Source organism: Monodelphis domestica, chromosome 3 (genome assembly GCF_027887165.1).
Source record: "Monodelphis domestica isolate mMonDom1 chromosome 3, mMonDom1.pri, whole genome shotgun sequence".
Taxonomy (NCBI): domain Eukaryota; kingdom Metazoa; phylum Chordata; class Mammalia; order Didelphimorphia; family Didelphidae; genus Monodelphis; species Monodelphis domestica.
This window is the reverse complement of record NC_077229.1, coordinates 7,687,637-7,817,317: the sequence shown is the minus strand read 5'-3', so window position 1 is coordinate 7,817,317 and position 129,681 is coordinate 7,687,637. Positions and strand designations below refer to the sequence as shown.

The 129,681-nt window shown below is 42.7% G+C and overlaps 3 protein-coding genes, 1 long non-coding RNA gene and 2 pseudogenes across 22 annotated transcripts in view; 3 read left to right on the top strand and 3 right to left on the bottom strand.

Annotated features, from left to right (window-relative positions):
- Nucleotides 1-15,486: 15,486 nt before the first annotated feature.
- Nucleotides 15,487-60,073, bottom strand: VN2R526P (vomeronasal 2 receptor 526 pseudogene; annotated as a pseudogene).
- Nucleotides 66,212-69,805, bottom strand: VN2R525P (vomeronasal 2 receptor 525 pseudogene; annotated as a pseudogene).
- Nucleotides 75,353-81,943, top strand: LOC103105589 (uncharacterized). The gene is made up of 3 exons (XR_001629633.2): nt 75,353-75,948; nt 76,284-76,386; nt 80,678-81,943. It is a non-coding gene; the product is annotated as an uncharacterized LOC103105589 (long non-coding RNA).
- LOC103105758 (zinc finger protein 501-like) lies at nt 77,288-91,648 on the bottom strand. 3 transcript variants are annotated; one of them, XM_056820490.1, is made up of 5 exons: nt 91,524-91,648; nt 90,914-91,004; nt 83,002-83,128; nt 80,983-81,081; nt 77,288-79,591 (listed from the first exon to the last, which is right to left on the bottom strand). In XM_056820490.1, the coding sequence occupies exons 2-5, from the start codon at nt 90,962-90,964 to the stop codon at nt 78,378-78,380; spliced, it is 1,491 nt and encodes a 496-aa protein (XP_056676468.1). In that variant the 5' UTR covers nt 90,965-91,004; nt 91,524-91,648; the 3' UTR covers nt 77,288-78,377. The 3 variants fall into 3 exon arrangements, with proteins under 3 accessions (XP_056676468.1, XP_056676469.1, XP_056676470.1); XM_056820491.1 differs by lacking the exon at nt 91,524-91,648 and having other exon boundaries at nt 90,914-91,200; XM_056820492.1 differs by lacking the exons at nt 80,983-81,081; nt 83,002-83,128; nt 90,914-91,004; nt 91,524-91,648 and adding an exon at nt 80,555-80,680.
- Nucleotides 91,649-101,892: 10,244 nt separating this feature from the next.
- On the top strand, nt 101,893-102,257 carry LOC100618581 (small integral membrane protein 1-like). The gene has a single exon (XM_016433054.2). The coding sequence runs from the start codon at nt 101,981-101,983 to the stop codon at nt 102,206-102,208; it is 228 nt and encodes a 75-aa protein (XP_016288540.1). The 5' UTR covers nt 101,893-101,980; the 3' UTR covers nt 102,209-102,257.
- A 13,684-nt stretch (nt 102,258-115,941) lies between these two features.
- Nucleotides 115,942-129,681, top strand: part of LOC103105268 (zinc finger protein OZF-like) — a 16,185-nt gene continuing 2,445 nt past the window's right edge. Inside the window, exons 1-6 of one of the 17 annotated variants that reach the window (XR_008917138.1) lie at nt 115,942-116,093; nt 117,442-117,547; nt 118,792-118,959; nt 119,815-119,902; nt 120,664-120,709; nt 125,743-125,869. Coding sequence is in view for 15 of the 17 variants with exons in the window: in XM_056820489.1 (XP_056676467.1) it covers nt 117,000-117,137; nt 117,442-117,547; nt 125,743-125,869 (371 nt within the window). In the remaining 2 variants the exon portion in view is untranslated. Of the gene's footprint in view, nt 116,094-116,563; nt 116,744-116,928; nt 117,138-117,441; nt 117,548-117,607; nt 125,870-129,681 lie in introns of those variants that run through there. The other 16 variants (XR_008917139.1, XM_056820483.1, XM_056820479.1 and 13 more) reach the window with 16 other exon arrangements.

The window sequence follows — 129,681 nt, the reverse complement described above, 5'->3', positions numbered from 1 at the left end:
TTTGGGGTACAAACCCAGCAGTACTATGGCTGGATCAAAGGGCAGAAAGTCTTTTATCGCCCTTTGGGCATAGTTCCAAATTGTCCTCCAGAACGGTTGGATCAATTCACAACTCCACCAGCAGAGGTCTTCCTTTCTTGAAGATTTACATGAGAAACTCAGGAATTTCTTTGGAGAGCCATCATTGCCCTGACCATTTAGTTCAGGTCCAGAGGGGAAGAGAGAAGAGAGAAAGGAGAGCCAGGAATTGGGACAAAGTACAATGCCTGCAGTTCCTGCTCTGATGGGAGGTTTTGCTTGTCTAAATCTTAGAAACTTAACATTTCTCCAACACAACTGAACCCCACCTAACTCAACCCACTCAGCATTTATTAAGCATTTGCTATGTGTAAAGCACTGACTGTACTAGAAACTGAAACCCCCAAATGAAAAAAACAAAAAGCATTCCTTCTCTAGAAGAGATCATGTTTGGCAAAAATGTTACAGCCAACAAACCAAACTTTGGGACAATTTGGGGAGAGGGGGGATACCTGAAGTGACCAGGAAAGGGTGACTGGAGGACTCAAGAACTAAGCTTTGAGCAAACTTTTTTTGTGAAAGGCAGAGGTGAATAGGGGGTGAATTCTAGGGTTTTGAAGACAGAATAGGAAAGGCATGGTGGTAGCTAGATAGTTCAGGGAATAGAGCCTGACCTAGGTCCCCAGGACTCAGTTTTGAATCTGGCCTCAGGCACATCCTCTCAGTGTGACCCTGGGCAAGTCACTTAACCTCAATTTCCTGGCCTTTGCTGCTCTTTTGTCTTAGAATTGATACTCATGGGGGCAGCTGGGTAGCTCAGTGGATTGAGAACCAGGCCTAGAAATGGGGGAAGGGGGGCCTAGGTTCAAATTCGGCCTCAGCCACTTCCTAGCTGTGTGACCCTGGGCAAGTCACTTGACCCCCCTTGCCTAGCCCTTACCACTCTTCTACCTTGGAGCCAATACACAGTATTGACTCCAAGATGGAAGGTAAGGGTTAAAAAAAAAAAAAGAATTGATACTCAGATCTAGCCTCAGACACTTCCTAGCTGTGTGATCTTGGTCAAGCCACTTGACCCCCATTGCCTAGACCATACCACTTTTCTTCCTTAGAACCAATACACAGTAGGTAAGGGTTAAAATAAAAAAGAATTGCTACTAAGATTAAACAGGGTTTAAAAGGGGGGGGAGGAGCATGGAGGTGTGAAATGGAGCCTCGTGTGTGGGGAGGGGGGGGCATAAAGGAAGAAAAATTTAGCTGGAAGCAGCAGAATCTTATTGGAAAAGGGGACGGGGGAGTCAGGCAAAAAGAGGGGATGACCATATTGTACTCGGTGCTATTGCTGGAGACTGTCCCTCCTCTGAAGAAACTGCCAAGGGAATGAGGGAGCCAAGGAGCTCTCCAAATCCGAAGGTGCTGAAGAGAATGTGAATTCACATAGATACAAAGCAGCCACATACAATGGAGTTGAAGGCCAGAGATGTAAAGGTCTTCCCTGGGAGGGGATAGGAAGGCAGTGATAGCTTGTACTTAGGCAAGGGGATTTGTCAGAATCACAAAAAAGACCTGGCAGGAATCTCTGAGGAAAATGATTGAATGCCAGTGTCTTATTTCCAGGAAAGGAGAACAGCCTGTGCTGGAGCAGAAAGCATTTTAGGTCTTCTGCAGGACACAGTGCCTGGCACACAGTAGGTGTCTAATAAATGATTGTTGACCCTCTGGTTACTGACTCTCTGTCCCCAGTTTAAAAAATAGGTGGCTCTTTGTGTTTGTGACACAAATTCAAGAGGAACAAAAGGGCATTCAATTCAATCTTATTTTGTTGTAGAATTTGGGAAGCAGCAAAGGGTCCCAGTGCAGATATCTTTTGAGTTGTTGTGCCCAAAGAATATTTTCTAAGAACTTGTTTTCTCTGGAGACTGGCTCCAGAGAAGGGAACACAGGGGTCCGTATGGATGGAAATGACAAGATCAAGGAGGAATGTGGGTGATACCACAAATCCAATTTATTGAGGATTGAGTTTAGTTTATTTAGGAAAATTTGCTCTAGTAACTAAAGAAACATTACAACATCACGAACCAATCTTGAACTAGGAGCATTTCAACAATTAACCAATCAGCAACTAGGGTAATTATTGGAAGGGAGGAATGTAACTGTGCAATTCAGTCATCAAATTACAAAAGGTTCTTTGGTCTTTGCATACATGTATCCATGAAGATACAGTTCCAAGGTTTCTTGCCTCAAAGGAGTAGTACTTAAACTTTATAGATATGGTTCAAGGCTTACTACCTGAGGAGCTGAGCCAGACAACTTCAGCCCACCTAAGGAATGTTTAGCTCCTTACCTAGAGCTTAGAGTTGGCTTCTAACAAAGGCCTGTAGTTCTCGCTTAGAAATCAGCTTTGCCAAAGATCTCAGAGCAGAAGCACAGACCTGCCTTTTATTGCTGCTTTCCTCAGTGGGCCTAAAGTGTCTTATGGCTCCATCAAAAGTCAAATGCTCTTCCTTGACTCCAAGAGTCTGGCCACCAATCTACACATCTGGCACATATCCCCATCGTTCTTTTATCCAAAGGTTTTAATCTTTGATCTCACCTTGAATGCTCTCCATTAGGATAATTGTCAAGCTAGCACTTAACTAGATACCAATCACTGTGCACTGAACTCAAAGGCAAAAGGGTAATAGTTCCTGCCCTCAAGGAGCTTATATTCGAGTAGTGGAGACTATAGATATGCTTCTAGATGTACACAAAATAGATAGAAAACCACCATCTCGTGATAGTCGTGGCAGGGAGGTCTAGGAATGGCTTCATGGAGAAGGCACTATTTGAGCCGAGTCTTGAAGGAAACTAGAGATTACAAGAGATGGAAATAAGGAGAGAGAACATTCTATGGGGAGGGGCCAGATAGCACAAATGTATGGGAGGAGGTCAGTGTGGCTAGACCATGATCTTTGTGGATGGAAAAAAATGGAAGAAACCTGGAATGGAAAATTGGGCATGACCTATGAGCACATGATGATGAGATCTCTCCAGAAGACCTTGTTGTACAGTAAGTCATCATGCTGTGCACTATCTTAAACATGTGTTCCCAGCTACGAAGTCACTCCTTCAACTCCTCTCTGATTGTCCTCTACCCCTGAAAGCATGACCCTCAAATGGTCCTTTTAAAAAGCATTTCAAAAGTTATTCAGAACATTCAAAATGCAACAAAAACCCAGCCTTCACTTTCACTAATGGATGACAATAGGAGGAGAAGAAATCCTGGAATCAACTGTTCTCAACTAGGCACAGCTTAATGAAGATCACCCTTATCACCACCTTGAACCCTCTCACTCACTCACCCAAATACCCACTTTCATTCCCACAGGCTGCTTGCACTGAATGATAATTTGGTTTATACTTTAGACTCATGCCCTAGTGGAGTCATAGGGGTTGACCCTCATCTACCTAAATCACCTCCAGGATCTGTAATTCCTAAGGACCCAGAAATAGGGTCACTTGAGGTCTGAGACCAAGTCCATCCTTACAGTTTGGGCACGTTTGGAGTGGCTGCTTGTCTGGTAGGGTCTCTCCTGTTGGGTAATAACCATAGCTGACTAGAATAAAAAGAATGTCCTCTGCAATGTATCTGGCAGCCTTTGCTTGAGGATCTCAAGTTAGGTAGCACCTATTTCCTCTATCCCTCTTTCCTTTGAGAGGAAGTCCATTCCACTTTGGACATCAAGCCTAAACCTGCTTCTTTCCACATGCTCCCATCATTACTTTGGGGCATTACTCAAAGTAGAAGAGCACATTTAATCCCTTCAAATACCTGAAGATAGTGTGTGCCCCAGAGTCTTCTCCAAGATAAACATCCCTAGTTCCTTCAAACTGATCCTCATATGACATGAACTTTAGGCCCTTCACAATCTTCCATATGCCCTCTAAAATGTGCTAATAGCAGCAATCACTGACCCCTGGGGCCTAACAGTTGTTTGAGTCCAATAAAACTTGTTTTGAAGAAGCTTGCCTTTCTTGTGATAGACTTGTTTTTGCCTTGTACCTGTCCTTTCCTCCTTCCTTTTTCTGGAACCTTCCATGCTAGAAATTTTCATACCTGATTGCAGTCTTGCTAAGTGAATCTGTTGGCTATGACACCAGAAACAAGAAACTAATAATCAACCAAATTGAGACTCTACTTCTCCCTCTATACTGGTTCTGGCCTATTGCATGGCTGACCCAGGAGGGAACTTAGCTAAAACACACACAGAGCTCCTGGATGCCTTGGTAGAGGAGATAGGACCTTGGCCAATTGATTCTTTGATTGATGAAAAGGAATTGCCCCAGGAATGCAAACTGAGAATGCTAGCCTCCAGGATATCCTTTCATCTTTTGCTGAACCTTCATCTTACCATATTACAATGAATGCTGTACCCTGGTATCCCTACCTTCCACTTGGTGCTCCCATTCCCAGTTGTCACCATGAACCTCACCCCTTTGTTCTCATGAGTTAGGATGTTTGCTTTCAGCATGGGCTAGCCTACTTTGGCGCCTAGAATAAGAATAGACTAAGACAAGGAGTGAAAGAGAACCAAAGAGAAAGAGACAGGGTTTTCATTTTTTCCCTCCAATTAAGCCTACAAGATAAGTAGCATGGGGATCACTGTCTACTCCATTGAACAGATGAGGAAGCATTCAGTGATCTTTAGAACAGCTCACCAAACCTGTGTAAAAATTAAAATTAGTCTACAATACTTAAAAATTACATTTTAAGAGATAAATAATCATTAGAATTAAAGGAATGAAAAGGTAACAAAAAAACTACGTGCCCATGGAACACCATCACCACCACCACCCCATTCCGTCTTACCAGCACAGTCACCACCCAGGAAGACAAGAGGGCAAGACCAGCAACCCCACTCAATATATCCCCTGTCTACAGGAAGTACGTAACAACAGGAAGTCAGTGAACTCCCAGGAAATGTAGTTTTTAGGGTAACAAATTTTCAATTGTACACCAGGGAATAGGAAAGTGATATTGTATCTCAGGGATTTGGCATCTCCATCTAGAGCTCAGGCAGTCACCCTACTCTGTCCCCAAAGTTGACTGAAGCCATGCAGGTGAGTTTGGGAATGGAACCAGAAAAGAGTTATGCGTGGAAGCCCAGAAGGTACAAGGCTTGTTCTAGCTCCCTCTGCCTGTCATACTTCTATCAACCACTGCAGAAGCAGGAAAGAGGACCATGGACCCAGAAAGGGAGTTTCCAAATCTCTTAGGACATGCTCAGTTGGTCTGGGCTGGGAAGACAGGGGGACCTCCTCATTTGAAAACTTAGGCTGGAGTGTGCTCATTTCATGAGGAGCCACAGCTAAATGTTGATAGATGTATGTATATATTTCTATTCATGTATTATACAGCCACCTCTCAGTCCTCCTGAACTCGTTCTTCATGTGAGAGGTTCCTCTTCTCCCATTGTCCTTGAAGTGTCATCAGTAAGGTTAGTGCTTCGTGAATCACCCTGAATCACGCCAACAAAGACCACCTGAGCTTATGGATGGATGGCTGCCTGTTAACAACTGTATGTTCACTGCTCTATGGTCCAGATGTGCCCTGTGGGGATGGTCTTGACCACCTATGTTAACCACAGACCAGTTTCCTAGAAGCTTCTCCAGTGGAAGTACAGTAGTACCTTGATACACGAGCACCTTAAGTCATGACCAATTTGAAATATGTGCAATCACGATTGGGATTTTTTGCTTGTCAGGAGTGGATATTTGAATCATGAGCTTCCAACACCCTCCAGTAGATAGCCTGCCGAACGTTTGGTTTCACATAGTTCAGTGTTTATCTGGCCATGAGCATCTGTATTGAATTGCTTTTGCTTTCTTCTTCATTTTTGTCTTTATTATCAGTTTTGGGGGCAGATTTCTTAATTTTAACCATGGGTTCTATAAGAAGGGAAGAAGAGAAATGGGCTGTAAACAGGTGAAAGAGAGATTCTGCAAAGAGAGGTTTGCTGGATCCGGCTGCATGCTTTGGGACTGATGATATTGAATTCTGGAACATGGGGAAAAGATAAAGTTGGACACCAGCAGTTACTGGGCTCTTAGACTTCCTGTTGCTGGGACTGTCTGGAGCTGGAACTTCCTCCCTATATCTGTAGATGTGGTATTTTGGTTTTCTATCCCCTGAAGCTGAAGATACCAAATCTGGTGTTTCTGTCTGGAGAAACCCTTCATTGCTTGAGATTCATCAGTGTTTCCTGCTTACTGAAAGTGTTCTCAACTGCTCTCAAGATCTGTGACCCGCTAGCCTGTACAAGCTATCTGTGATGGGAAGGTCAGGAGCCAACTTAGGCCTAACCCTACTAGGGTTGAACCCTGACATAAAGGGTTCACCCTGAAGCTACTCAGAAGACCTGTTTATCCTACAAAAGTAATCTGGGAGGATTAAGTAGAGTCAGATTAGCCAGATAGCCCTGGGAATTTAGACAGACAGGTCAGGGCCTAGGGAGTGTGGAAGCAAAAGAAGAAATCACCACGTGGAGATCTTAGAAGGCGGTTGATTAGCTAGAGCCCTTGGAGTTAGGGAATCCTAATTCCTTAATTCCCCCCCTTCATATTATCTTGTTTCCAACAATAAATCCCTGTCCTATTTTTTTTTTAATCTGCCTGGGAGTCTGAGCAGTGACACTGGTCACTGTGAAGCAAGCTTATAGTCCTCCTCACTGTGGGGCACCAAGGAACCAGCTTAACCTTGATTTGTAACCATTATCTTCATCATCCCATCAAGGATCTACATATTTCAGTCCTGACCAGAATTGAAGGAGTTACAGCAGCAGCAGAATACAAAGGTTTTGCAGTAAATTAGTGGGAAGAAGCCCAAGGTAAATGAGGTAATCAGTTCAAGTGAGATTAAGGAAATGTTGAGGATTTGGGGAAAAAATTAAAGAGTTTATTGAAAAGACACAGCCAGGAAAAGTTGCAACAGGTCATGTGTTAGAAGTGTGTAACGACACTTGTTTCACACATTATCAAAACATTCTGAAAGTGAAATATGTGGGTTGTATAGATGGAAAGGTTTGTAGACTTGTTGTATCAAGGTTTGGTCTATCTTTCAGAGATTAGGCCCATTAGGCCCGTGTAGGACAAAATGCTGACTCTTTGACCACAGTTATAAAATACAAGATAGGTTTATTATTATCCAAAGAAGGTGTACTGGAGGATTTGAAACCAAGGTATCCCTATCTCTAAAAATACTGGGTAATCCTCCCTCCAAAATCTATGGATCTCACAAGAGACCATCTTCAAAGATCTTCCAACTCACCTATTTCTACTCTCTCTGTCTAGGATCCCATCTATCTCTCTCTCTGATTGAGCAAATGCTCACAAATAGTGTTTTAGATAAGTTATAGTTCATCAGAGTAGAAAGGGTTTGAATTCTTGATGAATTCACCCTCTTAGGCCAAAGGCCAAGTTGGCTGGGCCTTTTCTCACAGACAGGCTTCACTGGGTTCTGGCAGGTCTCTCTCAGCAGTCAGGAAAACTCAGGACACAGGATCTTACAGGAGCATAGTTAGATGGAAATGTGGAGACAGAGATTAGACAGGATCTCAGGATCTCTGGATATCTGGAAAGCTGGAAGCTTCAGCTCTCAGGGAACAGGTAAGTCAACTCCCCTTAGGCTCAGACAGCCAGTCAACAGGAAGTTACCTCTCCGATCTCCCTGAAGGGCAGGAACATCCGAATCTCAACTGTCTCAGTGTGCCCGGTTTTAACTCTTCCCCATGCTCTAGAATAGAGTAATAAAATTCTGTGACTTGTAGCAAGGCCCTTTTGCAAAGTCTTGCATTGAGTCTCTTTTCCAAAATCTTTCCTTCTGATAAACTATGGGAGTGGAAACACCGAGGAAAAGCAACTGCCTGAATACAGCGGTTGAGGGGACATGACAGAGGATAGACTCTAAATGAACACTCTAATGCAAATATTATCAACAAAGCAATGGGTTCAAATCAAGAAAACATCTAATGCCCAGTGGACTTACGCGTCGGCTATGGGGGGGTGGGGGGGAGGAAAAGAAAATGATCTATGTCTTTAACGAATAATGCTTGGAAATGATCAAATAAAATATATTTTTAAAAAAAAAGAACCATCCAAAATCTTTCCTTCTATCATTCTCTCTCACAGTTCCCCCCCCCCCTTTGCACAGACCAAAACCTATTTTAATAAAAATCATTTTGTTGTCTATACACCACAAACTTAATTCCCCTCATTGTATCCCTAATCTAAATTCTTATCCCAAAATAACAAACCATCCTACACTTACTTACCTACTTCTATCTTAACCACCCTTCTCTAGGGATTTGAACAAGGGAAAGGGACAACAAGTTGTTACAAAGATCAAACAAAAATGCAAATATTTCCATAAAGAAACAAGCAAGAAAATTTCTGAATAGAAATACAAACTGCAAAGTATAAAAGCATGCAAGAAAATTCAAAAATCAAAATTCAACTACAAAACTTTTGCAAAAGCATTTATAACAAAAAACTATGATGTTAATCTAATATAAAACCAATCTTATCTTTAAAATACTATAGTGTAATATTTATAGGGAAAGATGGGTGGATATGAAGAACAGGGGATATGGAAGGTTTGTAGCAGGGAATGGAGGAGTTGAAGGGAGAGAGGGAATATGGCTGCCAGTGAGGCAAAGGAGAGAGATGCCCCCTGCCAAGAGGCTATTTTATTTTTGAACAAAATGGGGTGTCTGAGAAATGAGCCACTTATGATAGCCTGCAGGGATGTCTTCTCTATGGATTGGTGCCGAAGATGCCCCAGAGCAGGTAAACACTGACCCTCCTGTTGTAGCAGTCCACAGCTGTGTTTACTCAAGACAAATAATTAAGTCATAAAGTTAGACCTGAGAAGAGCACATTCTCTGCCCTGCGCATGGCCAGTGAGGCAATGAACTTTGATCCCAACTAGTTTGGGCACGAAAGTAGGTTTCTTTGTTCTCCCCAGGCTGAAGAAGGATCCACCCTTATCTTATGACAATTTACCTTTCTACCAATGATAATCCCCTATGTCATTAATTACTATGCATTATGTATCTTTGCATATGATAATCAATAAATACACAAGCCCACAGTCCCAGCCGAGGCTTTTGCCACTCATCTTTCTTCCTGACTACTATCTCTCTCTCTCATGGAGCAGGCCTCTGGCCATGCTCCGTCTTTCTCCTCTGTTTCTTTAATCCCTATCATTAAGCCATAACAGTCAATGTTAATAGCATGGGTTTAAGGACTGTGGCTTGTCTCTATAGATCGCTAAGCTCATTTCTGATGCCCATGATGTTATGTTGGGGTCTTCTCACTGTTTCATGTATCCATGAAGTGGAAGGCCGAAGCTTAAGTCTGTGGAGCTCGATTTATACATGATTTGATGTCTGGTCTCTTTCTTGCCATCCCTCCGGCTTCAGATCCTTGGTTCCCCCAGAGACAAACCTCTATCTATCTTTCCTCTTGGGGGCGAGGGTTGCTGGCCAATCTCTCGCCTCACCTGTGGGACTAGCCTTTCCCCAGACTTTGGATGCCCATGAGGGGTCCTATAAGGACTGTTTATAGTTGAATGACTGAACTGAAGTTCAGCTCCCTCTATGCCCCCTGAAAAGATAGTCCACTTATCTGACTGCGATTTTCAAATAAAATACATTTTAATAACCAGTTCGAATTGGAGAGGTATCAGGGAAGAGGGAAGAAGGATTTCTCTAGATAAGGTTGGAATCTTTCTCAGCTTTGGAGATGAGTCCAGACCTTACAGCTGGTGGAGGGTTTCTCTTATTCCTGTACACGCTATATCTGTGCTATTTTTCTTAATTTCAAAATCTTAGCAGTAGACAACAAGCAACAAGAAAAGTTCTGACCTCAAGAGCTGGTTGGGCCTGTATCTTCAGACTGAAGAAAATAGAGGCACTTCCATCCAGAGACTGAGAAGAAAAAGTCAAGCCCCTCCCACTTCCCACACCAGGAAGGAAGTGCTCATCACAAGACCAACTGCCACTCCCAGTTGCCCCTTCCCCCACCAACTGTCGGCCTTGTCAATTTCTTCTATCTCTAATATTCCCACTGTTGCTTGTTCCAACATAGTGGCAGAAAGTCCAGAACTTGTTTTATTTCCTTTCCACAATAGCAATATCTAAAAATAGAAAAATTACAATAAACACAATTTAGCATAAGCTTTTACAAAAAACACTATCTGACTAAAAAATAAACTTATGCAAAATGCATTTTTAAAAATCTAAGCTGAACAATTGAAAACAAGCTCTTTCTATGCTAAATGCTATTGCTATTACATAAAATCAAAACTGTCTACAGAGAACTTTGAACTAAGTATTCTATGTTATGAATCTAAGGTTTTCTAATCAATTTAACTATGTACATACCTATTTTACATGGCATGCACATATATTTACACACATGTACATAGCTCATGTTACACATGTATATGTCTACACATATGTACAAATTCATAAAACTTCTGCATCATAGCAACTATGGACTTTAATTTACATTTATATATACACATATCCACACATGTACAATTATTTACATATATGTGCATTTCCTATATTACCCTTATGTTATTTTATAATCATGTACATGTATTACAGAGCTATGTATGTGTGTGTGTTTAATATGTACTGTATATTACTACTCTAATCTCTACCTTGATCCCTGTATGTTTTCTGTTTTTACCTAAGTAGAATATCTCAATCAGATTTTCTATTTAGGTAAGATCTTATTAATTCTAATATGTATAACTACTGTACTGTGTATTAAAAAAGATAAAAGAAAGAGAGTATGGAGAGGGGGAAAGAGAGGAGAACCCCCTTCTCAAAGTGGGGTTCAGGGGAGACAGAAAATGTAAAGGGTTGACTCAGAGAGAGGAGAGGGGGTCTAAAGATTTTCCCCCTTCTGCCTTCCCTCCTTAGCTAAAGCTGCTCTCCCAGATTCACTCTTGTCCCTCTTGTTCCCCCTCCACTACTCGAGACCAAAGGGTCTCCCCTTGATCCGTTCACTCACACTCAGCTTGGGGAACAGATAACTTTTAATGTTAACTCAATCAGGTAATACAAAAGGAATAATGGGCAGGGAAGAATGGGAAAAGGAAAGTAGGAAAAGGGGGTCCCTGTCTATCTAAACCCTTTCCTTTCCCTCCTCAAGTTGGGGCAGGGGGACTCAGGCCTTGGCAGCCTGAGCCCCCTGAGAGAAAGTCAGGTTGACTCACCCCTGGACAACAGGAGCTGAGGTAAAGTCTGCTCAGGTTTCTCTTCAGAAGTTCCTTCAATTGGGAAGTGTTGGGGGAAAGTTTTCCAGTCACCAGCAGGAAAAATGGATAACCCTCAGGAGAAAATCTTTTTCTCAACTTCTCTCTTTGGCTTCTCAAGACCAGGAGACTCTCACTGCTCTCTCTTCCAGCCAGAGTCTTCTCCTCCTCCCGAATCCACTCCTGGGGCCCCTCCCCCATCAAGGTGATCAATTTCACATACTCTTTAGCTTAGCACTTTTTCTCTAGTACCAGCCTCTGTCACAACTGGTATATTAACCACTTCATAAATATCCATTTATTTACATGAATATAGTATCAAATAAAGATCTTATAACATTTATTGAAGCATGTATCCTTTATGTGCTCGTTGCATTCAAATATACTTGCCAAATCTTCAGATACTCCTCTTCTCATGTTGCCTGATGGTTTTCTTCTGTCCAGTTCTTGTGTAACTAGGTAATGTTGCATGGAACTAATTTGGAAATGTACTGTATTTAGTGATGCATTTATCTAGCAATCTTTTGTCCATTCCTCATCTGATCCTCTTCTTTGCAGATTCCTGTATAGTCTTTGCTTCTCTGTCAGCATCTGGTCATCTGCTTTTGTCTGCTTCTCCTTTCTACTGCTAAGATCTGCTCCTATGCTGTCCTCCTCCAGTCTTCTTGTAATTCCTCTTCCCTTGGATTTGTCCCCTCATGAATTTTTTGCCTGCAGACTCAAGTTACCTGATGCATTTCTCAGCTCTCCTCTATGTAACTATGTTTTCTATGTCTTCTTATCCTTCTCCTATCTCTATTTCTATGTCTTCATCTCTGTTTTCTCTGTGTGCCAATTTTACATGTGAACAATGAATCCACGAGTCTTTTTCTAAGGGTTTTACTGATGAAGGTGAAATCAATATAGCTCTAAATTGTCTGACCCAACTTTTTTGTGTGGTAGATATTTTTGAAAAGTTCTTTATATAGATTAAATCTCCTGGTTTTATACTATGCAAAGAGTAATCCAATGGCCCAGATTTAACTAACAGTCCCAAATCATGTAACTCTATTATCCTGTCTTGTAAAGCTGTAATATGTGATGCTATCTGCATGTCTCCTCCTAAGCATCAAGACATAAGTGGTTTGCAAGTTTTTGCCTGTAGAGGTGAATGTCCATTATTAAAATTAAATTGTGGTTGGACTCTGAAATATATTAATTATGTGGTTGCCAGGAATTTAATTTCTAAATCCCAAAATGAATTACTAAGGTAAATGGAATTTATGGTAGTTTATTTACAATAGAAGGAAGATATTAAGGAATGAGAGAGAGAAAACTCTGGTTTCTTCTGATACCAATTAGAATGTCTAAGTCCCAGCCAGGGGAAGAGAATCTCAAGAAAATGGACCTTACCTGGAGGCTTCACACCTCCAGAAAGGCAGGGTCACTATATCAGTTAGAATTTCTAAGCCCCAGCCCGGGGAAGAGAAAAGCAAGTCCACTGAGTCAGCCTTTCACTCACCAACGGTGACAGACTAAAAAAGAAGTCTGAGTGACTGACTGTCCTCTCCTGAGTCTTTTTTTTCTCTATTTAAAGACCTTTTTTCTCTTGTGTCACCTCCTCTAAATTTTCATGTCTACCAATCACAGCAGATGCTTTTCTCCAGGACTACCCATTCTTTAGTTCTCACCTTCTTTGGTTAGATTTTCTGCAGGACTGTCCATTCTTTAGTTCTCACCTTTTTTGGTTAGATTTTCTCCATGACTTCCCACTCTTTAGTTCTCACCTTCTCTGGTTAGATTATATCTTTTGGGGTTATTTAACACCTTTTATGATTAATTCACCTTTTGTAGTTACTTAACACCTTTTTGTAGTTAAAATCTAAAAATAGATTGTAGCTTACAATTCTAGCTTCATTTTAAAGGAAGAGCTAAGTACCTTCATTGTTACAATCAGGAGATAGCTAAATTCAATCTTCACACCATACAGCATTTCATAATGTGAAATATGTAAATTAGCATGAGGCCTTGAATGTAAATAAAATAATGATAAAGGAAGAATTTCTGGCCACTTTAGATGGGTCTCTGTATAAAATTTTCCTACCATACTTTTTTATCTCTCTGTTCAATCTTTCAACTTGTCCAGAGCTCTTTGGATGGTATGGTACATGAAATCTTGAATTTATTCCTAGATTCTCATACACCTTCTGTATTATTTCCTACATAAAATGAATCCCCCAGTGTTAGAAGGCAATTTGGAGCAGTGAAAAGGTTAGTTGAGTCTTATTACTGTTTAGCTACTCCTTCCTGGGCTGAGGGCAAAATGGATTCCCTCTGGCCTGAAGTAAAACAAGATCTGAATTTCTTGTAAACAAAAGTAGATTTATTCAAAATGGTATGCAAAATGTTAGGAAGGATGGTGGGCTAGGAAGGTCCTTAGTCTTTTTCCAAATCTATCTATCCCAGTTCCCTTCTGATCCTCATGGATCTAGTCTGTGTCCAACAATGTTGGATCTACATTGCCTACATTTTCTGTCTAGTTCCCACCATCCTGTCTAAATAAATAAGGCTAATCTCATTGAATCAGTCTTTGAATTAAGGTCAGAGCTAGTTGATCAGTCAGGAGGATGGTGACAGAAATGACCTAGTCACCACAGTCTACAGCTGAGCCTACTTGAGGTAACTCAAACGTTCAAGTTAATTTCTCTTCTGAGATATTTTATTGGGAGTCTATAAATGTTAATGAGATGTCTGGGATCACTCAGGAACAACCATAAGTTCAGTAGCAATTTGGGTAGAGAGTAGTCTAAAGGTCTTCCTCCTAACCCTGTCTTTCTAAATGCCTCCTGATTGAATCTTTGACAAAGCAACTATTACAGACCCTGTTTGCAACTGTAATTATTCCTAGTGCTATTCATGTTCTTTTAATGGAATCCACTAAGGTTTGGGTACCAAAATGTCCTTTACTATGGATGGAATTACATATATGGTAATAAAGAGTTCTATTATAATAGAACTCTTTTAGTAAGACTGGCTTTCCTCCACTAGGCTCAGTGCACACAAACTGTCTTGGAGAGTGTTTTCTCTTTAAAATATATCTATTTTTATTTTAAAAGATATGAATATAAGGATTATAAACAAGGAAACCTTAACACTACAGGGAAACTAAATATCCACCCAGTCTTCTACGTTTCCCATAAGGCAGTCTTCTGGTCTTGATGCTACACTAAACTCCTTAACATTACCTAAAAAAACCATAAATGCTATCTGACTAAATCTAACTAAATCCTTATATAAGAGAATAAATTGTTTATAGTAAAAAGTGTCTCCAAGTATACAGTCAGTTAGCCCAATGTCTCAGAGACTATCTGACCAGAGTGTAGCACTGAGATGGTTCTCAGGCTCAGGCAAGTAGAAACGTCTTTCTCCTTTCACAAACAGCTCTCAAACAGCAGATTTGCCAAGTTCTTCTCCTCAATGTAATTTCACAGTAAGGAAAGTGCAAATTCTTCAAGATGATCTTGGAATTTTCTCTTTTCTATTAGCAGCAAAGCTAGATCCAGAGAGCCAGATCTCAGTTGGTCTGTCTCCTCCAAAGCCAAAGACCAACTACTCAGAACTCTGCCTGCTCTCTCCTTCAAAGTTCTTAGCTCATGCATGGAGCTCTCTTGCCTCATCTACTCTGCAATTTCAAAGATACCTTTCCAAAATTCCTTATCAATATATTACTAATTTACTAATTTCCTTACTATAATCCCCCCCTTTTGATCACTGCTGATCAACTTTCAATATTAAATTCCCCAACTTATTCTATACTATTTTCCTATTCTATCAAAACATAACAAGCAGTGTTAAGGAATTCAGCGTAGCATAAAGAACAGAACACTTTGCCTTGTGGCAAATGTAGAAGAATGGGCAGATATTTAGTTTCCCTATAGTGTTAAGGTTTCCTTGTTTATAATCCTTACATTCATATCTTTTAAAATACAAATAAATATATATTTTATAGAGAAAACACCCTCCAAGATATGTGCACTGAGCCCAGGAGGAGGTTCACAAATTGAACATCCTTTTAAGGTGAACATCTGAGGTACTCTGTAGCCATCAAGCAAAGTATCCCACAGTATATCATCTTAACACTTCATTTATACACCTTATTATTTCAGTGTACAAAGTGGATACGATTCAAGTATTACCATGTTCATGAAACATAGATATCCCAGAATGACACAAGTCATTTCTTGCGTACTTCTGCCTTGTGAAGAAATTCTGATTCAGTGTTCTAGAACTTTTTTTTTTTCTCATAGGAAAGAATTTGGACTTGACTCATAATTGAAGAGCAATGGGAATGAACAAGTTCCAAACTGTCAGCAGATGGAGTCAGGGTGGTTCTCTGGATTTCCACAATTAACTACTTGCTCTCCTAATCCCCTCAATTTCTCATACTGAGTGTTTCCCCCTCTTGCCCTCAGACTTATTTCTTATGCATTTCTGGGTGTTCTCATTTGACCTCAGCAAGATCACCCAACACTTGGGAATAAAGATACAGCTTAGTAAGCCAGCACCAGAGGCCAGGATGGAGAAGATCTCCACTACCACCACGGCTTTGCCCTTGGTGCTCTGGTATGTGGACAGGAAGGAGACCCACACACTGCAGAACACCAGCATGCTGAAGGTGATGAACCTGGCTTCATTAAAGGTGTCAGGAAGGCTCCTGGCCAGGAAAGCCACTGTGAAGCTCCCCAGAGCTAAGAGGCCAATGTAGCCCAAGACACAGTAGAAACCAAGGACAGCGCCTTCATTACATTCAATGATGATTTGATCAGGTTGGGAATGTGTGTCTATGTCAGGAAAGGGGGGAGAGATTCCCAGCCAGATGCCACATAGAGTCGCCTGTATCCCAGAAGAAAGGAATACAAAACAGTTGGACACTCTGGGTTGCAGCCAGATCTTTCCTCTGCTCCCTGGTATTGTAACCCTAAAGGCCAGAACAACCAGAATGGTTTTTGCTAAAATGGAAGAAATAGCCACAGTGAAGACAAGCCCAAAAGTTGTTTGTCTGAAGAGGCAGGTTGCTGCAGTGGGACGGCCAATGAAGAGCAAAGAGCAGAGGAAACACAAGGTGAGGGAGATGAGGAGAGTGTAGCTGAGGGTCCGGTTATTGGCTTTCACTATGGGAGTATCTCGGAACTTCACAAACACCCCAAGAATCAGAGCTGTGAGCACAGAGAAAAAAAGAGCCACACAGGCCAGAGTCATTCCCAGAGGTTCTTTGATATCCAGGAAGGTAATGGCTTTGGGGAGGCAGCGATCCCTCTCCTTATTGGGATGCTCATGTTCAGGACACTTCATACAGTGCTTCATATCTGCAGGGGACAAGAAACATCTCATTGTTTCAAAATGTTTCAAAAATTCTCCCTATTCTCAAACCTGGGAAACAGACACAACATCTGTGGTCAGTCCTTTTTGCCCTAGAGGGAGAGATATTGATAGAGCTCCTAAGTTATTGGACCCCTAAGTAAAGGAATCATAGTACATTAAATAAGTACCTTGAATAAGCCTATGAATGAACCTAGGACAGTCTTGTGTACTATATCCCTGGAAATTCTAGCAGAAGAGACTTCATCTTGAGTATGTTTTCATGCATCTTAGGGTTACCCCTGAATCTTCCAATCACCATTCAGATTGTATCCCATAGAGCAATACCTCAACAGGATGTATTGTTTTCCTCAAGACTCTCTGTGATTGGCTATCTGTTACTATGAAAATATTGCCTGTAACCATGTTGATGGATATGTTTGGGTAGCAATCCAGATTCCTATAACTATCATCACCTCCCTCAATAAAGCTGCCATTGGTGCCATTGAATACCATCTGTATTTTTGGTCCTTTTGATTCATTCATCTTTCTCAGGATCCTCACTGTCTCCTTACCCCAATGAGGACTTCGCAGGACCCTTGTAGGACCCCTAGAGACCAGCAGGTACCACTGGCTGAATCCTGCTCTTATCACGATATGGCCCTTATGATGTAATTAATGCAACCTTGGTGTAGCCACCAAGGGAATCAAAGTCATCCCATTGTGCTCATCACTTTTATAATTTAGAAGACTTAGATCAGGCTATCTCTCAACATTTATCTTTTCCAGTGGAAGGCAATTGTTCCTCCTTCTAGTGACACCCATATTGCATGTATGTTTGCAAGGACTTCCCAAACATTAATCTTAATAAAAATGATGATAGTAAGTCAGCCTTTATATAGCACATGTTACTTACCAGATATCATGTCAAGTGCTTTCCAAAGATTATCTAATTTGATCCTCACAAGAACAACATGAGGCAGGTTCTATAAGAATTCCCATTTTACAGAAGAAATATGGAGTGTGTTTGCTCTTCTGTAAAATGGGATAACACCACCTACCTCAAAATGTAGTGAAACTCCAAAGTTTGTAGCAGGATCTCTCCCCCAAAATTGTAGGTTCAAAATTCAATTCTATCCAGGGTATGAAAGTATTTATTTCAAGAAGAGGTTCAGGGTAGTGGAAAGGCCTAAGATGGGGGAATGCTCTAAGCCAGGGATTAAGGTTTGGGAGACTTGTCACTTCCCATTCCAGGGGACTCTCTAAATGTTCCTAGAATAGTGCTCCCCTGGGTGGTTCAGGATGTTCCAGCCAGAAATCCTTGGAAAATTGTATACAGGAGAAGGGTACAAATTCAGACAGAGATGAGGTCTGACACATCAAGACAAACATGTGGATATGAAAAAGGGAAATGGTAGAGGGGGCTTCTTTCTGTGAAGATAGAATTAACTTTCCCTTTGTCTACTTTTGAATTAATCAACAAAAGCAATTACACCCATACTTAACCGTAAAGTAAGGGAAATCCACAACCTACTTACTACAGGAGTTTACACCTGCAGAAGGTATACACCTTACTTAACTCCTAAGTTGGGGGAGGTCTGCAACCCACATGCTAAAATGGGTGACAACTCAGAAACAACTGACTACCCCCTGGGTAGTCCTAAGCAAAGTTATAGACTGCAATTGGTTCCCATAAAGTAGAGGAAGGCACAGAAAGTGATGAAAAGAAGGGTCTTTAAAAGTGGCTGCAAGTTCCTGTGAGTAAGTTTTTTGAAGCTCTGGAGGCTGGTGGAGGACCTTCCTCAGAAAGGACCTGGCACTCTAGCATTTGGTAAGACTTCTCTGGGATCGTCTCCCCTTGGAATTTGGATTGGTGAATGGAAAAAAGCTGACCTTCCTTTCTTGACTTCTGGAGAGACTAGTTTCCAGAGAGGCCTCCCTCTCTTGGGGAGGCCACATGGTTATTCACCACTAAATGGCCCTCCAACTGAGGGCCCTCAGGTGGAGTACTAATTAGCCCAGCCTGAGTTGAGGCAGGCACCAGAGAAATATTTAGGGTAATAAACTAGACTGCTTACTCTGTCCTCTTTCACATTTCTCTACTTTACTCTTTCCCTCTATTTTATAAATAAAACTGATAAAAAGTCATTTTGACTTGAGATATATTAATTTTGGTAACCAAATTCTCTTATATCTAGTCCAACCTTGATTTTTTAACTCTTATATTCCACAAGTCCAAAGGAAGGGTCCAGACACTTCATTAACATCTATAGACTCCCAATAAAACATCACAGAAGAGAAATTAACTTGAACGTTTGAGTTACCTCAAGTAGGCTCAGCCATAGACTGTGGTGACTAGGTCATTTCTGTCACCATCCTCCTGACTGATCAACTAGCTCTGACCTTAATTCAAAGACTGATTCAATGAGATTAGCCTTATTTATTTAGACAGGATGGTGGGAACTAGACAGAAAATGTAGGCAGTGTAGATCCAACATTGTTGGACACAAACTAGATCCATGAGGATCAGAAGGGAACTGGGATAGATAGATTTGGAAAAAGACTAAGGACCTTCCTAGCCCACCATCCTTCCTAACATTTTACATACCATTTTGAATAAATCTACTTTTGTTTACAAGAAATTCAGATCTTGTTTTACTCCAGGCCAGAGAATCCATCTTGCCCTCAGCTCAGGAAGGAGCAGCTAAACAGTAATAAGACTCAACTAACCTTTTCACTGCTCCAAATTGCCTTCTAACACTGGGGGATTCATTTTATGTAGGAAATAATACAGAAGGTGTATGAGAAATGTAAAAAATCGACTCGAATACAGGACTACAATCCCCACAAGCCATTGCTCCACTTCCCCAAAAAGCTTTGTAATCTCACGGGAATTCTGAAGTGGGCCGAGATCGAGGAAGGATTTAAGCTGGTGGCAAAGGTTCTTGTGGTCTCTTTTGAACTTCTGTTTTGGAGCAGAGGCGTCTCTTCCGTGATGTTAGGTTATTTTGTCTAGGCCTCTGGCCTAGGCACATGTTTCTTACTTGTATATTCTTTCATCTTTAACCTTTAATAAACCTCTAAAAAATATAATACTCCTTGCAGAAACTAATTTCTACCTGCCTCAGTCTCCCCTAAATTTTAACTGTTACAGTTTTGGCGACCACTAGATTGGATGAGAACTTCTCAAATTTTTTAGCCTAGATAATGATTTTTTTAAAGCCACGGTTCTCCAAGATGCTCTTTAGAAAACCATCTTGATCAGCTCCTGCCTGTGGCCCTCTCCGGCTCCTGCTTCTGCTCCTGGCCTCTCACCTGGTACCCGAGCTGCACTCCGGCTCCCGGCCCAACCCACCTCGGTGGTCTGTCTCTCACCCATCTGGCCTCTGACCCAGATGGCTCATCACCCAGATCCTTGGAGCAGATTGCTGAGGACTCATTGTGACCAGCTGGTAAGAGTATTGGCCACGTGGGCGGAGGGGAGAGGAGAGGGAAAGGAGAAAGGGTAATTTTCCCTTAGGCTAAGTGAAGCTCTCTCAGAGGGGAGAGAAGCCTCAAGGTAGGAAGATAGAGACAGGATAGAAATTTTAGATACCACGAGGGGGATGATGGAGTAAAATTAGAGATATGAGGTGGCCAGAATGAGTCTTTATTAATTTTCCATGAGCCACAGCTAAGCTCTGATCAAAGGACCCTTCCGAAGGCTTTTACCAGTCCAGAGATCCATATTTAATACCACACAGGTCAGAGAGGTGAATAGAGAAAGATTAAAGGACTGCAAGGACAGCCATCAGCTAGTCTGAAAGAGAGAGAGAGAGAGAGAGGTGGAGCTTGCTGGGCTACTTATACCCTTTGATACACAGTACATAGGGATGATCCTCATTGGTTAATGACAAGGCATAGGTGTGGTTTCTCTTAACCAGGCGAGAACAAAGAAACCTGTTTTCTGGCCTAACCTGGGGGAAGCTGGGGTCAAAGGTCAAGACTGAGCATGCTTTCTTTTAAGGCAATCTGCACATACCAACTGTTCCCCTTGCCCATAGCTAGGGGTGGACTGCTACACTAAGCCTCCACGTGGATGGGGGTATTGGCCACAGGGGGATCATATCAGGGGAGAGAGAAAAGGGAGAGGAGAAGAAACAGATTTTTCAAACAGAAACTTAATAGCAATGGGCTGTTTAAAAGGATACCTTTTGACTGTTCTGGTAATTTCATTGATTTCACCTGCGTGCCAGAAGAAAGATTCAGCCCAAAGATTCAACTTTGAATTTGCAAATGGGTGGCTCAGGGCACTGAGAGCATGGTTCTGGGTTAAAATCTGGCCTCAGATACTTCCCAGCTATGGGGCCCTGGATGGGTCCCTTGAAACCCATTGCCTAGCTCTTACTACTCTGCCTTCGGACAATAGATATTTAAATGGATAAACACACCTAAGGAACTTTAAAAACTAAAGGCTATATTCTAAGGCATTTCAGACTCCAGTGGTTTATAAAAATCTCTGTATTCTTTTGCATTTTTTGTTTAAGGTTTAACTTTGTGATTTTAAGTTCATATATTACTGGATTCAATATTATTCTGCTTGAACTGAAGGTTGATTGAATTTATTTTGAATGTACTGAGTTTTAAAAATTCTGTTGTTTTTCCCCTATAACTGTGTTGAACAAATATTATTGTGAATAAGCCCATATATGAAAAAACAGCTTTTTTTCTATTTTGCTGAGGATAGATGGACTTCAGAACTGGTTATAATTGTATTAACAACCTTTGGAAATTTAATGTGCTAAATACCTCAAATGATTTGATTTTAAGGGTTTTTTAAATATGATTTTTGGAATTTTTTTTAACAATCTGGTTATTTTTGCCCACCCCTACCATGAGGTAAGGCCAATTGTAGCTGAAGTGAAATGTATTTTATAACCCCCAACCTTCCCAAATGTGAATGGAAGTTGGGCAGTTATTCTCAGGGCATTTGTATCCCTAAAAGCCTCCAAAAAGGAGCACCCCTTTATTTATACTCTTCAGCTCACTATTTTACTTCTACCAGAATGATATATAGATTTCTTGATTATGTTCTTAACCCAAGATGAGTTTTAATTTGTTTAAAAATATGTTTATTACCTGTCCCTGAACAATCTGCAGGGATCTAGGAGAAAAAACACTATCCATAAGCAAAGGACAAACTGTGGGAGTAGAAACACCAAGGAAAAGCAACTGCCTGACTACAGCGGTTGAGGGGACATGACAGAGGAGAAACTCTAAACGAACACTCTAATGCAAATATTAACAACATGGCAATGGGTTTGAATCAAGAACACATGTGATACCCAGTGGAATCACGCGTTGGCTGTGGGGGGTGGAGGGGAGGAAAAGAAAATTATCTTTGTCTTTAATGAATAATGCATGGAAATGATCAAATAAAATACTATAAAATTAAAAATATATATATATGTTTATTACCAAGGTTGAAAGATTGCTATGTTTGTAAAAATCGTGACAAATGTCCATCAATTCATAGGTTTTTAAAATGTCATACATCAACTTATGTGAAATATGAAAGTGTGTTTGTTTGCTATTGCAATTAATTGGGCTATTGAGAATTTTGGGGATTTTGATAACTACATATTTGTACTACTGTATTTTTAAAAATGAAAAAATTGTTAACCTTGTTCAATTCATTTGCCTTCTACTCACAGTGGTCATGGCTAGATATTAAGAGGAAATGGATCTCATTTTTGATGAGAAAGCCTTGCATTTTATATTTTCTTAGCTGACAGAGTGTCAATGATTATAAGCTACATTTTTGAATTTTAAAGCTCTTTTATTATTATATTTTTCTTGCATGTGCAATATACTTTTTCAGTTTTTTTATTATTTTTTCTCTCCTTTTTATATTTGAAGCACATGTCACCAGCATTAAGATTTTCTTTAACCTTTTGACGTTTCAGTGCTACAAGTTTGAAATACATTTGCTAATGCATGCCCTAAAAAGCTTGTGACTATAAAAATGATGCCACTAATTATTTCCATAATGTGGTACCTTTCTGTAGTCCTGGCTACTGACTGGGTAAATGCATCAGTGCTTAGATCATTTTAATTGGGCCCTGATTCAAGGACCTATTATAGATTTATTTTTCTTTTACTTGGAATTTTTACACATAAGACTTTGATAGTCTATATTTTCATCCAGAAATCTTTTTTATTTTGGATTTTTCTGATATCCTTTTAATATCTCTTGCCAATTGATTCATATACCTCAGCCATGCATCCCTAAGTGATCCTTTTTTTTAATCACCCTCTTAACAGGGGGAATGTAAAAAATATCATTATTTAAATTGCAAAGTTTAAATTCCTTTTTGAGAAGAATTTTAGATAAAGAAGATGCTACTTCCCTGAATCCAGAAACTAAACTGTTGGAGAAGCCATCATGAAGAAGCTTCCAGACCACAAGCTGCACAAAAATGAACTTTGGGTGTGGTTGATTGAACATTTATTTGTATGTATACTTTCATGCCAAAGGGGACTGCCCCCTAACTGGCTTTTTGTCAATGCGTTCAGCAATTATTGGTTTTATTCTTTTTTTTCTCTTATCCTCAAATTATTGTAATCTTTAAATTGATTATGTTTTCATGATCCTTTGGGCAAAAAAATTAATTTTTTTGCGAACGATCAAAAGTAAACAGTCATATGTAAAAAATAGACTCAAATACAGGACTACAATCCCCACAAGCCTTTGCTCCACTTCCCCAAAAAGCTTTGTAATCTCATGGGAATTCTGAGGTGGGCCGAGATCAAGGAAGGATTTAAGCTGGTGGCAAAGGTTCTTGGGGTCTCTTTTGGACTTCCATTTTGGAGCAGAGGCGTCTCTTCCGTGATGTTAGGTTATTTTGTCTAGGTCTCTGGCCTAGGAACATGTTTCTTACTTGTATATTCTTTAATCTTTAACCTTTAATAAACCTCTAAAAAATATAATACTCCTTGTAGAAACTAATTTCTACCTGCCTCAGTCTCCCCTAAATTTTAACTGTTACAGAATCTAGGAATAAATTCAAGATTTCATGTACCATACCATCCACAGAGCTCTGGACAAGTTGAAAGATTGAACAGAGAGATAAAAACTATGGTAGGAAAATTTTATACAGAGACCCATTTAAAGTGGCCAGAAATTCTTCCTTTATCATTATTTTATTTACATTCAAGGCCTCATGCTGATTTACATATTTCATATTATGAAATGCTGTATGGTGTGAAGATTGAATTTAGCTATCTCCTGATTGTAACAATGAAGGTACTTAGCTCTTCCTATATAATGAAGCTAGAATTGTAAGCTACAATCTATTTTTAGATTTTAACTACAAAAAGGTGTTAAGTAACTACAAAAGGTGAATTAATCATAAAAGGTGTTAAATAACCCCAAAAGATATAATCTAACCAGAGAAGGTGAGAACTAAAGAGTGGGAAGTTATGGAGAAAATTTAACCAAAAAAGGTGAGAACTAAAGAATGGACAGTCCTGCAGAAAATCTAACCAAAGAAGGTGAGAACTAAAGAATGGGTAGTCCTGGAGAAAAGCATCTGCTGTGGTTGGTAGACATGAAAATTTAGAGGAGGTGACACAAGAGAAAAAAGGTCTTTAAATAGAGAAAAAAAAGCCCATCCACCTTTGGTATTCACCTATCCATCCACTCTTACTTCTGACTCCAAGAAGCAGTGACATGCACAGTGGGCACACCTGGTGAACCATATAAGCAGATGAGCTAATTCACATAGAGGTAACTGATGGGCCACAAAAGGGGCAGTTAGTTATTTAATTAGTTAGTGTTTTCTTCAAATGTGTAAAGAATTTCTCTGCTGGGTCTGGTAGATGATGGTCATATGTTCCAATAACCATGGAAGTGTCAGAAGCAGGATCTATGGAGTTATTGGAGCCTGCTCAGACATTGGAGATGCCAAGGTCCTCCACTATGTCCTTTTACTTTTGCCTCACCACTGGACTTCTGTGACTCTGAGGAGAGAATGAGGCTGATGACTTGGTTCAACTCAGCCTCACCTAAATCTAATTCATGCCTAAGTCTAGATATCATTGTGTAATGTCATCAATCCTCTTCAAAAACAAGAAGCAGAAACAAGAGTCCAGAGGTAAAAGTGGTCCAGAGGACCTGGGTTGGTATTCTAACTGGTTTTTAAAAGATAGTCTTGAACAGTTTAACTTCACCAAATCTTTATACTCACACCCCATTCTTCCATTGTTCTGTGATTAATTAAACAAGGGAGTGGAATGAGATAGATACTAATGTTCCTTCCACCTCTAGATCTATGACCCCATCTGCTAATCCAGCTGATGATCATCTTCATGCCATGCCATGTAAGAGGTGAAAGAGACCATTTGGACTTCATCTCTTGCTACTCCATCATCAATGTAGCATTCCAATGTATGATTCCTGAGCTGGATCCTAAGGCTCCATGCAGCTTTTGTTCTAAGTAGGCTCATTTGCAAAGCGCAGGCTGGATTCACTCTACCATGTACATCATTAGCATTTAAACCAATGTCAACCCACTATGCATTGTTACATATGCATTATGTACCTCCCAATCATCACCATAATAAAAGACAGGAATGGCACCACTCCTCCCTCTCTCAGGCTCTGGCTTTTTGCTCTCTGGATCTCTCCTTCTCTGGAGCCCTACTCTGGTCTCTAAAGATCTTCTTCCTTTGTTCTTTTGTTTCCCACTCACTTATTTTCTTGCCACTGGTCTTGGCACCAGGAGCTAAGGCACCCCACCTTTCCTAGTGGCACTCTGTCGCCACCTGTTCTCTATCTCGGAATACTCAATTCCACGTGTTCTTTCTATCATCAGGTTTTTCCTTAAATTTACTTTCAAAGGAAAACCTTATCAGGAACTAAGCGCCATTCCTTATAAATAAAACTTAACTTGTGTCTATCTCTCGATTGATCACCCATAATCCTCAGATTCCTTACTCCTTCTCAGGCTACAACCCACCAAGGAATTCCTTATGTAGCATTCGCAGGACAACTGTTATAATCAATGTTCCCTTGAATTCTCTGTGACCTCAAGAGCCCAATACCAGTCTTTTATGTTTTCAGTGGGTTTGGTAATGTCAACTAGAAAAAACACAGAACTATTAAATAGTCAAAATTACTCTTTAATCAAGGGAAAAGGGGTTAGTGCTACTAATACGACAACAGAGCTGCTTCCCAAGACTGCACAGAGTCAAGACACCCTGGTCACTAACCCCTGGGAGTGCCCCCGACTGAGGATGAACTCTGGGGAACAAAAGAACTTGGGGAACCTATATACCCTATGGTAAATTCAGGGGCAAGGAAAGATGATTGACATCACTATGGCTACAAGGAAAATGGGAGTGTTCAAACTACCCGGACAAGATATAATCAAGCTAGAAGCTAGGGTGCAAGAGAAGGGGGCTGCTTACAATGGTTACTAAAGGATGGTTCATGCCCAGGTCTGACCTTCCTGAGAAAGGTTTTAATACAATAAGGGAAGCTACCCAAAACAAAGAAAGTCCTTAGCATATGCTTATCTCACCCAACCAGAATTATCATTTCCCTTCAGGGTAGATTCCATGGGAACAGGGAACAACGACAAGCTTTTGGGGTCTCCAATCTACGAGCTAAATCTAAAATTGGGGTTCATCAGATCTCACTAGGTAACAAGTTTGGGATTCCTAAATTCCATGTTGACAGTAAGAAAGGTCATTGTAATACTTACTCATTTGGTTGGAAATCTCCCCCTCTGGGCATGGAGAACAGTCAAAGCAGCAGATGAGCTCTCCCTCTCTTGGGGTTTTCCTGAATCCTGGGCCACAGCTTTCACTGCATACAGCATGGGGAGCCTGAACCATGATAAGAGAAGAAAGTGCTTGAAGGATCTGGGCCCTACCAATACTTGGTAAAATATATTATTTTGTAAGAATTTATTATATCATTTTGAGTGCAGATAAAGAAAATCTATTTTGTTGAGGCATTATAGGACTTCCCCCAGGCTCATAAACCAATGAGCACATGAAATAGAATGCCTACTATACCTATATTCAAGAGATCCAATTTTAATCTCTATTCGTTAGTAGACTTTGGCTGAGCATCTCCTCTGATCTGGGTTTCAGATTATTCATCTGAAAAGGGAGATTCTTGGACCTCAAAGGTCCTTTTCAGGTATAACATTCTATAATTCTGAGTGTAATCCTGACCATTAAAACAACCCTGATGGTTAAAAGAAAGACAGACTACTGACCTAAAGTATCTACATTTAATTTTTGTTTTGTATGAGGTAAGGCACATCTAAGGATCTGATACAGTTGATTTTTCAATGGAAAATAAAAAGTAAATCCAACTGTAATTTTGTAAGTCTAATCTGGCAAACCAAATTGTTTTTTAATATTTGCAAATATTTTATTAAATAAATCAGCCAAATAATTAGGATAATATTTATTAAATAAATAAGCCAAATAATTAGGTAAAGCTTCAGTTAAACTAAATGACTTTATTTTAGCTGAAGTCAAGTGAATTGGTGGTTTGGTATTATGCAGATTAGGAAATATTGCACAATGTTGGAACATCAGGTGTACTAACTACTCAATATTTATTTCTTAGTCTTGCTAGAAGAAAGAGAGAGAGGGAACAGAGGAATAATTTGTCTATAAAGATATGGCTACATATGAATTAATGAAAATAGCTAATATGTAGGACTTTAACATTTAAAACACTCCTCAGTGGGTGTCCTAATAAATGAGGTGTGTTTCCATGATTTAAAACTCCAAATTAACTTAGAAATTGTTTCTGACCTTTGATTCAAACCAGCCCCACACTATGGCCTCCTTACAAATGGTGAAATCTGGACCATATGGAGCATTTGGAATAAACTGTCCCACTTTCACCAGAATCTCAGTCTCATTGATAAAGAACAAGTACTCCAAAATGTTATAATGAGCCTCAGAACTTCGTGTATCATCCAAAAACACTTGGTCACCAGCACTGTTATTAAAGTGGATTTTCTTCAGAAAAGAGTGAAGCTGAAAGGGAAGAGAAATATGAGTCAATGCCTGGGGTCCAAGGACAGAGCCCTTAACAAAGCAAGACCCATGGCCCACATAGGAAATCCTAGGACTCTTGGCCTAAAGTTAGTGCTCTTGTTTGGTGAGGGTAATAAATATCATTTCTGCTGAAAGCCATCAAAGACCACACAGTTTGACATAGTCATACGTGGGAACCAGGGACTGCAAAGCAGCCCCCAGGAAGGATGGAAACATCCACCGAAACCCCACTAAGCGACTTTCCTTATTAACATCCCCTTATTATTGGAATTGCTATGATTATTCCCCAGGAAAAATAGATGAGAGCAACATGCTTGAAAGGTTAATATAGATGTCCCACTCTGTCCTCCCAGAATATTACCAGAAGATCCCACTTACAAAATTAAACCTGAGGATTCTTATATACCCACTTAAATAGAACCCTCTTTTCTAGCCATAAAAACTTCTGGCAAATCTGTGCTCTGAATTCTTCAACTTATATCTGGGTCATTTTGGTTCTACCCTCTGAACCACTTAGCAACACTGTTTATGTTGATCATCTCCTTAGGTTTTGCATCTGTTGTGTAATAATTAAAAATAATAATATTTCTTTCTACCCAGAGATATATATTTTATAGTTTATTAGGAAGGGTAGGCAATTATTCCTAAGTAACCTGGCTGCATGGTGCCTAGCCTGCATGTATCTTCCTCATTCCCCTTCACTTGCCTGCTCTGTCCCTTCTCCTCATGGTTCTCTCTTGGTCTTCTCATCGGTCTCCCCTGGTTCTGCCCCAAATCTTAACTTTTATTGACCTACAGAACAGTGGTATGTCAGGAATGTTTGATAGACAGGTAAAGTTACTCAGGAGGGGGAGGGGATAAACGTCCTTGACACAATCCCTGCTGTGATCCTTTGGGAGACCCATGTCCCCAATGGATCATTTAAATATAACTATCTTATAACTCTAACTACCTTCTAGCTAAAAGTACATACAATATTGCATTTTTCTAAGAGGGAGTTACAATAGTTAGAGATGGGAGTAAAATACAAAAACTGATTGATAGACGCATTGACAAAATGCCAACTAGGAGGCAGTCCCCTTTGGCATAAGAGTTTACATTCAGAATAAAGTATGTTCAACTCCCTTCAATTCAGTTTATTATATCCCAAAGTTCATTCTGGATATTTTGATTCAATATGTAGCTTCTTCAGGCATATTTACAGCACCTTCTCCAAAAGGATCCACTTTCTTGATTTTGGGTGTTGGCAAGTTTCTTTTCCTGAAATTTCTCCAAAAAACTTTAAACCTTGTTTTTTAGGATAATTATACAATCCCCCCCTGAGGAGGGTGTTGACCAACACCAGAATCACACTGGGATACATGACTGAGTTGAGGTATATGAAACAATTGTCAAAACAAAAACAAAAACAAAAACAAACCACCCAAAAATCTCCAAATAAAAGAGTAAAAATTAAATTTAGTATAAAAATAAGAAATACAGAAATGATAAAAAGAAAATAAAAATCTTATGTGTAAAAAATTCTGAGTAAAAAAATAATAATAAACCTGTAACAGGTTCTTGAATCAGTAACAAGGACCAATTAAAATGACTTATGTCCCACAAGCCTGTAGGACAATAGCAGCAATATAGCAATTTACCCATTTGCAGCCAGGACTATAGAAAATTGCCAAACTATAAGATAGAAAGGAATAAATTTCAGCAGAAAATGGGAAAATCACTCCCTGGTCTGATTGTACTGTCACTGTCAGGGATAGGGGGAGCCAGGATGATAGCCAACCTGAGGCACTTGACTCAGAGTATTGTACATGTAGTGTGTTCAAGGAATTCCTGCATCTTAACATATATCAAGCGTTACAACCTCAATTCTCACACTAGGTTCAAGTCCTTTTGTATTGGTGTAGTTCAACAATCCTCCCTGAATTGGATTTGGTCTTTTTTGACCAACTCTACTTGGCACTGTATATTGGCTCTTTTGTTCCCTTCTCCTGGAATCAGACATAATCACTAGACAAAGTCCAATAATATTTATCAATAAATGGCAGGTTTCCATAGTCGAAAGCCTTTTGAGGTATGCATATTACTAGAGCTAATAGATACTACAAACTTATACTGTAAACTTTATCCTTCAAGTAAAAAAAAACATTAATAATGATCTCATGTACTTCAAACATCACCAACATTAGGAGAAAAGAAAGAAAAAATCAAATATCCTATTGCAAACATAAAGAGAAAAAAATAATTTAAAAAACAATTTCACAGTTCACATTCCATGTGACAATCTGTTAGCTGAGTAGTGACAAACTCCTAAAAACCACCCCCCTGAGTCTTCAGACCCCCCTCTCTTTAAGGAAACCATCCAAGTTGCCTCCCCTCAGTTCTCACATCTACCAATCACTGTCCATCAATTTCCCTGTGCCAATGGAGGCTCTAGCTTAACCCAGGACCTCCCAGAGGTCTCTGGCTTTGCACATGTCTGTTGAAGGTCATATTTTCAAATAATTAAATCTTTGATCCTTTGCTACAGCCCTTTCTAAATCCTGTTAACCTGAGTAGGGTAGAGATTGGAATAATTAAATTTTGATCTATGCTGTAGCCCTTCCTCAATCCTGTTAGGACTGAGTAGGGTAGAGATTGATTCCAAGTATCTCCATTGTATCAATTCCAAAATCAATCATGACTGAAAGAAATTCCTGTTCTATGCTTAAGCATAGGTCAAAGTCCTTTCCATTGTTCAGCAAAAGGTTTCTGTCCTAAAGTAATCTTAAGAAGGGAGGAGAAGGAACCTCCCATGCCAATGGGGTTCACATTCCAATAGTCAAGACCCACTATCAATAGGAAATTTTTCAAGTATGAAATTTCCCAATGATGAAATTTCCAACATTTATAAGCCTAAGAAATTTTGAGGTTTACAGTAGAGGCACAACACAAAAGGTGCTCACTCAAAAATGAAATTTATAGCACTCTTAACTTGCCCAGGATCCACAGTGTGATGTACATAATTTTTTCACCAGGTAAAAGGCTTTTAAAAAGAGTAGTACAACTAATACATATTCCAAAAAATCCCCAAATCCCCAAAATTATAATAACCCATTTATGACAGTAGCAAACAAACCCACTGTCATTAGGATTTACATGACTTGCTGTGTGACATTTAAAAACCTTTGAAATCATGAATACGTGTCACAAGTTCCACATATTTACCCAGTCTTTCAACTTTGGCAAAGATATTTTTAAACAAAGACTATTATTAGCATCATTCCCAAATTTGGTGGGAGAGAAAACCAGGAAAAACTCTGTATGGTTGATGAAGAATTACAAAATATAATAAATCCATTTTGAAGCTACAGGGCTTCACAGGAAAAAAATCATTCCCACCTACTGGATGACATTATACTACATTACACGTTAATTAAGTCACTTGGGCACCTCCCCTTCTCTTGGTATGAGACTATAACAGTGTAACAGAACTGTCTCCAATATGTCCCAATCATTTTTACATGGAGCCGAGGACTAAGAAGCAAAATTCACTTCAGGTGTATCATCCATTACATTTACAATAAATGCAGAGATAGAATACAACCATACCATTGCACTTTGCTTCAACTACAAACAGATCCTTACTTCTTGATACAAACAACTCAAGAGGCAAGCAAATAAATGATCAGTCAGAGGTAGGGATGCTCCAAGATATTTAAAACTCATGTCTGAATACTCATTAAAAGCAATTTAAATTATTAAACAATTAAATTCTCCAAAAGAGTTATAGAGGTTGAACCCAATGTGATGGAGTCCATCCATCAGCTCTGAGTGACAATTAACAAAAGGAAGAAAGGAACAAAATGCTGTGTATGGGCTTTTACAATGATATTCTTTGGTATAATCATAGTCATAGGGGAGGTACAAATTAAGACAATTTAATAGAATATTTCAATTTTGATAACTCATGTAGTTAGCAGTAAATTACATACAACTTGTATTTAGAATTGACTTACAGAGACTTCCTCATTCTGGGGAGGGGAACAAACTAAAACAGTTAATATCACTAAGTCAATTAGGTCTGAAAAGGCTTAAAAATTCACTTCCAGACTCTTTGAGATTCCTTCCCCTCCCAAGTACCATCATTCATCACAATCCCTTTGTCCACACCTCTGGAATCTCCCATGCTGAGGAGAGGTCCCACACTAAGTACAGGTGTTTGGGTGTGAGTTTTGATTAGCTTCATTTGAATAACTATTCCTCCTATCAATATTACTATTCCTGAAACTTCCATTCCTATTTACCTGATTCCTCTTCTTACAATTCATAATCAAATGACCAATTTTTCCACAAAAATAAAATGTTAGTGGTTGCTTTGTGGATTCTTGTAAAGGAGCTATGATCTCTCCTTGCTTTACAACTGTTTCAGTTCATTCTTTTATTTCCTTCCTCAATGTCTCTACTAAAGTAGCATCTCCTTATCCTTCTCACCCTGTTTAGAAGTTAATTCCTTTGTTTCCTTCCTTAATGCTTCCACTAAATTAGTGTTCTCCTCCTTTTCCTTATGTCTCTCAAAAACATAAACTGCCACTTTCTTTAATTCTTCAGGGTCCACAGTAGGCCAATTTGGACAGCTAGTCATAAAATAATTCCCAAGTAACTTACAACTGTTTTTCACAAATTGCATTCTGATTTGTCTAAGGTCCTGTTCCCTATCCAGATCAAGTTCAATATATCTTCCTCCCAGCTCGATAAGTCTATCCATAAACTGGGCAGGATTTTTGCTATCTTCTTGCTTAAGATTTTCAAATTTAGTCCATGTATCAGGCCAATCAGAACAGGCTCTCATAGCTTTTATCAATGCATTTCTAGCCTGGCATAGTTGTAAGTAATCTTGCTCTGAATTTGGGTCCCATTTGGGATCTTCAGTTGGCCAATGAGCTGTTCCCTCTCCTTGGGCCTGATTAACAAGAGAAAGAATCCTATTCCTTTCCCTTTCTGTTAGCAAGGCCTGGAGAAAATCTTCTACATCAAGCCATGTGGAATTATATATACAAAATATGCTTTCAAACTTATTTATCACCACCACAGTCTCAGCTTCATATGAAGATGTTTTTTCCTTGAATCTCTCAATGTCCTATGGAGAAAAAGGTGTATGATGTCTACTGTTTACTAAATTTCCACATCTGTTATATGTAGGGACAACTCTTAGAGGAAAAAGACCTTTATTTGAATCATCTGTTGCAACTGCTGTTTGGCCTGTATTCTGGAGTTCAGTGTAGTAGGTTGTAGTGAGGCTGGTAGGGGAAGGGGGTGGGGTGATGGGATGGAGTTGGTAAGCAGGTGGGGAGGTAGAATGAAAGGATAGGTGGCAGGGCTGGGGTGGAGAGGAACAGGGGAGGGGCTGAAGGCGGGGTGGAGAAGAGAAGAAGGGAGTGGGACAGGGGACAGGGTGGAGAGGAGTAGGATGGGTGAGGTCTAGAGGGGTCACAGTAAGGTGGGTAGGAAGGAGGATATGGAAAAGGATGGAAGTAGGGATGGTATGGGTGGGGATAGGGAAGATGGGTGGGCAAAGGAGGGCAGAGAGGTAGATTGGGAGGAAAGGGAATGGGAGGAGTGGGGGATGAGTGAGGTCTGACAGGAAAAGGAGCTGAGGGGTTCATGTCCTTGTTTGGGTCAGTATGAGGAGAAACCTCCTCACAGGCCAGGTGGGATGACAGAGCATGTTTCTTGCTAGATTTCACTGAAGGAGTTGAGCTAGAATGGTTTGGTTCCAAAAAAAGGGAAGATTTCCTTACTGGAGGGAATGATTTATACATCCACATGATATGCCCATAATTACCAGTATTTATAATCTTTGGACTCTGTTTTTAATGGCTAACTTCAAATCTTTTAAGATCTTGAAGTCAAAAGAGCCATATTTTGGCCAGGTAAAAGGTATGTCCATCCATGCCTTATAAAGCTTTCTAGCTTCTTTCTTTGTCATCCAATTCTCCTTAGGCAAATTTGAATCACTCCAGGAATTTAAAATTTTATACAGGGCTGAATCAGGAGGAATATTTCCTGATTTCCTTTGATGTGTTACAGTATTTCCCATATGTCCAGTCTGTGTGTCCTATTTAAGCTAATATGAGTATGGTTAAATGATCAGCTTAAACAATGAAAAGTTCCTAAAACATAAAATAAAATGTAGACAATAAGTCCTTCAATGTTATTGTGGAAGGCAATAAAAGAAGGTTTAAAAGAAAAAGTTAATGTAAGGAAACAGTTATTGTTGCACAGCAATAGTATCAATAATGGATGTATATTTAGTTTAATAAAATTCATGTATCGACCTCCCAAACTCAATTATTCTGTCCATAAATCTGGAGAATGTCTCTTCCTGATTTTGCTTAATTCTTTCAAATTCTTTTCAAATTCAAATGTCCACTTATCTGTACTATCTGCACACTTTCTCATGGCTGTTAAGATGGCCTCCCTACAACAATATAGTTGTAAATAATCCTCAGAGTTGTTATAGTCCATTTGGGATCCTGAGATGGCCAGTGTGCTGCATTGTGCCCCCGGGGTTTATTGACATAAGAAATTATTTTATTTTTCTCATGTTCAGTTAAAAAAGCCTGTAGTGGGGGCAACTGGGTAGCTCAGTGGATTGAGAGCCAGGCCTAGAGATGGGAAGTCCTTGGTTCAAATCTGGCCTCAGACACTTCCCAGCTGTGTGACCCTGGGCAAGTCACTTGACCCTCATTGCCTAGCCCTTACCACTCTTCTGCCTGGGAGCCAATACACAGTATTGACTCCAAGCCGGAAGGTAAGGGTTTAAAAAAAAAAAAAGCCTGTAGCAAGTTTTCAACATCTTCGAAAGACAGATTATACTGAAAAAAATGTCTGTCATCTTTTTCATTACCAGAAAGGGATCTTGTTCATATGTGGGAACATTTTATGTGAATTTATTTATTTCTTGGGGAGTAATGGTATATTGTGCTTTAGAGTCACCACATCCCCATTGCTAAGAAAAGGTACTTTTCTTAGAGGAAAAATGCCTATAGTTGAGTTTGGTACCCATGAGTCAGTTTGACTAGAAAGTGTTTCCTTAGAAGGACAAGATTTCCTTTGGGCTGGAGTTGGTTTTTGGGTAGAAAGAACAAGAAAAACTGGGATTTCAGAAGGGTCTTGGGAAGTAAGTTCAGCCAAGATTTTCAGACCATGAGAGAAACAGTCTGTTAGCTAAGCTATAGGAGAGGTGTTTTCCATTTCCATTGGGGGGAGGCGGGGATTCCTCATTTAGAGGTTCAAAAGCAGGTTTGCCAGGGTCAGACATGTTTTTGGTAAGGTCAGTAATTGCCAATTGATCCTGTAAGAAGCATTTTAAATTATCCAATTGCTTTTGCATATTTTCCTGCATTTTAGCTTCAAAATTTTTCAAGGTAGCATTTTTCATCATAGTATTTAAGAGTATAAAAAATAAATCACCTAATAACATAAGACATTGGAGGTATTCTGGAATCTTTAATGTCCCTGATTCTCCAAACACCATATAAATGTTTAGAATATAGTATTCATTTTTATATTTTTTAATTATTTAAAATTTTGGTTTTAGTCAGTAGATGTCTCTACTGTCTAGGGATTAAAATCAGGCAGTGAAAACAAAAGATTTGGGTGTAGTGGCCTTTTTAAAGAGCCTTTTAATACAATCCAGCCCTCTAGGCAAAAGGAGACAGAAAACAAAGCCTTTTACCTGAGGCTAAGACTGAGTTTTTGTTTGATTTGGGAGGGGTCACAAGCCTCCTCTAATTTACCTTCAAGGTAAAACAGTTTCTCTCTTTGAGTAAAGCCTCTGCTTTTTGTTTTTTTACTCCTCACTTTATTTTAAAATTAGAGACATGTGGGGAGCAGAACAAGGCCAAAATTTCCTCAAGGTTTTTCTCACGGCTAGTTAAGAGTAATCTAGGCAGTATTGTCAGTGAGGGTTGGCTAATTGTATTGTTAAACAGCTTCCCCAGCTAAGGCCTCTTAAAGTCTTGCCGCTTTTAGGTTTTAAAAAGAATGGCTGTGTTCAATTCAAATTAAGGAGAAAATAGAAATAAAATGTTTTATACTCACCTGATCTCGCAGCTGTGTTTCAAACTGCTGAGTTAGATGCTTAAAAGACTGACTTGAGGCAGTAATAAAAGAGAAAGGAAAGAAGTTTCACAGAAATTTGAGGGTCCTGATCACAACCTTCATGGATTAGCCAGACTGTAAGGGGTAAGTTTAGGGGTTTTGACTAATATATTATCCTTATAGTCACCAGGGATTAATTCAAATCCCAATAAAAATACTCAAGTCAGTTTGGAAATTTTATGGTAGTTTAATTAACATAGAGGGAAGGAATTAATAATAAGAAGAAAGAGGGAAAAGGGTATAAGATTTCTCCAGCCTAGCCTGAGCCAAGGGTAGTTCAGAGACCTTCCAGCCACAAGGCCTCCTCTGAGATGAGGGGTCTCCAAGGAGGATGGCATTTTTAGGAAAGATAAAGGAAAAAAAGGAATCATCCTAAACTCTGAGAGAACTCAGGAAAGACACCTCACCTGACCCACAACATTAAGCTTCTCCCAGTTACTGTATCAAGGATGCTCACTGCCAAACCCAGACAATAGTTGCAGTCACACCAAGATACCAAGATGCCCAACATGCTGCCACCAGCCATCTCTTCACCAAAAGAGCCAGAGCCACCTCTCCACAAAAAAAGGCCGAGAGAGAAAGTGATGCGAAATATATAGACCATTTTTTACAACACTTCCTGCTTCTCACATGTACCAATGGTAGCTTAAGCTTGACTTAGGACAGCCCAGGGGGCCTGTCAGCTGTTTCTGATTTGTCATTTGGTAGTACGTGTCTGTCATAGGCCATCCTTCTCAACATTTAATCATTAAGTAGGGGTGTAGACATTCCTGTTTTGTTAGACTAAGCAGGGTGGAGTAAATCTAAAATTCACACCTCATCTTAACAATTTGGGTTGTATGTCATGATGAAATGTCATTAAAGAAAGAATATCCATTATATTTAATCTTATTTCCTTTACACAACATATTGCAACGAGTCTGTCTTCTTTGTTTTGGCCTGAGTTCTACATTATATCTCCTGCCTCCCTATTTTTGCATAGGGTGTTTTGACATGAAATGCTCTCCTTTAAAGTTTTACATAAGAAAATTTAGACTAGATGGTACCTCATTTTTTTGTATTTATTCTGAATATATTTATATATGTACATATTTTATTTCCAAATAGATGATTAGCACCTTGAGGACAAGGACTCTTTAGTTTTTAGTTTTTTAAAATCTCCATTGCTTATTACATAGTAACATTTCATAAATTCTTTTAGAATCCCTGGTGTGGAATCACATTTAAAATTTTCTTGTAGTTCAACTTTTTAATAATTAAAATTAAATTATGAGACTGTTAGTAACTTTATTACATAAAAGTAGTGATAGTAAAGAGAGGGAAATGTAGGAAAGATGTAAAGAGTCACCTAGCCTTCCACCCTATGTTCTGTTCTGATGGAATGAAGCTCACCACCAACAGGGATTCTCCCTCAGGTTCCCATCTCCAGCCAGACAATTGTAAGAGTCTGGGTCTAAAGCCTTGGTCTTGCCTTTATAAGCAGTTTTCTACACCTACTAGCTCTCCCACGTCTCAGGAACCAATCATAGTTCCTTAATTTGCCTGGCACCACCTGGGGCCGGGGGGGGGGGGGGTGCTTGTGGGTCTCCTTGGTTTCAACTTCTTTTCTTCGAGGATGTGTCTGTACTTGCACATCTCAATTGTAAAGGACATCCAGGGTTTTGATTACATGAAAACAAAAGGAATAGAATTCCAGGTCCCAGATTGATTACATCAAAACAAAAGGAGGGGAATTTCCTTCTCACAAATGAAAATATTAAGAAATAAAATTTCTCTGGTCTAATATTTCTTTACAGCCTTTTTCCTTTTTGAACATTTATACAAGGTAGGAGGAAAGTCCAAAGTCCCAGTAAATGGATCACAAGGTGATAACCAAACTTAAAGTTTCCCTATATAATATCATTGTCTTAGAAATGTAAAGGTTAAATTTAGTGGTTGGACTTAAGCTATAATGTGGTCGCCAAAGTTATGATATCTAAAGGCAGAAGTTTATTTACCAAATTAGAGGGGAAACAATAAAGTAGAGAAACGTGAGAGAGGTTAGAGAACATACCTATATTAGTCCTCATCCAAGAGGGCCAATAGTGAGTAATGAGAACTTGTTCAAGATGGAAGCTAGTCTCTTAGGAAACTAGGAAAGGAGACAGTCTTTTTCACTCACCCAATCTAGTGAGGTACTAAGTAGAGGTACAGTTATTGTTAACTAGTTTTATTCCAACTAGGCAAAGAGAATAAAGTATAAATTCAAAATAGACAAAGAGAACCAAGAATTTCCTTTCACACAACTAATCTGAAGTGACTGGTGGCAAGACCCACCTAAGGGCAATATCCTTTATTCAGTCAAGGACTAAGATACTGAACACAAGATGTACATTTTTTTCAGTCCTTAGGGATTCCAGTAATGAAGGGATGAATAGGGTGTTGTCTAAACACAGTTCTATTCTGATTAGTGTGAATGAGTTCCATAAAATGCAAATGCAAAATTTCAGGTCTTTCCATGTTTAATATGTCTAAAATACAATTACTATGTCTATCCCAATGCAAATCCAGATTTAAATATTGCCTTTGCCTCAAGAGATTTTTCATTCAATTATCAGAATGTTCTATTGCTTAGCAATGTTTACCCAAAACTGTATTTTAACAGGTTATAACATTTTTCTGGTTAAGGATTCCTAAAAAAAAAATAACTTCAAAATGTCTTTGGAGACAAAGAACTCTGACAGCATAGGCTGACTATGCCAATTTTGATATTTCTCTCTTTAAATTACAATGCTTGGACTGCACCATTTCTAGTAGTCTTGTGCCTGAAAATCAGAATACAGTGGCAACATATTTTCTTCTACTGTAGCTTCCTTTAAGTCTCTGTTAAGGTCCCACATCTTCAATGAAACCTTTCCTGTCATTCACCTAACCCCCACATATTAGTGATTTCTCCTCCTTTAAGTGACCCTCTATTTATTAATCTTCCTACAATTATGTCCTTTTATCCTAGTTATCTCACAAAGTCAGGAACAGTTAATTTTTTATTAATGTTATCTGCAGTAACTACAGAATGATGAAATGCTGAACATGAAGAAAGGAAGAGTCAGGTTCCAAACTTTTCTCACATTTCCATAAGTGCAGAACATTAAGAGGTATATAAAATAGAAACTATGATCCTTTCCACAGATCAGAGCACTTTTACTAAATACAGGTACTCAGATTCGTGTCATCAGAATCATTCTTGCCTGGTTGACTCTCCTCCACATCCATAGCCCATCAGTTGACAAGTTTGCAATTTCTTCATGCACAAACCCCTTATATCCACCCTCTTTTATAATGGCTCCTCCCTAACTCTACAATAAAATATGAACTATTTTTCACTTCTAAAGAACTTCACAATATGACCCCAGTGGACATCACCCCTCTTCTTGCACTCTGCTTTCACAACCTGACCCCTCCTCTTTACCTCACACAAGACACTGTCTCCCATACCTGGACCTTTGCATTACTTGCCTTACTCTCCCCACACATGAAATGTAATCCCTGATCACCTTCTCCACACAGAGTCTCTTGGTTTATGTTAGAATTCCAGCACCACCTTCTCCAGACGACCTTGAATGATCCCTTCCCCTCTAAACTATTAGTTCTTTCTCTCCATCCATTACCTTGTTTGGATTATTTCATTCTTGTTATTTGTATATACCTACCATAGTGTTTGGCACATATTAAGCCTTTAATAAATACTTGTTGATTCATGTATATTGGGAAACCATAAGATTATATGTGATAGAAAAGTTGCAAATTGAACTGGGGAAGATACTCCCACATGGAAGAACTGACAAATCCTTGATGCATTGATCCAATAACAAGAACAGTAGTTGGTTCATAGTAGGAACCTAATGTTACCTGCCATGGCTGAGGAGCCCAGCTTTCTCCATATCTTACAGAATTTCTCTCTGATGCCACCAGGAACATTTCATGGAGCACCCAAGCCACAGCATGCACAGCATTGTAAATGGTATAACTGAACCCAGACATGGTCATGTCAAAGAATCGCAGAGAGAGCATCTCCAAGGAGGCATTTGGTAAGCACTCATTTTGCTCCTGATTTCCAAGTTTCTCTTTTCCTTTGAATGCTGAGCACCAGAACTCTTTAAGTAAAATGTCCTCTGGGTATTTAGCAGGGTTCACTGTCCTGAGAAAGGGCTTAAAACCAGGAATCTCTTTGGTCATATGGGAGAATGAAAGTGCTCCATGGAAACTGTAGCCATCATGCCATGGGTCTCATGGTAATGTCCCAATAAGATGTGGTGATCCAGACCTTCCATAGGAAGAAATAAAGAGGCTGTGAAAATCTAAGGATCATAAGTGAATCTGTGTCACCATAAATGATGATGACTCTGACTGAGGATTGCACAATACGTGTCATGAACATATCTTGAGATTCTGTGTATCTTCTCTCACTGACTGGGATCTTCTCAGTGTAGGCCAGGCAAATGTCATGCTTAATCATGTCCCCTCTTAAATTCCAGAGAAATTCTTCACCTCTCATATCATCTGTGGTCACCAGACCTACCCATACCCATTCAAATTGGACTATTAATTGGACCATACCACGGTGCAAGGAAGAGTCCCTTTGTGCCAGCTGGTAGAGAGAAGGAAACTGAGCCTTGTCACTCAGGTTGGAATCAAAAAGTCCATAGCTTATCTGGATGGGAAGGAAACATGGGTCATGTTGTTTTCTGCACCTTTCATATGGTTGAACAAATTTCAGTAAAGTATAAAAGTAAATTATATTGTGTTCAAAGAAAGGTGGTGGATTTAAGAATTCCCTACTTTCACTTACAAGGACATCTAAAATAATTTACTTATTCAGTATCACACTGGCAAAGAATTCCTTCATAGATGTAGAAAAAATAATTAAGTTGATTTGGAAGAAAAAAACATATTATCAAGAGAAATGAGGAAACTTAGGAAGCACCTAGAAGTACCAGTTCTCAGACTTTATTATAAATTAGTAATCATTGAAAATTTGAAATTGTCTAAGAAATACAGGTTGGTGAGTGGAACAGAAAAGCAACATAACACTCAACCACACAATGACTGTAGCCAACTGATCAATAATCTTAAAGACACCAGCTACTAATGGTAAGAACTTACCACTTAACAAAAACCAAGGGGTGTAAATTGGAAATTCATTGGATGATAACTAGGTATTGAGCAAAATCTTACAGCAAATACCAAGATGACCTGCAAAAAGGAACAGATCTTAGACAAAAAAAGATGAAAATTTTAGGGAAAAAAAAAGAGAAAAATATCTTTCAGATCTATGGATAGGGAAAGAATTCATGACGAAAAAGAGGATGAAGAGGGTCACAGAAGATAAAAGGACAATTTTGGTAACATAAAATTATAAAGTTTTTGCAAAAACAATGCCAAGTTAGACAAGGGAAATAGATCATTTGTGAGAAAATATGTGAAGTAACTTTCTTGGATAAAAGTCTCATTTTCAAGATATGTAAAGAATGGATTCACTTTTTAAAGAAGATTATTGATTACCCAACAGATAAATAATTAAAGGATATGAATAGGAAGTTTTCAAAACTGTGGAGATGATCACTAAAATCAGGAACAATTAGAGAAATAAGTGAAAACAAAGAGAAGTTAACTCTCATGCTTACATGATTGGAAAAGTTGACAATGAAAGTAAATGACAAATGTTGGAGGGGCTATGGGAAAACTGACACATTATTGTACTGATGGTGGCCATTTAGTTGATCTGGAATGCAATTTGGTACTACTCCTCAAAAGTTACCAAATCACGAATTCTTTGACACAATGACTACACTATCCTGTATGTCCTCCAAAGAGATCAAAAAAAGGGAAAAGATGTATAAGTAGAAACTTATTTTTAGCAGTTCTTTTTTGTGATGGCAAAGCACTACTGAGGAGATACCTAACTCAGTGAGCCTATCCATGAATCTGGAGGATGTCTCATCATCATTTGGTTTAAGTTTTCAAATTCTGTCCATCTATCTGTTTTCAGAGCACTCTTTCATTGTAGTTAGAATGCCCTCCCTAAATGCATATAATTGTAAATAATCTTCAGAGATGTTATAGTCCCATCCACGATGGCTAATGTGCTGCATTGTGTCCTCAGACTTTATTGACGTGAGAAATTATTTTATTTTTCTCATATTATATTAAGAAAGCCTGGAGTAGATTTCCAACATCTTTGTAAGACAGATCATTCTGAAAAAAATGTCAGCCATCTTTTTTGTCACCACAAAGATATCTGCTTCAAAAGTGGGTACATTACATTTCAATTCATTTATGTCTTGGGGAGTAAAAGGTATATGGTGTCTTAGTGATACATCCCCATTGCATTCTATTTCAGTCACTTAAGGGGAAAAGACATTTATTTGAATCAGGTAATGGTGAGTCAGCTTGGGTAGAAATAGTTTTGTTAGAAAGATGAGATTTCCTCAGGCTGGTATTGGTTGTGGGGTGGGAGAAGGAACAGGAGAAGATGGAATTTCAGGAGAAGGATCAGGGGAAGTAAGGTCAGTCAAGAGTTGCAGAGCATGAGAGAGGTAGTTCTGCAGCTGAGCTATAGGAGAGGGGTCTTCCATCTCTATTTGGGGGGGAGGATTTTTCTCATTTAGAGGTTCAGGAATAGGCTTGTAAAAGTCAGACATGTTTTGGGTGGGGTCAATATTTGCCATTTGACCATGTAAGAAGTATCTGAAATTCCCTACTTGGATTTTCTTGTCTGCCTGCACTTCAGCTTTAATTTTTTATATGATAGCATTTTTTGTCACAATATTTAGGAATAGAAAAACAAGATTACCTAAGAACATAAGGAATAGGAGGTATTCTGAAACCTTTAAAGTTCCTAATTGTTCAAAAGCCAGAAAACTTTCATGTAATGTAGCATCCATTTTTATTGATTTATTTATTATATATGTATATTTTGTTCATTAAATTTCTTATAATTCTGGTTATAGTCAGTAGATGGAGCTACTGGCTAGGAGTTAAAGTCAGGGTGTGCAATTAAAGGTAAACCCTCAATTGGATTAACTCCTAGGTTGGAGGATGTGAGAGGATTAACTCCTTTTGTTGTAGGCTAATTATAGGAGTGACAACAGGAAGCAATTTATTTCCCTCTCAGGGTGAATGCCAGAAACACATGCTTCTATCATGTGCTTCCAGGGAGCAGCTTCTGGGCTGCTTTTTAGAATGGCCAGGGGCAAAAAAGGTTTTTATAAATTATTTTTTTACCTTATTTGGACTGTGAAAGCCTTTTAGGGTAAAGAGGACCAATTTTGTTGTTGTTGTTTTACTTTAATACTACTCTTCCTCACTGATCTTTCCATGTTTTACTTCTCACTTAAGTTAATCCTAGAGACAGTGGGGTTTGAAAAGAAGAAAGTAGATTTTCTGTTGGGGCATATAGAAGACTATTTTCACTCTCTTAAGGGGGAGTGAAAACTTTCTCACAGGTTTTTGCCCCCACAGCTAATTAAGAGACAAGGCAACATAGCTAAAAATAGAATCTTTCTCAAGGTGAGAACTTGAGGGTCTTCTAATTGGGTTGTTTGTGAGAGGGAGGAGGGTTAGTTTGGACCAGTTTTCCCAGGCAAGGACTCAGGGTCCAGCCACTAAGATTAAACACCGCTGTGCTATATTTGTTTTTAAGGAGAAAAAAGAAAAAAAAATTTGAACTTACCTCCCACAGCTGATGTGTGTAGATTCAAAATAAGCTATCAAAAGATGATTTAGGGATAGTCACAAAAGTAAAGGAAAAGTTTAGGAAAGCTAAGAAGATTGAGGGTATTTCATCACAACCAACTTGGTCTACCAAAGATGTAATGGGGGGGTATTTTTTAAAGGGCTGGACTTGAGTATTTAAGAGTTGTCACCAGGAATTTAATTAATTCCAAAGAGATTTATTTACAAAATATAGAAAGAATGAAGAAGAAAATCAGAGAGAGGATAGGGTGAGATATCTAGCCTAGGAACTAAGTAATTTACTCCCTGTCCCTCCAAGCAGGGAGAATTAATTTCAGAAAAGGAGACTAAGGAAATGGGTGAATAATAAAGACTCAAAGACAGCAAGTTAAAACACATGGGGAATGATGCAAACTCCAATATTATTTCCCACTGAGAGCTAATGGGAAATATGAGGAATAAGAAAACACATGGGGAGTAACAACTCCTTAATGCCTCCTATGGACGAGGGAGTCTGAGCATTAGTAGGAAGCATTGGGGTGACAGTGTCGTGAGGATCAACAGGAAAAGATAGGGCAGAGCACTTTGAAGATACAGGGAATTAAGAGTGTAAGAGAAGAGGAGGGAAGAAAGAGAGATTCACGCTTGTTCCCCAGGATTTATTGGAGCTTTTTAGGAATGTGGTCTAGGAGGAGATCAATGCATACTTAACATGGCATAGGTCTTAACATTGATTGAATTGACAATGACAAGATCAAAGAGGTGGAGATTAATCTTTGCAAATGAATGTACTCTGAGCCAGGGCAGCGTGGCTGTCAAGGCCCAGCCCATGAATTTGCCCATCCTTTGCTAGTCCTTTGGACTGTCCCTTTCCATACAATGAACATCAAGTGATCTGACCTTGCGTTTGGTAAATGAACATACAGGATACAATATCAATACATCAATCATACTTTCCAGATGCAAACATGCCTGGTATGTTACATCTACCATCTCAAGGAACACGCCAGCCGCAGAGGCCAATTCTTCCTTCCCAAACTTCCCAAGTACTGGGGGGTGCATTTGGAAGAGGAGAGAAAAATGAAGAAGTCTTTCCTTTTCCTTCCTCTGAACGAATTCTGGCAAGGCATTCTATGGTAAAACACATAGTTTGTCCCTGGTCTCAAGGAACTTGCCATCTAGAAAGACCAATTAAACACAAGGTTCCTTGCAGAGAAAATAACTTAATAGCTGCAGAGGCCAAGTCTTCTCTCCCAACACTACTGGGTTTGGGGAGGTGCCAGACACAAGAGGAAAGAAAAAAGGAAGGTGGAAGGTTTACCTCAAATGTAAAAGTTCAAATCAAAAAGAACAGTCCCTAAATGGGCCACCAAAATGATGCAGGTGAAGTGTTGGTTGGTGTCATTCTTGAAGGAATTCAGCCTCAGACCTTCACCATAGTGAGTAAAACAGGACTTTATTGTGGGTCTGAGAACAATAAATCTGGTGGGCTCCTCCTCTCTGGAGAGCAGGTATGGGGTCTTCTCCTTACCTAGGGTTTGTGACATCTGAGGGGATCCTCACCTTCTAGTCATATGACTAAGCTAAAGTCTGATATAGAACTCCTGGGGAAAAATGATTCTTGTTTCTAATAATCAGCAGACCATTAACTATAACTGGAACTAGATATTTCCAATTACAATTTGCTAATAAGTAACTGATCATTATCCCTACGAAATCACATTAAACTAGATAATACTGATTAAAGCTAAACAGAGATAAATTATTGATTTAAGATGGGCAGGGGCCTACTAAAATAGGATAGGGGTCAAGTTATTTCTTTTTTCTTTTTTTAATATAATGTTATTTTTTAAAATATTTTTCCATGGCTACATGATTCATATTATCTCCCTCCTCTCTCCCCTCCCCCCTCCCAGAGCTGACAAGCAATTCCACTGGGTTTTACATGTATTATCACTCAAAACCCATTTCCATTTATTCATTTTTGGAATAGATTAATCTTTTAAAATTTTAAGTTTAATTGTAGTTAGACTCTGAAATATATTATTATAGATGGTTTTATTAGGTGGTCACCAGGGATTTAATTTCTAAATCCCAAAATGAATTACTAAAGTAAATAAAATGTATGGTAATTTATTTACAATAGAAGGAAGATATTAAGGAGAGAGAGAAAAAAAACTCTGGCTTCTTCTGAAAGCAGTTAGAATCTCTAAGCCCCAGCCAGGGGAAGAGGGTCTCAAGAAGATAGGCCTTATCTGGAGGCTTTACGCCTCCAGAAAGACAGGGTCACTAAGTCAGCTTTTCACTCACCAATGAGGACAGTCTAAAAGAAGTCTGGGTGTCTGCTTTCCAGTCGCTCCTCCAAGTCAGTGCCCAAATGTCCAAATGCCCAAATGTCCAAATGTCTGAATCTCCAAATGTCCATCTTCCCTTCAGCTCCTAGTGACTGATCCTTCACTCCAAGCCCAGGTGACTAACTGTCCTCTTCAGTCTTTTTTCCTCTATTTAAAGACCTTTTTCTCTTGTGTCACCTCCTCTAAATTTTCACATCTACTAATCACAGCAGACACTTTTCTCCAGGACTATCCATTCTTTAGTTCTCACCTTCTTTGGTTAGATTTTATCTTTTTGGGTTACTTAAATCCTCTTTTGTTAAGTTAACCTTTTGTGGTTACTTAACACCTTTTTGTGGTTAATTCACTTTTTATAGTTACTTAACACCTTTTTGTAGTTAAAATCTAAAAATAGATTGTAGCTTACAATTTTATCTTCACAATAAAGAAAGAGCTAAGTATCTTTATTGTTACAATCAGGAGATAGCTAAATCCAATCTTCACAAAAACTAAAACACTAAATCTTATACCGATATAAATCAGTGATAAATCATGTTTTTCTTCTGTGTTTCTACTCCCACAATTCTTTCTCTCTATTTGGATAGCGTCCTTTCTCTAAGTCCTTTGGGATTGTCCTGGATCATTACATTGCTATTAGAAGCAAAGTTGATTACAGTTCATTGATCCACAATGTTTCACTTTCTGTGTCCAATGTCCTCCTGAATCTGCTTGTTTTACTCCACATGAGTTCATGGAGGTCTTCTCAGTTATAGAAATTAAGCAATTCATCATTCCTTATAGCACAATAGTATTCCATCACCATCATGTACCACAATTTGTTCAGCCATTCCTCAATCATGGGGCACCCCCTTATTTTCCAATTTTTTGCCACCTTGAAAAACACAATTATAAATATTTTTGTCCAAATACATCCATTCTCATTTTTTTTATCTCTTTGGGGTACAAACCTAGTAGTGGTATTATTGGATCAAAGGGCATGCATTCTTTTAAAGCCCTTTGGGTTAATTTTAATTCCAAATTGCCTTCCAGAATGATTCAATCAATTCACAACTCCACCAGCAATGTATTAGTGTCCCAATTTTGCCACATCCCCTCCAACATTTATTATTTTCCTTTACTGTCATATTGGCCAATATGCTAGGTATGAGGTGGTACCTCAGCATTGTTTTGATTTGCATTTCTCTAATCAGGAGGAATTTAGAACACTTTTTCATATGATTGTTGATCATTTTAATTTCTTCTCCTGAAAACTGCCTATTCATATTTCTTGACCATTTTTCAATTGGGGGAATGGTTTGATTTCTTGAAAAATTGACTTAGTTCCTTATCTATTTGTGAAATTAGGCCTTTGTCAGAGAATTTTGTTTTAAAATTTTTCCCCCATTTGTTGCTCTCCTAACTTTGGTTGGGCTTTGTTTTTAAAAATACATTTTTAATCTAATATAATAAAAATTATTTATTTTACATCTTGTAATGTTCTCTATCTCTTGCTTGGTCTTAAATTCTTCACTTCCCCATAGATCTGACAGGTATACTATTCTATGTTCAACTATTTACTTATGTTATCACTCTTTCTGTTTAAGTCATTTACCCATTTTGAATTGATCTTGCTATTGGGTGTGAGATATAGATCTAAACCTAATTTTTCCCATACTGTTTTCCAATTTTCCTATCAGTTTTTATCAAATAGTCAGTTCTTCCAAAAGTTGGGATCTTTGGGTTTATCGAACACTATATTGCTCAGATCATTTGTCCCAAGTCTATTCCATTGATCTACCCTTCTATTTCTTAGCCAGTACCATATTGTTTTGATGATCACTGCTTTATAGTACAGTTTAAGATCTGGTACTGCTAGGCCTACAACCTTCACATTTTTTTATTAGTTCCCTTGATATTCTTAATCTTTTGTTCTTCCAGATGAATTTTTTTTCTAATTCTGTAAAAAAGTTTTTTGGTAGTTTGGTAGATTTGGCACTGAATAAGTAAATTAATTTAAGTAAGATTGTCATTTTTATTACATTAACTCATCTGACCCATGAGTAATTAATGTTTTTCCAATTGTTTTGATTTAGTTTTAATGGTGTGAAAAGTGTTTTGTAGTTGTGTTCATATAATTCCTGTGTTTGTCATGCCAGATAAATTCCCAATTATTTTATATTGTCTAGAGTGATTTTAAATGGATTTTTCTCTTCCTAACTCTTGCTTCTGAGTTTTGTCGGAAATATACAGAAATTCTAATGATTTGTGTGGGTTTAATTTATATCCTGCAACTTTTCTAAAGTTATTCATTATTTCCACTAACTTTTTAGTTGGTTTTCTAAGATTCTTTAAGTATACCATCATCTCATCAGCAAAGAGGGATAATTTAGTTTCCTCATTGCCTACTTTAATCACCTCAATTTTCTTTTCTTCTCTGATTGTTACCATTAACATTTCCAGCACAATATAAAATAATAGTGACGATAATGGGCATCCCTTGCTGAATTCACTCCTGCTCTTATTAGGAAGACTTCTAACTTATCCCCATTGCAGATGATACTTGCTGATGGTTTTAAACAAATACTACTTATTATTTTAAGGAAAGGCCCTTTTATTCCTGCTTTCTAGTGTTTTCAAAAGGAATGGATGTTGTATTTTGTAAAAGGCTTTTTCTGCATTTACTCAGATAATCATGTGATTTATGTTAGGTTATTGATATGGTCAATTATGTGGATGGTTTTTCTAATATTGAACTAGCCTTGCATTCCTGGTATAAATCCCAACTAATCATAGTGAATAATCCTTGTGAAAACTTGCTGTAGTCTGATAGTATTTTATTTTATTTTTGCATCTATGTTCATTAAGATTTGTCTGTAGTTTTCTTTCTCTGTTTTTGGTCTTCCTGGCTTAGGTATCAGTGCCATTTGTGTCATTAAAAAAATTGATAAGATTTCTTCTTTACTTATTTTGTCAAATAAGTTTGTATAGTATTGGAATTAGTTGTTCTTTAAATGTTTGATAGAATTCACTTATGAATCCATCTGGCCCAGGGGATTTTTTCTTAAGGTGTTCCTTAATGGCTTGTTCAATTTCCTTTTCTGAGATGGGATTATTCCAGTATTCTATTTCCCCTTTTGCTAACTTAAACAATTCATATTTTTATAAATATTCATCTATTTCATCTAGATTATAATATTTATTATCATATAATTGGGTAAAATAGCTCCTAATAATTCCTTAATTTACTCTTCATTAGAGGTGAGATTGCCCTTTTCACTTTCGATGCTGTTAATTTGATTCTCTTCTTTCTTTTTTTTTATTAGCCAATTCTTTTTTTTTAAGAACCAATTTGGTCTTATTTATTAGTTCAATAGTTATTTTACTTTCAATTTTATAAATTTCTCCTTTGATTTTTAGGATTTCAATATAGTTTTTGTCTGGGTATTTTTCATTTCTTCTCTTTCTAATTTTTTTGAGTTGCATTCTCAATTCATTGATCTCCTTTTTCTCTAATTTGTTGATATAGGCACTCAGGGATATACATTTTCCTCTGAGTACTGCTTTGTCTGTATCCCATAGATTTTGATATGTTGTCTCCTCATTGTCATTCTCTTCAATGAAATCAGTAGTTTTTTTTCTATGATTTGTTCTTCAAAACCCCAATTTTGAAGAATTAGATTGTTTAATTTTCAATTAATCTTTAATTTGCCTGTCCATGAAACCTGATGAATTATGATTTTTATTACATTATGATCTGGAAAAGTTACATTTATTATTTATCCTTTTATGCATTTCTTTATAATGTTTTTGTGCCCTAGTACATGGTCAATCTATGTATATGTTCCATGTGCTGCTAAAAAGAATATCTATTCCTTTTTATTCATATTCAATTATCTCCAGATATCTATTAGCTCTAATTTTTCTAAAATTTCATTCACTTCCCTTAGTTCTTTCTTTCTTTTTTTTTTGGTAGATCTATGTAGTTCTTTTTTTTAAACCCTTACCTTCGGCAGAAGAGTGGTAAGGGCTAGGAAATGGGGGCCAAGTGACTTCACCAGGATCACACAGTTAGGAAGTGTCTGAGGCCAGATTTTAATCCAGGACCTCCAGTCTCTAAGCCTGCCTTTGAATCCACTGAACCACCCAGCTGCCCCCAGATCTATGTAGTTCTGATAGGGGAAGGTTGAGACTCCCCCCGGTATAGTTTTATTATCTATTTCCTCCTTAAGCTCCTTTAGTTTCTCCTTTAAAACTCTGGATGCTATCCCATTTGGTGCACATATGTTGAGTACCAATATTTCTTCATTGTCTATATTGCCTTTTATCAGGATGTAATTACCTTCCTTATCTCTTTTAATGAGATCTATTTTTGCTTTAGCTTTGTCTGAGATCATGATTGCTTCTCCTGCCTTCTTTGTCTTAGTTGAAGTCCAATAGATTCTGCTCCTGCCTCTTACCTTTACCTTGTGTGTGTCTACCTGCCTCAGCTGTGTTTCTTGTAAACAATATATGGTAGGATTCTGTTCTTTAATCTATTCTGCTTTATGCTTCCATTTTATAGGTGAGTCCATCCCCTTCACATTCACAGATATGATTATTATCAGTGCATTCCCCTCCAATTTGAATTCCCCCTTTAGTCCTGACCATTCTCCTTTCACTCTTTCCCTCCCCTCCAGTGTTTTTCTTCTAGTCAGTCTCCCCTCTTCCCCCTCCCTTATATTACTCCCCTTCTTAACACCTCCCTTCTTAGCCCCCTATTACTAGAGGGTCTTTTGATTGCCCCTCCCTACCTCTCCCTCCCTTGTATTACTTGCTTCCCCTCTACCCCATTCTTATTCCCTTTGTACTTCTCTATAGGGTAAGATACAATTCTATGCCTCAATGAATCTGGCTGTTCTTCCCTCTTTGAGCCACTTCCAATGAGAGTAATGTTTAAGTATTTCCCATCACCATCCTCTTCTTCTCTTCCATAATATTAATCTTCTCCCCCCATCCCCACTTCTTTATGTGGTATAATTTACCCCCATTTTACTTCTCTTTTCCCATTTCTCTTAGTATTATCTTCTTTTTCACCCTTACTTTTATTATTTTTGACATGTCATCCTAAACAGCTTGCTACTACACCCTCTATGTATACTTCTTATAACTACTATGATGATAGCAATTTTTAAAAGGAACAGATATTATCTTTCCATATAGGAATATAAACCACTTGACCTTATTGAAGCCCTTAAATTTTTCTCTTTCTTATTTACCTTTTTTGTGCTTCTCTTGAATTTTGTATTTGGACATCAAATTTTCTGCTTAAGTTTGGTCTTTTCTTCAGGAATCCTTGGAAATCTTGTATTTTATTAAATGTCAATACTTTCCATTGAAAGAATATAGTCAGTTTTGCTGGGTAGTTGATTCTTGGTTGTAAACCCAGATCCCTTATCTTCTAGAATAATCATATTCCAAGCCTTACAGTCCTTCAATGTTGAGACTGCCAGATCCTGTGTAATCCTGACTGGGGCTCCTTGATATCTGAATTGTCTCTTTCTGACTGTTTGTAGTATTTTCTCCTTAGCCTGGGAGCTCTTGAACTTGGTAATAACATTCCTTGGAGTTGTCATTTGGAGACTGAAGACAACAGGTGATCTGTGGATTTTCTTTTACCCTCTTGTTCAAAAATATCAGGGCAGTTTTCTCGGATAATTTCCTGTATTATGCTGACTTTGCTTTTTTTTTCTTTTTTTGGTCATGTCTTTCAGGTAGTCTAATAATTCTTAAATTGTCTCTCCTGGATCTATTTTCCAAGTCAGTTGTTTTTTCAATGAGATATTTCATATTTTCTATTTTTTTTCATTCTTTTGATTTCATTTTACTGTTTCTTGATGTTTCATAAAGTCATTAGCTTCTAATTGCCAAATTCTAATTTTTACAACTGAATTTCTTCCATGACTTTTTGATCCTCCTTTTCCATTTGTTCCATTCTTCTTTTCAAATCATTCTTTTCTTAATTTGACTTTTCTCTCTTTTCCCAGTAGGCCAATTTTGGCTTTTTTGACCCTGTTTTCTTCCTTTGATTCGTGTGCCTCTTTATACAAATGGCCTATTCTGTTTTTTTAAACTGTTGTTTCCTTTTTCCCATTTTTTTCAACCTGTCTCATTTAATTTTTTTAATTCCTTTTTGAGTTCTTCCAGAGCATGAGTCCAATTCCCAGGGGTGTTTTTTTGAGGTTTTTCTTGAAGTTCCTTGAAACCCATCACCCTCTTTGATTCTATTCTTTGGTCTTTATCCCCATAGAAGCTTTCAAATGTTTCCTTCTGTTTTCTCTGTTGTTTACTAATTTTGTGTCTTTTTTTCCTGTGGATTATAAGCTAGCCCCTCTGCAGGTTTATTGGATTAGGTCATTTGAGCTGCTCTGCCCTGGGGTGGAATCTTCAATCTTCTCTCTCCTCTGCTGACATAATGTCTTATGCCAGTTGAGCTAACCTGCCCTGGAGCCAAATCTTTACTGTATCCAGCTGCAGAGGCTTAAGGTGACCAGCCATATCCTCACCAGGCCACCCCCTGCCAACTGCTGTCAGAGTCCAAGACCTCAAGTGGTGGTTCTGAGGTGCTCCTTCATAATTGCAGTCTCCATCTTGAAATTCCAATGTTAGCCCACATATAATCACAGTTATTAGCATAGTAGGTGGTGGGGTGGTTTGACCAGCCCCTGTCTTGTTTCCAGTCTAACCCTTATACTGTGGAAATCAACTTTCTCTGTCTACTTTTCAAGTTGTGATCAACAGGATTAGTTCATAGTTCTGGGGGCATATTCTTTTGCTCTCATCTTTTTAGTCCATCTGCAATTATGGTGTTACTTACAACATTTTTTCCAGAAGTTCTGCTTTCCTGATTCTGTTCACTGGCAATATCTTTCCCTAAAATTACTTTTTTAAAAATCTTAATCGATGAACCTTTAGGATAGTTACACAAAATGCAGCTATAGATTTATTATTTATAATTTGTGAATGTTCACCTACAGAGAATGAATTAAAAAATGGAAACCTGAAAGATACAAACTATATACATATAAATATTTATATAATATAAATATAAAATATAAATATAAATATATATATATATATATATTCATCAGATGATGGCTTCTACTATGCTACAGGAGGGGAAGGAAAAGACTGAGATACCTGGAAATGAATTCTATTAATGAAATTTTTTAAATTGGGCAAATATTAAAAGAGGCAAAAATATGCTAAAGAGAACGAACACCTTAAAAAAGCAGAATTGACAAAATGGGTAAGAAGTGCAAAAATTCACTGAAGAAAAGAACTTCTGAAAGAAGAATGTATGCTACCAGTGCCAAGATGGCAGAGTAAGGAAGCCACTTTCCTAAACCCTCCCAAATTCCCTTTCAAACAATCCTAAATAAATTATTCATATCAAATTTTGGTAGAAAGAATCAGCTTACTGAACTAGAGCGACGTGAGGACTAGCACAAGTGGTCTGTCTTACTGGAGTGAGAAGAAAGCAAAGTCTGAGCAGGCAGAAGAAAAGGCAGACACAATACAAAAGGCCATGTGAGGCCTCACTTCCTCAGCAATGACACAATCTAAACCAAGCCTTCTATGAACTTCTACACCTAGGGGCTGAGCCAACCCTGAGGCTCTGCCCCTAGAGCTGTCCAGCAGAACCTGCTTGTGAAGCTGTCCATCAGTGAGTCTACCCATCAGCACAAGATAACAGGAAAGCCCCTCTATTAATGTAATCCAACAGATAGATCAAGTGCTAGGTAGAAACCAAGCCTCAACACAAGAAAAGCAAGAGAGTACCCTCCTCAATTGACAAACAGGGATCAACTTTATTATACAACCAAAACTATCACAAAATTAACTGATAAAAATGAACAAAAGGAAAATAAATTCTCAACTATAAACTTAATAAGGTGATAGGGAGGGTTTAAGATATAAACATAGAAAAGGATATCATTAACAAAATAGCTACATGTAAAACATCAAAGAAAGTATATAAATTGGTCTCGGGCCAAAAAGAGCTAATGGGAGAGTTTCCAAATGACTTTAAAAATCAAATAAGAGAATTAGAAGGAAAATTGGGAGTGGGGGAATGAGAATAAAGAAAGAAAAATAAGTTAAAAGAATCAACAGCTTGATAAAGAAAACACACACACACATACAAATAGGAAAAGATATACAAAAATTTGTCAAAGAAAGTAACTTCTTAAAAAGTAGAATTGGCCAACTTGAAAAAGAGGTATAAAAATTTGCTAAAGAAAACAAGATCTAGGGGGAGTTAGGTGGCTCAGTAGACTGAGAGCCAGGCCTAGAGATGGAAGGACCTGGGTTCAAATCTAACCTCAGACACTTCCTAGCTGTATGACCCTGTTCACATCACTTGGTCACTTGACCCCCATTGCCTAGACCTTACCAATACATGGTATTGATTCTAAGATGGAAAATAAGGGTTGTTTTTTTTTAAAGGAAACAAGTTCTTAAAAAGTAGAATTAGTCACATGGAAATGGAAATACATAAACTCACTAAAGAAAATAATTCCATAAAAATTAGAACTGAATTAGACAAGTGAAAAATAACTATTCCAATCAAACAAAGGCAAAAGAATGAAACAATGAAAGAAAGCATGAAATTTCTCATTGGAAAAACAACTGACCTGGAAAATAAATCACAAAGAAATTATTTGAGAATTATTGGACTACTCGAAAATCAAGAGCTCATTGGCTCTTTGTGTGGAAGACGCCCTTCAGCATGACTTCTGTGGAGAGACTCTTTTCCTTGAATACTTCATCAGCTTGCTGGGGAGTGACTTGGACTTGCATGTGGAGATTGGAATTTTGTTGGGGAGTGAGTTGAATTTCATCGGATCAACACTTAGGGGTAGGCTAGGTAACTCTTTTCCTCTTTCCTCCCTATATTTCATTCTTCAACTCTTCCTCTTCCTCGTTATAAATAAAAGCTAACCGTTTTTTTTCTAGCTTAGGGATAATATTGTGAATTTGGTGACCACAACATTGAATTTATAACTGTCTTATTTAATCAAAACCCCAATTTAACCCTTGCAATCCCAAAGAGATTTTTTAAAAGGTAAAAGATCTGTATGTTTCAAAAATATTTACAATACTTTCTTTAGGGGCAAAGAATTGGAAAAAGACAGGATTCCCATCAACTGGTGAATACCTGAAAAAGTTCTGAATTAGGATTGTGATGGAATACTTTAACAAGTAATAAACAGAATGCTTTCAGAACAAAGCTGGAAAGATATAAACTGATGCAAAGTAAAGTGAGCAGAACCAAGAAAATATTGTAATCAATAACATCAATATTATAAAATAATCAACTGTGAATGGCCTAGCTATTCTTAGCAATACAGATATCTAAGACAAATCAGAAGGTCTAATGAGGTGTGGGGGGAGGGGAATGCTTTCCAGATCTAGAAAAGGAATGGATCAATTCTGAATGAAGATCAAAGAGACTTTTAATTTTTTTCTTAAGTTTTCTTATTGCTTTCCTTTTGCCTATGTTTTCTTTTGCAACAGAATTAATATGTAAATATATTTATTATGAATGCATATGTAAAATCTATATCAAATTGCTTGCTTTCTCAAGTTGGAGTTAAGATGGGGGGAAAGAATTTGGAATTCAAAAAATTTTAATGAATGCTAAAACTATACATGTAATTTGAAAGATAAAAATATAATTTTAATAAAAAAAAGTGAGCCTCACTGCTTCCATATCCCCAAACTCCTCCATTCTTTCTTTTTCTCTTGAAGCCAGCCATGTATTCCTCCCTGTGACCCATTCATAACCTCATAGTCATCTTTGACTGGCTCCTCTTCTTTAATCTCTCTATATACAAATTAGGGGCCAAGTCTTGTCACTTCTTCATTCAGTGATTCAGATTTTATTTTCCAGTCCCAAATTCTCACCTGACCTCTAGTCTTGCATGTTCAGTGGACTATTAGACATTGTAAACTGAATGTCTTATACACATTTTAAATTGCATAGGTCCCAAATTAAACTCATTATTCCCAACCCCCAAACACTCCCCTCCTCCAACATTCTCCTTATCTTAATTTCCTACTAATATCCTCTAAGTTATCTAAGCTTTAAATTTTTTTACACCTCACACTCTGCTAAATTATAAGAAAAGGAATTTGGCAGTTTATCTTAGCTCTGCTATCAATGAGATGCTTGGCCTTGGGAAAACTACTTCCCATGTTAATCTTCAGAGTCTGCTATAGTGAGATAGGGAGTTTGCTCTAGCTTATCTCTAGGACACTTAAGCAGGACAAAAATTGAATAATAAATTCTATCTTCAGTCCATAGTCTGGTCATTACTAAAGGACACTCCACCACTTCCAATACAGAGTGGTTTAAGAAAAGCACAAAAGGTGGATGGCTCAGTATTGCCCACCTGTGGGACCTTGTAGAGCTCAAGGAGGGTCCCCATCTGGATAGAAAGAGCTGATGTGGCTCCTCCAATGACAGCCACAGGTTTGTCTTGCCCCAGGCAACTATAGTTAGGGATGAGCTGGCCCTGCCCAGACAGCCACCTCAGGGAGCTCTCCAAGGTCCTCTCATCACTGTGATAAGTATTGTAGAGGTGGAAACCCAGGGAAGAAATATTGGGTAACAGATTGGGGTTCCTGTTGATCTCCTCCACAGCAAATACCATGGTCAGAACCTGCTGGTAATTTTTGTGCATCCACCTAAGGGGCAGAGAGGAAATCAAGAAAAAAATATTCAAAGACAATCCATTAGTCTAAACCAATAAGCCCTTTTAAAACACTTAATATGTGCCACACTATACAGAATGCTGAGGATAGAAAGAAAAGTAATATTTCCTACCTCAACTTAGAACTAGGCCTTCCATTCTAGTTGGAAAAAAACATATATATAAATATGTACAAATAAGAGAAGTTCCGAATAGATAGAAAGTAATCTTAGAAGAAAAGGCAGCAACGTATGTAGGAATAGGAAGGAAAACTACAAAAAACCTCTCTGAAAGATGTTATTTGACATTGATCTTATGGGAATCCAAGAATTCTAATAAATTAAGAGCAAAGAGAAAGAGCATCCACTGCCCTGAGGGATAACCAGGGCAAAGCTTTGGAGATGGAAGTGTGTGAGGAACATTAACTAGGTATTATTCATGTACTGTAGATTTCAAGAAGGGAAGTAAGATACAAAGTTTGGAAAGATGGAAGGACTCGTGTTTGAAGAAATGTTGAATCCAGATGGCCTTATATTTTATCCTTGAATAATTAGGGGGCCAATGGTGCTTATTAAGCCAGGGGACATCATCAGTCTTGCGCTTTAGGAAGCCATTTTGACAGTTGAATGGAGATAAGCAAGTCATCCAATTAAGTGCAAACTATGTGCCAGGCACTATGATAAGCACTGGAGACACAAAGAAAGGGCAAAGACAATGTCTGAGAGAAGGAACTCACAATCTAATGGTGGAGACAACATGTGAATAACTAACCCTAAATTGGATATAACAAAAATAAAAATTCAGACAGAGAGAACAATTAAGATGGTATTGTCCTTCATACCCAAGAAAGTTCAAAATGGCATCACTATATTGAGATTAATGTCTGATGTATCGGACTGAGGCTTAGCAGACCAATAGGAGCTCAGAAAGCTGAGCTCCAAATCAAACACAAATAGGTCTTCTAAACTTTTCAAATGGAGATGTCTCACATTTTCTGTATCTCACAATTCCTTCGAGATGCTGCTGTTCTGATTTGCTCAGAGAAAAGCACCTTCTTTGATGAGGGCACCCTTTACAATATGGCACAGTGCGAGTGTTTCCCATGTCCCACAGTTGCTACCAAACTTCTTCAGAGAAACCTTGAGAGCATGCTTGTGTTGCTTCCTCTGATCTCTATGTGAACACTTGCCATTTGTGAGTTCTCTATAAAACAGTCTTTTAAACAAACATGTTTTTCGAGAATTGAACAACTTGACCAGTCAAGTTGAGCTCTCCCCACTAGAGCCTAAGTGTTTTGCAATTCAGCTCTAGAAAGGACCTCAGTGTCTAGAACCTAATCTTCCCAGGTGATCTTCAAAATCCTCCTAAAACAATTCAAATGGAAATGATTCAACAAGTCTACAGACTCTATACCTTCACACTGCTAGTCCTATATTCCTGGAATATATGCCAGTCTTCTTTTCAGTTTCTCCCCTCTCTTTTTTTAAGCTATAACTCAAGCACAAACTTGCACATCATTTGCATGAATTTTTTCCAAATCCTAATCTCCCAAACTGCTTGTGTTTCACTCCCAAATTAACATAGTGTATATAGTGCCAGGCTTACTCAAGAAAATCCAAGTTCAAATCTGGCTTCAGCTATTTACCAGCTGTATAAAGCTATGTGTTGAACCCTATTTGCCTCAATTTCTTCATCTGTAAAATGAGTTGAAGAAGGAAATTGTAAACTAGCCACTCTATTATCTTTGCCAGGAAAACCCCAAATGGACTCATAAACATTCAAACACAATTAAAATGACTGAAAAAACAATACTATATCAATAAAGATTCATTATATTCAATATATTCATATTCTATATATGAAAGTGTTGTCTCCATCATTAAAATGCAAATTCCTGGTATGTTGGGACAGCTTATTCTTTTGTGTTTATTATAGTCTCAGCTACCCCTAGAACAGTTCCAGGTAAATAATAAGGTTTAATAAATACTTAAATAGTTGGTTCTCCAGGCAAACCATTCCCATATTCCTGTCCCTTTCAATTAAAATTTAGATTGGTAGAAATTTTTACTTCAGCAAAAGCTCTGGCTTTCCCTTCTCTACAACTCAATGAAAATGAGATTTTGCAGGAACATTAAAAAAAAGTCTTCACGTGTGAAGAGAGCATACCCTCCACCCCTAGCAATCAGCTAGGACTAAGTTTGAGCAAGAGGTGAAAAATTAACTAAAAAGGGAAGGAAAGAGAACACAAAAAGATTCAAACATTATAATCAAATGTAATAAATATTTTGTTTCCATATTCTGACAACTAAATGAAGATATTCCTAGTAAGCAAAGGAAAGTAGATGACAGAGGAAAACAGAGATAGTGAGTGATGAATGAATTTCTTTAAAAGAGAAAGGCAGACATAGGCATGCAGAAATAAATGCTAATAAGGGGATGTCCAGTTCATCCACTGGCCATTTCTCAAAAATTTCCCACTTTCATTCAACTCCTGTCTACTAATGAAGTATAGGTTTTGGCTCTAAGACTCCCAAGCCATTTCACAACAGCATTTTAGGGCAGGAATATCCATGGAGAAAGATCTGGATTAGAAAGGCAAAACTGGTTTCTGAGACAAAATTCTCATCTATTTCTCTCTTGATATTGCATTTCTACACGTTAAATCTTTGCTCTATTTTGAGTTTCCTTGTGGCAGCATAGTGAGAGGAAAACTATAAATTTGACCATCTACAAATCTGTCATTGCTGAATGAGGCCTGAACATGACAGCAGGTACTACTGAGGTGCCTCCCAAAACCTCAGGGATGTAGATGCTATTTTACAGAGGAAGACACTGAGTCCCAGAGAAGTTGATAATGATAATAATAATAGCTACTATTTATATAGTTTGTAAAGTATCTTATATATATTACCTCATTTGAGCTTCACAAAAGCCCTGGGAGGTAGATGCTATTATTATCTTCATTTTATATGGGAGAAAACTGAGACCCACAGAAGTTAATATGGTTCTTTGAGATTTACAAAATGTTTTCCATACACAATTCCATTAGATCAATCAAAAGACTTTTTCAGATGGTAGAATCACTCACTGAGAGCTGAAAGGGATCTCAGATATAATGTTAGGGACAATAGAATGGAACACCTTCCCTCAGCACCTTTTCTAATCATTACAATGAGGAAAAGCTCTTTATGAGATAATCTGGCAGGCACTTACTTGTAATCCCTACAATCGTGGTCAGGATCACTTCGAAACAGTCCTGCTCCTTTGACACTGCTCACTTCTACTGAGTACAGGGGGAGAAAGCTCCCAATCACCAGATCTCCATCCCTAGATAGGCTGGGACTGGCTTTGGGGAAACAATGTGACTTCTCTGTCTTTAGCACAGGTGAGAGCTGTGAGAGCATTGCCAGGAAGACAGGAATCATCTGGGAAATTTTTCTCTGAATTTTGGGCAGCATCACTCTGAATATCGGTTAAAATCCCAAGTGTGGGGGGGGTCCTGCTCTGATGAGGAAGCGTCCAGCATTTGAAAAATTACCCCTAATAGCTAAGACCTATTCTATGTGCCTAAGGAAACACTAATCAACATCAGGCTGGCCTATGTTTGGAACAGTGAGGGAAAAGGGGAGTATTTAAGTATCACCGTTTCTTAGATTAGACACTTTCCATCTTAATGCTCTTGTTTTGAGAGTGGACAGGTGTTTGACTTTTTCTTCCCATCAGCCCTCACCCTCAGCCAGGGAGAAGCTCTGGGGACCCTCTTTGCCTGAGGCATCTCCAGATCTGTTCCTGAATCCAAGGGGAGAACCAAAATAGAAGTGGAAAAATATGTTTTTGAATCTCTTTCCCTGTTCCTGCTCATGGGACCAAATGTTCTTTGAGTTTCTTAGGATGCTCTTTTGTAATGTTTCCTCCTCCTCAGCTTGTGACCCATGTGTGTCCCTTTATCAGCAAGAGGATGTATGGACTCTGGGGCTGACACATACTGTTAAATCAGGCATGATTCTCTCTGAAGTGATTCTGGGCTTAATGAAGGAGCCATTGTGAAGTGGTGAGACCCCAAACTCTCAGTCACAACAGACATCCATTAGGGATGACCTGTGGCCTTAATGTACACACACTTGTAATAATAATAATAATAATAGCATTCGTGTAGCAGTTTAAAACTTGCAAAACACTGGAAATGTTATCTCATTTGATTCTTACAACAACCCTATGAAAGAGGTGCTATCATTATCCCCATTTTGTGGATCAGCGAACAGAGTGAAAAAACTAATAAGTGAGCAATATTTGAACTGAGATTTTTCTGACTCTAAATCTAATACTATTATCCATGATACCATGTGAAAGTCTCTTGTGCTAACCTTGGACAATGCAGTCCAGGGCCTGATGCAATTTAGGGTACAGAGTGATCTTTTCTAGGTGCTGTCCTTGGCCTTGAATTACTAAAAATCCCCTTCCCATCCCATCCCACCTGCTCCATCACAATAATTGAACATTCCAAACATATAACAGAATTTTCTAGGCTCTCCAAGATCCTCAGGTCTGGTCTATATATAATGGCAGAAATCCCCCTTCACAATGGTTCTTCCAGAGACCTGAAATTTTTGCTGATCCCAGAACCCCATTATAACAAAAGTAACTATCCTAAAGAAGTGGAAAAAAAAAAACAAACCTTGAGGATTTCAGAATTACTAGGGACCTCAGAAGACATTTAGTCTAATTCACATTTTAAAGGGAATTCTAGCTTCACAATCCTCTATGTAATCTCAGGCTGCACTTAGAGATTCAGTGGTGGAGATCTCACCACCTCCTGGGATAGTTCATTGCATTTTGGATCAGCTCTAATTATTAGGATATTTTCATTTCATACTGAAACCCACAACTCTACCACCTTAACCATTCTTCCTCTTCAACCTTTCCAGAGACAATCTTCAAACACTTGCAGACATCTTTGGTCTCCACGTAAACATTTTCTTTTCCAGGATTAACATTTCCATTTCTTGCAATCAATATATGTATAAAGTAGTCCACAACCATGCAAGCGTTGGGATTCTTCCAAGACTAGACCCCTCAAGACTTCCTTAAGGGAAAAGACACTACATTAGGAGGAATACTGGGGATTGATTTGGAATAAGAATGTAGCTGATTTGTATATTGTACCCTATACATGATCTCATTTGAGCCCCCACCATCCGTTGAGGAAGTTACTACCATCATTACTGAGAAGCAGAGCAGAAAAGTAATTCGTTAATATATTGTAGTTTTGTCTCCTTAACTCCAAATCCAGAATCTGTCCCATTAACCCACCCCACCTGCCAACTAAGTGAGGAATGAAGTTAGACTATTTATTAAGGACCAACTACATACAACGACCTCTGTACTAAGAAAAGGGAATACAAAGAAAGATTAAAGCCAGTCACTACTCTCAAGGAGCTCACAGTCTAATGGGGAAGGGAGCATGCAAATAAATATATGTAAACACGGTATATGCAGGACAAATCTGATAAATTTTAATTTATCCGCAAATGGAATATAGAGGTATAAGGCTTCTAAGCTAGGGGAAGACTTTTTGTAGAAGTTGAGATTTTAGCTGGACGTGAAGGAATCTGGAAAATTCAGGTGGTAAAGATGAGGAAGAGAGAATTCCAGGCAAGAGGGATAGCAAGTTAAAATGAGTTGAGTCAGGAAATTGGAGTATCAAGTGTAAGGAACAGCAAGGAAGACAGTATTACTGAATTGCAGAATAAAGGAAAGGGAATAAGATATATAAGAATATGGAAAAAGTAGGAGAAAGCCAGGCTACAAAGGACATTGAATGCCAAATTGAGGATTTTGCATTTGTATCCAGAGGAAACAGGGAACCTCTGGAGTTTATTGATTAGGGTACTGACTTGGTAAGACTTGTATTGATGAGTATTGCTGTCAACTGAGGGGAGGATTGTAGATGCCAGACAGATCCCTAGAAACTCTTTCCATAGTCTAAGTGTGAGGGAATGAGGACCTCCAACATGGTGATGGCAGTCAGAAGAGAGAAGGGAGTGAATTTGAGAGATTTTATGAAGATGGAATTAACAAGGTGAAGAACAGACAAGATAAAATAAACGGGTTGGTTACGGGGTGATAGTTAGTGGGGAGGAGTTGACACCCAAGTAGTGAGCCTGTGAGACCGGAAAGAATAATGGTACCCTCAACAGTAAAAGAGAAGTTAGGAAATTGGGAAGGGGTTTTAGGTGACAAATAATGAATTCTGTTTTATACATGTTAAGTCTAAAATGTCTCCAGCCAGTCAGTCAGTATTTACTAAGTACCTATCATTTCCCAGGCACTGTGCTAAGTGCTAGTGATGTGGGTTGCTATGCAGACAGGTTGGCGTGTGGATATTGGCAGACTGATATAAGGTTGAAGGTAGGAGCTCTACAACAGGCCAATCGCCATGGACACAGGAAACTGGGGACTTTTCCTCCTTTGGGATCTGTGCAGAATTAGGCAAAAGTAGACTGATGTCACCCCACATATCTATAACATCCTAGTGGCATTGCAGTTTGCTCCCCTCCCCAAGTGGGGAAACATGATGAACCATGGGTAAGGCCATGCAGACCAAGGTGAACTGTGGATAAAGTGGCATCAGTTCCTTGAGAAGAGCAGGGCAACAACCACCCAAATAAATGGCCTTTTCCTTGGTAGTTAATCAGGATAAAAAGCATTCCTGAAAACTGTGGGAAGCAAACCCTGAAAGTTCATTGAGCAAAGTTTGCCTTGATTAGCTACCAGCTTTTCTTGGACCTCCAGATCCCAAGTGTATTTTGTCTCATCTTCCTTGCTCCTTCCTGGGGACCCTTGAATAATCTGTCAAGCCTTGCTTGACAGAAAACCTCTCAGGTCTTTTCCATTTAGAGCCCAGGGGCAGTTGGGGAGCTCAGTGGATTCAGAGCCAGGCCTAGTGACCAGAGGTCCTAAGTTCAAATCTGGCCTCAGACACTTCCTAGCTGTGTAACCCTGGGTAAGTCAGTTAACCCCCATTGCCTAGCCCTTACAACTCCAAGACGGAAGGTAAGGGTTTAAAAAAAAAAGTAGAGCCCCTCCCAGCTTTTAGGATAAGAATTCACTATTTGACAAAAACCGTTGGGAAAATTAGAAAACAGTATGGCAAAAATTAGGTATATGATTTAAACATAAAGAATAGTATTTTAAGTAAATTAGGGGGATGTAGAATAATTAACCTGTCAGATCTAAGGAGAAGGGAAGAATTTATGATAAAACAAGAGGTAGAGAACATTACACCATGTAAAATGAATAATTTTGATTATATTAAATTAAAAACATTTTGATGGTTGCTACCGTTTGAGATCTGACACAGTTAAGTCATCTTCCTTCATATTCTTTCATTAATTTCCTGATTTTGTCTTGATAGGTGGACTCATAGGTATTTTATACTTTCTACAGTAATTTAAAATAGGATTTCTATTCCTATTTCTTACTGTTGGGCTTTATTGGTAGTACAGAGAAGTGCTGATGATTTGTGTGGTTTTATTTTCTATCCTGCAACTTTGATAAAGTTGTTCATTGTTTTGATAAGTTTCTTGGTTCCTTCCCTAGGTTTCTCTATGTATGCCATCATATCATCTGGGACGAATTGTAGTTTTATTTCCTCATTGCCTATTTCAATTCCTTCCATTTCTTCTCTTAATGCTTTAGTTAGCATTTCTAGCAGGTTTATTGCATAGTAGTAGTGATAATGGACGTCCTTGCTTTAGCCCTGATCTTCATAGGAAGGCTTCTAGTTTATCCTCATTGCAGATAATCTTTGGTAATGTTTTAGATAGATGCTATTTATCATTTGGGGGAATTTTCCATTTATTCCAGTGTTCTATAGTTTTTCATAGGAATAGATGTGGAGTTTTATCAAAAGCTTTTTTCTGCATCTATTAAGATAATCTTATGGTTTCTGTTGTTTTTGTTCTTGCTATGATGAATTGTGCTGATGGTTTTCCTAATGTTGAACCAGCCCAGCATTTCTGGCACAAAACTCAACTGGTCATGATATAGGATCCTTGTGACATAGTGCTGTCGTCTCCGTACTCATCAAAAATTTTAGCATCAATATTCATTAGATAGATTGGTCTATGGTTTTCTTTGTTTTTTTTCTTCTTCTTCAATCTTTCTGCTTTAATAGGGATCCTCAATCTCAGAGGATGAGAAATAATGTCTGCTGCCAACTTATGTGGAAGAGGTTAACATGCTTGCTTCCAGGAGGAGAGATGTCATATAATGGAATTTTACCCTTTCTCATATAATAGGATAGCCTGGCCAACCATCACATTAATTTTGTTTACCTCAGTTTCCTCATCTGTAAAATAGCTTGAAAAAAGGAAATGGCTAACCTCTTCCATATCTTTACCAAGAAATCCCTAGATGGAGCCTAAAAGAGTCAGATGTGACTGGAATGACTGAACAAAGAATAAATATTTATTGAGAGAATAATCGAATAATTCAGACATCTAGGTTCGAGGTGTTGATGGTCTTATCAGTAATGGTAGGAAATTAATATCTGCAATACCCAAGTAAGCCTAAAATGTGGAGCATAAAAGACAGAAGAATAAAAAGTTATATTTTCAAAATCATGAAATAAGGAGATTTAATAGGGCGCTACTGTTGACAAAACTGGAGAAATTAGGGGAAAGCTTTAGTGCAGTGCACAAAGTAGACATGATTCAAGTATTACAAAGTTCGTGAAACATAGATATCCCAGTAGGATAACACGTCATTTCTCAACTACCTGTTGTGCCTTGCGAAGGAATTCTGATATAAAGGAGCAAAAGATGAAATAACTGAGGAAACAAAGGTTTGATCTTTTTAACTCATGCCTTTATTAAGCAATGCATGCCAACGACCTGACACATCAGGACAGGGTCCCCTCCATCATCTTAGGGCTGGCCCCTACATATGAGAGGATACAAACGTTTACATATCAGAAACAATTAATATACAAGACCAACTAAGTAAAAGGAAACTGTACAAGATTAGATAACCTGCTTTCTAATTTGAGGGAAGATTAGGGACTTTCCAAGTGGAGAAGGAGAGAGTAAACAAGTTCAAGTTTCTGAATTCAGAACAAGAGGTGTCCTACTCCTCCCAAGTGCTTGTATGTAATCCAAGGAACATGAAAATAATAACTAACTGCTCAGCGTGGGTCCCGTTTTCAGATAAAAGATAACAATTGCTCAAAATGTCCAAATAGAAAACTTCTTACGTCAGTCTTAGGATCTGACTACATTTATGCTCCACGTAAATTAGGTATGTAGTTAAGTGTCTCTACAATGTATGTCCACGTTCCCACCAACACCGAACTAAGTTCAAATGATACAACAAGGCTGTCTCTCACTTTCCACAACTGAAATTTTTTTTCTCTCACCAGAAAGAGTTTGGACTATTTAATTGACATTTAATTGAATAGCAAGGAAAGTGAACTAGTTCCAGAACGGAGTCACAGGATGGAGTCAGTGTGATTCACTGGATTCCTACAATTCACCACTTGCTATCCTAATCCCCTCAGTTTCTTAAACAGAATACTTCTCATTTTTGCAAATTGATTTATTTCTCATGCATTTCTGGGTGTTCCCATCTGGCCTCAGCAAGATCACCCAACACTTGGGAATGAAGATGCAGCCCAGTAAGCCAGCACCGGAGGCCAGGATGGAGAAGATCTCCACCACCACCACGGCTTTGCCCTTGGTGCTCTGGTAGGTGGGCAGGAAGGAGGCCCACACAGTGCAGAAACGAATGAACCTGGCTTCATTGAAGGTGTCAGGCAGGCTCCTGGCCAGGAAAGCCACCGTGAAGCTCCCCAGAGCTAAGAGTCCAACATAGCCCAAGACGCAGTAGAAACCAAGGACAGAGCCCTCATTACATCCAATGAGGATCTCATCAGGTTGGGAATGTGTGTTTGTGTTGGGAAAGGGAGTAGAGATTCCCAGTCAGATGCCACAGAGAATCGCCTGAATCCCAGAGCAAAGTTGGATACTCCAGGTTGCAGCCATATCTTGTTCCTGCTTCTTGGTATTGTAACTCTGAAGGCCAGAACAACCAGAATGGTTTTTGCTAAAATGGAAGAAATAGCCACAATGAAGACAAGCCCAAATGTAGTTTTTTTTGGAGGAGGCAAGAGACTGAAGTGGGATGACCAATGAAGAGCAGGGAGCAGAGGAAACACAAGGTGAGGAAGATGAGGAGAGTGTAGCCGAGGGCCCTGTTATTGGCTTTGACCATGGGGGTGTCCTGGAACTTCACAAACACCCCGAGAATCAGAGCTGTCAGCACAGAGAAGAGCCACACAGGCCAGAGCCATTCCCAGAGGTTCTTTGATATCCAGGAAGGTAACGGCTTTGGGGAGGCAGCGATCCCTCTCCTTATTGGGATGCTCATCTTCTGGACACTTCATACAGTGCTTCATCTCTGTAGAAGAAAAGAAGCGTCTCATTGTTTTATGTTTAAAAATTCTCCCTATTCTCAAACCTGGGAAACAGACGCAATACCTGTGGGCAGTCCATTTGGACATGGAGGGCAGAATATCCCCTTGAGATGCAATTAACACCACCTTGGTGTAGCCACCAAGGGGATCGAGCCCAGTTCCCCCACGTCCATCACCTTTATAACTGAGAAGACTCAGATCGTGCTATTCTCAGAATTCATCTTCTCCAGGGGAAGACCATTGTTCCGCAGGCTGTCTATACTCCTATTGCATGTACGCTTGCTGGTGCTTCCCCAACATTAATATTAAAAATGAGCGCTTATATGGCACCTATTGGGGCCAGGTTTGGTGACAGGAGCTTAACAACGGTCATCTCATTTGATCCCCAAGAGGCAGGTTCTCTTAGTATTCCCATTTTACAAATGAGGCACTGAGGGAGTTTCCTCTTCTGTAAGAGGGATTTTCACCATGAATTTCCTTCAGCGGGAATGAATACAATCAGGGGACAGCTGAAGCCAAACTTATGTGCAGACACTAAATGGTGGATCCCGTCCTGGATTAGATCATGATCCCCTTCCACACACAACTTTATAGTATACTTGACCATACAAGTAAAGGCAACCTACCATCATCTTTCCTTCAAGCATTATCTCATTTTCTATTCTTGCTCCCGCACTGCTGCGTGTCCAGGTGTTATGGTGGGAAGAGTGCTGGGTCTAGTCAGGAAAACCTGAGTTTTAAATCTAGCCTTAGGCACTTACTAGCTGGGTGACCCTGGGCAAGTCACCTTACAATTGTCTTTCTCCCTTTTCCTATATTTAAAATGGGAATAATACAATAATATGGAAATAGGTCTTGATCAATGACACATTTAAAAGCCAGCGGAATTGCATGTCAGCTACAAGATGGAAGTTGGGGGAGGGCAGGGAAAGAACATGAATCATGTAACCATGGAAAAGTATTCTAAATTAATTAAATAAAATTCCCCCCAATTTTTTAAAATTAAATCCAGGTTTTCCTGACTCTGGGGCCACAGCCATTCTTGCCCAGAGCCTGGGGAGACTGGACAGTGAGAAGAGAAGGAAGTGCTTGAAGCATCTGAGCCCTAACCATAGATGGTAAAGGATGGTATTTGGGGAGAATGCAGGATATCATTTTGAGACCAGGCAAAAAGAAAAAAAAAATCTCATTTCATAAAAGAGCTCTGTGACTTCTCCAAGCTTTTAAACCAAGAGAAGACCCACTCTACCTGTATTCAGTGCGTGACTGGCTCTGCTCTGGGTTTCAGATTCTTCATCTGAAAAAGTGGACTCAGAGATAACATTCTATAATTTCCAGTGTAATCCGGACCATTGTAACAACCTAAGAGTTAAAGGAAAGGTAGACTACCGGCCTAAAATATCTGCATTTAATTTTTGTTCACAGATGAGGTAAGGCACACAGAGTCAAAGGATGTGATAGAATTGATTTTTCAATGGAAAGTAAAGAGACAATCCCACAATAATTTCATAAGTACATTCTGGCGAACTGAATTGTTTGGGAATATTCAGAAAGGCAGCTAATTTTATCAAATGAAACAAACAAAATCATGAGGCAAAACTTTAGGAAGAGTGAAGGACTTTGCTTTAGCTGAACTCAAAATAAATGGATGGTTTGGCATAATGCAGATTATGAAATATTGCACAATGTGGGAACATCAGGTGTGTTGACTACTTACTATTTATTTCCTACTCTTTCTGGGAAAAAAGGGAAGCAGAGGAAGACTTTTCTATAAAAATATATCTGCATGTAAAAATTAAAATTAATGTATAAAAATTAAAATATTATGTTTATAAGATTTATTAATGATCATTAGAAATAAAGGAATAAAAAGCTAACAAAATAAAAACCCTATGCCCATGGTTAATATACCTGTTCAAAAACCCCACTCCCCACCACAGTCACTGACAGGAAGCAAAGAGCAAGAGCAGGAACCCCACCCAATATATCTCCCTGTCTACATCACCACATAATGACAGGAAGTCAGTGGACTCCTGGGAAATGTAGTTTTTAGGGTAACCGATTTCCAATTACGCATGCACAAGAATTCATAAATATAGCTAATAACTATGCACATGAATTCATAAATATAGCTAATAACTATGCAGAATTTTAACATTTAAAAAGCTCTTTAAGACAGTTATGTCATTTGTTTATATTTGTTTTAATCTGTTTTCTAGGAAGCACAAGTTTCTAGGAAGGGTTTCTCTGTAATAACTTGTTTCATTGGACATCACAGGTTGGCTAGAATATGTTATCAAAATGTTTGCTATTTCATATCAAATTAAAGAGTAAAACTTAGGAGTAAAAATAAATAAATAAATAAATAAATAAAAAGCTCTTTAATAGACGACCCAAGAAATAAGATGTATTTCCATGATCAGAAGTACTGAGTGAAACTCGAAATAGCTTCTGATCTTTTACTCAAACCAGCCCCACACTATGGCCTCTTTATAAATGGTAAAACCTGGACCAAAAATGGAGCATTTGGAATAAATTGTCCTACTTTCACCAGCATTTCAATCTCCTTGTGAAAGAACAAGTACTCCAAAATGTTGTAATGAGCCTCAGAATTTTGTGTATCATCCACAAACACTTGGTCACCAGTACTGTTGTTAAAGTGGATTTTCTTCAGAAAAGAGTGAAAGGGAAAGAAATATAAATCACTGCCTGGGGTCCAAGGACAGGGCTCTGCCCCAAGCAAGCCCCCTGGCCCACATGGAAAATCCCAGGACTGACATTTGTGCTCTTATTCTGTGAGAATAAATCTAAAAAGATTCTTTTATGCTTTCAGGTCCAAGGACACTGATTTTTCTTTACACTAGTAGGTTCGGAAAAATGGTTTTTTAAAAAAGATATGAACTGGGGGCATCTGGGTAGCTCAGTAGATGGAGAGCCAGGCCTAAAAGACAGGAAGTCCTAGGTTCAAATCTAGCCTCAGCCACTTCCCAGCTGTGTGACCCTGAGGCAGTCATGAACCCCCATTTCCTAGCCTTTAACACTCTTCTGTCTTGGAACCAATACAATTTTACTAGTCTAACAATTTACAGTCTTTTTCCCATTGAAAATGTGTACAAGGTAAGAGCAAAGTCCAAGGTCCCATGAAATGAATTACAGATGACAATCAAACTTAACATTTCCCTAGGTGGTATCATTGTCTTACCACTCATCTGAACTTAGTGGTGGCAAGACCCATGCAAGTACAGTGTCCTTTATTCAGTCAAGGACTAAGATACTGACCATAAGAAGGAAATTTATTCAGTGCTTGGGGATTCTAGTTGTGAATGAATGAATAGGATAGTGACTACACATTACTTCTGATTAGCCTGTATGTGTTCCTGAACTGCAAATTCAAATTTTCAGAACTTTACATTAAATTACATTCAAAATATAGTTAATTATTTCTAGCCCAATGGAAATGTGCAGATTTTAATATTGCCATTATTTCAAGAGATTCTTTATTCATTAATCCAAATGCTCTATTGTTCAGCAATACTTTATTTTAATGTTAGGGCATTTTTCTGGTTGAGAATTCCTAGAACTATCATCTCAACTTGTCTTAGAGGATAAAGAAGTCTGACATCATAGGTAGACAACGCCAGTTTGTATATTTTCCTCTCTAAGTTAGAATACTTTGATTTAAACTAATATTCAATTAAATTGTTTACATTAGTTTTGTGCCACAAAATCAGAGTGGAGTGGTAATATTTTTCCTTTCACTTTAACTTCCTTTAAGTCTCCATTCAGGGCTTACATTCTCTAAGAAACCTTTCCTGCCACTACCCCTGTAACCGTGAAAATGTGGGTTTCAAGACTGTGAATTGCCAAAACTGTAAAGATCATTTTTAGTGTCTTGATTTAAATAAAAAATAAGTGGTCACCATGGGAAAAAATCCCAAATATGAAAATACCCAAGTCAGCTGGGTTTTATGGAGATTTTAATTAAAACAAATGAAGGAATTTAAGGGAAGGGAGAGAGAGAGAGGGAGAGAGAGAGAGAGAGAGAGAGAGAGAGAGAGAGAGAGAGAGAGAGAGAGAGAGAGAGAGAGAGAGAGAGAGAGAGAGAGAGAGAGAGAGAAAATAGTAAAAGGGCCTAGGCCTAGGCCTGAACCTTAAGAGAGACTAGTCAGTCTTTTATCACTCACCACAAGATCGTCCTAAAGCAATACTCCAGTCCTTCACTGAAATCCTCAACTCCTGAACTCAGTTCAGAGAGGCAGCTCCTCCAAACTAACTCCAAACTCCAACTAAGTTCAGAGACTCCAACTAACTACAATTTTGAACTCCCCTTCCTTTTAAAGAAAATTTTCTCTTGTGTCACCTCCCCTAAATTTTCACATCTACCAATCACAGTAGATGCTTTTCCCAGGACTGCCCATTCTTAGTTTTCACCACTCTTTAGTTCTCACTTTCTCTGGGTAGACTAAAACTTTGCACCTCTTTTGTTAAGCTTGCCTTTTGTAAGTTGCTTGACCTTTTAGTGATTAGTTTAACCTTTAGAGGTACTTTATAAGTACTTATATATAGGGGTGTATGGGGTGCTCAGAGAGGGGTAGTATCTCTGGTACAGAGGGCTTGTCATGCCCTCCTAGGGCAACTCTCCAGCCTCTGACCCCCACCTGACACCCAGCTCTCACTTGTGGCTTCTAGTAGCTGCTAGCATGCGGCAGTAGCCACACCCCAGGCAACAGACAGACCGGCTAAACCTTGTGAGGGTAGCCATCGGGTCATTGACCCCTGGTGAACCAGGGCTTTGCTCACTCAGCATGTGAAGCTTCAGCTGAACAGACGGAAGAAACCAATAAGAACATTCAACGGCTGAGATGGCAATGCAGCAAAGCACTGTGGAGTGCTTAGGGCGTGTTGGAGCACAAAGGACAACATGGCCATCCAATGCAGCTGAGGAAGTCCCCAGGTGTAACGATCTTTCGTGCCACTGCACCCAGGCTTCCAACTCCGAGAGAGTGGGACTGTCTCTGTGCATCGACTTTTCCACTTAAATCTCCTTCATGCGCAAGTGTCTTTGTGCACACTCATCTATACACCATAGATGAAAATGCACAAAGACAATCGTCATCCTCGGTTACCGAGAGACTACTACTAATAGGTACTTAGCACCCTTTAGTATTAGATCTAAAAATAGACCACCTAGCTTAGGGTTTTTGCTTCACTATAAGTATGAGTTGGGGACTTTTCCTTGTTCAGTAAGGAGTTTATAACTTCATCTTCCCCTAAGGCACAGTCTGAGCAGGGTGGAGTAATATTAAAAGTTCTCAATACATTCCTGACCAAGTACCTCCATTGTAGAGAATGGGGAATAGCTTAATCAAATCTTCTAAGGTATAGTCTGAGCAATTTTAAGATTCACAATCCCCCCTGATGATCATTGGGAGACTAGTCTCTCCATTGATCATTTAACATAATCATCTTGTAATCCTAAATGCACTTCTAACTGTAGATATATACAATATTCAATTTTCTAAGAAGAAATTACAGTAGTTAGGGAGGAATAGAAAAAAAGAAAGCAAAACCAATGTTTTGCTAGGCGCATTGACAGAAAGCCAAATTAGGGGCAGTCCTCTTGGTATAAAAGTGTACATTTACAATAAATGTTCAATCAAACTTCAGTTCAATCAACCATACCCAAAGTTCATTCCTGATCTTCTTGCTGTAGTGTAGATTTTCTGGCATCTTTCTGTAACTGTTCATTCTCTGGATTTAGGAGTTAGCAAGCTTCTTCCTTGAAGATCTTTTCTCGAACAAAATCAAAATCTTGGATTTTTATAAAAATACAATCTCAAACAAAAAATCAAAAATCTTGGATTTTAGATTAAAATACAATCCCCCCTGAAGTAGGTGTTAAAAAAACATCCAGTTCAGCTCAGGATGCAATGTTGAGTTATGGGGGTGTATGAGTCAATTATCAAAAGAAGAGAAAAACACAACCAAAAACATACCCATAAAGTGGAAGTCAAAAGCAGAGAGTGGATAAAAAAACACAATCCAAAAATATGCTGTTTCTGAGGACCGCACAAAGCAGAGGCTCACATATAGTAAAGGTGAAGGGATAATGCAGAATCTGCAGTACAAAAAAAAGAGTCAGCAATCAAGATGTGAGGCAAAGGAAAAAAGATCAAATGAAAAGAGATAAGGAAGGAAGCTAGATCTTGCTAAAATGTATAGTAAACAAAGATGCCATATCAATATTACCACAAATACAACAAATGATATATCTAATTTTTTTAAGATAAAACAGTTCCAGTAACAGTGTGCTGGTGAGGAACCTCAACTTTCCCCTTTCAGAACCACATCAGTAAATAAAATAGAGCACACGGTCCTTTCCTTCCCAACTCCTGTGCGATGGTTTGGGCCATTGCAGTGCCCCAAACAGCTCCATCATGGTGTGCCAGAAGTTCTGCGGGTTCTGCTCCCGTCACTCTGCATCAGGCTTGGTCAGACGTGGCAGGTTTCCCAGAATTCCTCCCGCTCTTCCTTCCTCCCAGCATCCCCTCTCTAGGAGAGCCCAGGCCCCCATAGGGGCAGACACCCTCCTGCCCAGCCTCTCACCCCCACCCCGAGCCGCAAGGGAGCACTTTGTCCCCAAATGCATCCTTTTCCTCTCCCAGGATGCAGAGCCCGGAATGGAGTCGCTGCCAGGAAGCCTGTGGAGGCTCTCTGAGCCCGTTGAGCATCGTTGCTCCAGATCGCTGGGAGTCCCGCAGGGCCTTCGTGGCTCACAAAAAGCCCTTTTTCTTCCCAGCAGCCGTGGCGGGGGAGTCGTGGCTCGTCGGGGAGGTCCGGGCTGAGAATGGGAGGGAAACTCAGCTGGGATGGCCTCAGAGACCCAGGGGAGAGCCGGGGGAGGGGCACAGCCAGGAAAGGGGGAGGAGCAGCCCAGGATGCTCGGGGGACTCTGGGGGGACGAGCCCCTGGGCTGGGACTGTGGGTGACCGCAGGGATAGAGGCAGAGGAGATCCACACCCAAGCCCCGTCCGTCTGTGTGCGCGGGTGTATGTGGACAGAACCGAGGTCAGAAGGAAAGGGATGTAGTCGCCCCTCCAGCATCCCTCCAGAAACCCTTTAGATGGATCCGGGGGCTTGCAGGAGGGATCCAGTCTCAGACAGAAGGCTGTGCATGAAGCAGGGGAAGAGCCTGGGCCGGGCGTTCCCTTTTCTATGGCTGCGAGGCCATTTATACTGTTCTTTCCGTCACCCTCATTCCTGGAGGCGGCTGCAGAGGCCAGAAGGTCCCCCGAGATGGAGGGGGTGCTGGGGGTCCTCTGGGGGGACAGAGGAGGTCAAGACTGACCCATAAAGAAGCGGGTCAAAAGGGTACCGAGCCTGCTGAGATCCAGAAGCTCTGATTCCTCGCCTCAAGAGAGCCCCGAGTCCCCCCAACCTCCTCTCTCTGCCTCTAAAAACCTGTCAGGGTCCAAGACCAGTGCAGAGTCAAGGGGGCCTCTGCAGACTTCTGCCCCCCCTCCCGGCCATTCAATCCCAGCAGACGTTGCTCAGAGATGCCAGTCTGCTCCCCTCCTGCACCTCCCTGTGTCTGCATACCCTCATGTACCCATTAGGCTGGCTTCCTCTTCCTCCCAGATGCCCCCTTCCTCTCCCAGGGAGCTAACAAGGCCCCAGACCCCCTCCTGCTCTGCTTTAGGCCCTGGAGGATGGGGGGCCGTCCATGCCCTGAGGCGCCCCCCCCCCACCAGCCCCGGAAGTTGTGCCCCCCAAGTGCCTCCCTGGACCCCCCCCTCTGGAAGACAGTCTGGGGGGGGCGGGATGGGCTCTGACAAGCACAGGGAAAAGCCGCTTCCTGGCACAGGGAGGTCATGGAGGGGAGGGGGAGACCCCGCTAGGGGGCAGCAGGGCGGGGAATGCCTGGAAGCACCAGGAGGGATGTGGGGGAAAAGCTCTGGGAAGAAGCTGAGTCCAGGGCAGCCAGATGGCCCCAAGGACAGAGCCTGCCTGGAGAGCAGAGGTTCTGGGTGCGAATGTGTCCTGGGACACTTGGGAGCCCTCCTGGGTCTTCTGCAGCCCAGACTCAGCCCTGACTGTGACCCAGAAGAGGAGGCTTAAACAAGGAGGGGAACATGGGAGGGGAGAGGCATGCTGGGAATCTCCTGCGGCCGTCTCTGCTCCGGGAAGGGGTACAGCTGTCCTTGGAGTTTTGCCAGGTGAGAGGGGGAGGGGCGGGCCGGGACTCCCGGCTCTGACAGCTGAGACTTTCTGCTCTCGAAGTCCCGGGGAAGGGGAAGATCTGGCTGCACCCGTTCGCGGTCAGTGAGCCTGGGAGTGCGGGCCAAAGCGAGTGCCCCGAGAAAGGACGGCCAAGGGGGTGTGTGCTGGGCCGGAACAACTGCGTGGTGGGGGGAGGGGAGAATCTTTGTGTGCGTCTGAAGCGGGGATCCCAGCCCCTCCGCCCAGACCAGGGGAAGCATCGATCCATTGATCCACCAGTCAGTCAATCAATGATTTATTATGCACCTGCTGCGTGCCAGGCTCTCGAAGAAGCAGGGCAGGGCGCTACACGCAGGGGCCGGGCGGGAGGACTCCATTTCCCAGAATGCCTTGGTTCTGGCATCACACAAGTCTTGGCCCCTCCCCCTGTCACCCCAAGGCATTCTGCACATTTCACGTGTAGTCTTAGCTCGGGGAAGGCTCACAGTTGCAGATTTGGGACTTTTGCTGGGTGAGACAGGAAGGGGAAGGAGTCGATGCCCAGGCGCGGCCCGGGCTCCCTGCCCTGACAGCTGACACTTTCTGCTCCCTAATTCCTGGGCGGACCAGGTCCAAATTAGAGCTGGGGGGGGGGGGGGGGAGGTGCTTGTGCAAAAGAGAGGTGGGGCAGGAGCCCGGGGCCCTACTGTAAATGCTTGTGGGGGGGGAGGGGCTGTCTCCCTGTCTGTCCATCACTTTAAAGGACCCCAGAAAAGGGACAAACACCCAGTGCAGCTTCGGAATGGAGCCAAAGATGGAGGCAGAGGGGGCGGGGCTTCTTCCTGGCCAGTCCAAGGCCCTTCCCAGCCTGAGGCTCCCTGTGCCGCCCTGTGGGGAAGAGTCTGCCCTGAGGCCAGGGAAGGGCCTGGGAGCCCCTCTGAACCCTCCCTCTCCCCTCCCCCCAGGCACACACAGAGGAAGTCTCCCCCCCTTGGGCTGCCACCCCCGGAAGGACCCCAAGGTGGCCCTGCAGAGAGCCCGCAGCCAGAGGGAGGCCCCCCCTCCCAGGTGAGTGCAGCCCCTCCCCCAGCCAGGCTGGAATCCAGCAGAACTCAGAGCTGTGTCTCTGCCAGGCCTCCAGGGGCGCCGTCACTGCTTTTGCTCAGGGGAAGCTCTAGGGTCAACCCTGGCTGCCCCCCATCCACCGTGTTCTGGGGTTTCCCAGCCTTGGTAGCCCCTGCCTGGATGAGCCCCCCAGCTTCCACCAGTCAGGCCCAGGCACTGCCATTCCCCCCCCCCAGTGTGACCCCCCCTCCGTTAGCGGGAATGGCCGGGGGTCCCCCAGCTCTAGGGATGGCCCAGGGACAGGCTCTGCTCCTGCCCTCCAGGCCCCGGGCTTGGGCCTGGGCAGTCAGGCCTGCCAGGAGGGCTTCCGAAGGACTTTAGGGGAGATCAGGTGAGGCCCTGCCGGGAAAAGGAGCATTTTTAGGCCAAGGAAAGGGCTGGGCACTGCGGGGAGGGCTGGAAGGGCTGCTGAGAAGGGCTCCAGCCAGGCTCCTCCTCCAGGCCAGAGGACCTGATTCTAGACATGATAATGAAAGTGTGATTTTGACAGCAAAGTTGTCAAAGATGGCCAAGTCCAGCCCTCACCAGCTGTCTGTGTCCGGCTGCCATCTTGTTAGAGCAAACCTCCAAATGAGTACAGACCCAGAGAAAAGGATGGAGTTCACCTCTGTGCCCTAACCTAGACATCGAAAGGGGAGACTTGCATGGAGGGCCGGAGGGGGAGGACAAGGGGGGGGGGTCAGAGTCACTTGGCAGGGTCCAGCCCCAGCTGAGGGGTCTCAGAGGAAGAGGGCAATCAGGGCCAGGGTGGACACTTCCTCTCTCCCTCCTATGTGAGGGGGCGCAGAGGGTCCCTGGCCCCTGACTCTCACACCTCTCTCTGTGATTAGTTGTGCTAAAGTTGTTGACTTAATTCAAAACCTTTAATCCTTCTACTAAAAGCATCACTTATGATAACGTTACTTAACTAGTTTGGAATTACAATTGTGATTCTCTCAAGACTACTGCTAACATTAAAATCTAATCCTCACAGAAGGGGACAGGGGGCTTTTCACCCACAACTCCCGATATTTGTTGTTATTGTTCAGTCGTGTCCAACTCTTCCTGACCTCATTTGGAGTTTTCTTGGCAAAGACACTGAAGTGGTTTGACATTTCCTTCTCCAGCTCAGTTTACAGAAGAGGAATCGAGGCAGTCAAGGCTCTGTTCAGGGTTACATAGCTGGTAACTGACTGTCTGAGGCCAGATCTGAACTCAAGAAGATGAGCCTGCCCAACTCAAGGCCCAGCACTCTACGCACTGTACCCCAGTGTTAAAAATGGTCAGCAATAATCATGTTGTTGGTCATTCAGTGGCATCAGACTCTTTGGGATCCTGTGGCCTTTGTCCATGGGGTTTCCTTGGAAAGAATAATACTTCCTCTCCCCAAGGAAAAAAAATTCCATGATGTCAAGGAAAATCAGTCAATATTCTGGCTACCTGAGAGTATGTGCCTCCTTGGTATCTCTATCCAATGCCTCTTCTAATAAGGAGAAATGGTTCAACATCATCAACAGAAGGGCTTTTTACCGGCCCCAGATTTCTATGGTTTCCTTCCAATATGAAGGAAATTTATCAAGGAATCCCTTCCAAAGAAAGTATTGCTTCAATGATTATATTAACAAGGTTCTCTTCATCAAGAATTCTTGTATGTTGAGGAAGCAGCTGTGATCCAAAGGGATGTCTTTCCACATGAATTACATTCCTAAGATTTCCTTTGGGCATGTATTGTTCTTTCAACCAATGAAATATTTTTATTTTGGAAGTAGGCCTTTCCACATTCATTGCACTATAGGGTTTCTCTCCAGTATCAGTTCCCTGATGGCAGTCACTGCAGAGCTTCTGGGAAAGGCTTTCCCACAATATTTTCATTCATAAGGTTTCTCTCCAGGATGAATTCTCTGATTTGGGGTCAATGACCTTCTCCAGGGAAAACCTTTCCCACAAAGGTTCCATTAAAAGGGTTGTTCTCTGATATGAATCCTATTATGTTTGATAAGATCTTGCTTTCTATAAAAGGCCTTTCCACATTTACTGCATTCATAGGGTTTCTCTCCAGTATGAATTCTGAAGTGATATGTAAGACCTGTCTTCAGGCGGAAGGCCTTTCCACATTCACTGCATTCATAGGGTTTCTCTCCAGTATGAATTCTACTGTGATTAGTAAGGTCATACTTCCGAGAGAATGTTTTCCCACACACGTTGCATTCATGAAGTCTTAATCCTTCATGAGTTCTCCTCCTGTGTTCTGAAAGGTGAGAGCTTGACCGGAAAGTCTTCCCACATTCACTGCATTCAAAGGGTTTCTCTCCAGTATGAGATCTCTGATGTAAAGTTACGTTTGTGCTCCTAGAAAAGGCTTTCCCACATTTACTGCATTTAAAAGGTTTCTCTCCAGTATGAATCCTAACATGTCGGATAAGATCTGTCTTTTGGCAGAAAGCCCTACCACATTGACTGCATTTAAAAGGTTTCTCTCCAGTATGGATTCTGTAATGTGCTTCAAGAGCCCCCTTTTGCTGGAAGGCCTTTCCACATTCACTGCAGTTGTACCGTCTCTCTGTACTCTGAAGATGAGAGTATTCAGAAAGACTTGTCTTCCTATGTTTAGACAGGTCATTACAGAGTTTTCCCCTATCAGTTGTCTGGTATGGACCAAATTCATTAATACGAAGGAAAGAATTCCCCCTTTCATGAACTTTCTCTTCAGAATGAATTCCATGTTTTTTTATGGAGCCCAAATCATGACCCAGCACTTTCTGACATTTGTTAACCTTAAAACACTTCTTCCTGGAATAGATTTGATCACATTGTCCTTCGTTCGAATACATGGTGGAACTCTCTCTCTGGTTATCTCCTTTCTGGCACTTCATAACTACAGGTGCTCCCTGTTGTGGAAAAAGGTCTGGCTCTGGGCTAGAGGTTGGACTGAATTTATTGTATTCAGAGCCTCTGGCCTCATTGGGAGATTCTATTTGGATTATTTTTATTGGTCCAGAAGGTTTCCCTTCAATGTTCTGCTTTTTCTCCAACCTGCCATCACACACCCAGGCTTTCCCCATGTTGCAGATTCTTGGATCATCCTCCAAGAACTTTTCCTGGAATAAGACTTTCACAGAAATACTCATCTTGGGAGCTGACTCCTTGGTCTGAGGCCTCGATTCCCAACCTGAAAGAAAGAGAGAGAGAGAGAGAGAGAGAGAGAGAGAGAGAGAGAGAGAGAGAGAGAGAGAGAGAGAGAGAGAGAGAGAGAGAGAGAAGAAAGAAAGAAAGAAAGAAAGAAAGAAAGAAAGAAAGAAAGAAAGAAAGAAAGAAAGAAAGAAAGAATGAAAGAAAGAAAGAGTATAAACTTTTCCTTGGATGAATTAGCTTTTGTCTAAGCATCACTTTCTCCAACAATCTGGTTATTATAAACACTTACTGAAAGCAAATTTCTCTCTCTCCGGTGTCACTTTTTTTTTTAAACAAAGGAGGTTAAAGACCACTGAGTAAATTCAGGTATAGATAAGCCCTCAGAGAAAGGAAGTTAAAGAACCAAGGAACCAATGATACAGGAAACTGATTGCACAAGCACTGCACCCCAGGCGGCCCAGGCAAATTAAAAACTATGGTTGTTTCCTAAGAAGTGACATGTGAGAGTTAGTGGGTGGAGAAAAGAGCTTAAAAGTGGAGACCAGAAGGTCTTTGGGGCTTGGTCTGCTCATGAAGAAGCTAAGGGGACCCTTGTCAAAGTTTAGCTAGAGACCCAAATAGCACCTGTAGATTAGAAAGCTAAGTATCTCTCTCCTAATTTCCCTCTTCACTACTACTACTACTTTTGATTTGATAAAGTTATTAAAATACAACCAGCCTCATACTTTTAAATATTACACACTGTGTACATATGAAATGAGTTTATGTGTCTTCTAAAATTTCTTTGCATTCACCCAGCTTTTCCCTTGATATGGACCAATAATACTGAATTAGCTGAAGGTGGGAAAACTGATGCAGGGCCTCAGAATCAGTGAAGGTGGGGATGATTGCTGGCTCCCCAACATCATTATGAACCATGTAACCTGGAATATACGTGTCTATGCATGTTTATGTGTATATATATAAATATAATTTATAATTGTTTTATATACACACATACCTAGCAAAATCTTCACCTGAATTAGACCTCTGGAAGGAGTCATCGGAATATGATCAGGGGATCTAAGAAAAAGAATTTATGTGTAGCTCTAACTGAAGAATTCCATTTTACTTTCTAAAATAGACTAAAACAACCCAAAGCTCTACCCACGGAAGAATGGCTTTCTGATACTAAAAAGGCACCAGCAGAACCTGATGATTTCTATCCATACCTTTTGAGGCAAAGATCCCAAACAAAGTGGAGGAAGAAGCAGGAAGGAATTATCTGTGGAATCTATGATGGGGAGAGGAGTTACTGACCGAAAAGGTCACTGAGGGGATCACACAGGAGCCTATTTTCTGTGAGCTGAGAGATGAATGACCAGCAGAGCTGTGTATGGGTTGTTGTGTCCTCACCAGGGTCAGGCACTCATCCGCTCCCTCACTCACCTGGCCAGCATCTTCTTAGGACACCACCAGGTGGAATCCAATGTGGTTCCCCTGACTCCAGCTCAGAGATCCTCACATCTTGGTAGGAATCAGCAAGGCCTAGTCATGGGAAAGTGCAGAGTGATGAAGAGGGAGAATGATCTCAGAAACCAAACCTCTCAGACTCTTAGAAACAAGCTAGTAAAGGACCCTGAGTGCCATGCAGGAGCTCAGAAAATATCTCAAAGCTGATCTGGTTTGTTTTCCTGGGAAGACACAGGAATGGAACAAGGAATGGAGAGGGGTTCTGAAAGACAAGGGTTCATTTGATCCATTCAATACTGAGGTATTGGGAGCTTTCCTGACTTCAAGTATGTAACAGTCCACACATGTGTATGTATAAGATAGATGTTTGATCTATGGAATTGTATTAAGAAACGCATGGTCAGACCTGTGCATGGCAGTAAAGGTCTCGACCTTTGATCTCAGCATTCTTAACATTCTGGCACGAATCCAGGCTTCTTTGTCTTCACCTGGTTAGAATACTCCAAGCCTGGAACTTGCCGTAATTTACATTTGAACCAATGGCAATCCACTGTGTGCTGTTGCATATGCATTACGTACCTCTTACCTCATTATCCTAATAAAAAAGGAGGAACAGCCAGATAGACCCTCTTACCTTTCTTTTCTCTTACTTGGAACTTGGCTCCAGGAGCCAAGGAATCACTCCCTCTATGGAGCCCCATTGTTCTCTCTAAAGATCTTCTTTCTTTCATCTTTCCTTCCTTCACACCTGACAGCAGGCCAGTGCAAACTGCACTCAGAGTTTAGGCTCTCAATCTGTCAGCGGCTCCTTTTCTCATCTGATCTATAATCTCATACCTGATTCACGTATTGTTGATTATTTTTATCTTTCTTAATGGTGTACCCTACAAAGAAAGATAACAGGAGCTCATCTGTGCGGTTCCTCCCTGCAATCTGATCTCTGGTGTCTGCCTTAGTTTATCACCCTCTCTCCGGCTTCTTTCTCCTCCTCAAAATCATAATCTAGTAGTTATTCCCTTTTATGCAGTGGCTGCTGGCCGGCTTGCTGTAAAGTACTTCTCCTGAGCCTTGAGAAGGCCCCTTGTGGCCTGAGGGAGCAGAGCTGGGCTGGGACCACACAGTAAAGCACTTCATTCCTAGACAAACAAAACAAGAGCCTTTCACAACAGGGGCAGCCTGGCTTCTGGCCTGGCAAGCATAAAAAGTGCTCAGGCATTACAGGCCAGAGAATCCCTGCTACACCCTGGACAATGTGAATTTTAGATTTGCTCCACCCTGCTTAGTGTTTAGAATTTTAGCATTCAGAAATGTATACACCCCCACTTAAGGATTAAGTATTAGGGAGGATGGTCTGTGACCTGCATGTGCTATCAAGTGACAAATCAGAAACAACTGACTGACCCCCTGGGCTGTCCTAAGCCAAGGTAAAGCCACCATTAGTACATGTGAGACACAGGAAGTGATATAAAGAACTGCCTTTATATTTCTCATCACTTCCTGTGAGGGAGGCTTTTGTGGTTTTGGGTGATGGAACTTGACTTGGTGAAGCATAGGTTCTGAGACTGCTTCCCTTAGGTGGCCACGTGGTAAGTGATAAGGCTGACTTCCCTTTCCTTTGACCTTTCTGAAGGCACCAGCCTCCAAGGAGACCCCTCATCTTGGAGAAGGCCTCATGGCCAGAAGCTGAGCTAGAGTTAATCTTCTGGGAAGGCACCTTAACTGAGGCCTCTGAACTCCCCCTGGCACAGGCCAGGCTGGAGCAGTTCTTCCCTTTTTCTCTTTCTCCCTCATTCTTAATTTCTTCTTTCTATTGTAAATAAACCACCATAAAATTCTATTCTGACTTGAGTATTTCATTGGGATTTAGAATTTAAATCCCTGGCAACCACTAAATTAAATATTCAGTCCAACCATAAATTTAACAACAGGGCCTAGAAGAAGGAAGTAGATTCCCTTCCATGGGCAGATCCCAGGCGCCAGAGGAGCCCTCCTCACCCAGGCAGACCAGGTTCCTGTAGTTCTCCAGCATCACCTCCCAGTACAACTCCTTCTGGGGAGGGCCCAGGAGTCCCCACTCTTCCCAAGTGAAGTCCACAGTCACATCCTTGAACATCATGGAGGTCTGAAACAACATATAAATGGGCTCAGCCGAGAACTGCAGCCCAGAGGGTCCTTGGAAAGGAGGGAAGTGGGCAGGAAGGACAAGGGCTGATTCAGACCCCAGCCTGGGCTCCCAGTGATCAGACAAACTCTACCAAGATTGGCTCCCACCCTCAGGATGTCCTGGATTCTGAATCAGGACACAAAGAACAGTCACTGACCAGTCAGCCAGCACTGAGGGAGTTTGCCCTGTGCCAGGCTCTGGGCCAAGCCCTGGGCATACAAAGAAGGGCCAACACAGAGCCTGGCCTCAAGGAGCCCCCAGTCTAATGGGGAGATGCCATGCACATGACTGGTGACAGCCAAGGTCTGGCCAACACTTCTCTCACCATCTCCTTGGGAAGGCAAGTCCTTCTTGTTCCTATTTACAGATGAGCAAACTGAGGCTCAGAAGGGTGGGGGGGTTGTTCATGGTCACACAGACAGGGTCAGAGCTGGTCCCCTCCCTGTCTCTAGGCCCGTCCACAGCCCTTCCCAGCAGGCCATGCTGCCAACCACTGAAACAGCTCAGGTTCCCCTTTGGACATGTCCCAAAGGCAGCAGAACCAGCAAAGGACACTTGTGAGGGGCCAAGCACATGCCAGGCACTGAGGAACAAGAGACGGGACATGGGGGTGATGGAGGGCCTCCACCAAGGCCTCAGGCTGCCTGGAAGAATACAGGAGGAGGAGGTGATGGAGGCCTGGCCATGGGGAGGCAGCCAGGCTGTGGAGGCCTGTGAAGGCCCAAAGGAGTCTCTGTTGGGCTGTCAAGAGAACAGAACCCAGGCTGGGGGGGACACGGGGTCAGGCGCCATTTTAGGACAATGGCTGGAGCCAGCCTGGGCTGGAGCAGCCATGGGGGATCCCGTCCTGCCTGGAAGTGTGTCCTCTGCATCTGCTCAGGAGCCCTTCTTGTCCGTGTCCTGCACTCGGGCCTGATTCTGGCCTTCAAGGACTCGATGCCAGCTGACGGTGGGCCGTCCCAGCCGGGCCCTCGGTGGAGCCCAGAACCCAGAACCCAGAACCCAGCCTCGAGACCAGCTGCTCCTGCTTCCTGGACGTCCTCCTTCCTCTGGGCCTCGCCATTCCAGCTTCCCCAGCCTGTCCAGAAGCCTCCCAACTGGGCCTGGGCACGTGCTGGGCCCAAAAGAGACCCGACTTCTCGGCCCAGAAGGAAGGGAGGGAGCCGGGCCGGAGCCGGAACCTGCCGTCCACAGGGGAGAAGCGGCCAACCAGGAAGGAGCTGCAGGTTGTCCTGAAGAAGAGGCCCAGCAGGAGCCCCAGGACGGGGCTTCAGGGAAGGGTTTGAGTTCAAAAGGGGAAACGAAAGTGACTTTGGAGCCCTGCAGAGAGAGGAGCGTCTACACCTGGGCCTGAGTCTCCATGTTAGGAAAGAGAGGAGCATCTACACCTGGGCCTGAGTCTCCATGTTAGGAGAGAGAGGAGCGTCTACACTTGGGCCTGAGTCTCCATGTTAGGAGAGAGAGGAGCGTCTACACCTGAGCCTGAGTCTCCATGTTAGGAGAGAGAGGAGCGTCTACACCTGGGCCTGAGTCTCCATGTTAGGAGAGAGAGGAGTGTCTACACCCGGGGCCTGAGCCTCCTTGTCAGGAGAGGAGTGTCTACACCCGGGGCCTGAGGCTCCATGTCAGGTAAGGGGCTTCTACAATGTTTGAAAATGTTCTACAATTTTTGAAAAGTCCCCTCCCCCTTCTAGGAGGGTTCAAGGTTCCGTTACCTCGGCTGGAAAGAAGCAGGATTTCAGCGGTAAGCTCCATGGTCAGCCCCAAGGGTATATAAGCCTGCCTTAAAAATTGCTTCAAGGAGGAACCCCCTTTGGGCTCCTCCCTGCACCTGTGAAGTGGGTTACAATAAACCACCTCTCTGTGCGGATTGCAGCGTCTGTTCTGTTCCTTTGGACCCCTAAACGGACCCTAACATATGGGGGCTCGTCCCCAGGGAGTCCAGGAACCACAGACGGAGAGCAGGAGACCTACGCCGACAGGTAAGCCTCCGGGACCCCTATTGGCTTTTTTGAAACCGAAACTGCGAGGTTCTGGGCTTGAGTGTGTGAGTGAATGAGAGAGCGTGGCATACTTTAAGGCTGGAGGAAAACCCCGTGAAACGCATACAGGCAAAGGGTGTCACACTGTGCTCCTGGTCGGAGTTTACACGACACACCTGTCCTAAGCGTCACGGGTCCACTCCGTTCCAGGGTGAGGGCTTGCCCGCGACTCGGTTGAACTCCAGACCTGTTTCTGAATGTGGACTTGGCGGTACTGCGGTTCTGTCTCCCCACGAGGGGCCCAGCTGGGAAACCGAGGAAGCGAGAGCCATCCCATTGACCCCTCCTGCTACCCCTCCCAACCCTACCCGCTAATTTCGGTTTCTACCAAATCTTGGTTCGAGTCCTTTCATAGTGTCCTGAGTTCGAGTCTCATCTCGACGCTACGATAAACAGGGTGTTGGATACGGGAAGAGGCGCCCTTCCCTCCCAACGCATACCCCACAAAACCCTGCAGGTACTGGCCCCAGGTTCGAGTCCTATTTTGGTTGTGGGGCCACAGTTTTAGGTTCAAGTCCTTCAGTGGGTTTGAGTCCCACTCGTTGTAGTATGCCGGCGCATCGACTGAGGGATGCCTCACTCGGCCGCCGGCACATGGGAAAGCCCAATCTTAACCCTAATTTGTTTGGGCTATTCCCCCGCCGCAGGAACACTAACCCGGCTGACGGTCCCCTTGAATTCCTTCTCACCACGCGTGGCCTTATATCTCTCACCTTCCTTTCTCTCCTTATCTGCCTCCTCATCTTTCTTACTACTTTCACTAAACGAGAATGGGAAACTCTCAAAGCCAGCCTATCGACCTGGTCCTCCGGCATTTGGGGATTTTAAAAAGAGGGCGGCGGGCACGGGATTAGGAGTGAAGAAAGGAAAACTCCAAGCCTTCGTTAACGTGGAATGGCCCACATTTGGAGTGGGCTGGCCCTCTGGGGGTACGTGGGATGGGCCGTCATCTCAGCCGTGAGGGCGAGGATCCTGCTTCCTGGGAAGGAGGGGCACCCCGACCAAATGCCGTACATCCTCACATGGCAATCCCTGGCCCAAGATCCCCCGCCTTGGCTCCAGCCCTACACGGACCTGATACAGGCCTTGGCACTCACCCTAGACCAACGAGCCGCCGCCACCGCTGGGGGCAAACAGCCGGACCCCTCGGCACCCCCCCCCCGTCCTCCCAGCCCCTGAGGAGCCTCTATTGGATCTTCCCCTACCGCCCCCCTATAACCCACCAGCCCCCCTTTTGCCCCCATTCCCCAGGGGAAGCTCAAGCACCACCCCTGGGACCACCCGCTCCTCCCCCAGCCCACCGGACGAGGGGACGCACCCCCCCCCGCAGGAGGAAGCCGCCCAACCATCCTCCACGGTGGCCCTCCCTGTCCGGGCAGTGGGGCCCACGGTCCCGGGAGGACCATTGATGCACCAATACTGGCCCTTCACCTCCTGCAAACAGAACATTTTTAAGGTTTGGGCTTCAATCTGAAGCAGCTTGAAATTTTTTTCTCTACCGGCCACGTGGCTTGAGCCACGTGGAAGAGAGCATCAGAGCAACTGAGGTGGCAACTTTGATCACTAACGCTGTAATTGGCTAGAAGGAAAATTTAATACTGAGATATAATAAGCATGAAGTGGAATACGATTTAAAGGAATTTCTAAGGCTTTCTAGTTTGAACTATGGAGGAATCATTAACACTTTTCTAAGCAGGACATAAGAGCAACAAGATAATAACTGGGCAGAGATTATTCAAACAGCCTGTATGCAGTTCAGGAACGTTTTAGTGGGCGTATTAATGCACCTGTATCCAGAGAGCAAACGATTTATAACTGGAAGAGCTTTTACTGTGGAAAATAAGACACGTGCTCGGCAGGGTGGAAGCATGGTCAGAAGGATTCAGTCTGTTTACCAGCGGCTCATTATTAAAGTTACCAAGGACTCTGTTAGTCAGTACAGAGATTGATTAAGGCCTTGAAAGAGGCAGTACTAGCATGTATTCCAATGGCAGATGTTGAAGCTGATCACGAGATTGCAAAGAGACCCGTGATAATAAGGCAAGTTCAAAGGTCACTGGCCCAATTGGATTTATTTCTGCAGTGAAGGTTTGCAGACTTAGCAGATGAAAGTAATGATTTTAGTCACAGTATCAAGATCTTTTCAGTTATGAAGCTAATTGCAGCAGTTCTGATACAACAACTCCTGTGCAACTGTTTGATAATTCTGTGCATACTTGTACAGCTTAAGGCAATGCTACAATTTTAATAACTGCTCAAGGGGAAATTTTTTCAAATAGCAAAAAGTGTGTGCAGGCAGACAAAGGCTTGAGATCCCAGCACACAAGGGTCCAATCATAAGTGATTTCTAGTAGGATATTTTTATGATTATGGGAACTGTTCCATGTTAGCCAAATTTGATCAAATATCAAAAGGGTACAATTGGGAATGTTATGACAGGATAAGGAATGCTGTCCACCTGCAGCACAAATGGGTATTACTATCCAACATGCAATTATGATTATGGTCTTAAAGGGTACATTATATTTGCAAACAACAGATTTTTATTAGAATCAAACTTATCTAGAAGTCAATGTTGTTTAGCTGTGACATTTCCACTTTCATAAGGAAAAGAGGTGGATGTGGCATCACTAACCATCTATCTCTTCTACACCCCAGAAGGAATATAAGTTAAAGCTTTGTAATAATCAGTATCGAATGTAATGATAAAGATCACATTGTGTGAGATACCTGAATTGGGTTGAATATCATTGAGCTATTAAGACTGTAAGGGACCCAAGGGGATGATAACGTTGGGCTGAGGTCTTGGTTGTATGTTCACAGATAATGAAAACATCTGGTCACCCACGTCATGCTTCATGCCAGCTGACAGACCAGGAAGAGAAGCAGACGGAAGGTGATGGCATCAGCTATCTGCATGCCGGCCACAATCCAGGCATGCTGGAAGGACACTTCTCTGGTGACTAGTATCACTCCAGAGCAATGACATCACACTATCAGAGACGTTTGCTATTAGACCACTGATGGACACTTGTCAGGCTGACATCCATTGGGATGTGGTACCCAGAGCAACATCGAGTATGCTAACTCAGAAGGACTAAATCACACTCGTGTCTGTACAAGACACCAGATACATCCCACACTCCAAAGGCTTTGCTATGGGATTGAGATGAAGCAGCTACAATTGTTTAGCGACTAATGTATACCCTGTATTTTGTATATGATGCTGTCAAAAGGAATGTATATTGTATGCATTGTGAATCTACCACTTGCATTGTGAGAAATGCTGTTATCCACAAGGGTACAGACCTCAGTATGACTCTCCAAAGAGGAGGAGACAGACAACTCTCACTCATAGCATAGAGCTGATACCTCTGACAACAAACATGAGGTGCTAAGCAGAAGATGCTGCACCGACATGTCTAATGGACAGATGACACTGATGTTACTCTCAAAGGATGAGAGATCAGGGAAAAGACACTAGGAAATCTTTAATCAGGAACCTGAGTTATTCTCACATTGAATATTATACACTAACAACTAGGAAAGAAAAGGCTATGTCAATTCTATTGGTACAAGAAACTGTAGAAATTGTTTCTACGTAAAAAACAACTTAAGCTTCTATTTACCCAAACATTGGTTTGGTGGAATGAATTTTGCAAATATTGGTAATGGTATAGGCTTGGTTATCATGTTGATGGGTTTATCTATACAAGCAGAGATTTAAATAAGAATGACATGAGGAATATGCAGTCAGAACTTGAAATATTGCTTCATTATCACCATCATGGTTATTTAAGCTACAAATCAGAATGTAAAGTGTATGGGAATATTGGTATTTGTTAAAAATTGCACAGTGATCGATGTATTAATGTTTTTGCAAGGCCTGTAATGGTGCAAAATTATGTTCACATACAAAGCAAATTTTGATCTATTTAGATCAGGAATTAGGAATCATTGGGAATGTAAGTTCTGATATTTTATTGGCTCAGTAGAGCCAAGAGAATCTTGTATTAATTTTGGGATCAGGTTCCCAGGATCAATTTTCTAAGATCATTTGACATGTGATAACACGCTCCTCCAGAATTGTTCAGAGAGGATGTTTTTCTTTGAAGGGATCTCTCCCAACACACAAACAAAAAGAAAAGGGAGAGGAATCTCATAGAGATCAGTATGTTCATTTGAGAGAACACTTTTGATTCATTTTCAAGTATTCAACTTTGATTTTTCTGTTGCACAATTATTGCCAGAATTTTAAGTACAAGGAAAGCACTGTTGATGCTCTGATCCAGAATGATGAAGGTGCAAAGATTTCTAGAATTACAGTCACCTGACAGTCGGTGAACACGAGAACATGACAGCAATTGTTAATTTTCAGATGACCATTCTGGAGAGTGATGTCTGATTGCGTGTCAGGGGAATCATAATGAAGCTTTCATCATGGACCAGACAGCCTCAGCCACGATTATGAAATGGATGTTTGGGGTTGGGAAATGCAGAGACGTGGCGTACTGACCCCCTCAGTCGCTGGATGTCCTGCCATCGGGCTACCAACCAGTTTCCTAGGTGGCAGGCATCTGGCAGTGAGCATGGAGAGATCCCCAAGATGCAGAATCAGGACGAGAGAAAGGAAGGACTCATCCTTCGTCTCCAGAGATGGTATTTTGCTGACTGTTGGAAAGACTGACAACTTCTGATAGTCCAGACTGTGAATGGTGGCGTGTTTGGTTATTGCACCTGTCAGGTGAGCCATAGAATTCTACCTCATTAGACCAGGATCAGTAGCGCGGAAATCATTTTCTTCACATTTTTATATCTACTAAGACTGTTGCATTGATTGTGAAATGCCGACAGGCAGAGAGAAAGGTCAGTTGGGGATGTTTAAGATTGATCACTGGATCAGTCTATGCTGAGGTTCACTCTGGATTGGTACATCTAAGTTATACAGAATATGATTATGCACCAGAGTGTTTGTGTTTGTTAATGCTGTGATGTTGCTACACTATTCATTTGTGTGTCAAACAAAAGGGGGAGATGTAGCAGTCCAGCCCTAGCTATGGGCGAGGGGAACACTTGGTATGTGCAGATTGCCTTGGAGGAGAGCATGCGCTCAGTCTTGAGCATGCTCAGTATTGCTCATGGCTGGGGGGGGGGGCTCTGACCTTTGACCCCAGCCATGATAATCACCCAACAACCACGGACCCGGGGACTCCAAGCCGCTGAGAAAAAAAAAAGTGTGGCCTGAAAGGGAACCAGGCCAACGAGCCCGGTGTAGATAAGCACCCTTCCTAGGCCAACCCTTGTGTGATAACCGCATTGACCTCTCCACCCTGAGGCTTATATACTAAGCCTGCCTTGAAAGTTGCTTGGGGGAGGAACTCCCTTTGGGCTCCTCCCTGCGCGGGTGAAGTGTGTTGCAATAAACTACCTCTCTGTGCCCATTGCCTCGTCTGTTCTGTTCCTTTGGCCCCTAAACAGACCCTAACATTTGTACGGTTTGGCCAAATTCTTTGGGGTTCCCGAGGTCTCTCACGGCGCGCACGCGCAGGGTCTTCTGGTCTGGAGAGGAGCTCTGGCTTTATTGGGAGACTTGACCCTCTCCTGACTCAGTTTCTCTAAATGGCGAACCCGGGCATAGATAAAATTACCCAACAACCCCCGGGCCTGAGGCTCCACGTCAGGAGAGGCCGCTGCGGCTTACCTCGGGGGGCCTCCAGGGCTCCAGCCCGGCGCCCTCTCCACTCTCCTCCATGCTCCGCACTCCCAGGCCAGGGGGGTCCCGGAAAGCGGCGCTGGAAAGGAAAAGGGTCCCGTGAGGGGGCTCAGCAGCTCCTTCCGGTCAGCTCCCAGACACCCCCTTGGAAATGCCCCCAGGCTTCCCCACTCCAGGGGTCCCGGGGGAGAGCTTGTGTGTGCCCAGGACCCAGGGCAGCCCCAGCAACACTGAGGAAGCGCCTGGTGGGTGGCCCGCTGGGTTCTGGGTGCCCGAGAGGTCGGGGGGGGGGGGGGGTGGGGGGGGAAGGGGAGGCGTGCTGTGACCCCCAGCAATCCTGGCAAAGCCGGGAAGACGGGGCGGGGCCCTGAGCTGGAGGGGGGAGGGGCGTCTGAGGCTCCAGTCCCAGGAACAAGCCCCAGAATGGGGGGGGGAGGCAGGAGAAGGGCCTAGAGCTGGGGGGAAGGGGAGACGGATGGGGGAGGGGAGGGATAAGAGCGGGAGGAGAAGTGCTGAGGAGGGGAGAAGACTGAAGAGAGTTCAGGTGGGGCCGGGGCGGCCCCTTTCCAGAGCCCGCCCACAGGGACAGGGACCTCACCTCCTAGAGAACAGGACAAGCTGTGCAGAAGCCCAGTGCCACGCGACTCCCGGAGCGGGGAAGCGAAGATAAAGCTAAGAAGTCTAGTTTAAAACACTCAGAACCTGCCCCCAGTTCAGGCCCCGCCCTCACTGCCCGCCCCTTGCCCAGGCCACACCCACAAGTGGAGCTCAGCCCCGCCCACTCCAGCACTCACCTCAGCCCCAGCCCTTAGCCCAACCCCACCTTACTTTTACGCCCCACCCCCGACCTTTACTCCCCGCCTCCGTGCACCGCCCACGCCAGCAGGGTGGCCCTCCCAGACTCCGCCCCTCACATAAATCCCGCCTCTCCTTTAGGCTCCGCCCATGGCTTCCTTCCCCCTAAGCCCAGGCCCCACCCCTTGTTTGCCCTCCCCACCACCACCCACCACCCCTGCTGGTCATTCACCCTTCAGGGCCCTCCTGCGAGCAGTCTCTACCTTCGTAGTTCCGGGCCGAGGATCCAAGCCGCCTTGACGGGACAAATGGCCATGGTCTCTGACTCTGGGAAATGGGCGCGGGGCTTCCCAGGATGCGGAGGGTCTCTGGGCCCCCCACTGGGGTCACTCCCGCAGCGCCCGAGTTCTGGCCATGATTGTGGGGGGCAGGTTTCCCCACCCACTGCGCCTACCCCCGCTGCGGCGTCTCTGTTGGTACTGCTGCTTCCCCCACACACACTCCTTCCGAGCAGCATCCCCGCCTATGTTTGTCCTCCCTGTGTCCTCTGACCCTCACCCCCACCTGACGCAGGTGGCTCCGGTACCCCACTGGGCAGAGGGGCTCCCTAGGGTGGAGGCAGGGGAGGGAGAGCAGGGCCTGGGGCAGATCTGTATTGAGATTCCGCACAAGCCCCTCCTGCCCCTTTGTCCCTCCCCAGAGCCCAGCACAATCCTCCAGGCTCCCACTGCCTCTGGGTCCCACCCGGTGCAGGGCACAGGGGGTCCCAATGCAAACCCTCAGAGAGATCTCCGCCTCCCCTTGCATTGCCAGGGTTCCTGTTGCCTCCGGCTGCAGCTCAGGCCCATCTAGCCCAGGTTCTGTCCCTGTTCCAGACACCATCCCTTTGCTCAGGCCCTGAGACCAGAGAGCTCCTGATCCAGGATCCCCGAGATCCCGGATTGCACTGAGCTTCTCTCCTTAAAGGAGCCCAGAAGAGCCCCGACAAAGAGCCCTGACCATCACTGCTTGCCTGGCTTCTCCCCCTTTGGCCAACTGTTCCAGCCTCCTTCTGAAGGAGCCACTGCAGTTTAGGGACTCAGGCTTCTCCCTAGAACCTTTCTAGTGCTCCCTGAGCTCTTATTGGGGCCTGGAATGGTGAGATTCCACTGGAATGGGCCAGTGGCCCTTTGACCCTGCGGCTTATTCTCCTAAAGCTGAGGCCTCCGCCTCAGGGGCCCCATAGCAGGGACTGCTCTCCTCCCTGGAGGATGCAGGGCAGCTCTGGGACAAAGAAGCCTGGACAGGACTCTGGAAGCATCCTAGTTGGCCCTGCAAGCCTGAGCCTAAAGCCACAGAGGACCAGCACAGGCCTACCAGGTGTCCCCTGCTTCCTGGTGTCTGCTACACCAGACCAGGGCCCAAGAAAGAGGAAGACATGGAAACTGAGGAAGCAGCTAAAGGCATTTCCTTGTGTTCTTCTGGGCAGATGCAGTGCAGGCGGGCAACCCCCACCTAAGGAGGAGCCCTCTCGGCCCAGACATGGGCAGCTTTTATTGTCGGAGAGGCAAGCTAGTGAGAGGAAAAAGGAAGCCATGTGGTGGCTGGAAGGACAAGGGACAGGCTAGAACCACAAACCTTGGACTGACTTTTGGGGTATGCCGTTACCTGATAGGGAAATCTGGAAACTCCCCATGATCTCAGGATCCTCCAATCCACAAAGGCTCCTGCATCATTCTCAGCCCAGGCCCTATCCAGCATTTGGGGGTTCCCTTGGAAGGTCCCCATCCCCTCAGCTTAGTGTATTGACCTAAAGGATTACTGTTGTGTATTCGCCCCCCAGGGAAAATGGTGGCCTGAGCCAATCTGAGCCTTCTCTCATGTCAGGGTTCCTTTCCCCCTCCCTTTGGTCAGAAGGGCCATGTGACTTGTCCCCTGCTGACCCCAGAGAGGAACCTTGAGAACTTCTGGACTCCCCAGGACAGCGTCCAGCCAAGGCTTGCCCACGTGTTGCAGCAAGGAGGAACAAAGGCACGGCATGAGAAGCCCAAGAGGAGGCCCCCCACATTCCTCCACATTCCCAGGAGGGACCAGAGAGGTCCCTGCAGGGGAGGAGGAAGAGAGGGGGCCTCTGTACCTGCTCCTGACATGGCATTGCCATGGAAGCAGCTTCTTTGCCCCCAGTTCTGGAACAGCTCAGTCAGTCCAGAGGAGGGGCCTCCACTTCCACAAAGCCTCTGGCTGCTTTCTCTGCATAGGACAAGTTCTGCAGACCCATCGTGGTGGCCATGGTGGGCAGTCACAAGTCCCCCCATCCTGGAGCCCTGAGCAGCCAGGAGGGAGAGCCCTAGTGAGGCTGGTCGGGGAGATGGAGGAGAGGCCATGGCCACAGCCTCAGTGGACAAATGGGAGAGGAGGCTGCCTTTAGAGGAGAGGGTCAGGCAGCTCCAGCACCCTCGTGCAGGCTCCTGGCCAATCAGGGGGAGGGGGCAGAGGGAGAGACCCCCCTGGACAGGGAGCAGACTCAGGGCTGGGAAACAAGATGGTAAAGTGAATGAAAGGAGGCCATTTTCCCATCCTCACAGCCTCAAAGAGCCCCTGGGCAGGCCAAGCTTGTTTTGAAGTGGGGCACTTCACAAAGTGAGTCCAAACACCCAGAATTTCAATTATTGGATCCATGATTTATTAATAAGGAACAAATAAAGAATCTACCAGCTGGGTCAGACTTCCCTAGTGGAAGCTGCATCAGACTGACATTACAGGATAGCTTATATAGGTTACAAGATACAAAGCTATTTCCTTTCACATATAGGTCCTTCATAGAGTCAAACAAATCTTAACACAGGAATGTGAGTTCAGTGATGGGGGAACAATCCTCAGATTTATGTGGGGGCTGTTATTTAGGGGTTGTTTATTTTCACATGCACTTAGTCACTTAGCCCTAGTCAGCCATATGTTATCTTGTTTCCATCCTGACCTCCTGAAATTCCTTTGTTTCTTGCCCTTCCTAATTCTCCTCCCCAAGCTAAGTAGAGTCTGGTCTGCTGCCTGCATAAGCAGCTTGACCTCCTGGGAGGAGGGAAGCTGGGTCTGTTCTCTAAAAATGCAGGAAGAGATTGATCTGCTTTATCTTCTTCAATTTTATTATCTTCCCTTATTGGGACTACTTTAGTTTCCTGGATCTCCTCAGGCCAGCAAGTCCCCCACCATTCCCAGGGAGCCCTGCTCCTTCTGCAAGGCCTTCAGCTTCCTCAGATGAGGACACAAACCTGAGCTGTGATTCCTCCCACAGAAGTCTTTGATGTCCTGAATTGTTTAATATTCTGATACCCCAGACTCCATCCCTTCCAGCACTGTGGTCCATGTTCTACTATCATAATGGGTGTCTGCTACACAGTCAGTGTTGTATCTGGGCCTCACTCTCCCTAAAATGGTCCTCACAGTGACTTCTCTAAAGGATCCTACGTGATCATGTGGTTCAGGATCAGCGATATGGGGGTGATGAATGATTTCCTCTTGACCAGCCTGATGGGAAGACCTGCAGAGGTGACTCGATGAGAATTTCCTCTCCCAGAGGCCATCTGTATGAAATAGGTGCAATCCAGGACAGGCATTCTCTTGCCAGAATACAGAACACAAATACACAACCAATAATAATGTCTGATTACATTACTTTGAAGCTAAATCCACCTTCTCTTCTGTCAATGGCGTGTTTCCATTCATGGCTAGATGCAATGGTCGAGCTGCCTTTGCCTGATGCTTAAGTGTTTCTGACTGATGAGATCTGATAAGCAGGCCTAACAAAAGATCGGATTTACTGTGCCTTTTTCAAAAGTAACTTAGCTTAACCTAAAAACCCCTCTCAAACATTAGAATATAAGAAAAAAATTTTGATTACTCAATATCATATGTTTAAAACATACCATTTATGCTTAGTCATATGGTAATAAATCAGTCAGAAAATATTTCTAAATTTCCTTTAATATGTTACCAATCATATCCAATTATGTTTCAAAACATATAAAGAGAAATCACTTCAAAATTCACAATGAAGCACTTCTGTAAGATAATAAATTCTGAATTCCAACTGCCCTCTGCTAATAACTTTCCCTCTAGCTAAGGAGTGAATAATGGAGAAGAGAATAAGAAATTTTCACTTGCTGTTATGGATCTCAAGCAAATAAAATTTAAATAGATCTCTTTAATTTTGTCCTTTAAAAAATATAGCCACTTGCAAAGTGGGGACATTAATTCATTGCTGGTGGAGTTGTGAATTGATCCAACCATTCTGGAGGGCAATTTGGAACTATGTCCAAAGGGCGATAAAAGATTGTTTGCCCTTTGATCCAGCCATAGCACTGCTGGGCTTGTACCCCAAAGAGATAATAAGGAAAAAGACTTGTACAAGAATATTCATAGCTGCGCTCTTTGTGGTGGCCAAAAATTGGAAAATGAGGGGATGCCCATCAATTGGGGAATGGCTGAACAAATTGTGGTATCTGTTGGTGATGGAATACTATTGTGCTCAAAGGAATAATAAAGTGGAGGAATTCCATGGAGACTGGAACAACCTCCAGGAAGTAATGCAGAGCGAGAGGAGCAGAACCAGGAAAACATTATACACAGAGACTGATACATTGTGGTACAATCGAAGGTGATAGACTTCTCCATTAGTATCAATGCAATTTCCCTGAACAATCTGCAGGGATCTAAAAAAAAATACTACCCACAAGCAGAGGATAAACTGTGGGAGTAAAAACACTGATGAAAAACAACTGCTTGACTACAGGGTTGGAGGAGATAAGACTGAGGAGAGACTCTAAATGAACACTATAATGCAAATTCCAACAACAGGGAAATGGGTTCGAGTCAAGAACACATGTGATAACCAGTGGAATCATGCGTCGGCTATGGGAGAGGGAAAGGGGGGGGAGGGGAGGAAAAGAAAACGATCTTTGTTTCCAATGAACAATGTATGAAAACGACCAAATAAAATAATGTTTAAATAAAAAAAAAGAAAAAGATATAGCCACTTGATAGGATAACTTTAACAAGTTAATTGATCATTTTCATAAATAACCAAATGACTTCAGAACAAAAATGTTTCACAATTAGAATATCAAATCAGAAGGCTATAGGATTTCAACAGGGTTGGTTGATAAAATAACATCAGAACTTTTCCATATATATATATATATATATATATATATAATTGCTTTTTAAAGTTTAGTTCATAATTTAAAAATATCTAGAATATTCTTTACAACAGTTTACCAAATTTCACCTTGTTGTGGGCAATATTAAAGAATTTAAAATGTAAAACAAAAGTTCTTACCAAATTTTCAAATGATCTTATGCAGGATTGCTTTTTATCACATTTTGAACCATATGTAAAATTGTCTAATATAAAGTAATTCTATTCCATTAAAATTATAATGCATTTTCAATGAAGAAATAATAAAAACAATTAACAGTATATTGAGTTCCAATTCAATAAAAGCATATATTACGCTCATTAAGAAAATACACTTCACTGTCGATGAAACCACAGCATGATTTAGTTTCGGCATTAAATCAGGTTCACCCACACCTATAACCTCATTCTTATGTCCTTTCAACGATCTGGGCCAATATTTGCTCACTATATAATAGCTTCATAATTCTTTGTGTCTGTGTCTTTGTGTCAATCCTTCCTCCAAAAGCTTTCTTCCTTGTCTTATAGGATTTTTGAATGAGCAGTCGCACATCCTATCCCCCTCACCCTCAAGAGTGGCTTAAGAAATTTGAAATAGACATCCCTTTGTTCACCCCCCAAGATCTGCTGGGGTGGGGGGGAAGGAATTAACAATGCAAATGCAAAGGTATATTTAAATTCACGTGAGTGTTTAAATTCTAAAGAGGTTCTGAATCTACTCTCCAACTTCTCCAAAATTGGACCCTCAGTACTTACTTTATCTGCAAAGTAAAGAAGATGCTCTCAAAGCTCCCTGATTTTCAAGAGTCTGATTCCAGCTCCCCTCCCTAACTGGGAACCTCATTCTTTTGTTCTATATTCTGTGGCATCTCTAGGTGTGGCTTCAGGGCTGAGGTACCACTGATCCCGGGGTAAGGTTTTTATTAGCCAGGTGGTACATTGACCAATTTTGGTCAACCACAGCAAAATGGCCAATGAACAAGAATGCTCCCTTCTGGGTTTGAGGGGGAAGTACCTTTTTGGTCTTGTGGTGAAATATCCCTTTATTATGTAGGATCTACCAAATGCCAAAAAGAGATGCTTCTTCAACCTTTATGTTTCTAAACACAGAACTGATTTGTGAACTGATTGATTCCAGCCTGAAAAAATCATTTAAGTACCAGCTTCTCACTCGTAACAAGTTTGGGGTGCCCTGAGCAGAATCACAGGGTTATGGAATTTTCTGAAAGCAACACAATTCTGTTACTAAGCCAGGTTACTAGTGCCAGTATGCCAGATTTGCCACCATGAGAAAAGAAAAGGATGAGAACGCATACCTTTCAAGGGATGAAAATTGGTCCTCTACAGCTAACATGGACTGAATACCACACCTATAGCTTCTAAAATGGCTTATCCTGCAATGTTTGGGGCTTTCCATATAAAAGTCACAGTGGCTATACCACAAAGATGAACAAAGATGCCCAAGTGCACCTCTTACTGTGTGTCCATCAAACTTGGTTTTCTTCTCGAGAGGTTTGATTCTGGGAGCTTAATGAAGACTCAGAAAGGCTGATTTAGATCTGTTCTGAAAATTTCCTCTAACAGTTTAAAAGAGATTCTCTTTGGCCCCCTCCTTCATGCTATCGTCCCCCAGGAAACCTACTGGAAAACCTCATTATCCTCCAAGATTAAATATACTTCAATACTCAACAGTCTCCTCTGTCCCTCTGATTGGACCCTTTGACTGGAGGGCAGGGCAATGGGCATGATGGGTTTTTAAAAGTATATTATTATTATTTAATATTTTTCTATGGTTATATGATTCATGTTCTCTCCCTCCTCTCTTCCCTCCCCCCTCCTAGAGCTGACAAGAAATTCACCTGTGTTTTACATGTATTTTTACCACGTATATATTTCCCCCATCTTGTTTTCCCCTTTTAATCATGCAATTTCCTTTCACTCTGTACCTCCACTCAAGTGTTCTGCTTTTAATAACTCCCCCCACTTCACCTCCTTTATGTTACTCCCCTCTCCATCAGCACCTTTATTATCCCCCTTCTATTTCTCTATAGTAGCTGCTAGCATGAGGCAGCAGCCACACCCCGGGCAACAGCTTCGACAGGTGGGCTAAACCTTGTGAGGGTAGTCGTGGACCCCTGGTGAACTAGGGCTTTGCTCACCCAGCAGGTGAAGACTGCTTCAGCGGAACAGGCGGAAGAAACCAACAAGAAGGTTCAACGGCTGAGATGGCGATGCAGCAAGGCACTGTGGAGTGCTTAGGGCGTGATGGAGCACAAAAGACAACATGGCCATCCAATGCAGCTGAGGAAGTCTCCAGGTGTAACGACTTTTCGTGCCACTGGACCCAGGCTTCCAACGCCGAGAGAGTGGGACTGTCTCTGTGCATCGACTTTTCCACTTAAATCTTCATGCACAGGTGTCTTTGTGCACAAAAACACACAAAGACAATCGTCATCCTCGGTTCGAGAGACAACCAACAACATTTCTCTATAGTGTAATATAGGATTCTATACCCAAATGAGTCTGACTCTTATTCCCTCTCTGAGTCAATTCCAATGAGAATAAAGTTTAAGTATTGTCCATCATAACCCTCATTTATTGTAGGAGGTGCTATGTGGATTTTTTCAATGTCCATTTTACCCACTGCCTCAAGAATATCAAGGCAGTTTTCTTTGATAATTTCTTGTAATATTATGCCAAGGCTATTTTGGAGATCATGACTGTTAGGTAGTCTAATAATTCTTTTTTTAAAATAATTTTTTATTTGATCATTTCCAAGCATTATTCATCAGAGATAAAGATCATTTTCTTTTCCTCCTCCACCCCCCATAGCCGACGCGTGATTCCACTGGGTTTCACATGTGTTCCTGATTTGAACCCATTTCCATGTTGTTGGTATTTGCACTAGGGTGTTCATTTAGAGTCTCTCCTCAGTCATCTCCCCTCAGCCCCTGTAGTCAAGCAGTTGCTTTTCCTCAGTGTTTTTACTCCCACACTCTATCCTCTGCTTGTGGATATTGTTTTTTAGTTCCCTGCAAGTTGTTCTGGGACATTGCATTGACCCTAATGGAGAAGTCCATTACCTTCGATTGTACCACAGTGTATTAGTCTCTGTGTACAATGTTTTCCTGGTTCTGCTCCTCTCACTCTGCATCACTTCCTGGAAGTTGCTCCAGTCTCCATGGAATTCCTCCACTTCATTATTCCTTTTACCACAATAATATTCCATCACCAACATATACCACAATTTGTTCAGCCATTCCCCAATTGGGCATCCCCTCATTTTCCAATTTTTGACCACCACAAAGAGTGCAGCTATGAATATTCTTGTACAAGTCTTTTTCCTTATTATCTCTTTGGGGTACAAACCCAGCAGTGCTATGGCTGGATCAAAGGGCAGACAGTGTTCTATCGCCCTTTGGGCATAATTCCAGATTGCCCTCCAGAATGGTTGGATCAACTCACAACTCCACCAGCAATGAATTAGTGTCCCAACTTTGCCACATCCCCTCCAGCATTCATTACTTTCCTCTGCTGTCATGTTAGCCAATCTGCGAGGTGTGAGGTGATACCTCAGAGTTGTTTTGATTTGCATCTCTCTGATTACAAGAGATGTAGAACACTTTTTCATGTGCTTATTAATAGTTTTGATTTCTTTGGCTGAGAACTGCCTGTTCATGTCCTTTGCCCATTTATTAATTGGAGAATGGCTTGATTTTTTGTACAATTGATGTAGCTCTTTGTTAATTTGAGTAATTAAACCTTTGTCAGAGGTTTTTATGAAGATTCCCAATTTGTTGCTTTCCTTCTGATTTTAGTTATACTGGTTCTGTTTGTACAAAAGCTTTTTAATTTGATGTAGTTGAAATTATTTATTTTACATTTTGTGATTCTTTCTATGTCTTGCTTGGTTTTAAAGTCTTTTCCTTCCCAAAGGTCTGACATGTGTACTATTCTGTGTTTGCCTAATTTACTTATGGTTTCCTTCTTTATGTTTAAGTCACTCACCCATTTTGAATTTATCTTGGTGTAGGGTGTGAGGTGTTGATCTATTCCTAGTCTCTCCCACACTGTCTTCCAATTTTCCCAGCAGTTTTTATTGAATAGTGTATTTTTGACCCAAAAGCTGGGATCTATGGGTTTGTCATATACTGTCTTCCTGAGGTGACTTGCCCCCAGTCTATTCCACTGATCCTCCTTTCTGTCTCTTAGCCAGGACCAAATTGTTTTGATGACTGCTGCTTTGTAATATAGTTTGAGATCTGGGACTCCAAGGCTCCCTTCCTTTGTATTTTTTTTTTCATTATTTCCCTGGATATCCTTGATCCTTTGTTATTCCAAATGAACTTTGTTATGGTTTTTTCTAAATCAGTGAAGAAATTTTTTGGAAGTTCCATGGTATGGCACTAAATAGATAGATAAGTTTGAGTAAGATGGTCATTTTTACTATATTGGCTCATCCTACCCATGAGCAGTTAATGTTTTTCCAATTGCTCAAGTCTAGTTTTAGTTGTGTGGCGAGTGTTTTGTAGTTGTGTTCATATAGTTCCTGTGTTTGTCTCGGGAGGTAGATTCCTAGGTATTTTATTTTGTCTAAGGTGATTTTGAATGGGATTTCTCTTTCTAGTTTTTGCTGCTGAGCTGTGTTGGAGATGTATAGAAAAGCTGATGATTTATGTGGGTTTATTTTGTATCCTGCAACTTTGCTAAAGTTGTTGATTATTTCAGTTAGCTTTTTGGTTGAATCTCTAGGATTCTTTAAGTAGACCATCATGTCATCCACAAAGAGTGATAACTTGGTCTCCTCCTTGCCTATTTTGATGCCTTCAATTTCTTTTTCTTCTCTAATTAGTCTAATAATTCTTAAACTGTCTCTCCTGGACCTATTTTCGCGGGGGAGAGGGAGAGAGTCTCAGGTGAGAGAGACTCAGACAGACAGACAGAGAGCACGCAGCCTTTCCACACCCAACACCGTCTCCTAAGACCGAGAAGACTCTTGGCGTCTTCATCTAACTGGAGAACCACAGCCCTTGATCTGGGCTCCGCTCTGAGGCCGGCCCTTTCTCACTCACTCCCACCTTGGAAAGATGGAACCCCAGGAGAGCGCCGTCCAGTACAGCCGATGGAACAACAGCCAGGATGAGGTCAGCATGAATGTGTCAACCCCAGAAAGCTCAGGCTGTGAGCGGGTCTACAATAAACTATGCACCGGGAAGCTGGGCATGGCTATGAAGGTGGTAGGCGGAATCGTTCTGTTCTGGGTCATCTTCATCATCGGCTACATCACTGGGTACTACATCCACAAGTGCAAGTAGCCCTTGTCTGAGCCTGCTGGACACCTTTTCCGAGGAGCCCTCCACCCACGCAGAGACCTCTTACTACCTGGCCAAGACCATCAGGCCAAGGCTGCCCCTGGGGGCACATACACCTATAGAGATAGATAGACACACACACATATACAAACACAACGGGACAAATATAGACACAAAGACTCTTTTCAGAGAAAGAGAGGATACGCTGAAACAAATACAGAGGCAGACACTGGATGAGAGAGAGCAACACAGATACACCAAGCCAAAACATTGGCCTGAGTGAGACCAGAAAGATGAGACAGATACTCTGATACAGTTACACAGAGATGCTAAGAGACAGACATACAACTAGGCACATACAGGCTAATTTACTGAAAGACAGACTCAGAGAAACAGACACACACTAACAACAGAAACAAATCTCTTCTCTCCTGCCCCAGGATAGAATTCCAGAGCAAGCCATCCATACCCCAGCCCTCCCTGCCACATTCCAGCCCCAGCTCCCTCGGTTATTGAAGCCCAGGATGGCAACTCTCATTCCCACCCGCCTTGGTCACTCCTGCTTCTCCTCACCAACCACATAACCTCTCCTGTGGACCTGTGGCTGCCCTCAGATAGCCAGAAGTCCAGGAAAGATGAGAGAAGCCAGGAGACCGTGTTATCCTTCAGAAACCTTCCCAGGGATGACTTATGTTCATGGCTACAGTCAGACCCAGAGTCCCTATGCAGCGTCTACCCACCCCTACCCCATCCTTGGTGAAAGCAGGACCTAGAAGGGAGAGAACCATTGGGTTGGTGAATGCCACCGTGGGAACTCAGTACCAAACTGGCACTCACAATGGGAATTAAGGCCACTTCTAGGGTTCACTTTCTGCCCATCCCTGCTCTGATCACAGAGTGGGGAAGTCAAATCTGTCTCTTGCTGGGAGTGTTCCTCCTCCTCCCCTCCCGCATTCCTCCACTAGTTCTACTACTTGAGAAACGACACCTTTTGAGCCCAATTTCTATAGACATTGGTTGAGGAAGATAATGCCATCGCCATCTCCAGCAAGACTTTTTAAAAGGAAGGCAGCGTTGTGTGTAGCAAGGAGGGACTTTCCCCATCTATAACATGGGATAGACTAGATGACTTTGAAGGTCCTCTCCATCTATGGGAGTGATTCAACAGGGAATTCTAGCAAAGTCAACATTTTCCCATGATTCCCAAAAGTCAACAGGGAAATCCCTAGCCTCACCTCTTAACGCCTTGTTCCAGCTCCAGGATCCTCCCTGAGGCCAAGAGGCACCCGCAGCTGGGTCACTGGTCTCTAAGGTGTCAGCCTTTCAGCCCTGGGACCACTGTCAGTTATCCCCTCTGGTTATTGCTCTGCCCTTACCTGGATCTGCCCTCAATTGCTGCACATGAGTCTCAGGGAATTCTATTCCCCTGGAGGTAGAAAACCCCAGTAAATCTGAATTGGAGGGCTCTGGTGTTTCTGATGGACCCTGCTCACCAGTTCCACAAAGACTGGGAGCCAGGAGAAAGCGGTTTCTATCCTGAGGGGCCTTCCCTCCTGATCCCTGACCTAACCTCAGAGGCAGGGGCTGAGCCACGGAAGACGGGGTGTCCTGGGCGTGAGCCCCAGCTTCCACATTCCCCACCCCCTTCCACATGCCTGCTGTTCTTTTCAGAGAGCAGAATAATAGAATGAGAAAGAAGACACAAACACTAGATGGGGAGATTTTAATAAACAGACACTAACTTGCTGTGAAAAAAAACAACTTCAGTTTTTCTTTGCTGCAAGTTCTGGATTTGGGCAGGTTTCATCTCTTCCAAAGTGATATGATGGCCTATAGGCTGCAAGCTGCTGATTCAGCCCCTCCGGGATTCCTGCCAGCTTCTAGAACTCAGAGCCCTGGAAGCTGCTCTCCCCTGGGCTAGGGGCTTCCTCAGAGGACTGAAGAGGCCAAGCGCTGCAGAATTAGGGGCTTATAACAGGGCTTGGGGAGGTGGGATGCTCTGCTACTGCCTTAGGCCAGGTCCCAAGGCCTTGAAACTGGCTGTTGTGCAGGCTCAGAACCTGGAGCAGTCAAGGGGGGGGGGGCACAGTTTGACTTGTGGTTCCCTCTTATCTGCTATCAATTGATCCTCTCTGCCTCCATTCCATGTTGTTTTCTGCAGGAAAATTACTTCAGTCCATCCTCTTGGTGGTTCTGTGACTCCAGGAATATTGAGGCTCTTTTTTTTTTTTAAACCCTAACCTTCCGTCTTGGAGTCAATACTGTGTATTGGCTCCAAGGCAGAAGAATGGTAAGGGCTAGGCAATGGGGGTCAAGTGACTTGCCCAAGGTCACACAACTGGGAAGTGTCTGAGGACAGATATGAACCCAGGACCTCCCCTCTGTAGTCCTAGCTCTCAATCCACTGAGCTACCCAGCTGCCCCCGAGGCTCTATTTTAATGTTGGTTTGAGAGGATTCTGAGTGGTGCCAGCTTTTCCTGCTATTAAGCCATCATCTTCCCCCTTTTATGTTTTAATCAATAATCATTACTCTGATGCTTGTAACCAAGGATTAATCCCTTCAAAAGCTGGCATTTCCGTAGAGATTGGAGTCTTCCAAAGAATTTTACAAATATTGCCTCATTTAATTCTGACACCATCCCTGATGGGTAGATATTCTTATTGCCTCCTTCTCCAAAGGGGAAAACTTCTGGGTCATGTAGCTTCTAAGTGCCAGAGACCAAAATGGCATTCAGGGCTTGTGGCTCCAAAGGGGGAAACTGAGGCAGAAATAGGTTCTGGGTCATGTAGCTTCTAAGTGCCAGAGACCAAAATGGCATTCAGGGCTTGTGGCTCCAAAGGGGAAAACTGAGGCAGAAATAGGTTCTGGGTCATGTAGCTTCTAAGTGCCAGAGACCAAAATGGCATTCAGGGCTTGTGGCTCCAAAGGGGGAAACTGAGGCAGAAATAGGTTCTGGGTCATGTAGCTTCTAAGTGCCAGAGACCAAAATGGCATTCAGGGCTTGTGGCTCCAAAGGGGGAAACTGAGGCAGAAATAGGTTCTGGGTCATGTAGCTTCTAAGTGCCACAGACCAAAATGGCATTCAGGGCTTGTGGCTCCAAGCACAGAACATCATCTACTAGGCTGCCAAGATGCCAAGAGAAAGCATTAAAGACATCCATGGCCAAGTTACCCAAAAGATGACCCAAAGCCTTTCTATGGCACCCAACAACAGGAAGCCAAGGAGTACCAGTCAATGGGAGAGTGGCTGAAGAAAGTATAGTCTCTACAAGCTATGAGAGGTGGAGGAATGATGACAAACACAAGGATTTCAGGGAAAAATCTACCATGTTTATAGGAGCTTAGGCACTGTGTGAATTCCTCTGTTTGATGGGGTCTCTGCTTTGGGGAGAGCCAGTGTTGTCTGTACTCCAGGAAGAGACCATCCCAAGTTCATTAAGCACACACGGTTTACCCCAGCAGGATTTCTCCAAGGCACAGTCAGACATGAGCTCTACATTTTTTTTTTAAACCCTCACCTTCCATCTTGGAGTCAATACTGTGTATTGGCTCCAAGGCAGAAGAGTGGTAAGGGCTAGGCAATGGGGGTCAAGTGACTTGCCCAGGGTCACCCAGCTGGGAAGTGTCTGAGGCCAGATTTGAACCTAGGACATCCTGTCTCTAGAACTGGCTCTTAATCCACTGAGCTACCCGGCTGCCCCCGTGAGCTCTACATTTGAAGTCCTCCCCAGCAGCACCATCACTCCAGGATGAAGATTGCTAGCTACTGGTGAACCTCTTCCAGAGAAAGCTCTCCCCCCTGGAGCTCCATCAAAGGGTTTTCCTTCACCGTGAGTCCTGGTATGACTCAGGAGGCATCCACGTGGAGCTGTTCCTCAGAAGGAATGCTCTAACGCCATTCTTCAATCATGACAGGGATACAATTTTGGTGTTTGATTTATTTCCTTCAATTACATCTGAAAACAAATTTTAATATTTTTGAAAAAGGATGCTGAGTCCTGACTCCTTTCCCATCCTGCAGTGGGCTCTCCACGCCTCACGGCCATGGCAGGGAATACGACATCAAGTTCAGATATTCACCCCTTTTGTGGAGGGAACATGAAGAATGCGAATGACACAGAGGATGCCTCCACCAGGCCTTGACCTCCAGCAGCCCCTCTCTGGGAGCAGACAGCCCTTTCCATCCTGAATCCTTTGGGACAGTTTGGGTCACTGTCGTGCCCAAGCAGCTCCACCACAGCCCTGGTCCACCCCAGGATGGATTTGTGGCTGTGCTGGATGTTCTGCAGGGTCTGCTCCCTTCACTCGGCATCAGGCCGGGTTAGGCTCTCCAGGTTTTCCTGAATTCCTCCTGCTCGTCCTTCCTCCCAGGATTGCATCTCCAAGAGAGCCCCACACCCCCGATGGACCCCTCCAGACCCCCATGGAGGCGGACCCCCTCCCCGCCCAGCCTCTCACCCCTACACCCCAAGCTGCAGTGGAGCACTTTGTCCCTAAATGCACCCTTTTCCTCTGGGTTTTCTGTCTCCCAAGATGCAGAGACCAGATGGAATTGTTTCCTGGAAGGCTATGGAGGGTCTTGGAGCCCTTTGAGCATCGCTGCTCTAGATCACTCTCCACAATGGCGGAACCCCTTGGGGACTCCCCAACAGAGCCTTCATGGCTCACAAAAGAGCCCCTTTTCTTCCCATTGTCTGTGGCGGGGGAGTCCTGGCTCCTCTGGGAGGCCAGGGCTGGGGATCCTGGGGGACTGTGGGGTTCCCAGGAGGAATCTAGTCCCTGACTCAAGGCTATGCATGAATCAGGGAAAGAGCCTGGTCCTGGCCCATTCCCTGAGAGACTCTCCTAAGGCTATGAACCCATTTATACTGATCTTTCTGTCACCCTCATTCCTGGAGGAGGCTGCAGAGGCCAGATAAGACCCCAAGATCAGGGAGGACAGGGGGGTCCTCTGAGGGCTGGAGGGGGGGATGAAGGAGATCAAGACTGAACCATACAGAAGCTGGGTCAAAAGGGTTCTGAGGGGCGCAGCTGGGTAGCTCAGTGGATTGAGAGTCAGGCCCAGAGATGGGAGGTCCTGGGTTCAAATCTGGCCTCAGCCACTTCCTAGCTGTGTGACCCTGGGCAAGTCACTTGATCCCCATTGCCTAGCGCTTACCACTCTTCTGCCTTGGAGCCAATACACAGTATTGACTCCAAGATGGAAGGTAAAGGTTTAAAAAAAAAATGGGTTCTGAGCTATCCTGATCCAGAAGCAACTATTCATTACCTCAAAAGAGACCCCCCCAAGTCCCTTGTCCCCCCAACCTTCTCTCTTTGCCTCTAAAAACCTGTCGGGGCCTATGACTGGGTCTCAGAGTCAAGGGGGGCCTCTGCAGACTTCTGCCTCCTTTCCTGGCCATGCAATCCAGGCAGACATTGCTCAGAGCCGCCTTGGCCCAGTCTCCTCCTCTCTTGCACCTTCCTGTGTCTGCATACCCTCATGTGCCCATTAGGCTGGCTTCCTCTTCCTCCCAGACCCCCCTTTCCTCTCCCAGGGAGCTAACAAGGCCCCAGACCCTCGCCTGCTCTGCTCCAGTCCCTGGAGGATGGGGGGCCGACCTTGCTGTGAGGTCCCCCAACCCAGCCCAGGAAGTTGTACCCCCACGTGCCTCCCTGCCCCCCACTCCCCTCTGGAAGACAAAGTCTGGGGGCCGGGATGAACTGTGACAAGGCACAGGGAAAGACCCCTTCCTGGTACAGCATGGAGGCAGGCCGGGGGTGGGGGGAGACGTTTCTAGCTGGAGGAGAGGTAAGTTGGGGAACCCAGCCTACAACGAGGGACAGGGGGCAGCAGGGCGGGGAATGCCTGGAAGCACCAGGAGGGATGTGGGGGAAAAGCTCTGGGAAGAAGCTGAGTCCAGGGGCAGCCAGATGGCCCCAAGGATAGAACCTGCCTGGAGAGCAGAGGTTCTGGGTGCAAATGTGTCCTGGGACACCATGGAGCCCTCCTGAGTCTTCTGGAGCCCAGACTCAGCCCTGACTGTGACCCAGAAGAGGAGGCTTAAACAAGAAGGGGAACATGGCAGGGCAGGGCTTGTGCTGGGGAGGGACAGGGAGGAGGGGAGGCCAGGAAGCCCCTGCTGGGGACGGCCCCCTGCCCTGGGAGGCCTGGCCCAGAATGGGGAGTTGAAGGCCTGAGAGGAGGCCCCAGGGGGAAAGTTCTTCCTGTTGGGGGAGGGGAGGAGCCAGGCTTCTGGGGGCCGGGCCTGGGGGGCCTGACAGAAAGAGCTCCTCCTGGGCTCCTGGGGGCTGGCAGGCCTCGGAGGACCCCCCTGAGGATGCTGGACCCCACCTTCTGCCTCCCCTGAGAGCAGGCCCAGCCACCACCTCCCTGGAGACCTCCCCCTCTGGGCCTCCCTTTAGGGCTGCCTCCCAGCTCAGCCTGGACAGGCCCAAAGCCTGGAAGGAGAGTCTGGAGAACAGGGAAGGCCCTGGGGGGCCCCCAACACCCCCATTCCAGGGGATGACAGACCACGCCCAGCCCAGGCCTGTGTGTTCTTCCCTCCTGAGCCCCAGAGACAGCAGAGAGGAATTCAGAGCAGCAGCCCAGGCCTGAGGCCAGCAAGGGAAGAATCCTCCAGGGAGAGAAGCCCTTCCAGGGCCTTTAGCCCCTCAGGGCCTGCTAGAGCTCAGGGCCCGGAGTTGTTAGGGTCTGTTTAGGGGCCAAAGGAACAGAACAGACGATGCAATGGGCACAGAGAGGTGGTTTATTGCAACACACTTCACCCGCGCAGGGAGGAGCCCAAAGGGAGTTCCTCCCCCAAGCAACTTTCAAGGCAGGCTCATATACCCTTGGGGCTGACCATGGAGCTTACCGAGGGTCAATGTGGTTATCACACAGGGTGGAGAGGTCAATGCGGTTATCACACAAGGGTCGTTGGCCTAGGAAGGGTGCTTATCTACACCGGGCTCGTTGGCCTGGTTCCCTTTCAGGCCACATTTTTTTTTTCTCAGCGGCTTGGAGTCCCCGGGTCCCTGGTTGTTGGGTGGTTATCATGGCTGGGGTCAAAGGTCAGAGGCCTTCCCAGCCATGAGCAATACCGAGCATGCTCAAGACTGAGCCTGCTCTCCTCTAAGGCAATCTGCACATACCAAGTGTTCCCCTCGCCCACAGCTAGGGCTGGACTGCTACATCTCCCCCTTTTTGTTTTACACACAAATGGATAGTGTAATTCAGAATGTAGCAACATCCCAGCATTAACAAACACTCTGGTGCATAATCATATTCCGTATAACTTAGATGTACCAATCCAGAGTGAACCTCAGCATAGACTGATCCAGTGATCAATCTTAAACATCCCCAACTGACCTTTCTCTCTGCCTGTCTGCATTTCACAATCAATGCAACAGTCTTAGTAGATATAAAAATGTGAAGAAAATGATTTCTGCGCTACTGATCCTGGTCTAATGAGGTAGAATTCTATGGCTCACATGACGGGTGCAATAACCAAACATGCCACCATTCACAGTCTGGACTATCAGACGTTGTCCGCCTTTCCAACAGTCAGCAAAATACCATCTCTGGAGATGAAGGATGAGTCCTTCCTTTCTCTCGTGCTGATACTGCATCTTGGGGATCTCTCCGTGCTCACTGCCAGATGCCCGCCACATAGGAAACTGGTTGGTAGCTCGATGGCAGGACATCCAGCGACTGAGGGTGTCAGTACGCCACGTCTCTGCATTTCCCAACCCCAAACATCCATTTCACATGGAAAGTGTCTAATCGTGGCTGAGGCTGTCTGGTCCATGATGAAAGCTTCGTTATGATTCCCCTTACACGCAATCAGACATCACTCTCCAGAATATTCATCTGAAAATTAACAATTGCTGTCATGTTCTCGTGTTCACCGACTGTCAGGTGACTGTAATTCTAGAAATCTTTGCACCTTCATCATTCTGGATCAGAGCATCAACAGTACTTTCCTTGTACTTAAAATTCTGGCAATAATTGTGCAACAGAAAAATCAAAGTTGAATACTTGAAAATGAATCAAAAGTGTTCTCTCAAATGAACATACTGATCTCTATGAGATTCCTCTCCCTTTTCTTTTTGTTTGTGTGTTGGGAGAAATCCCTTCAAAGAAAAACATCCTCTCTGAACAATTCTGGAGGAGCGTGCTATCACATGTCAGATGATTGTAGAAAATTGATCCTGGGAACCCGATCCCAAAATTAATACAAAATTCTAGAGTCTTGGCTCACTGGCTATGTGCTATCTTTGAAACTGAGCCAATGTGTAATATCAGAACTTACATTCCAAATGATTTCTAATTCCGGATCTGAATAGATCAAAATTCTCCTTGTATATGAACATAATTTTGCACCATTACAGGCCTTGCAAAAACATTAATACAACAATCACTGTGCAATTTTTAACAAATACCAATATTCCCATACACTTTACATTCTGATTTGTAGCTTAAATAACCATGATGGTGATAATGAAGTAATATTTCAAGTTCTGACTGCATATTTCTCATATCATTCTTATTTAAATCTCTGCTTGTATAAATAAACCCATCAATATGATAACCAAGCATATAACATTACCAATATTTGCAAAATTCATTCCACCAAACCAATGTTTGGGTAAATAGAAGCTTAAGTTGTTTTCCACGTAGAAACAATTTCTACAGTTTCTTGTACCTGTAGAATGTGACATAGCCTTTTCTTTCCTAGTTGTCAGTGTATAATATTCAATGTGACAATAACTCAGGTTCCTGATTAAAGATTTCCTAGTGTCTTTTCCCTGATCTCTCATCCTTTCTTGAGAGTAACATCAGTGTCACCTGTCCATTAACCATGTCTGTGCAGCATTTTCTGCTTAGCACCTCATGTTTGTTGTCAGAGGTATCAGATCTATGCTATGAATGAAAGTTGTCTGTCTCCTCCTCTTCGGAGAGTCATACCAAGGTCTAGACCCTTGTGGATAACAGCATTTCTTACAATACAAGTGGTAGCTTTACAATGCATACAATATACATTCCCTTTGACAGTATCATATACAAAATACAGGGTATACATTAGTCGCTAAACAATTGTAGCTAATTCATCTCAATCCCATAGCAAAGTCTTTGGAGTGTGGGACATACCTGATGTTTAGTACAGACACAAGTGTGTCTCAGTCCTTCTGCGTTAGCATACTCGATGTTGCTCTGGGTACCACATCCCAATGGATGTCAGCCTGACAAGTGTCCATCAGTGGCCTAATAGCAAATGTCTCTAATAGTGTGATGTCATTGTCCTGGAGTGATACTAGTCACCAGAGAAGTGTCCGTCCAGCGTCTCTGGATTGTGGCTGGCATGTAGATAGTTGATGACAACAGCGTTCATCTGCTTCTCTTCCTGGTCTGTGTCAGCTGGTATGAAGCATGACGTGGGTGACCAGATGTTTTCATTATCTGTGAACATACAAACAAGACCTCGGCCCAACGTTATCATCCCCTTGGGTCCCTTACAGTCTTAATATCTCGATGATATTCAACCCAATTCAGGCATCTCACACAATGTGATCTTTATCATTACATTCAATATTGATTATTGCGTAGCTTTAACTTATATTCCTTCTGGGCTGTAGAAGAGATAGATGATTAGTGATGCCACATCCACCTCCTTCCTTATGAAAGTGGAACAGTCACAGCTAAACAACATTGACTTATACCTTCAGTTTTGAACCTTGGGGCTCATGGATACCTTTGATCTCTATTTACCCTAGCTTGCATGTAAGCCATGAGCTATGCAATTCAGCCCATGCATTGCTGTTAACAGCCCTGCTATTCCAGGCTGTTTGGAGTATACAGTGGTGCACAATTATTCACACGATCTGTAATCACTTTGCTCACCTCTTCATTTGAGCTTGAACCCTAAACCAGGAGAGGAAGTATCTCCCATCACTTCTCACAGTTCACCCTTTGTGCCAGGAGCATGCTGAAATGCATCCTTTGCTCCAAAATATACAGTGGATACCTATCAGGGGTGAGATTAATCCCCCACAGTTTGCATTGATAAGCGATATCCCCTGCTTGTTCAGGATATAGATGTACAATAGACTTTGCAAAGCAGCATGTATAGATGCTTAAATATTTGCTTTTCCAAACCCATAATCATAAAAATATCCTACTAGAAATCACTTATGATTTGGCCCGTGTGTGCTGGGATCTTAAGCCTTTGTCTGCCTGCACACAATGTTTGCTATTTGAAAAAATTTCCCCTTGTGCAGTTATTAAAATTGTAGCATTGTCTTATGCTGTACAAGTATGCACAGAATTATCAAACAGTTGCACAGGAGTTGTTGTATCTGAACTACTGCCATTAACTCCATCACTGAAAAGATCTTAATACTGTGACTAAAATCATTACTTTCATCTGCTAAGCCTGCAAATCTTCGCTGCAGAAATAAATCCAATTGTGCCAGTGACCTTTGAACTTGCGTCATTATCACGGGTCTCCTTTCCATATCGTGATCAGCTTCAATATCTGCCATTGGAATACATGCTAGTACTGCCTCTTTCAAGTCCTTAATCAATCTCTGTACTGAGTAACAGAGTCCTCGGTAACTTTAATAATGAGCCGCTGGTACACAGACTGAATCCTTCTGACCATGCTTTCACCCTGCTGAGCACGTGTCTTATTTTCCACAGTAAAAGCTCTTCCAGTTATAAATTGTTTGCTTTCGGGATACAGGTGCATTAATACGCCCACTAAAACGTTCCTGAACTGCATACAGGCTGTTTGAATAAGCTCTGCTCAATATTGTTGCTTTTATTTCCTGCTTAGAAAAGTGTTAATGATTCCTCCATAGTTAAAACTAGAAAGCCTTAGAAATTCCTTTAAATCGTATTCCAATTCATGCTTATTATGTCTCAGTATTAAATTTTCCTTCTAGCCAGTTACAGCGTCAGTGATCAAAGTTGCCACCTCAGTTGCTCTGATGCTCTCTTCCACGTGGCTCAAGCCACGTGGCCGGTAGAGAAAAAAATTTCAAGCTGCTTCAGATTTAAGCCCAGACCTTAAACATTTTCTGTTTGCAGGAGGTGAAGGGCCAGTATTGGTGCATTAATGGTCCTCCCGGGACCGTGGGCCCCACCGCCCGGACAGGGAGGGCCACCGTGGAGGATGGTTGTGCAGCTTCCTCCTGCGGGGGGGGTGCGTCCCCTCGTCCGGTGGGCTGGGGGAGGAGAGGGTGGTCCCAGGGGTGGTGCTTGAGCTTCCCCTGGGGGACGGGGGTAAAAGGGGGCTGGTGGGTTATAGGGGGGCGGTAGGGGAAGATCCAATAGAGGCTCCTCAGGGGCTGGGAGGACGGGGGTGCCGAGGGGTCCGGCTGTTTTCCCCCAGCGGTGGCGGCGGCTCGTTGGTCTAGGGTGAGTGCCAAGGCCTGTATCAGGTCCGTGTAGGGCTGGAGCCAAGGTGGGGGATCTTGGGCTAGGGATTGCCATGTGAGGATGTACGGCATTTGGTCGGGGTGCCCCTCCTTCCCAGGAAGGAGGATCCTCGCCCTCACGGCTGAGATGACGGCCCATCCCACGTACCCCCAAAGGGCCAGCCTACTCCAAATGTGGGCCATTCCACGTTAACGAAGGCTTGGAGTTTCCCTTTCTTCACTCCTAATCCCGTGCCCGCCGCCCTCTTTTTAAAATCCCCAAATGCCGGAGGACCAGGTCGATAGGCTGGCTTTGAGAGTTTCCCATTCTCGTTTAGTGAAAGTAGTAAGAAAGATGAGGAGGCAGATAAGGAGAGAAGGAAGGTGAGAGATATAAGGCCACGCGCGGTGAGAAGGAATTCAAGGGGACCGTCAGCCGGGTTAGTGTTCCTGTGGCGGGGGAATAGCCCAAACAAATTAAGGTTAAATTTGGGCTTTCCCATGTGCCGGCGGCCGAGTGAGGCGTCCCTCAGTCGATGCGCCGGCGTACTACAACGAGTGGGACTCAAACCCACTGAAGGACTTGAACCTAAAACTGTGGCCCCACAACCAAAATAGGACTTGAACCTGGGGCCAGTACCTGCAGGGTTTTGTGGGGTATGCGTTGGGAGGGAAGGGCGCCTCTTCCCGTATCCAACACCCTGTTTATCGTAGCATCAAGATGAGACTCGAACTCAGGACACTATGTAAGGACTCGAACCAAGATTTGGTAGAAACCGAAATTAGCGGGTAGGGTTGGGAGGGGTAGCGGGAGGGGTGAATGGGATGGCTCTCGCTTCCTCGGTTTCCCGGCTGGGCCCCTCGTGGGGAGACAGAACCGCGGTACCGCCAAGTCCACACTCAGAAACAGGTCTGGAGTTCGACCGAGTCGCGGGCAAGCCCTCACCCCGGAACGGAGTGGACCCATGACGCTTAGGACAGGTGTGTCGTGTAAACCCCAACCAGGAGCACAGTGTGACACCCTTTGCCTGTATGCATTTCACGGGGTTTTCCTCCAGCCTTAAAGTATGCCACGCTCTCTCATTCACTCACACACTCAAGCCCAGAACCCCGCAGTTTCAGTTTCAAAAAAGCCAATAGGGGTCCCGGAGGCTTACCTGCTCGGCGTGGGTCTCCTGCTCTCCGTCTGTGGTTCCTGGACTCCCTGGGGACGAGCCCCCATATGTTAGGGTCCGTTTAGGGGTCCAAAGGAACAGAACAGACGAGGCAATCTGCACAGAGAGGTGGTTTATTGTAACCCACTTCACAGGCGCAGGGAGGAGCCCAAAGGGAGTTCCTCCTCGAAGCAATTTTTAAGGCAGGCTCATATACCCTTGGGGCTGACCATGGAGCTTACCGAGGGTCAATGTGGTTATCACACAGGGTTCATTGGCCTAGTTCCCTTTCAGAGTCAGGGAGGCCTGAGATCTCCCCCTGCAGGACCCTGGACAAGTCACTTCAGCCTGCTTGCCTCAGTTTCCTCCCCTGTCCAATGGGCTGCAGGAGCAGAGGGCAAAGCCTCTCAGCCTCTGCCCAGAAAGCCCCAAAGGGGTTGGGAAGAGACAGCCAAGCCTGAACAGCCTGAGCCCAGCAGCCCTGCAGACAGACACACAGACACTCCCAGACTGTCCTCTGTCCATCAGGGCTCAGAGTCTGGGCTCAGTGGTTGCTGCTGCCTTCTGTGGCCTCCCAAAGGGCAGGAGGGGGTTCCTGGGCCTCCCCCAGGCCTCTGAAGGGTCTTTGGGCCTTGTGGGCTGGGGGAGGTGCTGAGGGAGACCCTCCTCAGCTGGCCCAGAGCCCAGAAGACCCAGAGGAAGCAGCTCTGTTTCCCCCCAGATCCTCTCTGGACCACCTTCCCCACAGCCCTGGACTCAGACTCTTATTCTCCGGATTCCACAGTGGGGAAACTGAGGCAAAGGCTGGGGCAGGGCCTTGGCCAGGCTCCCCATGCTGGGGAGTGTCCGAGGACACGTTTGAGCCCAGATCTTGGGGGTTCCAGTCCCAGGAGGGCAGCCCCTGAGTCACCCCATTCCTCCACCTGGGGAGAGGACAGGCCCCTCCTTTGGGGAGCCCCTGGGGTCCCCCCATAGCAGAAGGAGTAGCAGGACGTTCAGAGAGATCCCCGGAGGAGGGGAACCGGGGAGGGGGGACCTTGGGCCCTGACCTGGGCCTGGGCCTGGGCTGTCAGCTCTCTACAGTTTCCTTCTCTGTCAGAAGGGGCTCAGACAGGGGAACTCCATTTCCCAGAATGCCCTTTGCCATTACATCATTCAAGTCTTGGCCTACCCTATGGAAGCCTCCATTTCCCCCTCCCCCCCAAAGCCCTGTCCCTGACTTCATCCTAGTCTTGGCTCCGCCCTACTGTGCTAGCCTCGGGGCATGCTGGGAATCTCCTGTGGCCGTCTCTGCTCCGGGAAGGTGTACAGCTGTCCTTGGAGTTTTGCCAGGTGAGAGGGGGAGGGGCGGGCCGGGACTCCCGGCTCTGACAGCTGAGACTTTCTGCTCTCGAAGTCACGGGGAAGGGGAAGATCTGGCTGCACCCGTTCGCGGTCAGTGAGCCTGGGAGTGCGGGCCAAAGCGAGTGCCCCGAGAAAGGATGGCAAAGGGGGTGTGTGCTGGGCCGGAACAACTGCGTGGTGGGGGGAGGGGAGAATCTTTGTGTGCGTCTGAAGCGGGGATCCCAGCCCCTCCGCCCAGACCAGGGGAAGCATCGATCCATTGATCCACCAGTCAGCCAATCAATGATTTATTATGCACTTGCTGCGTGCCAGGCTCTCGCCTGAGGCAAGTTTCCAGAATGCCTGCGTCCTGACTTTATGTAAATCATGGCATTCCCCATTAAAGACTTCATTTCCCAGAATGCCTTATTTCTGACTTCACACAAGTCTTGGCACCTCCCCTTATGGCTCTCCAAGGCGATAGGGGAATCTCCTTTGGGCTCTCTGAGCTCTTGGAAGGCTCACATTGGTGGTTCTTAGACCTTTTCTGAATGAGAGGAGGAGAGGGAAAGGAGGGGAGGGAATCAGTGCGCAGGCGCGGTCCTGGATCCCTGCTGAGATTATCTGCTCCCAATTTCTGGGAGAACCAGAAGTCCGGGGTAGATCAACGCCTGTGGTGGGGGAACGTGTGCGCATGTACAACAAAAAAAAAAAGGGGGGGGGCAGGAGCTCCAGGCCCGGTGTAAATGCTTGGGGGGGGGGGGGCGTCTGTCCCAGTGTGTGTCTCCATGTCTGTCTATCACTTGAAAGGACCCCAGAAAAGGGACAAACACAGAAGTGACCGGCTCGGGCCGGGGAGCCTCTGTCTGGCCCCGGAACCGGGAGGCAGCAGGGGGTGGGAGGTGCAGTCACAGGATGGGGGAGAGGCTGGTCCCGACCCTTCCCCCAGTAGGTCAGAACAGGCCAAGGAGAGATGCAGCCAATTTGAGACGGGTCTGGGGGCAGCGGGGGTGGGTGATTCCTGTACCCACGTGCCATGGGAGGAGCCTTGAGGTGGGGCACTGAGGAAATGCCAACCCGCTCCCCCCAACCCCCACCTGATGCCCGTGTCCGCTCCAGCCCCCCCTTTCCCTAGTAACCCCTCCCCCATCAGTCTCCCCCAATCCACCCAGTGCAGTTTCTGAATAGAATAAAGCCAAAGACAGCGGCCGAGGGGGCGGGGAGGCTCCTGCCTGGCCAGTCCAAGGTCCTTTCCCAGCCTGAGGCTCCCTGTTCCCCCCGGTCGGGGAGAGTCTGCCCTGAGCCCAGGGAAGGCCTGGGAGCCCCTTTGACCCTCCCCCTCTCTCCTTCCCCCCAGGCACACACACAGGAAGTCTGCCACCCCCTGAAGGACCCCAGGGTGGCCCCGCAGAGAGCCCGCAGCCAGAGGAATGGCCCCCGAGACCCCGAGGCCCCCCTCCCAGGTGAGTGCAGCCCCTCCCGGGCCAGGCTGGAATCCAGCAGAACTCAGAGCTGGGTCCCTGCCAGGCCTCCAGGGGCGCCCTCACTGCCTGCAGGCAGGGCTGGAAGGGCTGCTGAGAAGGGATCCAGCCAGGCTCCCTCCTCCAGGCCAGAGGACCAGCCATGGGGCTGCTTCCTGGGTCAGGCAGTGGCTCAGCCTTCGCCAGGCCTTTGGGCCTTATTAGACAGTAAGAAGAAGTGGGGGAGGGGCGGGGCAGGCACTGCTGAGCACTTCCAGCACCTTGTTCTGTCCTCACAGCAAAGGCAGCCTCCAGGGCAGGCCCTGAGCTTCTCCCCCACATGCCCTGCTGACAGCCCTTCCCCCCTGGCCACAGGAGGGCCTCAGTGGGAGGAGCTGGGGAATGGGGGGGTGGCAGACAGCATTGGGCTTCCCCAGCCCCAGGAGGAAAGAGCCTGGCAGGGCTGGCACCAGGATGGGCAGAGGGGCGCCAGGGGAGTGGGCTGGGCTGGCTGAGGAGAGCTGCCCCAGGGAGGAGAGCAGGCCCTGGTGGGAGCTGGGGAGCAAGTGAGGCAGGAGCCTGGCAGGAAGGTGGCATCAAAGAGCACTTCTGGTTCCTGAAGGCCAGTCAGCGCCAGGGTGGCCATCTGACCCGGGGGACCCCTGGCTCTGCCCGGCCTGGTGGGATCCTGCAGTTCATCTGTGTTGTTCCCTCCATGGAGAACATTGTGGGGACCAGAGACGTCTCTGGGCCCTCGTTCTGAGCTGAAGATCCAAACTAGTTGTGGTCAGAGGATGCTGCAGGTGCCCCCCAGCCCTCCTGGAGCCAAGATCCCCCAGACGTGGGGCAGGTGTTTCCTGGGTGTCTGACAGACCCTTAGCAGAGTCATTACCAGGCTGGAAGGCACAGAGGACACAGCAAACAGGCAGTGGGGTTTGGTCAGAGGGTGACCTTTGATCCCACGTCCTGAGTTCAGCACGAGGTTAAGAGGAGAAAATGGACTGAATCCTCTAGAGCTCTCTGACTGCCGAGGCCACAGGAGGCTCTCTGGGCCACAGTCCTCGGGGAGCCCGGAGTTGGCATGAATCTTCCCAGGCTCAAAGGGCCCCTGGACGGGCCGAGCTTGTTTCCTGGATCTCCTCAGGCCAGCGAGTCCCCCGCCATTCCCAGGGAGCCCGGCTCCCTCCTGCAGGGCCTTCAGCTTCCCCAGAAGAGGACACACACCTGAGCTGTGATTCCTCCCACAGAAGTCTTGTATCAATCTGATAATGGCAGCAGTAGAGAAAAATATATGCGAGTCTGATCCAAAAGAAGATTGAAATGATAGTTTCTTCATATGATAGAATTTGTAACATGAATAAAACACCTGTTAGCGAAGAGATCAAGTCTGTCTTTGAAGAAATAAATAGAAAAAGGTGGGTGAGAGGTAAAGTCTTTATAACACAATACATCAAGAAGTTTAAATCTTTATATGGGAAGAAGTTTCACTTATCCAAAGAAGTCTCTTGTTTAGTTGTGTGATGGATGCTTTATCCTTGACATTTAATTGAATAAAATGGTTGAATGAATTAAAAGACAGAAATCTTTAGACTTATAAAGAACCATAGTGTTAAGCCCAACCTTTAAAAGGGTTTTGAATTGTTTAACATATCATGATTGGTCTCCATCCTGGTAAATTAAAATAAGACTTGACCTCTGTTTTTAACTTTGAAAAGAATGTTCTCCATTGAATCATCCCATAGTAAAATATCCAGTCTGCTAAGAGATGTGTCAGGGCCATCCATTTAGACAGTAATCAAGCCCTGTTAGCAATACAGGGAGGAAAAAGTTGTTTTGAGATCAACAAGCAATTAACTTTAGCTAATAAATCAGATAAGAGACAATTGTGAATTACTACCTGCTTGATTAAATGCGTTAATTCAACAGTCTGTAATATTAGAAATTTATTCCCATCTATAGGAGGAAGAAGCAGTTAAGCATGTGTAGAGTAGAATTTGGGGGATGGAGCTTGCACCCACAGAAATCACTAATGAGCCGACAGGAGACTTTAGATAGATGCTAGCAGAGAAGATGCGGCCATTATTTAGGAAAGCGGAGAGGTCCGGAGCACTGCCTTGAGATGTCTCTCAGCAGCAGAGCCCAAAGATGTTCACATGAATTCAGAGTTTATAGGAATTTAACACAGTACTTCTCTTCTCGTCACTCACCACATGTGTGTAACACAATGTCATGTATGTTATATTTCTTTATCCTGTTCTATCCTCCTTAAGTTTTTCCCAGAGCTTTCAGACCGATGGGAGAATTCCTTAAGTTTGCAATTTCTAACTTGAGTCAGAATTTAGACATGTCCACGGTCTGGTAAGTTTTAAGACATTTCCCATGGGAAGTGCACTGTTTCCATGGGGGAAAGGGGGGTGTTTTGGCCACATTAGGAAAGAATATATTAAAGGTGTGTGTGTGTATATATATATATATATGTCTGCTTGGGCAAGGGAATTTCTCTACTTGTCATAAGGAGAGATTTGTATATCCCTTCTCAAGGGCACCGAACTTTCACTAATTTTCTACAGGAAGTTGCCATTCTGTGATTACTAGTACTAATTAATGTTTGCTGGGGGATAATGCCCAATTTCATCCCATGTAATCCTACTAATTTTATTTCCAAGTTTGCATTATTCCCCCTCTTTAGGGTCCTCTTCATCAAAGACCTGAAGCATATGATTTGATTCAGCTCTCAAATGAGGAACTTTCTGCTTTCTCAAAATCATCAGTTTAGGAACCCTCTCGATAAAATGGGGTTTTGAACGACAACACGTATATTCTCTGTAGTTCTCTGAATCATGACAATAAAACATGGAATTAAATGATGAATAAGTAAAAGAATACTGACAATAACAATTTTGGTTGGAACAATCTGTGTCCAACGTCCATTAAAAATTGAGTTCCACCAGTCAGTCCATGGAGCGATATTAGTCCCTGAATTTCTCTTCAATTCGTATTGAAAGAACATGTCACTCTCTAAGTGCCCTTGTGACAGATCCATCCGGGGATGAATTATTAGGTATGTAGATACAGCAAGATCCTCCTGTCATAACACAAACTCCCACTTGCTTTGCCAGGGACATGTCCAGGGCTACTCTATTATACCATGTCACCTGACTGCATGTAAGTACTGAGCTATAATTGTATTCCTAGTATAGTTTATAAATCTGTTGGTTGTAGTAAATGTCATTAATCCAGTTCACATTCTTATTTATAGTTACCCACCAGAAAAGAGATTCCATACCGTTAGCTATCTCATTTCTAGCCTTGAATTTATCTAGGACTCCTCTGAGTACCCCCAAAACATCCAAGTACACTGAAGGATCAATCAAGCCCTGAAGGGCATCTATCTTCTGCCTTGTCTTGCCTTCCTCCTGGATCTGATTCAGATAAACTACAGTAAAGGGAATAGCCAATGTCACTAGATCACACATACCATTCCAGTTTACCAAGACCTTTCTCAGCATAATTTCTCCATGGGACCACCAGAGATCTGCCTTCAGTATGCTGTAGGATTTTAATAATATCAATAAGAGACGGAAAGGAAAAAAGCTTCAGTTGAGAACAGAGCAAAGAGAGACAGACTCACACCTGCAGCACTTTACCCAAAAGTACAAGCTCAGAAAAAAAGACCTCTGCAACATGAGTTTCAGACAAATTTATCTCCTAAGCATCCTTATGTAAAATGAGGACATAACTTAAAAGGATACTGGGAATATAGCTCAGGTGTTGCAAATTTTCCATCTACACAGACTCCCCCTGATCCTTTGGGAGACCAGTCTCCCCAATGGATCATTTTAAACATAATTAACTAAGGTACATACAATTTTACACAGGGAAAATACAACAACTTGGGGATAAGGAAACAAAAGGGAATCAAGAACAAAACCAATTAGGGGAGCGTTCCCTTTGGTACAACAAAGTACATATAAACAAATGTATTCAACTCCCCCAAAGTTCAGTTCTGCACATTCAGTTTTGCTCAGGGATTCCTGGAGCATTGTGCAGTTTCCACAGGCATCTCTACAGCATCTTCCATAAGGAATTCAGTCTGGATTCCAGGAGGTGGCAAATTTCTTACCCAGTATAAAGAATAGCAAGCAGTAGTAACAGCATATGGAGTTAGCAGGAATAGCCTTTGTGAGGGAGAGACCTGGCTACCTGGCTCTCCTGGTGGGCAGGGTAGGCAATGAGCCTGAGAAAGCTTTAAAGGGTTTCCCAAAGGGAGAGGAGAGAGGGAAAACCAGGGCAAAAGAAGAAATCTGATTCCCCTAGTTCTTAAATCCCCTCCTGGTCTCCAAAAATTGTAGGATTTCAATAATAATACTAAGAGAGGGAAAGGAAAAAAGATTCTTTCAGTCTAGTGAGCAGAGCAAAGAGAGACAGATTCACACTTGCAGCACTTTACCAAAAGCACAAACTCTGAAAAAAGAGCCCCACCATGGGTCTCAGCCAAATTTATCTCCTAAGCATCCTTACATAAAATGGGGATGTAACTTAAAAGGATGCTGGGAATGTAGCTCAGGTATTGCAGATTTTCCATCTGCACAGTGCTCAGGTTAGCCAATTTGAGCATATCAGTCAAATGCCATATATGTGAACACTGCAGCTGTTGTGGACTAGAAACACCTCCTGCGTGTCAAAAAATACTTTTAAGTGGCTGCCAATATCAAAGTGGAATATCAAAACTTGGGGTGGATTATATGCCAGGGAAGAATCTAGGCTGAAGAGGGTTTGCTTGGGGTGGAGAGGTAGGAAGGCTCTTGAGGTGCTGGCCTTGGGTGCCACTGGAGGACAGCTGTGATCACAGGACTTAAGAGATTAGGGCAGTGGGGACTGTCAGGAACCACCCAAAGTAGACAAGTTCCAAACAAGAAGCTATCTGTTTTCCTTGGAAAATAATCTGCATTCTTCCCTTTGAGCCCAGATTTCTTTGCTTTCCTTTCTGAAATCTTTCTGCCTTCTGATTCTAATCTGAATGAGGACCTTTCTGCTCCTGCTAGTGTGGGGCTGCCCTTTCCACTGGACCTCATCTTTCCTATCTGAACTCTTTGAATGTCCTTCAGACCAATTCTCTCTCCCAGATGTGGCTCCAGAGGCTGCTCTCTGCCCCTACTACTGTTGTGGAAGAATGAATTTTGTTGTGTGAGAGGGAATGCTGGTTCTGGCCCAAAGATTGGCAGCTCAGATGCGTTCCTCCCAAGACATGAAGGTGTCTATTTAAAGACATGTAAAGATAATTTTAAGGTTGTGACTTAATATCTAAATTGGTCACCAGGGGAAAATCCCAAATAAAATACCCAAGTCAGTCTGGAAATTTATGGTAATTTTAATTAATATAGAGGGAAGGATTTAAGGAGAAAGAGGGAAGAAGGTATAGGATTTCTCCGGCCTGGCCTGTGCCAGGGGGAGTTCAAAATCTCCACCCCTAGGTCTCTGAAGGAGATTAGAGGCTTCTAAGAGGATAAAGTTTGGAAAGTAAGAGAGAAAAAACTCAGCCAGAAACTCACCACTGAATCGGACAATAGCTGTAGCCACACCAAGATGCCAAAAGGTCCAGCACACTGCCACCAGCCACCTCTCCACTACCAAAAGGTACCGGAGAGAGGAAGTGATGCCAAATATATAGACCTTTACTCTTGTGTCCCCTCCTCTAAATTTACACATCTACCAATCACATCAGAGGCTTTTTCTCCAGGACTGCCCATTCTTTAGTTCTCATCTTCTTTGATTAGATTATATCTTTTGAGTTACTTAACACTTCTTTGTTAAGTTCACCTTTTGTTAGTTACTTAACCTTTTTGTGATTAATTTGCCCTTTCTAGTTACTTAACACCTTTTTGTAATAAGATCTAAAAATAGACTTAGCTTAAAGTTCTAGCTTCACTATAAAGTAAGAGCTAAGTACCTTCACTGTTCAATCAAGAGATTACAACTTTATCTTCACCATAAAGTAAGATCTAGGGTGGAGTAATTTTAGAGTTCACAGATATTATGCATAGTGTTGCCATGGGAATGGAAAAAGCCATTACAGGAGGGTGGAATATTCCCCACATGAGTGTAGAGGACAGTGGAATAGCCCTTGTAGGGTTTCAGGTTTCTAGATTGTATTGAGGATCTGGGGAATACTGTATCCTCCCATGCTTGGAAACTCAATCTTTCCTCAGACCATTCTTCCCATGTATGTCCCAGGGGCATTCCAGACTGAACAATAAGGAATAGGTCAGGAAGCAGTGAAATGGAGAAGTGTCCAATACCAAGTCTACCCTGTGTATGCCATGGAGCAGATTGAAAAAGTAGAAGAGCCCAGCCAAGTAACATGTTATTGTCAGATATGGCCACTGCCTCGTCAGTTATTCCTCATCAGCCTCTTACCTATTTCTCTTGGTCCTCAATCCTCAGGTTTCCATAGTTAGAGGGCTAGCCTTAGATCCTTTGTGTTTCATAAATAAACTTTTTTGAAAATTAAAGTTGAATTGTGATATTTTTCTGGAATACATTTCCCTTTAGCCTGGCCAAGGACAAATCTCCAGACTTGTTGTTCCCTTCCTCCCAGATTATGAACCTAAGGAGGAATCTCCCTTCTTTTGTTAAGCTAAAATGACTAGGAAACCATGGTGAACCTTGACACATTCTGAGAGTATCCTGGGCCAGCCACAAGGCTATGGAAAGCTTGGACTGACACCTTACTTGTCCGGCAAAGGACCTGCTTCTCCTGCGATGAAGTAAGGAAGGAGGATTTGAGGTCTTCTAAGCCCCCTCCTCAGTGGTTATTTATGAATCTGAGATTTCAGGGGAGGGACTGAGTGGTAAGTTCACCAGGGATATATATATATATATATATATATATATATATATATATATATATATAAGTAAAGGAGAGAGATACAGACAAAAGACCTGTGCTAGAGAACTACCATTTTTCTTCTTTTTTTTTTAAAGGTCATTCACCCCTAGTCCATTCCATTGATCCATCCTTCTATCTCTTAGCCAATACCACATTGTTTTGATGATTACTGCTTTGTTGTATACTTTCAGATCTGGTGCTTGTAGACCACCATCCTTCACTTTTTTTTCATTAGTTCCCTTGATATTCCTGATCTTTTCCTTCTTCCACATGAACTTGGTTATAATTTTTTCCAATTCTATAAATAGTTTTTTGGTAGTTTGATAAATATAGCACTGAATAAATTAATTTAGATAGGATTGCCATTTTTACATTACTATTTATCATTATATTTATATTGTATTAGCTCGCCCTACCTGTTTTTCTTTCTTTTAGATTTTGGAGTGTCAACTGACCATATTAAATGATCAGTCAATAAGTTATTTAAAATGAAGAAATTCTGCCTCTTGAGAATCCCAGTCATTGCACTGTCCATATCTTTCTATTGAATTAGTTCAATCATCAAAATATTATATTTTTAAAAGATGAAGAACCTTTCTTTTCCTCATCATACTTACTCTTCTTTCTATGAAACTAAATGCAAAATGATTGACTGTGTTCTGGTAACAAATGGTATTCATCATAAATCAAAGACAGAAAGTTTTGGCTATGGCACATTGTACCCATTGGTTCTCCAAACTGAATTTAACATGAGACTGCACTTCTTCTCTTTGATAAAATCAGAGACTGCTCCCTTATAACTATGGAATCCTTTTTATCCTTTCATAAGAGTATTTCAGCCTTTTAGGAAATTATGTAGAGAATTTCTTTTTCTTTGTTTTCACCTCTTTGATCACTTTCTGAGAAGGTAGCATGTACTGTCTTCAAAAAAATGTTTTTACCAGATCAACTCTGACTCTTGTGATGAGGAGGAATTTCAGATCACCTTCTCTATTTCTCCTCCACAGAATCTCATACTTCACTCAGAGCACTTCCCATCTCCCTGATTCCACAGGGAAAAGAATTTCAGAGTCAGACACTAGTCCAGGTTTTACTCTTCACAACATCATTCCCACTTCAGACACAAAATACCTTTGTCAGTATTCTACTGGGTTCTGAATGACTGGTCTCCATGCTGACTCTGATACTCTTCAAGGTTAGGAGTTTGGGTAAAATCCCTGAGTGCTTCAGTTTCCTCCAGTCAGTTGATGAAGGTTGTACTGGGAAATTGAAGGTTCAGCTCTAAATCTTGTGATTTTTGCCGGTTTAGGGGCCAGTAGCATTCAAGGATGTGGCTGTGGACTTCACCCAGGAAGAGTGGTGCCTATTAGACCATTCTCAGAAAAAGCTGTATCTGGAGGTCATGCTGGAGAATGTGCAGAACCTACGCTCTGTGGGTAAGGATCATTTCCTGTGTTAACTCTGATTCTGCCATTATGTCTTTATTCCAAGCCAGATGTACAGGATTTTGAGCCTTTGTCAATGATTTTTTAAAAAGTACTGATCTTTACCCAGGGTTATCACCTACCTGCTTTTCATTAAAAATGTTTTTGAATTATGTAGTGGGAAGCTTCCTTTTTTGCTCCTGAAATTGTTTCTACTGTTTTAAATAGCTTCAGGTGAAAGCTAAACCAGTGTTATAGATTTCTATTCCTGAAGCTAATCTCAGAAGTCATCTGATCTCATCTGATCCAGTCTCTAATGTGACCTGACGTGCAAATTCTCTGTTTATACCCAGGCAGCTTTTCTTTGAAGATGAGCATTGAAGGGAACCCACTACCTGCCAAGTCAGCCCTTTCCCCTTTAGGCTGGTTCTTGTTTTTAGAAAGGATTTCTTGTTATTAAGTATTAATGGAACAGGGGAAGCCAAGAAGGTGGCATAGCAAAAGGAAAAGCTGGAACCACCCCAAGAATCTCAAAGCAACTTTAAATCGTGCTTTTAAATGACTAGAGTCACAGAACAAACATGGGTAAGATAAGGTGGCTCCTGAAGAAAACAACTTGGACGTTATGCAGAAAGGGCCTATTTTGAGGGATAAGGGTGGAATTGGAAGTAAAATTATGCACTAAGGAGTACAGACAATCCACCCCCCCCCCCACCTATTGGTCCAGGTTCTGAACCTGGGCACAAGCCAGCTGCAAAACCCAGGGACGCTTCTTGAGCCTACATTATTAGTGCTTCCCATGCCCAATCCTTGGAATTCAAAGGCCTGGCATAAGGCTGCAGTGAGGCCCCAGAATCACTTCACTAGTGATGAAGCCCCTAACTCTAGGGCAAAGTAGCTCCCAGGTCTCTGAGCCCTGCAAGCCATCAACAGTCCCTAGAGGAGATTAAATCAGCAGATTTCAGAGCACCCAGCCTACAGGCCATGGTACCACCCTGGAAGACATGAAAGTTGCAGAAAATCAGAACTGCAGCTGAGGAAATCAGTAAGGAAAAACTGAAGTTGTGTGTGTGTGTGTGTTTTTAACCCTTATCTTCTGTCTTAGAATCAATACTGTGTATTGGTCCCAAGGCAGAAAAGTAGTAAGGGCTAGGCAATGGGGGTCAAGTGACTTTCCCAGGGTCATACAACTGGAAAGTGTCTGAGGCCAGATTTGAACCTAGTACTTCCTGTCTCTAGGCCTGGCTCTTAATCCACTGCGCTACCCATCTGCCCCCAAAAACTGAAGTTTAAGAGAATGCCCCTCTACCCTGCGAACAGAGATAGAAGTCAAAGGTAGGGATGAGGGGGAGTCTGGGGAAATGAGCAAATAGCAAAAGAAACATCTAACCATAGAAAATGTCTAAGGAGGCAAGGAAGAGCAAGGCATAGATTCAGGTCAGAATTGGGATACAAACGCCTCCACATTAAAAACTTCAAATAATGGAATTGGTCTCAGTTTCTGAAGAGTTCAAAAAGGAATTCAAAAATCAAATGAGTAAAGTGGAAGAAAAAATGGGGAAAATAAGTCGAAGTAATACAAAAAGAAAATGAGAACTGAAAAGGCAAAATTGGTCAAGTGGCAAAAAAAAAGTACAAAAAATCAATAGAGTATTTAAAAAACTAGAGTTGATCAAGTGGAAAAAGAGGTTTAAAAAATTCAATGTAGAATGCAATTCCAGGAAAAGTAAATGGGCCAAATAGAAAAGGAGAATCAAAAGGTCATGGAAGAAAATCATTCTTTTAAATTTGGAATGAGGCATATAGAAGCTACTGACTTTATGAGACATCAAAAAAAAACGAGAGAGAGACAAGATCAAAAGAATTTTAAAATAAAATAAAATATGAAATACCTGACTGAAAAAAAAAAGCAACCAATTGACCTATAAAATAGATCTAGGAAAGCCAAAAAAAAGCTTAGATGTCATATTACAAAAAATTATCAGAGAAATATTCTTGATATTCTTGAATTAGAGGTTAAAAGAGAAATTGAAAGAATCCACAGATCACTTCCTGTAATAAATCCCCAAATGATAACTTCTATTAGAGCCAAATTGAAGAAATCCCATACTAAGGAGAAAATATTGGACTAAGCCAGAAAGAAGAAATTCAAATATCATGGAGCCCCAGTGTTGATTACACAGGATGTGGGAGCTTGTACATTAAAGGATTAAAATGCTTGGAATATGATATTCTGGAAGGTAAGGAAACTAGGTTATAATCATAAATAACCCACTATTCAAGACTGACCATATACTTTAAGGTAGAAAAATGATTATTTAATAAAAAAAAGGGGATGTCCAAGCATTTCTGATGAAAAGAACAGACCGAAACAGAAAAGTTGATGTCCCAATACAAAATTCAAGAGAAGCATAAAAAGGTGAATAAGAAAGAAAATTTATAGAACTCAATAAAGTCAAATTGTTTCTATGGCTAGTAGAAATATAATATTTGTAACTCTTAAAATTGCTATCCTTGGGGGCACCTGGTTGGCTCAGTAGGTTGAGAGCCAGACCCAAAGACAGGAGGTCCTGGGTTCAAACCTGGCCTCAGGCACTTCCTAGCTGTGTGACCCTGGGCAAGTCACTGGACCCCCATTGCCTAGCCCTTACCACTCTTCTGCCTTGGAACCAATACCCAGTATTGATTCTAAGACAGAAGGTGTGGCTTTAAAAAAAAATTGCTATCCTTGTAGTGGTTAGAAGAAGTATACATAGATAAAGGATGTGGTACTAAACTGTTTTGGAATATATACACACACAAAATCAAGGGGTGAAAAAGAGGGTAGCACAGAGAAAAAAGACAGAAATAATGGGGTAAATTATATCAAAAAAAGAGGCATGGGAAGAAAAACTATTATGGTTGAGGGGATGATGAGGGTGATGACAGGCAGTCAGTGAATAATCAATAATAACAGTCAGACTCACTTGGGTATAGAATATTATCTTATTCTAAAGAGGAATAGAATGATAATAAGAAAGGTGCTGGACGGAGTGGAATGATATAATAGGGGAAGTGATTAGGAGGTCCTATAGAGAAGTAGGAGGATAAGAAGGGTGGTGGTAGGGAGAGGAATAATATAAGGGGGCGAAATGATTAAAAGGGAACGGTGTGAACAGACAGTGAAAGGAGAAATTGTAGAATTAAAAGAAGAAAACAAGATGAAGGGCATTACAGAAATGGTAATCATAACTGCATTTATAAATGAGATGAACTCACCCATAAGATGGATTCAGGTAGCAGAATGGATTAAAAACCTGAATCCTATGATATCTTGTTTACAAGAAACACATTTGGCATTCACAAGTGGATTGATATTTCCATAACAATTAAGAAATAAAATAAAAAGAGAAGTATAAAATTGTAGCTCACAGGCCCTAATTCTGCCTAGTCTAGCAAGTTTATCCTTATTTCTCCTTCATTTTTAAATCTCAGGCCAGATGACAGGAATGGAAAGGAAGGGAATAAGCATTTCAAAATACCTCCTCTATATCCTCTACTGTGTAAAGGAGTTCATAATTATCATTAATTTTCCAACATCCCTGTGAATTTGATAGTCTTATTGCTCTCAATTAATAGTTGAGGCAACTGAGGCAAACAGATTAAAATAGCTTTCCCAGGAATACCTACTTACCATCTCAATGAGGCTGGATTAAATTTGCTCTTCTGAGTCTAAATTCTGATCTTGTATCCCTTCACTGCCAGCTGCCTTTAATTTCTAGATAATGAAAGTTGTGGATTGTACCTCTCCTATTACAAGAGGTAAACAAAGAAGGAATTTTCTG

What these genes read in the sequence shown, in the direction of transcription:
- LOC103105758 (XM_056820490.1), bottom strand. Translation starts at nt 90,964, where the DNA reads ATGGAGGAGAGTGGAGAGGGCGCCGGGCTGGAGCCCTGGAGGCCCCCC. An exon ending in AGCCCTGGAGGCCCCCCGAG is followed by an intron (nt 83,129 to 90,913) that starts GTAAGCCGCAGC and finishes ATGTTGTTTCAG; the next exon opens with ACCTCCATGATGTTCAAGGA. An exon ending in CCTAAGAAGATGCTGGCCAG is followed by an intron (nt 79,592 to 80,982) that starts GTGAGTGAGGGA and finishes TCTTTCTTTCAG; the next exon opens with GTTGGGAATCGAGGCCTCAG.
- LOC100618581 (XM_016433054.2), top strand. Translation starts at nt 101,981, where the DNA reads ATGGAACCCCAGGAGAGCGCCGTCCAGTACAGCCGATGGAACAACAGC.